The sequence below is a fragment of the Heterocephalus glaber genome, unplaced genomic scaffold (genome assembly GCF_053883595.1).
Source record: "Heterocephalus glaber isolate CG9 unplaced genomic scaffold, H.glaber_assembly_v1.0 deba00000594, whole genome shotgun sequence".
Lineage (NCBI taxonomy): Eukaryota > Metazoa > Chordata > Mammalia > Rodentia > Bathyergidae > Heterocephalus > Heterocephalus glaber.
Window position 1 is genome coordinate 17,227,979 of NW_028258151.1, and position 139,251 is coordinate 17,367,229.

General features: G+C 47.6%; 4 protein-coding genes and 1 pseudogene across 16 annotated transcripts; 4 read left to right on the forward strand and 1 right to left on the reverse strand.

Annotated features, from left to right (window-relative positions):
• The first annotated feature begins 8,187 nt into the window (after positions 1-8,187).
• On the forward strand, positions 8,188-9,110 carry LOC101712274 (butyrophilin subfamily 1 member A1 pseudogene; annotated as a pseudogene).
• A 3,034-nt stretch (positions 9,111-12,144) lies between these two features.
• On the forward strand, positions 12,145-28,571 carry Aldh3b1 (aldehyde dehydrogenase 3 family member B1). 6 transcript variants are annotated; one of them, XM_087205397.1, is made up of 11 exons: positions 13,195-13,270; positions 15,092-16,789; positions 17,147-17,309; positions 19,730-19,840; positions 19,945-20,065; positions 20,324-20,409; positions 20,755-20,836; positions 22,972-23,358; positions 23,733-23,899; positions 26,356-26,455; positions 27,928-28,571. In XM_087205397.1, exons 3-11 carry the CDS (start codon positions 17,148-17,150, stop codon positions 28,116-28,118), a joined length of 1,407 nt encoding a protein of 468 aa, XP_087061523.1. In that variant the 5' UTR covers positions 13,195-13,270; positions 15,092-16,789; position 17,147; the 3' UTR covers positions 28,119-28,571. The 6 variants fall into 6 exon arrangements, with proteins under 6 accessions (XP_004852264.2, XP_087061524.1, XP_021120151.2 ...); XM_004852206.3 differs by having other exon boundaries at positions 13,209-13,270; positions 16,676-16,789; XM_004852207.3 differs by lacking the exons at positions 13,195-13,270; positions 15,092-16,789 and adding an exon at positions 12,145-12,280.
• A 1,032-nt stretch (positions 28,572-29,603) lies between these two features.
• Positions 29,604-33,731, forward strand: Ndufs8 (NADH:ubiquinone oxidoreductase core subunit S8). 2 transcript variants are annotated; one of them, XM_004852204.4, is made up of 7 exons: positions 29,604-29,783; positions 30,800-30,857; positions 30,948-31,001; positions 31,488-31,577; positions 31,675-31,847; positions 33,328-33,456; positions 33,539-33,731. In XM_004852204.4, the coding sequence occupies exons 2-7, from the start codon at positions 30,800-30,802 to the stop codon at positions 33,668-33,670; spliced, it is 636 nt and encodes a 211-aa protein (XP_004852261.2). In that variant the 5' UTR covers positions 29,604-29,783; the 3' UTR covers positions 33,671-33,731. The 2 variants fall into 2 exon arrangements, with proteins under 2 accessions (XP_004852261.2, XP_087061525.1); XM_087205399.1 differs by having other exon boundaries at positions 29,781-29,986.
• A 2,402-nt stretch (positions 33,732-36,133) lies between these two features.
• Tcirg1 (T cell immune regulator 1, ATPase H+ transporting V0 subunit a3) lies at positions 36,134-46,868 on the forward strand. 5 transcript variants are annotated; one of them, XM_004852199.4, is made up of 21 exons: positions 36,177-36,222; positions 37,670-37,807; positions 38,142-38,262; positions 38,587-38,665; positions 39,402-39,622; positions 39,705-39,793; positions 40,046-40,172; positions 40,259-40,341; positions 40,502-40,595; positions 40,670-40,882; positions 41,466-41,610; positions 43,915-44,054; positions 44,130-44,287; positions 44,364-44,454; positions 44,964-45,082; positions 45,160-45,373; positions 45,633-45,761; positions 45,924-46,028; positions 46,119-46,236; positions 46,475-46,652; positions 46,727-46,868. In XM_004852199.4, exons 3-21 carry the CDS (start codon positions 38,146-38,148, stop codon positions 46,803-46,805), a joined length of 2,499 nt encoding a protein of 832 aa, XP_004852256.1. In that variant the 5' UTR covers positions 36,177-36,222; positions 37,670-37,807; positions 38,142-38,145; the 3' UTR covers positions 46,806-46,868. The 5 variants fall into 5 exon arrangements, with proteins under 5 accessions (XP_021120146.1, XP_087061517.1, XP_087061518.1 ...); XM_021264487.1 differs by lacking the exon at positions 37,670-37,807 and having other exon boundaries at positions 36,134-36,222; XM_087205391.1 differs by lacking the exon at positions 37,670-37,807 and having other exon boundaries at positions 36,134-36,222; positions 39,708-39,793.
• Positions 46,869-49,141: 2,273 nt separating this feature from the next.
• On the reverse strand, positions 49,142-111,391 carry Chka (choline kinase alpha). Of its 3 annotated transcripts, none has more exons than XM_087205395.1 (13): positions 110,759-111,378; positions 82,907-83,018; positions 71,076-71,129; positions 64,590-64,703; positions 61,931-62,064; positions 61,499-61,603; positions 60,520-60,578; positions 57,890-57,977; positions 57,135-57,243; positions 55,564-55,670; positions 54,805-54,875; positions 54,581-54,662; positions 49,142-50,353 (listed from the first exon to the last, which is right to left on the reverse strand). In XM_087205395.1, exons 1-13 carry the CDS (start codon positions 111,082-111,084, stop codon positions 50,290-50,292), a joined length of 1,425 nt encoding a protein of 474 aa, XP_087061521.1. In that variant the 5' UTR covers positions 111,085-111,378; the 3' UTR covers positions 49,142-50,289. The 3 variants fall into 3 exon arrangements, with proteins under 3 accessions (XP_087061521.1, XP_087061522.1, XP_004852253.1); XM_087205396.1 differs by lacking the exon at positions 54,805-54,875 and adding an exon at positions 72,137-72,165 and having other exon boundaries at positions 82,903-83,018; positions 110,759-111,375; XM_004852196.3 differs by lacking the exon at positions 54,805-54,875 and having other exon boundaries at positions 110,759-111,391.
• Between the last annotated feature and the right edge of the window lie 27,860 nt (positions 111,392-139,251).

Genomic DNA, 139,251 nt, shown 5'->3' on the forward strand with positions numbered 1-139,251 from the left:
TAGGCAACCTCTTTACCAACCTGCACCAGCAGTGCCCCTAGGCCTAGGAGATAAAGACAAGCCCACCCCATACTACATCCAGGTCTGTCTACCATAAGACTCAGGGAACTCAACATCTAAGAGTGCCACCATACTACCCCATGAAGAAGTGGCAGGTGCAGAGGGTACCATCCAAGTTCAAGTCCCTTTTTCAGTCATAGACATCCAGTGATTCAGAGAGTAAATTCTCTGAGGACACTGAAAAGTTTGCTAACAAATCCATACCCTGACAATGGCTTTTGATCTGACCTGGTAAAATGTCCAGTTCATCTTGGTTTCTTGTTGCACAGCAATGAAAAGAGAAAGAGAATCATAATAGTAGTAAGACAGGCCAATGATGAGGTCATTGAAGCCTCACCCAGTGACAGTCAACTGATACATTATTTGGGCCCCAAGAAGGGCTTGGGTAGGATTATAACACTGAGAGCAGAAAAACCAAACAGAGATCAAACCTCCAGGCCATCTTAGCGGGTACCCACAAGGGCATGCCCAAGCCTTTAAATTATAAGTTCAAAACTATCAGTCAGGGCTGTCATGAAAATCCAGCAGCTTTCCAATACTGGCTTGAAGAGGTACTCTGTAAATATACTAATTTAAACCTGGAGTCTAGAGAGGGCCAAATTATCTTGGGCCACTATTTTATTAGCCAGTTGGGTCCAGACATTAGGAGGAAGCTCCAAAAACTCCAACAGAGCCCACAAGCTGGGATAAGTCAGTTGGTTGATGTGGCTTGCATGGTCTTTAACAACTGTGGTGTAGGAGAAAAGGCAGACTAAAGCCATGCTGGCTTTTATGGATAAGGCTCCTGATAGAGCCTTTGGCAACAAGGGGAGCCCAGATAACTCAAAGGGTGATGGAGGCAAATCTGGGTGATTCAAGTGCAAACAACTGAGGCATTGGCAAAGGTGTGCCCTCAAAAGCCACTGAGTCCTTGCCAAGCCTGTCAGAATACAGATGAGGACCCTTGGTGCTGAAGGAGAAAGTGCCCTAATTCCCAGAAGTGGATGAGGCCATCTATCACCGTGGTGGCTAGAGAAAAATGCCCAGACAGTGACTGAGAGTGCCTGAGGTGGCCTGTGTCCTTGTCCCCCTGCACAAGGACATTCCCATCACTTTGCAGGAGCCTCAGGTAACTCTGGATATAATGAGTAAACAAATTACATTCCAGATACTGTGTTGTATCACTCAATTCTCATCTCTTATTGGGGCAAATTGTCTTCCTGTTCCTCAGTTCTTGTTGGCCTGAAGGGGTTAGTCAGTTTTCTTTACCCCTACTCTGAATTGCTGATTGTGAGATTTCCTTTTCCAAGTGACCTTTGAGGTAATACTAAAGTGCCCCACACCATTAATTGGAATAGATATACTCTTCCTGCTCAGGGACACTCTGTCACTCAAACCTCTGGCAACCTGTATGCTAGTTGCCTGTATGCTAGTTGACCTGGCCAACCTGGCCCCATTAGGCCCAATTCCCTTGCTAGGAGTTGATCCTCAAGCATGGTACAATGACACCTTGGGGCAGGCTGTCAAGGCCACCTCAGTAATCTATACCCTCACAAAAGGCCAACATCCCCTCAAAAGAGAGGTCAGGGTGGGACTAAAGCCCATTATTGATAAATTTTTGGCTATGGGGTTACTGGTGCCATGCCAGTCCCCATGCAACACACCAATTTTACCAATAATCAAGCCATTAGGAGACTATCTTCTAGTACAGGATCTCAGAAACATCACTGAGGCAGTGGTGTCTACTCATCCCCTAGTGGCAGACCCATACACCCTCACTGCACAGATCCCAGGAGGTGCTAATTGGTTCTCTGTCCTTGATCTCAAGGACACCTTCTTTTCTATTCCTATGGACCTTAGTTCCCAATACATTTTTGCCTTTGAATTGGAAAATCCCCAAATTAGGCTCCACCAATGGTATACATAAACTGTCTTGCCTCAGGAGTTTATAGATAGCACCTACCTATTTGCATAAGCCTTGGCCCAAGACCTTAGGGACCTAAAACTTAAAAAGGGAGGCCTATTACAGTATGTAGGTGACCTCTTCATTTGCAGCCCTATCAAGGAGTTATCTGATCAAAACACCATTACAGCTTTTAATCTTTTTTTGTTTTGTTTTGTTTTGTTTTGTTTTGTTTTGTTGAGGCAGGATCTCCCTTTGTAGTTCAGACTGGCCCTGAACTCACTATGTAGCCCAGGCTGCCCTCAAACTTGAGGTGATCCTCCTGCCTCAGCCTCCCAAGTACTGGGATTACAGGCATGCACCACCACACCCAGCTCTATAACTTTCAATCTTTTAGTGAAGAGGGATTACAAGGTGTCCCAACATAAGGCCCAGGTTTCTCAACAAAAAGTGACCTACCTGGGATGTGGGGACAGAGACAAATGTTTTAACATGGGGACAGAGACAAATGTCCTCAAGGAAAACAGACGGTTTGCCAACTGAGTCCTCTGGAGTTTAAACAACAACTGAGGGCTTTCTTGGGAATGGCTGGCACATATAGAATTCCCCATTTAGGAGTAATAGTCAAACCTTTATATAAGGCAACTAGGGGACCAAAAAAAAGCCCTTGGAATGAAACCCAGTCACTCAGAGATACTTCCAGGCTCTAAAACAGGCCCTGATACAAGTCCCAGCATTAGGAACCTCAGACCTAATGAAACCCCTTTTTTTAAATTCATAGCTGAGAAGCAGGAAGTAGCCACTGGGATATTATCGCCATGTCTGTGTCCAGAAACTCAGCTGGTGGCCTACTTTCCCAAATGACTAGCTGTGGTGTTATAAGTTGGGCCAGCTGCCTATAAGCAATAGCTGCTACAGCATTCTTAGTCCAGGGAGCCTCTAAGATAATATTGGGACAAAAGCTCTCAGTTCTAAACCCACGCTGAATTAAGGCCCTGTTAGAGCTCAAAGGTCATTTATGGATGATTGGAAAAAGGCTCACTGTTGGGAGCAATTCTACATAATTTGGGGAAAACTCATTTCATAATTAAATTATGATTAGGCCTAGCTTTCCTGCCTAGAGGCCAGCTATGGCATCTTAAAACATAACTCCATTTTTGCCTCCAGTCACAGCTAAAACCTCAATGTTGTTGTGATGCTGTGATGCTCCAGGGCAGGATTGCACCAGCTGAAAACATCCTGGGGAGGAACAAAATCTTCATCTACATAAATTCCTCACTATTCTAGGATTATGGCCCTTACAGCCCTCTGAGTCATTTGTTGCATTTGTTACTCCAGGTGTACCAAATAAAGGTGTGGCAAGCTCTAGGTCTTTCATCTTTGCTGCCCAGAGCAGCATTGATCAGACCCAAAGCTCAGCTTCATCTCTAAGTCTCATTTCTGTCTATATTAATTAATTCTCCTTATGCTGTCATGGCTCAGAGGAGACTAGGAGTAGAGGTTTAGTAATGTCCACTTTCCCTGTTCCCTATAGCTCATTAAATACCAAGCCACCTTATCAAAAACCTAGACATCACTCCTCAGTCTTGCACAGTTCTAAACCTGGCTACCCTCCTCCCAACTAACCAACAAGTAAAACATGAGTGTGAACAAACCATCACCCAGAATTATGTCAGCTGCCTCAATCTGAGGGACCAGCCATTGATAGGGACAGCAAGCATATGGTTCATTGATGGTAACAGTTTTGCCAAGGATGGTATTAGAAGGGCAAGGTAAGCCACTGTCAGCATAACTCAGGTCATTGAAGCAAGAGGACTCTCTTCTGGGGCCTCCATCCAAAAGGTAAAATGATTGCCCTCACTTGAGCTCTTTCTTCAACTTGCCCAGGGCGAGAGGGTCAAAATATATATATAAATGAAGATAGATAGATAGAGAGACAGACAGATACAGACTCCAAGTATGCCTTTCTGATCTTACATGCACATGCTTCCATCTGGAAAAAAAGGGGATTTTACTAATCACCAGTCACCCATAAAAGATGGATGAAAGAGCCTCAACTTCTTTGAGGCAGTAAATCTTCCAAGCAAAGTAGCAGTTGTCCGTTTCCAGGGACATCAAGCCTCCTTAGACCCTGTCTCCTGGAATAATTCAAAGGTAGATTTGGCTGCCAAACAAGTTGCCCACCAAAATAACCCCAGGCCATCAATAACTCTCCGTGGTCCCATTTCAAGATCTTGATTTGGAGCCAGGCTACTTTTTTGGGGGAGATACTGGAGATCAAACTCGGGTCCTTGAGCTTGCCCAGCAGGCTGCGAAACCACTGAGCTAAATTCCCAGCCCTGGAGCCAGGCTACTTTAACAGAAGATCCTCAAATGATTCATAATAAAGGAAGAGTCCAAAAGGGCCAAACATGTATCATGTACAGTACAAATTCCATATGATGAAAATGATCATTATGTATATTTAAAGTTATACCAATAAACTTAATTAATTTTTTTAATAAGGGTCAATGGTGGTATGTGGGACTCTGACTGTTCTTGACACAATAATCACAGTAAAAAGTCATTAAATCCTAGCCAGGTGTGGTGGCACATGCTTGTAATCTTGTCAGCCTGAGGCAAAAGAATTGCCATGAGTTTGAGGCCAGCCTAGGCTAAACAGTGTACACAGCTTGAACTACATAGTAAGACTCTGTCTTTTAAAAAAGTCATTAAAAGGGCCAGAGATTTAGCTCAGTGATTCCGCCACCTGCTTTGCAAGTGCAGTGACCCAAGTTCTATCCCCAGTAACCCCCCCCCCCAAAAAAAATCACTAATGCCTTCCACCTACTGCCCCTATAGCACATAGGCTCTTTATAGGGCCTGAAGTCCATAACATTGTAACTCAGATCTGTAAAGCATGTTCTGTCTATGCCCTTCATAATCCACAAATCCACCCATCCCTACTGTCTAATGCAACAGTGAAGGACCTCCATTGGGGAGATTGGAAGTAGATTTCACCTACATCCCTCCATGTAAGAGTACTTTTACTGGCTGAATAGAGGCTTTCGTTACCAGGTCAGATGAGCCTTGGAGGTGGTAAAAGTCCTTCTTAAGGAAGTGATCCTTAGGTTTGGACTGCCTGGGTCCACCCAGAGTGATAGTGGGCCCTTCTTCACATCCCAAATTACACAGGGAGTTGCCAAGGCCCTGAGAATTAAGTACCATCTCCCGCTGTGTGAGACCCCTGTCCTCTGAAAAGGTTAAATGAGCCAACCAAACCCTCAAGCAGACCTTAGCCAAGCTGTGTCCAAAAACCCACCATAGGTGGCTAGATCTCCTCCCAACTGCCTTAATGAGGCTTTGAGCTGCCCCCACATCCAAACTTAATCTCTGCCCATCTGAGATACTTTTTGGGAGACCCTTCTTGACATCTGACCTGCTCAGTGACACCAAGACTTCCCAGCTCCTCCAACTTGTCACCCACTTGGGAATCTTACAACAGGGCCTTCAGTAATATGAAAGCAAGATTCCCTGGGCTGAGGATTTAGCTCAGTGGTTCCAGCAACTGTCTCACAAGCACAAGGTCCCAAGTTCAATCCCTGGTCCAAAAAAAAAAAAAGATTCCTTCACTCCCAGGATATAACAATTGTCAACTCAAGGTCTACCCTGGTAACCAGGTTCTAATCATGACCTGGAAAGAGTGTGGGCCCCAGGACCAACTCACCCCCAAACGGAAAGGCCTTTATACAACCCTCTTAACCACATCCTCTACCATCAAGGTACAGGGAGTAGATGGGTGGAGTTGGACATCTCTCCAGGGTAAAACCCAGAAAAGCACTAGAAAATGAAGAAGAGAGATCACAAACCTCATACATCTGCAAAGTAGTGGCCTCAATTTCCTTTAAAAAAAATTCCACTAACCTTCTAAGTCAGATAAGTTTACTCCTTTTAAAAAGGCCTATCCAGGGCTTCTCTGTGCATAACTAGTTTTTTGAAGCCTGTTTTCTCTTTCTTGCTATGACTTACCCTTGAGATACTCAGGCCAAATTATAAATTACCTCTCTTGGTTTGTTCTTGTTCTTCTTTGGCCTCAGATCCTCTTTGGTGGCTCAAGGATTGCCTCTGGGGGAGAAGATGAGCAGTGATTACCTACACAAAACCTTGAATCTGACCCATCTTTCTCTCTCTCTTTTTTTTTTTTTTTTTGATACGGGGAATCAAACTTGGAACCTTGCACTTGCGAGATAGGTGGTGGCACTACTGAGCTAGGTCCCCGACCACTGACCCATCTCTTATTGAATTCTAGTAACCTCAACTTGGCCAAGGACTACTGGCTGTGTCTTTCCCCATCTTCCAGCCAATATACTGCTGTGCCCATCCCAGCTCAACTCTGGGCTACTGGAAAGATGATCTACCACCCCAAATATCTCTTTCAGTGAATGTCCTTAGACAGCCTATATGATTTTCAAGTTAATGAAATCACCAAGGTAACCTCAATGGAGAGGACTGCTACTCTCCTCAGATCCTCTCAAAGTAATTTTATTCAAGTTTCTTCCACAAAACTACCCATTGGGGGCCCAATATCCATTCATATGTTGCTTAAGTTCCAGGTGCCCCCACATATAAAAAGGACTCAAGGGATTTAGCTCAGTGGTCCTTCCTCCTGCTTTGCAAGCACAAGAACCTGAGTTCAATCCCCAGTACCAAAAAAAGGACTCAAGACCAAGGCCAGAGTCAAGATTTGAGCACATTAAAAGACTTTCTTTGCAAACAAATCCTAAAGATAAAGTCTTCACTAGACCATGCTGGTATCCAGGCAAATCAACCCACATCCTTTAAAAACCTGGTGTACTTCTCATAAAAGCCATCTCCAGACATATCAGGATTGAAAAATAGGGTGTCAGGATATTGCCAAGGAAGATCCTCTAACTGTGTTTCTATATTCTCATGGGAAGACTGCTCTCAGCCCACAGCAAGTGACTGTCTGTGGGTGCATGATTATAAAAACTTGACCAAATGAGTGTTTGTAAATATCAAAAAAATTTTATACACTGGGAAAGTAAAACTAGTGGAGCTACTACAGACATTTCTCATGGGCCCTTTCAGCTCATATGCCCAGAGCTACATTGTCAGGGACTTTATCTGTCTGGGAAAATAAAAACAATCCACTCACCCATACGTTTATCATTAAAAATAATTTCTGTCTTAAGACTCAGTGACTTTCCTTCCTCTGTGGCAGTACCTCTTATTTCAGTCTTCCATCAAACTGGACAGGAACATGCACCTGCATTTATCTGGCCCCAAAGCACCTAGTAGCCATCTCTTCCAGTTCCTTTAGTTATCAAGACAAAAACCAAGTGAGCCAAGAACTCATTCCTCTCCTAGAGGGTCTGGGTACAACTTGAATGGGCACTGGAGTAGGAGGACATCTCTCTCCTTACCAAAAATTATCTAAGGACCTGACACACAGCCTAGTCCAAATCTTCCAGAGCATTGTCATCCCCCAAATCCAATAGATTCACTGGCAGCATTGGCTCTACAAAACCATGGGGGACTAGACCACCTGACTACTGAGAAAGGAAGATTATGTCTGTTTCTAGAAAAAAAATGTTGTTTCTTTGTCAATCCGTCTAAAATAGTGAAAGACACAGCATGAAAGCTAGCTGACTGTGTTGTTAAGATCCACCAGGAACTAACTAGCTGAGTCATGGGGATGCTGGTCAAAATCTGGAATTGGGCACCTCGCTTATTTCCCTTGATGGGGCCTTTGTTAATGCTTCTCACAGTCTTACTATTTGGACCATCCATACTTAATCTCTTAATTGAACTTGTTTCTTCTTATTAAACACCTGATGATGATTTGAGCCAAGGACCAAAAACCCACCTTCATATAGAGCTCAACAACAAATCCGTGGAAGAAGAATATGGTTTCCTTAGCTTCCTAGATCAGTTATGGTGAGAATTCTGGGATCTCTCATAGGTAGGGTCAATTTCCCTACTCAGGACAAAGTAGCTGTAAGAGATAGACATTCCAATTACTTGTGGGTTGCTGGATTTCTGCTTCTACCTGGATGGCGGGCTGCCTGGGTCCCAGTGCTGCTTTGCTTAATTAAGCTGCTAAATTTAACTTATTAACATACTTTTATGATGGAGAGCTGTCACTTGCCTCAGTTCTGTGGGCCATGACTTTCAGATGGAGTCCCAAGGCACTGAAGTTCCACGTAGACTTATGTCAGTATCCTCCTGCACCAGAAAGGACATGGATGGCCATTTTCCCAAACTTCCTCCCTGGGTGTCTGCTCACCCTTAGGCTCCTGCAGCTGCCTACACTGGATGCAGCTCCCTTTGAAGTCCTTGGACCTCTGGAGTCCATCCTGGTCTTAGTGGGTGAAGACTCTGATCTGCCCTGTTATCTTTCACCAAATGTGAGTGCTGAGCACATGGAACTTTGGTGACTCTGGAACACATTCTTGCTGACTGTGTTGGTGCACCAGGATGGGCAAGAACAAGAGGGAGAGCAGATGCCTGAGTACCAGGGGAGGGTGACACTGGTCACAGACAACATCACTCCGGGACGTGCAGTGCTGAGGATACATGGGCCTTTGATGAAGGGGTATATGGGTGCTCATTCAGAGACAACCAGGCCCATGGAGAAGCCTTTCTGCTGCTAAGAGTAGCAGTCCTGGGCTCTGACTCTCACATCAATATGGAAGTTCAGGAAAGTGGAGCTGTCCACTTGGAGTGCAACTCTGTCGAGTGGTAGGAGTGGTACCTAGAGCCATAGGTGCAGCGGAGAACTCCCACATGGAAGAAGTTTCTGTCCAGGACTGAGTCCAGGAATCCTGACCAAGAAGGCCTTTTCACCGTGGCAGCTTCAGTGATCATCAGAGACACCTCCCTGGAGAATGTGCCCTGCTGCATCTACAATCTGCTCCTTGGCCAGCAGAAGGAAGTAGGGATTTTCATATCGGCTCCCTCTTCCCCAATTTGGAGTTTCTCAAAGGTTGCAGTATTTATGGGAGTTATTGGGATATTTATCATTTGGCAACTATACAGAAAATGTGTAAAGAAAGAGAGAAAGGATGAAATTAGTCCCACAGAATGGAAACTGGCTCGATCATACGCAATTGATGTGACCCTGGATCCAGGCACGGCCTACCCCCACTTCTTCTGTCCAAGAATTTAAAATCTGTGCGACTAGAAGATTCTCATCATAATCTACCTTGAAAATCCAAAGAGATTTGACTCCTGGCCCTGTGTGTTAGACAAGAAGCCCTTCACCTCAGGAAGACACTACTGGGAGGTGGAGGTGGGAGACTGATGTGATGAAGTAATGTGATGTGATGATGTGATGTGATGATGTGATGTGCAGAAGTGATGAAGAAAGGGTTCATCCTCATGTCTCCCAAGAATGGCTTCTGGGTTGTGGAGTTGTCTGGAAAGGAGTACTGGGCCCCCACCCCACTCTGTGTCCTTTCATTGCCAGAAATCCCTCATCAGGTTGGGATTTTCCTGGACTGTGAATTAGGAACTGTCTCCTTCTACAACGTGAATGATAGGTCCCATATCTACTCATTCCTCAAGATGTTTTTCTCTGGCCTCCTTTATCTTATGTTCTGCTTGTGATCTTGTGATAAGAAGCCCCTGACCATCTGTGCGGTTGCAGCTGATGAGCCCGCAGAGGTCACAGTCATGGCTGATGCCCAGACCCATCAGAGACTGTTGCCCCCCATGGGAGAAGATTCTGCATCTGGAATCGCAGACAATTAGTAGCCTTTTTGAACAAGTGACAGTGTATTCCAGCCATAGGATCCTTTCACCTCCCTCCTCCAGTATCCTTTCCTCAGGCTGCAGCTGTCACTGTCACCCATAACCTCAGTTCCTTCTTTGGGCACAAAGTAGTCTTAAGAAAATGGTGACTGGATTGGCAGAGTATGGGAGCTTCTTAATGTACTTTAGATCAGGCAGGTTTCAGGAGCTTTAACATAAAATCTAAAGGCATACAAATGACTAATGAGTCAGGGAGAATGTGGCAGGAAATATCTTGGTGTACAGAATAGAGGTGATATGAAGCAGTATACTTTGCATAATGTATGTAAAGAAGAGTAAAGTGAAGGGGCTATAGCTTTCTGTGTGGCAGTGTTGGAGAGATTCTGGGTAGAGCTCCAGAGTAATGTGCCCAGTTTATATCCAGCCCCAATCCCTCCCTCCTCTTCCCACCCATCCCTCGCCAGGTCTTGATCAGGCCTCACTTCATTAGTTCAGAGAAGTCATCTTCTCTTCCTTTATGCATTTACTAACTCTCTGCTTGAGAGACATTTGCAGGACAGTGAATGTTTTCTCCATTTAGAGCCTTAGCTGCCTGCTCCCTAGACCCAAGTAGCCCTCACTTTCACCTGGTCTCCCAGCTCCGCCCTCACATGCCAGTCCCCCACCTTCAGACCTACAGCAGCCACCCTTTGCATAGACAAATCTGTGCTGTTCAGAGATGGTGGTTCTGTAATGTGAACTGGCTCTCAAGCTGTTTGTAAGTCCTGGAATTAGTGTCCCTTTTACTTAGTGTTTTCCATATCATATTTTATGCCATTGAGGAAGACAAGATTGAGTGCATACCGCACCAAGAGCTGAGCTCAGCCACCCACAGAGGAATACATTAGTGGACCTAATGCTTTCTCTCCTTCCTCTTCCTCTTGGCCAGCTAGGGACTTTGAAATAACCTCAAGAAAGCCTGGTGTGAGGGCCGGGGATTTAGCTCAGTGGTTTCGCTGCCTGCTGCGCAAGCGCAAGGACCCGAGTTCAAAAAAAAAAGATCAAAGAAAGCCTGGTGTGGTGGTGAACACCTGTAATCCCAGCACTTGGGAGCTGAGGCAGGAAGATCACTGAGAGTTCTAGGCCAAAGGCCAGGCTGAACTATATAGTGGGATCCTGTCTCAAAAAAAAAAGCTGGGTATGTTGGTGCATGCCTATAATACCACCACTCAGGAGGCTGAGGTAGAAGGATCACCATGAGTTTGAGGCCAGCCTGAACTACATAGAAAGACCTTGTGTCAAAGAAAAAGGAAAGAAAAGAAAAGAATTAAACTCAAGACTTCGAACCCAGGTGATACCTTTGTGTGTCACGTTCTGTACAGAGATTGCAATGTCTCCAGCTTTCTTTAGCTTCTTATACAATGTTATCATGGAGCCCCTATTCCTTCTGGCATGCTGGAGCCAGTTCATGCCAGCTTGGGATAACAGGCCAAATGATTTGGAGCAGAAGTTGCTAAGCAATATAGAACAAGTCCTTTTTGTCCTGTATATATAATTTATTAGTATGCTACTGCTTTCTTCCCATAATTCATCAAAATTCTGTTACATTTCTATCAAGCTATACTCACCAGCATGTTTTTGTTAGTGTTCTGGAAATAAATTTCCATGAGTCTTAAAAGAAAAAGATAGACATGCCTTCTTCAACATCCCTTACAAATTTTCGGGGACCAGGTCTCTCAGAGGGTAAATAATGTGGATAATACAACTGGAGCTACTGGGCTGCTCTCCTCTACTCCCTGCTGGACCACTCCCCTCTACGCACCTGAACCTGAGCAATGCCGCAGGCCAAACCCCTTACCCTTGTCCTAAGGGTTACTACATGGAGACAGAGATTTAAAAAAGTGAAAGGGGCCAGGGATTTAGCTCAGTGGTACCGCACATGCCTTGCCAGCACAAGGTTCTGAGTTTGATTCCTGGAACCAAAAAAAAAAGTGAAGGCCACTCAGGGTCCCATCCAGGGGTCCCCAGTTATCCTGGGCTCTCCTCCAAAGAGTAGTAACTATCCAGCCCCATGGAGTCTCTAGGAGCAAGGACAGAGGGGAGGCCCAGCCCCTGATGACCCTAGGTGTAGAGGCACCCCGCCCTGGAGGACAAGGTCCCTAGGTTTTAGGGGCCGCCTCCCATGCTGCTCCTGAACTGACAAGTTCAGCCCCTGCACGGAGATCCTCCAACTGCCCTCTGGCTAAAGAGAGGGTCCTCAGGATTCTGTGGCACCCCTCTTACCTTCCTGGACCTTCTCAGGTGGGCCTCGGTTGGCTGTGTGGCCTTAGACCAGTGGCTGCTCCTCTCTGGGATTCACTCCTGGCTGAGAGCTGCAGGCTCAGCCTCAGCCCAGCCCTGCCTGGCACCCGCTCTTCCTTAGCTTCTGCCTGGCTCAGCTCCAGAGAGCAGCAAAGCAGGGCTGTCACATGCTGAGCCACGTGACAGGTGGCGGCTGGGGGCTCCATTCCGCGCAGAGGACAGGGGCCTCTGCAGCCCCCTACCCTGCTAAAGCCTCCAGGGGTCCCAGAGTGTGTGGGGGCCAGAAGACCTCTCCTACCCTCCCAGGTAGGCCGGGGTGAGGGTGGGGTAGTGATGAGCATGAGCATCCCCAGGTGCAAGGTTGGCCCAGAGGCTCTAGGCCAGGAGCCTCCAGGCAGACCCAGGGCACAGTGGGGCGGGGGACTGCGGAGGTGTCAGTGGCACAAAGGATGTGCCTCCAACACCTGTAACCCAATCACCTGCCTGTCTGTCCCCAGCAGCTGCTCAGAATCATCCCCTTTGTGCTGGCTCCAACAGGTGTGCCCGGGGGGGGGGGGGCAAAGCAGGGGACAGGCCCTGGGCACAGCTCTGCACCTGACAAGCAACAGGAATTCGGGAGCCATCACAGTGACCTGTAGCATCATGACTGTTGTCCTAGAGGGTAGAGGGTGGCACTTGTCCCCAGAAGATGGAGGGGACATCTGTGGGGATGGATCTTGGTCTGGAGCAAGAAACCCTGCCACTCACACCCCATGTGGGCAAGCTCTGTCCCCTCCCTGGGCCCCTTTCCTCATTTGTAAAATGTGAGCTTTGGGGGGGGGCTCTGTGAATGGGGTGGTCTTCGGGGCCTGGAGTCACAGCAGGCAGCAGGCATGGTCCTGAGGTTGCGTTCCTGAACTCCAACCATCTCTGGCTCTGGTCATTTCATTTTGTGGAGGGGAAAACTAAGGCTCAGAATAGGCAATGCCTCAAAGAAAAGGTGGGGTAGCAGGCAGGGCTTTTCTTGGTATTCTGCCACTGCCCCAGGCTCAGAGCTCAGACCTGCTGTGTGGCCTGGCTGGCGCCAGACCTCTCTGGGCTCTGCCTCCTTCTCTGTAGGCCAGGCCCTGCCCTGTGGGCGGGGGGGGGGGGTGCCAGTGATCTCTCTGCCTGCAGCCTCAAGCTGGCCCTGAGCCAAGGTCAGGCACCAGGCCAGGGCAGCCCCGCCCCATGAGCTGGCTGGGTTAGACATTTTGTAACTTCAGGACCGCAGCAGAGCAGGGACAGCTGGAACACCAGCAGCTTGGCGGAGCTGAGGTACTATATCCTGGGGAGGATGGGGCTGCAGCCATCAGTAGGGCCCAGGACCCAGCTCAGCTGCTCAGGGTAGCTGGTGTCCAAGCAGGCTTAGCAACTCTTAGCGGCAGCTGCAACACACAGGCCCAGCTGTCCTGCTGAGTTCACCCGTCTTCCCCTTGCGGGGGATAAGGAACTGGAGGTGGAGGGCTAGGAGAGGGAGGGCTGAGGAAGGCACTGGCTGCCAGCAGGGAGGCACAGGGAGGCCTGAATAACCTCAAGAAAGACTCTTCTTGGCCATGAACTTTGCCAGAGCCCAGGGAGGGAGGGACTCCGGAACCGCCCTGCCCTGAAGAGGGACTCTGTTGAGGGACTCTGGGATCTGGGAGGGTGGGAAGCAGCCTCACCTCGGGAGTGCGGCAGGGTTGCTCAGTCTGTAGGCTAAAGGGTACCTTCATCTAGCTCCCCAAGGACCCCACAAGGGGAAGGAGGGCTGCTGTCCAGAGCCTGGGAGACCCTGTGAACTCCTGGTTCAGGCAAAATGGCAGGAGGTTAGAACTGGAGACCCTGGTATTGGGGCTTTTCAGGCTGACCCAATCCCTGCGCCGTCCAGTTTCCCTGATGGGGGTCCCTAGGCCCTTGGACAACATGTTCACGTACCTCTTTCACCACATCCCTGCCGCCACCCGGGTCTCAAATTGATGTCCCACTCTCCTGCCATCAAGGTCCCTTTGGGCCCCAACCCAGGATCTCCTCCTCCATCTCCCTCTGGGGCATCTGTCCCTCACCATCTGTCTGAGTCTCAACTCAGAGCCACAGTGACCAGGCTCTGCCCCAAGATAAGCTCTCTGAAGCTTGACTCACATTCCGCCTGCAGCGCTGTGGGTGGCTACAGGTATTGCTCCCATTTCACAGATAGGAAAATTGAGCCATAGAGAGGCCATAAGACCTGCCCAAGATACTGCAGCTAATAATCGTAGTTGCTGGGATTTGAACCCAGGTCACTGGGTTCCCAGACCATCCTACACTGGCTGGGGCACCCTTAGAAGGCAACAATGCAGATAAAGACTTGGAATTGGGAAGAATGAGTGGATGGGCTGCCTGCTCCTTCCCAGAGTCCAGCCCTCCTGATAGCTGGGTGGGTGAGGAACAGGCATCTGCCCATTGGTGGGAGTCGCAAGGAGCATAGAGCAGGGCCCTCGGCAGCAGTCATCCCCGTGAGTCATCATCGTCGTCCACAGACCTGGGTGCCCACTCCATTCCTCCCCCTCCTCTAGTCTGTGACCCAGTGCCAGTACCCATGCTGGCCCAGTGCCTGGCAGGGTCAAGGTGTGGTTATTATGATTTTGGAGGGAGTGTACCACTGAGCTACATCCCCAGCCCTTTTTATTTTTGAGACAGTCTCACTAAATTGCCCAGGCTGACCTCAAACTTTCCATCCTCCTGCCTCATCCCCCCCACCCACCCAAATTGGGGATTTTATAGGCAAATGCCACCATTCCCTGCTTCCCTGATTATTACTTTTAGGGGACTCCTCAAGCCCATGGTCCTGAGGGCCAATGGCTTGTCCTGACCTGGCTCTCAGGGGAAACAGGACCATCTTCTCACCATCAAAGGATGTGGCAAATCCTGCCCCACCCCACCCTCATGGAGACCCCTGGGCCCCACAGCCCCTGGACTTTAGGGGCTTGCAGAAGTCTTGGGCCTGTACCCCCACGACTGGCAGGAACAAGGCTGAGATGGGGCTGAGGGACCAGCAGTGCACCTTCTCACTCCTGCTGGCCCCCTCCTTGCCCTCAGAGACAGGCCCTGGGTCCCAGTCCACAAGTATCCCTTCCCCAGGGGACTGTGGCCAGACTGCAGGAACAGCCTCTGCTCCTCTGGATCCAGATTATCCACTCTGAAGAAGAAGCTGGGTGGCCTCAGGCAAGCTCCTTGCCCTCTCTGTCTTGGTCTCTACCTCCTTCAACTGGGTGAATAATGGTCCCTTGCTTAGCTGGCGTAGTGTTTAAGTACCAGATGTACCAAGGAACCAGGGCCGATGCCCATCCCTGTGCCTGAGCATCAGAAATCCCCTGTGCTTTGCATCCACAATGTCTGCTCAGCTCCTCTGTGAGATCAGAGCCCAGGGTCCCCTGATCCAGCCTTGGCTCCTCTACTTACCAGGGTCCTGCCTGTCCCCACAGCCTGATGGGCACTCCCTGGGACCTCAGCCAGGCCAGGTTTGTGGTCCCCTGCTGCCGGGAGCATTGTCCTCGCTGTTGCCAGGAGCAGGCGCTGGAATCTTCTGCCCCTGAAGAGTTCCCCTCCCCACGAGGCCATGGTCCTGCTTCTCATTTTACATTTTTGTGGACTCTGCAGAGCCCCTGATGAAAGGCAGGAGGGGCAGGCATGTCCGCCTTGGCCCTGGTCAGTGGCAGTTAGAGGTGAGAGCCAGAGAGAAAGGCCAGGAGAGTGGGCAGGGCAACAAATATTTATAGACTTCTTAGTAAAATACCTGTAGCCGACCTTGCCTGAGCTTTCTGTGAGCACAGTGCCAAGTGCTTTGTGCAGCATTACGCCATGGGATCCCCAGCAGAACTAGGGACCAGGAAACGGAGGCAGGGAGAGGCTTTGCCCAAGATCTCAGGAGAGCTGGAATCTCAGCCTGATGGGGCTCTGAGGCCTGCAGGCTGTGGCCACTTCTGCTCCTACCCACCTCTGGGGGCCAGGGCCTGGTCTGTGCTGAGCCAAATGCCCAGCCTTTCCAGGTCAGAACATGAGGTCTGTGGGGTCAGCTTGGGCCAAGCTTGGAGCTGGAGCAGCCTAGGGCTCCAAACCTGCTCTTGGACAATTCAGAACAGGCATCCCAAGAGTAAGGCTGAGTTTGCCCCTCAGGGCGTCCATCTGACAGCACCTGGCAGTCCTGGAGTGGAATAGAGGTAGACAGAGTAACTGGGGCTTTTACAAAATGACATGACCAGGTCAGTGGGAGCACAGCCAAATACCACTGTGAGGGTGATGAGAGAGCAGTCAGGGAGGGTTCCCTGGAAGAGGCATCAGCCCAGCTCAGACCTAAAGAGAAGAGAGGCAGAAAGTGAATGAGGATAGGGTCCCCACGGGTCCTTTACACCAGGTTGAGCACAGAACGTGTCACAGTGCTCCTCTGATGAGTCTCAAGTAAACAGGCAGGCCTCTATCCTGCTTGCCAGCCTTGACTAATGGCAGCATGGAGACATGACTGCCCCTCACCCCTTGCTTCTCTTCCGGTACTATCACTTCCTCCTGTAATCCGAATTCTAAACTGGCATGGGGGCAGGGCTTCCAGAGGCCAGGGTTGGTTCTTCTTCCCCTTGTGGGGGCAGTGCTGACGTGCAGGGAGAGGGACCACTGCCCAAGGTCACCCAGGCCCCTGAGCTGCCACTAGCCACCTGGTCCTCTGTGCAGTGCTGGGGAACACAGACGTGCGAGTCTGGCGTGGTCCAAATTGGTGGTTTCTTGGAAGCTGGTGGCGTGTCCCTTTGCTTACTGCACTCCCGTACACCCCACTTGGCCAGCTTGGTAAGACCAAGATGTGAGGGTGGGGGACAGGCTGGGTGGTGTCACAGCAGGAAGAAGTGCGGCCCTGGCCTGCCTGCCAGCAGCCAGGAGCGGCTGTCCCAAGCCCCCACCCAGCCCTGCAGCCCGGAGCTCCCTGGCAGATGGAATGGTCTGAGGGCTGTTGTGTGTCGCATGGGGCAGGGCTTGAGGGCAGCACCTGGCCTGGGGTTTCTGGGGGCCTCTGTGTGGGGGAAGGACTGTGAGCCACTGTGAGATTGGCAGGGGCAGGGCTGCTGCAGGCCCTGGGGTGGCTGCCTGGTGTTCCCAAAGGTGGGGACAGCCCCCGCGGCCACCCATCTCACTCCAGCCATCTGGCAGGATGGATGCCTTCGAGGACACAGTGCGGCGGCTGCGGGAGGCCTTCAGCTCGGGGCGGACTCAGCCGGCTGCATTCCGGGTGGCACAGCTGGAGGGCCTGGGCCGCTTCCTGCAGGAAAACAAGCAGCTGCTGCAGGATGCACTGGCCCAAGACCTGCATAAGGTGGCTGGGGCTGGGGATGCAGGGAGGGCAATTCGGGGGGGGGGGGGCGGTTGGAGGGATCTGGGACAAAGGGGACAGGGAGAGGCCTGTCCTCCAGGAAGGGGAACTAATTGCCCCTCAAGTCCCAGCTCCTTCCTTGGCCAGAACTCATCTGCTTTCCTCTGTTCAGCTGCATCAGACCGCCAGGTTCAGGCCTAGGCTCTGGGATACACAGAGAAGTAAGCAAAGTCCCCATTTACCTAGCTGAACTTGTAGGGGAGACATCCCAACAGTCAACACAGTTACAGAGTGTTGGGAGGTGACAATGCCACAAAGGTGCTCCCAGTGTGTATGGGGGCACTGGCTTATCTGTGGGGGAGGAAATTTCCCTGCGAAGGGGACACAGAGCAGATGTGGAGGGAAGGAGGGATGGGGAGGGCTCAATGCAGCTGTGCAAAAGCCCTGAGGCAGAGGGAACTTAGAGTATTTGTGCTTGAGCAGCTCCAGCAGGCCAGGGGTGCTGAAGGGAGTGGAGAGACAGGTGAAAGATGAGACCTGGAGGTGGGTCACACCTCGAAGGGCCCTGTCAGGTCTGAGGGATGAGCGCCTCACTGGGTACAGTGGGGCATCACAGCCTCTATCAGGATCCTGGATGCTGAGGGCTCAGCCCCTCCAGGTTCAGCAGCAGCCATGGTGGAGTCCCCAGAAACACCTTTCCCTGTAGCCAGTCCCCAAGCCCTCACCAGCAAGGCCACTACTTGACCACTACAGCCCAGGACAGCTGTCCAAGGGGCTGCCCTGGGGCTTTTCCTCTCTGGACAAAATGTCCCCTGCCATTGCCTCAAAGGCCTCAGCATGCAGAGCCTGTCCCAGCCTGGTGAACTCCCTGGGAACAGACCACCCTGCCACCATCCAGCCTCCACCAGCTTCTCACGGGCCAGCCCAGCTACCTCCTGTCCCTGACTGGGCTATCTGGTCCCTTTCCCCCTGCAGCTCAGATTTCCCTTCTGCTTTCTCACCCTGACTCCAGCAGCTCAGGCCTCACAAAGGAAGCAGCAGCCCAGAAAATTCAATGGCTCCCTCCCTCAGGCAGCCTCTGCCCATTACATTCTCAGTTCAGCCACACCAGCTCTTCTCGCTGTGTCAGAGGAGGCTCAGAGAGGACACATCCTTGCCTAAAGACACACAGCCAGGAAGAGTAGAGCCAGGCTTTGAACCTGGCTCAAAGTAGCTTACTGTCCCAGAGTCATGATGTTCAGATTGCTCCATAGTTCTGGGAAGCAGCTCACATCCTATTCAAGCCCAGGGGACTTATCAGACATGTGAGGCAGGCTGACAGGCTGGCAGGAAAGCAGCCGCTGTGAACACAGGTGTGGCTGAAGGCAGCTGGAGCCAGGATCAGCTACCAGGAAGGACTCCTCTCGAGTCCCAGCCCCTCCTGCTCGGCTCATCTCTGGCCCTGGGTCTTGCCGCTGATTTGCCGAGTGACCTTGCACAGGGCACCCCCTTCGCTGGCCTTTACCTGCCCACTGGACTATCCCAGCACCCCTCTGGCCCATCCTACTCTGCTGTCATAGAGGACAGCTACACTGTAACAGCTGCAACTCAGGCAGGGACAGCACCTGGCTCTGGTGTCCTGGCCACAGCCTTCTGCTGCCTGCACCCTAAGGACCAGTGTCTCCTAGGGCTGGGAACAGGACACAATAGCTGCTGGAGACCAAGACAGCGCCCCTGTAGATTTCTGCCTCCTCACTCCTGCCTTGGAAAGCTGACAGTCGCCCCTGGTCCCTGGGCTGTGGGAGCTGACATGTACTCAGGGATGGCTGTATGCCATGTCCCCTGCAGGTGGATCAACACATGCAGACATTAGCAGCCACACAGTCAGTCCTGTTAAAGCTTAGACCCTGCCTCTGCTCTGTGTGGCATGACTCTGCCCCATCACCTCACCCACTGCACTCCTTACTGAGCAGGAACAGAGCTGGCCCTCACCAGCCTCAGGGCCTTTTGTGCCTGCTGGGATCTCTGCCCAGCGTAGTGCACCTCCAGCTATCCAAGGCTCCCTCTCTGCCTTTCTCTAAGCACTGGCTACCTTGTATAAAATGAAGCAAGTGCACACGTACACACACACTCAACTTGTGCACACCCACACCCCCTGCACACACTCACACTCCAGCAGTCTACCCCTTTGGCCTGCTCCGCTGTTCCCATAGCACTTGTCACAACACAGCTGTCGACATTCTCAGACTTGGCGACTGTCCCCTGTGTGACAGTTTCAGCCCCAGAGGGCAAGTTCCTCCATCTGTTTTGGTCACCATTGCATTCCTGGTAAAGGAACAGCACCTACTTTGAAGCTGTCACTGAGCCAGGGTGGGTCCTGCTGGGGAGAGGCTGTGCCCACCACGTGCTGGCCACTTGCTGACCTGGGTTCTCCCCACCCACAGTCTGCCTTCGAGTCAGAAGTGTCCGAGATTGCCATTAGCCAGGGCGAGGTGGACTTGGCCCTCAGGAACCTTCGGGCCTGGATGAAGGACCAGAAGGTGCCCAAGAACCTGGTGAGTGGTTCGGGGACAGGGCTGGTAGGTGGCTTCGGGGACTGTTTGCTCCCTTGGGATGGCCTCTGGATGCCTCTCATTGTTCACCCTGGCTCCTGGCCCAGGTCACCCAACTAGACTCGGCCTTCATCCGGAAGGAGCCCTTCGGCCTGGTGCTCATCATCGCCCCCTGGAACTACCCTCTGAACCTGATCCTGGTGCCCCTGGTGGGGGCCATTGCGGCAGGTGAGAGGGGAGCCTCCACCTTCCCTGTCCCCTGACCTGAGGCCGCAGGGCCACTCCCAGAGCCAAGGAGGACACTGGAGAGCCGGCTGCAGGAGTCCCTGAATGGCCCACCGCCCAGGGCTGTGCTGTCTCAGGCCCCAGCTCACCTCCAGGCTGAATTCGTTATTTGAAAGTGGGTGAGATCACAGCCTCTCTGGCAGGGTAAGGAGATGGGGCAAGCAGCTTTGCCCAGTGTCTCTCTCACTGTGCTGCCCGCAGGCAACTGTGTGGTTCTGAAGCCATCAGAGATCAGCAAGAGCATCGAGAAGATCCTGGCTGAGGTACTGCCCCGCTACCTGGACCAGGTGAGCAGGGCTGTGGGGCAGACAGAGCAGGGACTGGTAGGGCCCGATGTGGGAGGGCCGCAGGCTTAGCCCAGTGCCGCCTCTTCTGAGGTGCATGGTGTGGCCAAATCACCCTCGCTCCTCTGAGGGCTGGCCAGGGCAGCTTGTCCCTTGGGGTCCTGTGACTGACTGGGGCTGGCCCCACTCTCCAGGCTCCACTCCCCATCTCACTTCACCCAGCGCCCTAGAGCCTGGACAACCCTAGTTGCACCAGCCAGGAGGGCAGCAGGGGCCAGGCAGGTTAGGCTGCCGTCTGGGCTCTAAAGCAGGGGTCCCAGAAGGAGCCCTCGCCTGTGTACCTTGCAGAGCTGCTTTGCCGTAGCATTGGGCGGCCCCGAGGAGACGGTGCGGCTGCTGGAGCACAGATTTGACTACATCTTCTTCACAGGTGAGGCCACTGGGGATCTTGTCCCTGCCCTTGGAAGGCAGGCAGGCAGCCAGGGAGGAGTCTGATTGGCGAATGCCCTGGCTGGGAATAGACCTGGATGCTCAGCAAGGGACAGAGTGCTGTGCTGGGGCCACAGCCCACCTCTGCTAACCATGATCTCAGGAATCAAACATCTGTCCTTCTGAGCTCCTGCTGATCCCAGGCTGTACTGGGGACCTTGCTTGTCCCTGCAGTCCCCTGCAGGCCAGTCACTGAGGGACTGGACCAGGGTGAGGAAGGGCCAAAGTGCTCCACTCAGGGTCACCTCGCTGGCCAGGTCACCTCTGTACCCAAGCCCAGGTGAGAATCGGCCCAGTGGTCACTTGCCATGGCCCTAGCTTGTGCATACCTGGCCCAGACACCACCTGGCTTAGGATCAGAAGGCAGTTTCTAGAGAGGAGGAGGCATGGCGCAGTGCTTCCAGGGTCTGCCCGACCCCACAGCTCGCCTCCAGCCCTGCATACTATGTCAGAGTGAGGAGGGTGCCGGCCTTGTCCTCCTCTCTAGAGCCTGCACCCAGCACAGGAAAAGCCCTGTTTGACAGGGAAGCCACTGTGGAGCAAAAGGGGCTGGCCCTCACTGTGGGGAAGCATATCTCCTGCAGTCCTGCCCTGCAGATGGGGGAACAAGGGGCTGGGGGCCCCCAGGGTACCTCCAACCACTCACCTCACAGGTATGGTGGGTGCTAGGCCAGGCCTCCAGCGCCAGGGTGCAGAGGCAAGGTGACTGCCACAGGCTGGCTTCCAGGCCAGATCCATGAATCCACCCCTTGATTTCTCCAGGCCCGTTTCCTTATCTGTAAAACCAGGGCAGTCCCAAAGTCACAGGTGTGCCCAAGGATGAATGAATCAAACTATGCATGAAGTCCTTGGGAAGCATCCATCCTTCCCTCTCCCAGCAAACGTTCGCTGAGTCAGTGATGTTTCCTGAGTGCACTGACCTTATGGGGTTCTGCAGGGGCTGGAAGGGCTAAACCTCTGGAGTGTTTATGGGCAGGCAGAGAGCTAGCAAGAACCGGGAGAGTTATGGAGCCGCCCTCAGGACAGCAGTGTGGAGCCTTGGACCAAACTGCCTTAGGAAGGAACTGCCTGGGAAGGAGCCACCTCCCTGGGGAGGGGCCCTCCAGACTTTGGAACTTGGGGAGGAGTGAGCAGGAGAGAGAGACCCAAACATCAGCCGAGCTACGAGGTGGACTCTGGTCTTGGATGATAAGGGGTCACTGGAGGTTCTAGGGGAAAATGGAGAGGTGGGAGGTGGGGGGAGCAAAGCTGCATTTTAGAAAGGGTTGTCTGCAAGGTTGGCCAGGGTCAGAAACAGAGAGACAGTGCTACATGGCCGGAATCCTAGCTACTCAGGAGGCTGAGGCAGGAGGTTCAGTTTGAATCCACCCTGGGCAAAATAGCAACTCAGCAAGACCCTGTCTTGCTGGATGTGGTGGCACACACCTGTAGTCCCAGCACCCGGGAAACTGAGGTAGGAGGATCGTTGTGAGTTTGAGGCCAGCCTGGGCTACATAGTAAGTTTAATGCCAGCCTGAACTTTATAGTGAGACCATTCCCAAAAAACACAAAAAAAGGCTGGGGATTTAGCTCAGTGGGGCCGCTGCCTGCCTCTCAAGTGCAAGGTCCGGAGTTCGATCCCTGGTACAAAAAAAAAAAAAAAAAAAAAAAAAAAACCACAAAATGACCCCCCCATTAAAAAAAAAAAGTAAAAAAACCAACAGGGTTGTGCATATAGGGCAGTGGTAGAGCACTCCTGGGTTCAATCCCCAGTACTGCCAAAAAAAAAAAAAGGAAAGAAAAAACTACAGCACAAGTAGGAGGCGAAGGGCTCCCCTGGGTGGGTGGGGCCTCACTAATGGGTGCCCAGAGCAAACCCTGTGTTGCGAGAGTCCCTGCATTTGGGGGGTATGTCAGGGCGGTGAGCTGAGCAGATTCTTTGCCTGCAAGGTGGCAGAATGGCAAGGACGCCTGGTGAGGCCTGATCCCGGCTGCCTCAACCACCTCTCCAGGGAGGAGCCAGGTCTCCAAGGCAAGGCCATCCTGCCTGCTCACAGTGACTGAAGGGGCCACTCTGGGTTCTTGCCATGTCCCCAGGGAACCCTCGTGTAGGCAAGATTGTCATGGCTGCCGCCGCCAAGCACCTGACGCCCGTCACCCTGGAGCTGGGGGGCAAGAACCCCTGCTATGTGGATGACAACTGTGACCCCCAGACTGTGGCCAACCGCCTGGCTTGGTTTCGCTACTTCAACACGGGCCAGACCTGTGTGGCTCCTGATTACGTCCTGTGCAGCTCAGACATGCAGGAGCGGCTGCTTCCCGCCTTGCAGAATGCCATCACCCGTTTCTATGGCGACGACCCCCAGAACTCCCCCAACCTGGGCCGCATCATCAACCAGAAACATTTCAAGCGGCTCCAGGAACTGCTGAGCTGTGGCCGCGTGGCCATCGGTGGTCAGAGTGATGAGAGCAATCTCTACATCGGTGAGCGTCCCTCTCCCTACCAGAGCTTACCTGCCTAAGAACCTTCCATGCTGCTAGAGTCTGGCCTAAGTCCATAGTCTCAGTCCCACAATTCCAGAGCACGAATGCTCCAGCTCACTGTGGTTCTGAGCCTGTGACTCCCTAATTTTAAAATCTGGTCCCAAAGCTCTGGATCTGTTGAGCTTAGACTTCAGTTCTGGGGGGCCAGAGTGTGAGTTAAAGGACTGTCATCTCATATGCTATCCCTCAAATGCAGAACTTGGACCCCAGATCCTCAGATCCTAGGAGGCTGGTGTCCTGGGAGGTCAGACCCTGGGCCTCCACCTAGGGGTGTCCAGGCTATGCACAAGGCTGAGTTGTCCCTGTATCCGCAGCACCCACAGTGCTGGTGGACGTGCAGGAGATGGATAAGGTGATGCAAGAGGAGGTCTTCGGGCCCATCCTGCCCCTGATGACTGTGAGGAGCCTGGATGAGGCCATTGACTTCATCAACCGTCGGGAGAAGCCACTGGCCCTGTACGCCTTCTCCAACAATAGCCAGGTGGGGCTCAGCTGGCTGGTCAGGGTGGGATCAAGTGCCAGTAGTGGGCCATAGGAGTGGTGGCAGCAGAGGGGATGCGGCCCCTCTGGGCCAGTCGTAGGACTTCAGGGATGGTGGCTTCTTGGCTCTGGCCCTGGCCTCCCACAGGAACAGCTGAGATTCCCACACACCCTATCTGCACCACACTGTGCTGAACCTTCAGTGGGTAGCTCCCCAAGATCTCCAGGGCCGTGTCCCTTACCTGTGTACTCTCCTATATATCTCAGCCTAGTGGCCACAATGTTGGCCCTCAGTGCCTGGCTCTGGAGGAGCTGGGGAGCAAAGGGTGCAGGAGTGACTAGAACATGCAAGGCCCAGATTGAGCCTTGGTCCTCCATCCCTGGGAGCCCCAATGGCAGGGGGGAGTTCCCAGCCTAGGACACACCAAGAAGCACCAACACTCCCTCTCACCTATCCCTCATGAGAGTCTCTCCCTGTCCAAACAATGGTTTGAAATACTTTTACATTTTTATTTTTATTAGTACATGTTTGCAGTAATGATTACATTTGTCATGGGGAGGTGGTACATGTACATAACACATCTTAGTTTTTTAAATCAAACAGTGGCTTTACATATACTTTTTTTTGGTACCGGGGATCGAACTTGGGATCTTGGGCTTGTGAGGCAGGCGGCGGAACCACTGAGCTAAATCCCTGGCCCTAAATATACTTTTTATTCTGGGGACTAACTTTAGATTTACAGGTTTAGAAAAGCTGCAAAGACTGCAGAGTCCTCATGTATCTCACATCCCATTCCCCACAGAAGGTGCTGATTGGGTACAGCACCAATAACTACTATTAACTTTCTTGGGATCCTGCCAGTTTCTCTCTCTGCTCCAAGATCTGATGTTGTGCTAAGCTCAGCCTGGAGTGCTGGCCAGGCCTCTGTAATGTCCCTAATCTCAGGTTGTCTGGTTTTTCTAACGATTTAATAATAGGTAAGGGTTTTTAAGAATACCTCAGAAGGGCTGGGGTTTTAGCTTAGTGGTTCCGCCACCTGCCTCACAAGCGCAAGGTCCTGAGTTCGATCCCCGGTACCAAAATAATAAAATAATAATAATAATGCCTCAGAAGCTAGAGCCGACTCTGGAGCACCTGAGAGCCACACATGGCTGTCAAGTGTAACCATCATCAGCTGGGCAAGGCTGGGGTGTCCACTATGAGGAGCCATGGCACTTACACATACTGTTTTTAAACTAAGGATTGAACCTAGGGTCTTCACACAGAGCTACATTCCTAGCCCTTTTTATTTTTTTGAGACAAAGATCTCATTAACTTGCCCAGGCTGGGCTCCAACTTGCCATCCTCCGGCCTCAGCCTGACAGAGTGCTGGGGTTACAGGTGTGTGCCACCACACCCTGCTCCATTACACCCCTTCTTGTCTTTGGGGCAAGCCTCCCAATCCAGCCCGCCCTCACCGCAGGGGGCCTAGTTAGGCCCTATCTGAGGAAGGGGGAATATCTGCTACATTATATCGTCTACATATATTATCTGGAATGCTAGAAGAGAGATACGTCACTTGAATCATTTACATTTAGGTCATAATGGACTCATACATTTATGTGATTCAGGGGCCCATGGGACATGCTCTGACCCAGGCTTGGGCAGAGGGAGTGCCTGTGTCCTCATGACATGCCCAGCCTTTAGTCTGTGACTTCTTCTCTCGCTCTACAAGAAGTCTCAGGCTTCTTCTACTTTGGGTCACCTGGTCCTCACACTGTCCTAGCCACCCAGCACTGGTCTCAGGACACAGAAGGTACCTGCCCTCACTGTTCAGAAGTACATAGTGCTTTGTGCTTGTCCTCTGGCCTTGCTATGGCCATTGATGCTGGTCTCAAGGGAGAGACATCTGAGCCTACTGGTGGAGGGCTCCATTCTACCGCACATCAGACAAGCTCTGACACAGCTGTCATCTGAAGGTCACACTGATTGGAACTAAATAGAATGAAGCTGCTGTGTGGTGTGGCCAGTGTCTCTCAATCTTTTTTCCTGTTCATTCTTCAAATAAACCCACGGACTGAAGAGGAAGGTCCTTCATTAAGTCAAGCAGGGGCCAAGTTCAAGTGTCTAAGTAGAAATCTGACCACGTCATCATGTCTTAAGTGTCCCCCTGCTCATCCTACAGCCCCTCTGTCTCCCAGGTTGCCCTTCTCCTGATGTTCCCAGGCACACCATGTCCCTCCCCCGGGATGCCTCCCTGACTACAGGCACCTCACCACTGCCACTGCACTCTTCAGGTCCCCAGGCAATGCTGGGCATCTTGCCTCTCCTAAAGGCCACACACTCCTTGTTCCAGGTTAGGGGTTCCACATGGGGCCACTCCACACCTGCCCTGAGCTGACGCAGTGGCCCCAGGTCCTTGCTGAAACAAGATAGTGGAAGTGGGTTCAGCCTTCACACGGCCTGCTCTGTTCTAGGTGGTCAAACAGGTGCTGGCCCGGACCAGCAGTGGGGGATTCTGTGGGAATGACGGCTTCATGCACATGACCCTGGCCAGCCTGCCCTTCGGAGGAGTCGGTAGGTGCTGCAGTGGCCTCCTCTCCTGGGCCCTTCTGTGATGCACCAAGTGTTCCCTGACTACATTCCTGTAGTGGGGCCAGCAAGAAGGCTCCTTTCCAATGACTGTGTCCCATTCCCAGCCCCCCAGCCTGTACCCCCCCGACACACACATCTGGCATGGAAAACTCCAAACCTGTCTGCACTTATCCATGAAGGTGGACTGCAGACAATTTTGGTAGTTTTCTTTGCTACCCTGTCTATTCTGCTGCTGTTCACTTTCTCCCAACAGCATACCTTGGTGTCTGTCCATCTGTCCACACACACAGCTGCTGGGTGCTTTTCTCTCCACGCTGCTCCCTCACCCACTACATCAGTCCAGCCCTGGGCACAGGGAGCTCAGGAATGTGGAGATGGCCCACTCCTGACACAGCTGCAAAGCCCTAACCTGAGTCAGAAACTCCACAGCTGGTCCCAGAAAGCCCCTGACAGGCTGTGACCTGGGACAGTCACTTCCTTTCCCTGAGCACACTTCCTCAGTGCAGAGTTAGAACTGGAACAGGTAACTCAAGGTCTCCCTCCCTATCCATGCACAGCTCCAGTGACAGCAGAGCCTGGCAAGCCTGGTGGGACCTAGATGCTCCCTGGAGGGTAGCCTGTGCCACAGCTGTCCACACTGGGCTGAGAGCTAACACTGTGGCAGCTCAGGCCTGGAAGAGATGGGCACATTGCATCCCTGGCTCTGGACCTCCTTTCAGCCTCCAAGCCTCAGCTCTCCCCCCAGGTCCCTGCTAGACCCTGCCTACCTGCCTACATCCAGTCCTAACCCCTCATCCCACCTCCTCTGCCCCAAGGAGTGGGGGTCTGTCTGCAGGCAAATCTGGAAGGCCTCCGTGATTGTCCCCAACACCACCCAGGCTGTGTTCTCTGGACGACCTCGGCCTGCGTCCTCATCTGCTTCCTTTCCTTGACACTGAGAACTCATAACAACACAGTACTCAGTGTCCATGGTCAGAACACTTAGTTGTTGTCTCAACTGTGGGAGGTGGGTGCTACTGTCACACAAGAGGAGACCAAGGCAGTTGCTTGCTCAAAAGCTATTCATGGGGCCGGGGATTTAGCTCAGTGGTTCCGGCGCCTACCTCGAAAGCGCAAGGTCCTGAGTTCGATCCCTGGTACCAAAAAAAAAAAAAAAGCTATTCATGGCAGAGCCCTCATCCAACCCTGGCCAGTCTGGCTCCAGAAAACACACCACTAACCAACACCTGCCTATCTTGCCCTGACACCTGGTATCCCCAGAGCTTACTGAGCTGGTGCTAAAGCCTGCCCTGGGGCCTGGCCCTTTATACACAATGCTTCATAATTAGGTCACTATACAGATGAGGAAACTGAGGCTCACAGGGGTGACACAGCCCTCCTGTCAGAGCCAGGTCTGCTTGACATCCCCTTTGCTGGCCACTGAGGGCCTGACGTGTGTGCTCTGCTACATACAGGTGCCAGTGGAATGGGCAGTTACCATGGCAAGTTCTCCTTTGACACCTTCTCCCACCACCGAGCCTGCCTGCTGCGCAGCCCAGGGATGGAGAAGATCAACGACCTCCGTTACCCCCCCTACTCATCGAGAAACCTGAGGGTGCTGCTGATGGCCATGGAGGAACGCAGCTGCAGCTGCACACTGCTTTGAGCCTGTGGCCACCAGGTGCCCAACCCCACTCCCCGCCAGCTGCTGCAGATGTGGCCTAGGATCCAAAGCACAAGGACACTTGATAGGCTACAGAGCATCTCCTCAGAACAGAGCAATGCCGCCTTCTTCCCTCTGGAGATTCCCTTTTTGGGCCTTCAGCTGCCCTCCCCCCCACTAGGATAAGCTGAGTGGGAACATGAGACAGGTGTGCAGTGACAGTGACCTGTTCCCTTCCTCCTGCACCAGCCACCCAGGTCCTAGGAGAAGAGGTGCAGCAGAGGAGCCCTGGCATCTGTCACACCTTGGAACCTGTGTGACTGTGCCATCCCTGTCTTCTATAAGCCTGTTTCCTCAGGTGTACACTAGAACCTGAGGTGATGAACAACTGATGCCTTCTGAGATTGTATGAGGATTAAATTAGGGAGGTGCAGACACCAAGCTCCGGATGCCCCATCTCTTCTCCCAGGAGTGTGCCTCCTTCTTCTCTCCCGCCAGGTGGGCCCCTCCACACACCTCACCATCAGGAGGTCCCAGGAGGGACTACTCCTCTGCCCCATTCCGCCTATCCTCGGGGCTCTCACTGTCTCAGCCACCAAAGCCAAAATCCTCGGCCCCCTGCTTGACACCCAAGTTCCATCTCTGGGCAAATCCTGCTGATTCTGTTATGCCCAGAAATGCTCCAATTCATACTTGAATCACGATGCCCGGCCAGGCCTGGTGCAGGCCACCACCCATTACCTCCCTTCTCCCCTATGCCCGGACCCTCTCCCCAGTGCACACTGATCTTCCCAAAGCAAGCTGAACCATCCCACTCCTCTGCCCGAGACCCCTCCCTTGACCCACAGGTCCCGAAGCCACACGTCCTTGGGAGGCTCTGTCCATCTCTCTAAGGACAAGCATCACGCCCCACTCAGTCTGTTCTTGTCCAGAGAATCTCTACACATCTGCACATGACCTTTTCATCCTTCCTGACCTGCTCAAATCCTACTCACCGTCACCCAAGTCAGCGCCTCCTCCAGGAAACCTTTCCTGATCACCACCCCCCAACAACACACGCAGACTAACTCAGGGGTGTCTCAGAGCCCGCAGCCCCCGTGGGTTCCTCTACCACAAACACAGGAGGGAATAGGCGGGTGGAGTAAAGGGGCTCCCGAGCCATTCGGATCCAGGGCCAGACCAGTGGGTCGCACCGCGCGACTGGCCGGCTATGACTCTCCCACATGGGGCTACTGTGAGGACTAGATGAAGTCAGTAGGGCCGACTTTGCGCGGACACCCGCTAGCTACATCCTTATTCTCTTCGCGGTCCTGATACTGATCTCACAGAGCCAATCGGGTCCTCTGCACTCCGGAACCACTGCCAAAGACATCCCCCGGAAGTCCCGCCTCCAGCGGCTCAGAGGTCCTCCCGGATTGGCCTCTGTGAACCAATATGGCGGCGCCCTCCAAAGCTTGAGGCTCTTACTCTCTCTCAGCCAATCAGAGAAAATATTTATATCTGAATTCCGCCTTCTTCAGGTGGGCCCACCGGCCAATCAGGCCGCAGCATGAAGGATCGCCACGGAAAAGGCGAAGCCAGCCAACCCAATAGTAGTGTCACAGATTTAGGCTCCTCCTCTCGGCTGTCCAGCCCTCTCGGCTAGGGAAGGGGCGGCAGCTCCTCAAGGTGGGTGTTCAGGGCTCGGTCCTGAAGGTCATGCCTGGGCAGCACGGCGTTGAGGGCAAGTGTGGTGCCCTTGTTAGTCCCGCAAGCTCTGCTCAGGCTCTTTATCGGCCGTTTTAAGACTCACGGCCTCCGTCCTTCAGCGTGTAGCGGGCTCCCCCTCTTGGCGCAAGCGCAGCCGACGGCGGGACTCTTGCGTCTGTGGGGTCAGAGGTCATGGGGAATGTCGGAGAAGGTGGTGGCAGTGGTTGGTTTGGGTGCTGGGCCCTCGTCAGTGTTCAAGAGTAGGGTCCACCAGAGGTCACAGGAGGGGCCTTTTCGGGCTCTGGCGAGGTGCCAGGTCCTGGGCTAGCCTCTTGCCCTTGGAGTGTACGACCCCCCAAGTCTCATGACACACACCCCCGTCTTGCAAATGTGAAGCCTGAGGCCAGGCGACCTCACCGGCTGAAGGTCACTCAGCAGGCTGGGGACAGTTCTAGGAGAGCCTTGCGGTGGGGAAAGGAATTGGACGCTGAAGAATTATTTAAATCTTTAATGGTTCCACCAGGGCTGGAATGGGTTCCAGTTCTGGGCCCAATCCTATTGTGTGACTTTGGCCAGTCTCTTAACCAGACAAGATAACAGTGCATGTGGTCCACCCTCACACAGAGCCTGCCATTAATGAGCTCTCGGTAGACACCAGTGGTAGTGGTTTGTTGTGTTTTTAAGGTGAGAATATGGTGGGCAGGGGAGAGATGAGAGACGGGAGCTCTGGGGAGAAGCAGTGGGCTTAACAGGCTTTTTAGGAAGTGAGAGAGAAGGAAATTGGGGTCCACGGGAACTCCTGGAATCTTATGCCTGCTGAGCTGGGATGGTTTGGAGGGCTGGGAGGTTCTATGCCTGGGAATGGAAGGCCCAGGAACAGGGTATGAGTCGTGCTAGAGATGACACAGAGGCCCCAGGTGAAGCTCAGGGCACCCACAGTACCAGAATTCCTGGGGTAGGCAGTCCTTGACCCCTCTTTCTTCCTTATGCCCCAGATGCAATGCCAGAGCATGCCCACACTGCTGCGGGCCCTGACCCAGGCTGTGCGCACAGGTAGGACCAAGGGGGCCTATCCTGGGATGGGGGAGCCCAGTCTCCTAGTGTGAGATCCCACCTACAGAAGCATCATGTCTCTCCTTGCAGGTCATGCTGCTAGTGGCCGGAGCCTCCATAGTAGTGCCGTGGTAGCGACCTACAGTGAGTATCTAGGTGGTCTCCAGTATGGGCTTTCCTGAGCATGGTCTTACTGGAGCTCAGGGAGGAGACTTGGGTCTCAGTTCTGACTTTGCCAGGGGCTCCTCTCTGAGCCTGTTTCTACTCTGAAAATGAGGACGATGGAGATTGAATGTGATTCTTGGGGCAGACCTCTCCCTTGAGGAAGTGGGTCTCAGCATGCCTCTGAGTATGATGGAGAGGGAGCCTGTGCCATTTCACCAGAACCCTTGGTGAAGGGAAAGGACAAGCCCCTTATCCTTTGACTCAACCCTTGTTTGAGGGTCTCAGCTCAGAAAGCTGCCTGGGACCAGAGAGAAGCAAGCAGGGCCTCCTGCTTAGGTCTAGAGGCCACCTCCCAGGGCTCTGGCTGGTGCTAGGGGAATGAACCCAGTGGTTGCACCTAGATGTGAGGGCCAGGCCTCATCTCCTGAGCTGGATTCCTTAACTTCCTCCATGGTCTCCCTGCAGAGTACGTGAATAAGCGGGAACCCACAATGGACGTGAAGTCAGTGACTGACCGGGCAGCTCAGACCCTGTTGTGGACTGAGCTCATCCGAGGTGGGTCTTGGTGGAGGTGGGCAGGTTTGGAGCAGGGGTCAGGTACGGATGTGCTGGGGAGGAGAGTGGCCCACTCACCATGACTTGCTGCCTACAGGCCTGGGCATGACCCTGAGCTACCTGTTCCGGGAGCCAGCCACCATCAACTACCCGTTTGAGAAGGGCCCACTAAGCCCACGCTTCCGTGGGGAGCACGCACTGCGCCGTTACCCATCTGGGGAGGAGCGCTGCATCGCCTGCAAGCTTTGTGAGGCTGTGTGCCCTGCCCAGGTGAGCCCTGGACCCTGTGGCTATCACATTGCCCCGCCCCTGGGCAAGGGAGCCCATGAAGTGCTAGGCCACAACCTGACCCCTCTGTTTAAAGTATTTCCCCAGAAAATTCCCTTTTCTGCTTTGAGCCCCCTCCCTTCACCCCATGAGTGGAACCAGTGAGATCTTTTTGCCCAAGTATTGTGAGTCAGCAAGTCAGCATAGGCCAGCATCTGCCTGAACAGGCCAGGTGGCACATGTGGGGCCTGCCCTGGGAATTGGCTGAGGGTAGGAAACTTGGGTCCAGGAGTCATGGGATGGCACCCAAGGTGTCCTCTTCCCTGAATGTGGCTGTAGTTTCAGGAGCCCATCCTTAGACTGGCCCTGAGGACTCACAGCCGAAGCCCTCCAGCCCCTGCCCCCTCTCCCACCCCATCTTTGGTAGCTGGTCATCGGAACCCTGCCGGGACATAGCTGGTAGTGTGGCTGTGATTGGTTGTGTCGGTGGATCTTGCACAGACTACCTGGAGTCAGGGCCTCTGATGCAGGAACAGATGCAGCTGAGGCCCTTGTCCACAACTGGCATGCATGCCAGGAGCCCTAGCAGGCATGGTCTGCACAGCAACCCCTTTCTGTTTCCATGGTTCAGGGCAGCTCCTAGACCTCTCCCAGGTCCTCCAGGCCACAGGCTGTGGCCTTGACATTTGTCCTCCAGCCAGTGTTTGGGAGCACCTAGGAGACCCCTTGACGGCAGCAGTGGTGAAAATCATGGTTTCCAGGTGGTGAAGGTCAGGCCAGGCCCTGTGCCAAGCTCATTTATTATCACATTTAATCTTTATAACAACGCCAGCAGGTAGAGATCATGTCTCCATTTCTATAGGCACAAAAAGATGAGGCTGCCAGGCAAAGGTCCCACAGTGCTCAGTGAGTATGACACACCTAAGTGGGGTGAGAGTTAAGTGTACTTGAAGGTCCTCCAAGCTGTGGGAGGCACCAGGCCACCTCTTCTTTCCCTAGCAGCCACAAGGCTGATCCTGGAACGTTAAGGCTCTTTTCAAGTGTGGGCTCCATGCCTCATTGTCTGTGTGGCTTCAAGAAGCCCTTCAGCCTCTGAGCCTCAGTTTTCTCATCCATCAGATGAGTTTAACTAGACCTGAATTAGAGTCTTGTTGGCCCTAGACAATCACTGGGCACTTACTACAGATGAGATGGCCCCTCCCCATGGCTGTGGCTATCCAGTGAACAAAGCGGGTATCAGCCTTCCCCTTGTGGGAGTAGTGTTCTAGGGCAAGAGATTGGACAGTTAACATGGGAGCAAGAAGAGTGTCAGCTGGGACAAGTGTCAGTGTGAGAAGGCAGATGTGAGGGTGGTCCCCAGACAGTCTTGATGATGATGGAGTGTCCATGCAGATACCAGGGGTAGGGATGAACTGAGGGGTTGATCCAGGGCCAGGACATGGCTGGCAGTGTGCCAGTGACTGGTGGCCACTCCCTCACACAGGCCATCACCATTGAGGCTGAGCCCAGGGCCGATGGCAGCCGCCGGACCACCCGTTACGACATTGACATGACCAAGTGCATCTACTGTGGGTTCTGCCAGGAGGCCTGCCCTGTGGATGCCATTGTTGAGGTGAGTGGGCCTGGTGGAGCAGTTAGGGCAGGGGGCTTCTGGGAGGAATCTGACCAGGCTGCACCTATGCCCCAAACTGCAGGGCCCCAACTTTGAGTTCTCCACCGAGACACACGAGGAGCTGCTGTACAATAAGGAGAAGCTGCTGAACAATGGGGACAAGTGGGAGGCTGAGATTGCTGCCAACATCCAGGCCGACTACCTCTACCGGTGATGTGCCCACTCACTGCTTGGTGCCCGCAGCCCCTGCTGCCCAATAAAAGCTCTGACCCTCACTGTCGTGTCCTGTCTTGCATCCAGGGACCTAGGGTGGACATCCCTAGCCTCCCAGGGGCCTGTGGATTCTTCCAGCAGGACCAGAGCCTGGTCCATCGGGCCTGTTCTCTTGGTGGGTTCCAGCTGCCCAGGGATCCTCTGCTGGTCCAGCCCTCCTGTGTGACTCTATGCGCCCATCAGGCCCTGCTCATTGTTGCCCATAGCCCATAGCAACCTTGACACCCACACATCTTCCTGGGTATCATCCTTTAGGTTCATTGATGCTGGAGGCCGCCTGAGGCCTGCTGCTCCCACAGTCTCCAGTGCCTAAGGGGAGGGGCCTGGGCCTGCTTCTCCTCAGACCAAAGGCCTAAGACCAGTAGGAGTTGGAGCCTCCCAAGGCCCCAGGCTGAAGTGTATCAGGAAACTCAGAAAGGCCAAGGCATCCTTTGCCTGAGGAGGAAGGCTCCTTGGGTGACAGTCACGAGGGAATGACACAAAGCCTCCTGCCCCTGAGCTGGCCTTGCCTCTAGCCACATCTTCCTCCCAAATTCCCCACATCAGGCTATGGCCCTGTGTTGGGACTTCCCAATTTGCAGTTCCAGCAGAGTGCTGTGGTTCCCTCTAGCAGTACACACTGATGTAATCGCCACAAACACCCCTTGAGCCTAGTGACAGGCACTAGGGGAGGCTTTCCTATCATTCTCAGCATGAGAAAACAGCCTTAAGAGTGGCAAAGTGACATCCTCTCGTCGTATCACACATAATGCCCAGTTCAGGTCTAGGATATTTCAGGTCCCCTCCCCTTTCCAAAAATGCTATTTACAAAACTCCAAGATACATCTGGGAAAGAAGCGGGAGGGTGTTTGGCAGATCAGTAAGTGGGAAATGCCCCAAGTGCCGTCTCCACTCAGGCAGGACTGTAGATTAGACATTCAAGGTGTGCAAAGGCCTGTAGCAAAGAAACCCAGCCTGTCCCCAGGGCCCTCGAAGGCTGAGGAACTGTGCACAAGGGTGAGATGTAACAGGAGCAGCTGAAGGGAAGAACAGAGCCCACCAGTGTCTGTGTGTCCCGCCCACTGCTAGTCTTAGTGGCTGCTGCAGACAGGAATTCTTTTCAAGGAGGCAGACTTAAAAATCCTAAACATCACTACCTTTTCCCAGACATAACTGTTAGATCCCTGGCATAGTGCCTTACTGTACCCAGATAGATGGGATGCTTGCCCTAAACATGGGCAGACTACCCGGCTAGTAACTTGGTTCTTGCTGATATACCCAAGGCATTTCTGCATCACAACTGTAGCTGTGACACCAGTGTGGGGTTTTGGGGGTGGTTTTGGTCTTTTTGAAACAAGAGTTTCACTGTGTAGTCCAGGCTGGCCTTGAACTCACTATGTGCCCCTAGCTAGCCTCAAACTGGTGGAGATCCTCCTGCCTCAAGCTCGAGAGAGCTGAGTTTATAGGCCTACACTACCACCTATGACCTCCTTTAGTGACCATGGCAGGGCTCCAGTTTCTCTTGCACTCTGAAGAATTGTCCTGGGGCCCCTCCTACCTCTGGTCAGAACAGACCGATGGGCTCTGAACACAAGCCCCTCAGTTTTGTGAGGATGTTGGCCTTGGCTGTGACTGAGTTTCTGGGCTTCAATCTGGAGCTCCATTTGTCTCCCCCACTCCCACCCTCTCAGAGTCCCCAGCTCAAGGATCCCCAGAGCTGAGGGGCCCTACATCTTTCTGGTCCCCAGTGGGTACAGTCCAGCCTATCCAAAGTGTGGGCAGGGAGACAGTCATGAAGTCATGAGTCTGAGTTTCTAGGCACTGATACCCGATGAACCTTGTGAAGCTGATTAGGGGCAAGGTCACCAGGACACCCCTAGTGCAGGTGGCTGGAGAGTTAACCCACTTTGCTCCAGGGAGAATTTCCCAGCGCCTGCTGGATTCATAGGACTGAGCAGAAAACAGCATGGCCTGGCCCTCAGTGTCCTGCTGCCTGAAGAAATAGGCCCAGAGAGAAGCACCCCCGCACAAGGACACAGAGCACTGGGCCTGAATCTCAGGCCCTGTCCTAGGTGATCAGAGCAGGAAGGTGTGAGCCCCGAGGTGAAGTGGGAGGGAGTCCCAGGGGCCAGGGGCGGAGGACCGTGTCGGAGACCCCAGGGCCAGCAGCCCAAATGTGTTGGGGTCCCCAGCCACAGGGCAAGCGAGCCCTCCAGGCAGGAGAAGGGGTCCTATTCCTTAGGCTGCAGCCAGGCAGCGATGGGCGCCTTCCCTGTCTCCTGTCTCCTGACCCCGTCGCCGATTTCCTATTCGAAGTTAAGCAAACCCGGCCTGGGGAACAAGCGACCGACAAGGTAGGCCCAGCTCTCAAAGGCTCCCAGGATTCTGGGCGGGGCTTGGGCGGGGGCGTTTCCGGCGCTGGCCCCACCCACCCCACTGGGAGTGAGCGGCTCGGCCCGAGGCTAGAGTGTAGTGTCTGATCCCGCTGAGAGCGGAGCGGAGTGGCCCACAGAAGTGAGTGTTCCAGCGCGGTCCGCGAAGTCCCATTCTCTGCCTGCCCACCCACTTCCCCTGCTCCGGGAAGGGAATCCTGGCGCTTCACCCAGCTGGGACAGTGGAAGCAGCTCAGGCGGTCACCGCACCGGTGTTCGCCGTACTAGGGTGGCAGAGGAGACCAGGAAGGAGGGGAGGGTGGGGTCTTAACTCACCACAACATCTGAGTCCAGCTCTTCCAGGCCTGCGTTCACAGCTTGCCCTGCTGCATCTTGCTTGTAGGGAGGGGCCCATTCTACAGATAAGGAAATTGAGGCCCAAATAGGAAGTAGCAGGGCTAGGAAGGAGGTGGGTGGCTCCAGAGCCCACCAGTGTGGAGCAGAGGAGAGGCCCGGTGGGTGTGGAGGAAGGGGCGCAGGGTGAGGGAGGAGTGCTGGAGTCCGAACTCTGAAGCTGTGGGCTGAATGGTGGAGGCACCTCCATGTGGTCCGTAGCCTGGCTGGGGACCAGTGGTTGGGCAGAGACCAGGGGGAGCAGGGTTGGACTGGCTGCCAGAGGCAAGGCCACAGGGCACCCTTCCGTGCTGGGACTGTCCCGCTTGCAGCCCTGCACCTGGCTCTTACTTGTCTTGTGCCTTGCTTAGCCCCCTGCTGGGCCCCCTGCTGGCCAGGCCACCTTAAACTGACCCTCTCCCAGCCTCAGTTGGCCCACGTATAGGACCGGTTCCTGCATCGCTTCCGGAGGCCAGTGTGAGGTATTTTGACTGAGCGGATTACTGGGGATTCACTCAAAGAGGAAGTGGCGGCTCAGTAAGGGCAAGGGACTTGTGTCATGTCACACAGCCAGTGCCAACCTCGGCAGGTCCCTGAGCCCTGATACCTGGCCCTCTGCCTAGTGGCTAGAGCCTTGGGCTATGGAAACCAATTCCTTTTTACCTCCTGATTCCCTGTGCAGGGCCTCTATTTTTTTGTTGCAGTCTTGGGCTGCCCTGAATTCTCTCCTTTCCCAAGCTGGGGATGAGGCTGTGGTTTCCTATTCAGAGTTAAGTAAACCGGGCCCAGGGGAGGAAGTGACTAGCAGGGCTGGCCCAGACAGCAGACCAGCTCACTGCGGGTGAGGCTCCCTGCTCTGTCCCCTCTGCCTTGATTTGGGAGTTCAGAAAACTGAGTCTCATGAGGGGTCCTGGGACTCAAGAGCAGTGACCACTGAGCAGGCAAGGGGACCCGAAGGGCATCCTGGCTTCTAAGCGGGGGCACCGGGTGGAGGCCACCCTGGCCCTCCCCCTGCCTGCATTTGAGCAAGTCTCTTCCCGCCTGATTCACAGTTTCACTTTCATTGGTTTCAACACCTGGGAAGTTGTCCCGGCCCCCGCTGCAATGGGCACCAGGGTCACAAGCAGCAGCTTGCAGCCCAGTGGCCCACGGGGGCCTAGAGCAGCTGCCCCCCCACCCCATTCTCTTTCTCACAGGGAGGTAGGAGGCTCTAGGTGCTGGGAGGGCAAGCCCCAGCCTAGCCAGGTGTCAGTTTTCACTGCCTGCTGGCTCCTGCAGAAGAGGCAAGACTGGAGATGGCAAGATTGGAGGCAGCCCTTTGCCTGAGGTCTAGGGTGAGGCCAGAACAGAGGAGGGACAGCAGCAGTAGAGATGTGAGCACAGCCAGCATCTCTGGAGACAGGGGTCAGGGTGGGGGAGTAGCTGAGAGAGGTACCTTGAGGCTGGGTTGCAGGTCCATGCTAGGCCAGCTCCACGCCCAGTCACACTGCTTACTTCCCATGGCTCTCAGCATCCCATCACCCCCATCCTGGACCTCAGTTTCCCCATCTGTCTAGTAGGGTTGGTAGCAGCACCTTTTGGGACTGTGCGAGCAGAGGTATGGGTTTTATCTGTTGGCTTGGGACCTGTCTGTGGCTTGCCCCTGACACCCCCAACTCGGCCCCACAGGACGATGGGCTCCATGTTCCGTGGTGAGGAGGTGGCCCTGGTGCAGCTCTTCCTGCCTACAGCAGCCGCCTATACCTGTGTGAGCCAGCTGGGTGAGCTGGGCCTCGTGGAGTTCAGAGATGTGAGTCAGGTTGGGACAACTGGGAGGGCTTTGTCTTTGGCATCGATGCTGAGGGGTGACAATAATCCAGGCCTTGGTGGGGACCCACCTCCCCCATGATAGCCGCTGACTTCACATGTGTCCTGGCAGCCTTGTAGGAAGTGATCTGTTCTTAGGAGGCCTTCTCAGCTTCTGTTCTTACTCTCTCCGGGTATATGGCAATGGAGGCCCACAGAGTACTGAGCACCTTTTTGGAGGAGGCAGCTAAAGCCCAAGGAGACCCAGCCCTGGGCCGCAGGGTAGGAACCTCCTTGGGATGCTAACTCCTCCATGTGGCAACCACAGCTCAATGCATCTGTGAGCGCCTTCCAGAGACGCTTTGTGGTGGATGTCCGGCGCTGTGAGGAGCTGGAGAAGACCTTCAGTGAGTTGACCCCAGACCCACATCCCTGGCAGGCTTCGAGAAGAGGCATCATCCAAGCTGGCTCTGACAGGCAAAGCCCGTGTGACCCAGGTGGAAGGCAGAGAAGGAAGGTGCAGGCAGGGCCGAGAACTTCATCCTGTGGACACTGGGAGCCATAAGGGCTTCTAAGCAGAACAGAGGCAGGGACAGCTTTCTGCTCTGTGACAGACTGGGGTGGGTAGAGGCCATGGTCTAGAGTTGTGTCCCCTAAGAAGCAGCTCCTTCTTGGGTCCAGGCAGGAAGGACCCAGCCCTGGCCACCTCTCCTAGGAGGAAGGAGCCTGCAGCTCCCAGACAGCTAGGCTAGGAAGACAGGGCAGGATTTGCTCTGTGGCTTGTGAGTCTTGTGAGACTTATAGCACTAACTGGCCAGGCAGTTCAGCCCTCACCCCAGGCTTGGGGATGCCAGGACTGGCCTGCTGGGAGACCTCAGAGGGGCTCAGGGCCTGGCCTGGCAGTGGCTGAGGGATGGGGATCAGAGTAGCCTGGACTTGAGCCTAAAGGAAGGGGACTTCTGGGATAGAGATTTAGCCTGGGATTTTCCCGGGGCTCTCTGGCTCCATGAGTTTACTAGCAGGTGGGGTGATGGAGTTTGGGGCAGCATTTGGGATCCTCCAGATGTGAGCCAGCCCTTGGCTAACAGTGGACATTAGCTGGAGTGGCCCTCACAGCTCTCTGACCCCACTCTGTGCACCCAGCCTTCCTGCAGGAGGAAGTGAGGCGAGCTGGCCTGGTGCTGCCTCAGCCCGAGGGAAGGCTGCCTGCGCCCCCACCTCGTGACCTGCTGCACATCCAGGAGGAGACAGATCGCTTGGCAAAGGAGCTGCGCGATGTTCGGGGCAATCAGCAGGAGCTGCGGGCCCAGCTACATCAGCTACAGCTCCATGAGGCTGTGCTGGGCCAGAGCCACGGCCCCCCGGTATGGGTGCACCTGAGGGGAGGGTATGCCAGCCCCCGCCACTCCCGAGTGGCCCTCATGGTGTCTGTCTTTCGGCTCCTAGCAGGCAGCTGCCCACATTGATGGCCCCTCCTCGGAGAGAAGCCCCCTGCTGCTGTCCCCTGCGGGGCCACACCAGGACCTGAGGGTCAAGTGAGTGAGGACCTCTTGCTCTTGCGCCCCAGCCCCCGCCCCACCCAGTGGATGGGGCTGCTCCTTCCCCCCGAGTTATTCCCTCACCCCCAGCTCACCTTCTGTCTGCTTCCTGAGGCCCAGAACTTCCCTGAGCCCTTGCCCCTAGGGGTTGTCCTTCTCTGGGCCTGTCCCTGATGGGGGTGACCCAGTTGAGTGGCTGAGTGAGGCATGCAGTGAGGGTCTGAGTTCCCCTCCAGCCCTGGTCTGCAGCTTTGTGGCAGGTGCCGTGGAGCCCCACAAGGCCGCTGCCCTGGAGCGCCTTCTCTGGAGGGCCTGTCGCGGCTTCCTCATTGCCAGCTTCCAGGAGATGGAACAGCAGCTGGAGGACCCCATGACTGTGAGTCAGTGGGGGCCAGGCTGAGTGGGGGCGTCCTGGGCAGAGCCAGGGCCCCAGGGTAAACTGAGCCTGGCTCTCTCTGGCAGGGTGAGCCTACGAGGTGGATGACCTTCCTCATCTCCTACTGGGGTGAGCAGATTGGACAGAAGATCCACAAGATCACAGCATGGTGAGTCACCACTCAGGACAGCAGGCCTGCCTGGCTCAGGGCACTTGTTGGCCCCATGTGCCCCAGGCCCCTGCATGTCACTGGTGCCAAGCCTGTCCTGTCCAGCTCCTCCTGGGGAGCCCCTCAGACTGACCCTCACATGCACCCTCGTCCCTGCCAGCTTCCATTGCCACGTCTTCCCATACCTGGAGCAGGAGGAGGCCCGGCGGGGGGTCCTGCAGCAGCTTCAGCAGCAGAGCCAGGAGCTGCAGGAGGTGGGCACCCACCCACCCACCACCCCCGTCCCCTGCCTGCCTGGGCCTTCCTGACTACTTGTACTGGCCTGCAGGTCCTGGGGGAGACTGAACGGTTCCTGAGCCAGGTACTGGGCCGGGTGCAGCAGCTGTTGCCAGCAGGACAGGTGCAGATCCGCAAGATGAAGGCTGTGTATCTGGCCCTCAACCAGTGCAGCGTGAGCTCCACACACAAGTGCCTCATCGCCGAGGCCTGGTGTGCTGCACTCGACCTGCCCACTGTGCAGCAGGTGCTGCGGGACAGCTCGGTGAGCATGCTCAGGCCTTGCCCCCTCTCACCCTCCCTCCTATCAGGTGCCTTCTTCTGGCTGCATCACACCTCATGTCCCCAGCATCTTGCCTTTGCCCTGGTTGGGGCAGGTGCTCCCTTCCTCCCAGCTGCCTCCTCCAGGGAGTCTGCCCAGGTGGCCCTGGCCCTTCAGTCCACCCTCCTCTGCCTTCCCAAAGCCCCTGCAATTATAGTCAGGAACCTCCTTCACCTCTAGACTCTGAGTGTGGTACAGAGACCCTGCCCTAGGGGTGCTGTAGTGCATACTGCTGGGTGCAGGCCTCAGGTACAGCTCGAGCCACCTGATGAGTACAACCTTCTGTTTCTCAAGGAGTTTCTAGTCTAGGTGATGCCTTTGGCCTCCTTGAGTCCCCTGACCTGGGGAGGGTGGGGCTGTTTACCCTGTTTCTCAGGGAGCAAGGGGCTGCCCGACTTCCTCCTATTCCTACCCGGTGGTCACAGAGTGAGTCTTGCATTGTTCTGTATCTCACCTGGGCTTGGCTGGGTCCCAGGGCTCCCGAAGGCCCTCAGCCTCCATCTCTGTCTCTCTGCCCGGCCCTCAGAGCGAGGCAGGAGTGAGTGCCGTGGCTCACCGCATCCCATGCCAGGACATGCCCCCGACTCTCATCCGTACCAACCGCTTCACTGTCAGCTTCCAGGGGATTGTGGATGCCTATGGTGTGGGCCGCTACCAGGAGGTCAACCCTGGTGAGAGATTCATCCTCGCCCCTGTGCCCACCCTGGGAACCTCAGCCTGGGATGGAGTGGAGTGGTCTCCACTCTGGGCCAACCCATGCCTTTGAGAAACACACTCCCCTCACCATTTCTCACGGGCTTTGTGTTTGTCCTCAGCAAATGTCCCTTGCTAGAGTCACAGGGGAACCAGCTGGGGCTTGTGCCGTGTGCGGGGCTTGGCCAGTGAGAATGGCTCAGATCTGAGTCCAGCTCACTTCCTTTGATGAGTTTCTTAGTTGCTCTGAGCCTCAGTTTCCTCACCTGTCAGACCCAAAGACATGTTGGGAAGGTTGGGGTCATGAAAGACACCATGTTTAAGTTTGAGCTCATTCTATTTTAGGTTCTCTCTAACATGGATGTTCTGGTGAGCGGTCTGTTAAGGGAGGTGCCCTCAGGAGAAACCAGTCAGGGAGGGGCTGAGGGGAGAACCATGCAGGGTGAGGAGAAGCTGAGTGTGGGTGCCCCTCGCCCAGTGCCGTGGCAACGTACCTATAATCCCAGCCACTTGGGAGGCTGAGGCAAGAGGATCGAGAGTTCAAAGTCAGCCTGAGTGTGATTGCCTTTCCCTCTGGCCACTCCTCTCCTACAGCAGCTGTCTGCAGTGTGGCTGATGCCACTAGATGAATGGAGAGACCCAAGGGTTCCGCTGTGTGCATGGGGGACCTGGCTTATAGCATAGCCTTGGCTATAGAGGGCCTCTCTGGAAAGGGGCCTTGATCCCACTCAGTGGGCAAGTCAGGGTGCCCAGGTTCCCGAGGTAGTGGGTAGGATATGAGGACTGAGTCTGATGGGGCCCCCTAGTTTCATACGTCCAAAGTTCTTCCTCATTGACAGACGCCAGTCTAGTCAGGGCAGTGTCACTGCCCAGATCCCCACAGTGGACAGTCTGTTGCAGGCTCTCAGAGCTGTAGCCTGGAGCACCACAGCTGGTGGCTGATCCTAGATACAGCCTGGCGGTTCTGGAGGCCAGAAATCCAAGGTTACGTTGTTGGCTGGGGCTGTTCCTGCTGAGGGCTGTCAGAGAGACTTGGTCTTGGCCTTTCTCCTGGGCTTGTAGGTGGCCGTATTCTCCCTTCATATGTCTGTGACTATGTCCAAACTTCCCCTCGTCTGTAGGGACACCAGATGTATTGAGGTAGAGCCCATCCTAATGGCCTCTTCTTAACCCACCACCGCTATGAGGATACTATCTCAAAGTAAGGTCGAATTCTGAGGGACTGGGAGTCAGGATGCAAATCTATCTTTTGAGGGGCACAAGTCAGCCTATGTAGGGCATGTGTATTGGAATCCTGCTAACCCCCAAGAGGAATTGTTCCATTTTACTTCTGGGAAACAGACCTCAGAGATTAAGTGACCAGCTCGGCCTTCCGGAATTGGCTGTTACCCACCAAGAACACCTCAGAGCTTTGTCTTTTCTGTGGTTCTGCTTCATGCTTTTCAAAATTAATGTTGGTGGCCAGACATGGTACTCATCTATAGTCCCAGCTACTCAAGAGGCTGAGGCTGGAGGATAGCTTGCAGGAGTTTGAGACCAACCTGGGCAAACAGCAAGACCCCATTTCAAAGATAAACAAGCTGGGTGTGGTGGCACATGCCTGTAAGCCCAGCAGTCTTTTTTTTTTTTTGGTACCAGGGATTGAACTCAGGACCTTGTGCTTGCAAGGCAGGCCTGGTACCACTGAGCTAAATCCCCATCCCCTAAGCCCAGCACTCTTGAGAGGCTGAGGCAGGAGGAGTTTGAGCCCAGCCTGGGCAATTTAGTGACTTAGCAAGACCCTGTTTCAAAGATTAAAAAAATAAATTTAAAAAAAGGGCTGGGAGCTGGAGACTTAGCTCCAGTGGTGCCCCGCCTGCCTGGCAAGCGCAAGGTCCTGAATTCAATCCCTGGTATCAAAAAAAAAGGGCTGGGAATGTAGCTCAGTGTGAAGGCCCTAGGTTCAATTCTGAGTACAAAAACAAAGTTTCAACTGCTAACTTTACATGGAGAGCCACTGGTCTGCCAGGTCCTGCCCATGGACACTCAGTTATAATAACCCTGTGAAGCAGCATTGTTGTTGACTGTATTTTCAGATGGGAAAACAGGCTCAGAGAGGTTGAGTAGCAAACCCAAGGCTGCAGAGCTCTGGAATGCCAGCTAGTGGTGCCTCCCAAATGCCCTCTTGGTGGTTCCTGGGGTCCAGAAGCTTGGGTTGGGGTCCTTGGTGGCACCTTGGACAAGAAAGCAGATACTGGTTCCCCTGTGGGGCTCTGGCTGACCACGTACCCCTCTGCCCACAGCACCCTACACCATCATCACCTTCCCCTTCCTCTTCGCGGTAATGTTTGGCGACGTGGGCCACGGGCTGCTTATGTTCCTCTTCGCCCTGGCCATGGTGCTTGCAGAGAACCAACCGGCCATGAAGGCTGCACAGAATGAGGTGCGGGCTGCCAGGGGTGCCTGGCAGGGATGGGGTGGCAGGGCTAGGCAGCCCCTCACCATGCTGCCCCTCCAGATCTGGCAGACCTTCTTTGGGGGCCGCTATCTGCTCCTGCTCATGGGCCTGTTCTCTGTGTACACCGGCTTCATCTACAACGAGTGCTTCAGCCGAGCCACTACCATCTTCCCCTCGGGGTGGAGCGTGGCCACCATGGCCAACCAGTCTGGCTGGAGGTGAGGCCCATGGCCCCCGGCCCACCCTGTGACCCCGGGTCCTGTGCTTCCTGACCACCACCCACTGTTGTCACAGTGATGCGTACCTGGCCCAGCACCCACTGCTCACCTTGGACCCTAATATCTCTGGCGTCTTCCTGGGACCCTACCCCTTTGGCATCGACCCGGTGAGTGCTGCCACTCCAGTGCTCACAGGGTGTAGGCAGGTGGGAGGGCCAAGGTGGGGACTCCTGCACCCCATCTGTTCATGCCTCCTTCAGCAGCTGTCCCCAGCACCCACTCTATGTCGGGCTCTGCATTATACACAGGACACAGCCCATCCTGCTGTGCCTGTCCCTGTCACCTGAGAGGACAGAAAGGCCTGCACTGGTAGCAGCTCAGCCTCTGCTGAGCCTTCTGTGGAGTGATTTTATATTTGGTCCACGTAACGACCTCATGAGTGCCCATCATCTGATTGTCCAGGTGGGGAAACTGAGGCCCAAGCCACATGGCAAGGTCACCTAGCTGGGGAGAACTGGGGCTTGAGCCCAGGCTGCCTGACTGCTCTGAACTCTCAGCCATCACTCCCTTGGTTGCCCCTCAGCGGAGGTGGCAGAGGGTGCTGGGGGTGATGAGGGACTTGGGCTGCAGGACTCCCCCTACCCCCTGAGCATGGCACCCTCTCCTGTCACCCCAGATCTGGAGCCTGGCCACCAACCACCTGAGCTTCCTCAATTCCTTCAAGATGAAGATGTCTGTCATCCTGGGTGTCACCCACATGGCCTTCGGGGTGGTCCTGGGAATCTTCAACCACGTGTGAGGACAGAGCTGCCCGTGGGAGTGTGAGGCCAGGCAGGGCCTGGGTAGCCCTGTGACCCACTTGCTCCCCCTAGGCACTTTGGCCAGGGCCACCGGCTGCTGCTGGAGACGTTGCCCGAGCTCATCTTCCTGCTGGGCCTCTTCGGCTACCTCGTCTTCCTGGTCGTCTACAAGTGGCTGTGCATCTCGGCTGGTGGCTCTGCCTTGGCCCCCAGTATCCTCATCCACTTCATCAACATGTTCCTCTTCTCCCGTAGCCCCACCAACCGGCTGCTCTACCATGGGCAGGTGGGCTGGCCCGGTGGTGGTGTGTACCGCCTAATGGGGACCCCGTGTCACTGGGCCACCCAGAGGTGCAGGATCCTCATCTAGGAAATGGGACCATGGGGCTGAGGCCCTGTAGACAGGGTGATGCAGTAGTTCCTGGTGGCCTGAGGCAGCTCAGGAGTCCTTGTGGAATGACAGGCATCTGGGGGAAGGGCCTACAGCTCTCTGGCCCAAGTGCCTGCTGTGTGCACTGTGGCCTGATGTGCCCTCTCACCCACAGGAAGTGGTACAGTATGCACTGGTGGTCCTGGCCTTGGCCGCGGTGCCTGTCTTGCTGCTGGGCACACCTTTGTACCTGCTGCGCCAGCAGCGCAGCCACCGTCTGCAGAGAAGGCCTGCAGGTGGACAGGTAAAGGCAAGAGGGCTATGTGGGAGGCAGGCTGCCATCCGTATATCCCTGACCCTCACTTCCGTCAGGCTCGAGCAGCTGTGAGCCGGCTGCTGGGTGGGCAGCGTGACCCCTCCTGGGGCTGGGGATTACTCACACTGTCCATCCCACCCTCGGCCCCAGGACAAGGACAAGGCCAAACTTATAGACATTACTGATGCCTCTGAGAGTGGCTGGGGTCCTGACGAGGAGAAGGCAGGGTGCTCTGGGGACAAAAAGGAAGCTGAGGTGGGTGTGACACCTTCTTGAGGGTTGTGGTGGCCACTAGCCCAGCTGGCTCCTCTGTTCCTCACTGCCACCTGCCTGCCCACCTGGCAGCTTGTCCCCTCTGAGGTCTTCATGCACCAGGCCATCCACACCATCGAATTCTGCCTTGGCTGCATCTCCAACACGGCCTCCTACCTGCGCCTCTGGGCCCTGAGCCTGGCCCATGCCCGTGAGTGACCAGCAGATTGATATGGCCAGTGGGGTGGCCTGGGTTCTGGCTCCAGCTCATTTACACAGTGGCTGGCTGGGGGGCCTGGTGTCTCTCTAGGCCTCAGTGTCTGCTCTGTGAAATCAGGTCATCTGAGAAGGTGCCTTGCTGGCCCCACAATCAGGGAGGGTATCAGCCCTGGGGTCAGGGGGCTGGCAGGCACCTCCTTACCCATGACTCATTGGCCCTCTTACCGCAGAGCTGTCAGAGGTCCTGTGGGCCATGGTGATGCGCATGGGCCTGAGTGCAGGCCTAAAACTGGGCGTGCAGGCTGTCATGATGGTCCCTGTCTTTGCTGCATTTGCCGTGTTGACTGTTGCCATCCTGCTGGTGATGGAAGGGCTCTCAGCCTTCCTCCATGCACTGCGGCTGCACTGGTGAGCATCCCCCACTGGCCTGGGAGGAAGGGCTGGGTGGGCGCCCCTCACCAGCCTCCCCTTCTTGCCCCCAGGGTGGAGTTCCAGAACAAGTTCTACTCGGGCACTGGCTACAAGCTGAGCCCCTTCACCTTCGCTGCCGAGGATGAATAGCAGCCCCAACGTGTCCTTACCTCCCTAAGACAGGAAAAGAATAAAGAGCAGGCAGACTTGTAATGGCATTCTGGTCCTTTCTAGGACACCAAGGGCTGGGCTGAAGTCAGAAGGGCAGGGCCCTGGGTTCTGGGCTCCCTTAGGTACTACTTTGACCCCTTTCCGGCTAAAGTGGGAAGGGGATGGGGAGCCCTAGTCTAGGATCTGGGCCTCAAGTCAGGGTGAGGACCCAGAAGCACCTCCACAATGCCCCAGGCTCTTGGGGTGAAAAGGGCACACAACATGAGGGCTGTTTCCAGCATATTCTAGCTTCATGTGAGCTACAGCCCTCCAGCCTGTCAGGGGAGTGAGCTTTCCACCCTTGGAGGTATGCAAACTGGCTAGAAGGACATCTAGCCTACTGTGGGGGAGGGTGGTGATTGTCATGTACCCAGCATCAAAGAGGAGCAGCCTGGAATACCCAGCCTGACCTGGTGGTGTATGTGGGAACAAGGAGTCACCCACCTGCAGCCAGATCTCCAGGGAATGGCAGGAACTGTCCAGAGCAGCCAAGGACTTGCCCAGGGCCCTGGAGGTCAGAGCAGGGGCTGAAGTGACTCCAGGCTCTGCCTTCCCATACTGAGGCCATGGCCTCTCACCTGGGGTGGTGGCTGGCCTGGAAGCTATCCTCTTCCCTCTGGCCTGAGTGCCACCATGGACTGGGAAGAAGAGCCAATGCTTCTCGGTGGCCTTGACTTTTCCAGCCAACAATCTGCAAAATGGTTCTTCCAGCCAGAGGCCCCAGGAACAAAGGCTACTCTGAGGCCAGAGCTGCCCTGAGCACAGCAAGTCAAGGTGGCCTGGCCTCTGGTGGTGGCTCTGGCCAGCTGTTGGGAGGGGGTTGTCCCTTGGGTCCTGGACTGCCTTGCTGAGGACCCCTGGAAGCCAGGTGGGACTATTCAGGGCTCTGAACAGTTTCTGTGCCTGGTAGACTCAGGTCAGAGACATGAGTAACATTGCCTGGCTAGGAACAAGGAAGCTAAGCACAAGCCTCAGGAGGCTGTGGATGGACCTAGACTGACCTTGGGGAGACAGATGCTCAGAGCTGCGTGGGAGATCCCAGAAGATGTCAGTTGAGTCCAGTTGCCATGGAAATGGCACACAACCAGCCACTGGGGCCAGTGCCTTTGAGGGATCATCTGCAGTTTGGACTGTGGTGGCTGGTGACAGACCAGGCTAGATGCAATCTCTGCTTATCCACGGGACAACTTAGCAAGCCAATCAGAACTTCAGGAAAAGCTAAGCCGCCTGAAGAACATGAGTGATGGGCCAGGGTGGGTGGGGGTCAACAGGGAGAGCAAAGGAATGGCACCAACTTAATTGGAAGGGCTCAGAAATGTGTGGAACAATTTTTTTTGGTATTGGGGATCGAACTCAAACTTTATACTTGCAAGGCAGGCAGCAGAACCACTGAGCTAAATCCCCAGCCCTGGAACAACTTTTTCCCATGCTTTTCTTTTCCTTGCTATATAAGGACTGAACCTAAGGCCTTCACACTGAGCTATATCCCCAGCCCTTTTTGAGACAGGGTCTGGCTTCATCGCTAAATTCTCCTAAACTTGTGATCCTCCTGCCTCAGCCTCTCAGGGTGCTGGAATTACAGGTTTCTACCACCATGCCCCAGTATGGGGAAACTTTTGAGTTGACAAGGACAACTGAAATACCCTGTCATTTGGGGATCTGGCCCAAACGCATCTCAGCCAAGAAATGGTGTGTGAGCCAGCAAGGTGTCAGGAGTGGCTGAAGCAGAGTTAGCAGGCAAAGGATGGGTGGGGCTGCCAAGGTCAGTGACTGCAGGGGTCTTCATTCTACTGGATGTGAAGCTGCAGAGACTGCACAAAGGGCAGTGGCATCAGTTACTGTGCTGTGTCAGAACTTAAGTGTCACCTGTGTAAAAACAGGTGAATACCAAAGTCTCCCTCCTGCCCCTGCTCACCATTCAGTTTCCCCTCGGGACAGCCAGTCATGGTTTCCAATTTCCTCCACATCCCTCCGGGGTGCTTTGGTCTGAGGAAACAGCGCCATAGTCAGGTTAAGTCTGGAGGGTGGCAGAGTATCCCGACGAGTGTGCTCGGCAAGATCTCCTCAAGACTCAGAGAAGGAGCCCAATGCAGACCCTGAGGACAGAGGGAAACCAGTGTGGTGGCCCGGAGACTAAAGTGTCACAAGGAGGAAGACGATGAGATCCAGATGCTGAGCAGCCCACATGCACCTGGGCAGAGGCCTCCCATGGGCACAGGAGGTAATGGGAGCCCCCCCTGAAGGGTTAGGACACCTTAAAGAATGACAGCTTGAGGTTGAGGCTTAATTTTTTTATTTGTATAGTACAATCTCTGTAGTAGTAGCAGAAATATATGCAAAAAACCAAAAAAATTCAAAGGCTTCAGAGTAAAAAAAAAAAAGCTAAGAACTTATCCCATTGAACATTTAATATATATAGATTTCACAGCTATAGTCTGTTGGGGCCCCAAACCCCACATAAGGGCTGCCGACTCCCACAGATGGACATCAGGGACATTGGGAAGGGAGTGAGGCTGAGGCTGGGAATGCTGGCCACTAGCAAAGCCAAGGCCAAGGGCAGGAGGAGGCATCTGAGGGCTCCTGGGGAAGCCACGCCTGGCCCAGGATCCCAAACTCCAGGCCAGATAAAGGGAAGTGAGAAAGGGTGAAGGAGCTGCCCTACGGCCTGCTCCACCCTGGGAACATGGAGGGAAGGAAGCCAGTGAGGCCCCCACTGCCCAAAGCTCGAGTGATGAAGCACACACTGAGTCAGGTATATCCAGTTACGGTGAAGGTCATCTATGTACCAAATGTGTATGACAGGTACAGGGCACGTCTGTCCATCCATCCATCCATCCATGGACAGTGCTCCTGACAGCACATGGGCAACCTGCTTCTCCAACAGCCATTCAGCCTGGAGGCTCCTGGAGACATGGGCTGGGTGCCGCTGCAGACGCCATAGCTGGAGCTCAGCCCACAGAGCCACTTCACAGTATGTCTTGTGTCACTTGGGAGTAAGCAGTGTCTACAACACATAGCCCACAAAGAACCTGGTCACAATGTCCACTGGCATGTTAATGAAAGAATTTTTTAAAAACCAACATTAACCAAAGTATCCGCAGTAACACTGGTCACTCCTGCTGCTGGCCATGTCTGACTGAATGTCTTAGGCTCCAGAGAGAAACCACCTCCTCTAGATTAAAAAGGTTCTGATATTGCACTACTGTACTATATTTCTGCCTCCCAATCTCATTTCAGAGTCATAGTGAGATTGTAAACAAGATAGGAAATAAATGTTACTCCACTTTAATACAGTCCTCAATATCATACACATCTGTGTGCAGCGCGAGACACCAAGACCTCCCCACACAGGTGTAGTGGTTGCAGCAGAGGCCCCGCCTGGCTGCCTCCAGGGAGTCCAGTGGTGGAGAGGGTGGAGTCCTCCTCAGTCACACCCCCAGCTTCCTCTTCTGCTCGAAATAGGCATCAAACCTGGCTTGGGCGTATTCCTGGGAGACAGCAAAGAGAAGGGCTTACCAAGGGTTCTTGCGGCCTGGGCCCTGCCCACACACCCAGCCCAGCACTGCGTGTACAAGGACTCCCTGAGCACAGGGTAGACTACTATAGGGCTGTTCTCAAGACATGGTTTATCCAAGCTCCTGGCAATGTCCCTCGCAGCTTTATTTTAAAGTTACCGGCCAAGCAGCCAACTCAGGAAGGACTCCTGTCTCTGTATCTGGCACCTGGACTGTTACTGGGCTTGCTCACCCAAAATCCCACAGCACTGATGCCCACTTGTCAATGGTTCCTCTTTTAAAGCAAAAGGTCCATGGCCAGAGCAAATACAGAGCAAAAGGTGAGCCACAGAGTGCCTCCAGATCACTGGCAGCCCCACCATGGCACAGGGCACAGGCTATTGTGCATTCCGCGTAACAGTCGGTAAGAACTTGCCCCAAATAGTCATTAGGAATCTGACTAAATTACACTATCATTTTTTGAGAAATTAACTTGGAGGCATAGTTTCTGTCCCACAAACACAACCCATTTTAAAGGTACACTGTGAGGTTTCCACAGGTGCACTTGCCATGACAAGGAAAGTCCCTAGCATCCCCTAGACGCCCTCCACCCCTACGCCTATCGCAGGCAGCTGCCAACCTGTCTGTCGCTAGACGGACTTCTCTAGACTACCACACGTGCACACAGCGTGCACCTCTGTACTCAGGCTCCTTCCGTGCAGCAGGTTTAAGAGTCATCCATGCTGCATGTGCATTGTTGGGCGACTTCCTTTCCACTGCTCAGCAGTTTCCCAGGATATGGATCCAACACCCTATTTATGTAAGAGTACACCCACTGACTGGCATTTAGGCTGGATCCAGCTTGGGACTATTAAAAATAATGCTACTATAAACATTTGAGGACGAGCCTTGGTGTGGAAATGCATGTTCAGCTCCATGGGATCCTGACCCAGGAGAGGGACAGTGGGGACTGCGGTTCTGCAGGTTCTGTACCCATGGATTGAAAATATTTAGGAAAAAAAGTTATCTCTATACAGACATGTAGGCTGTTTTCTTTGTCACCTTCTAGAGTATAACAACTATTTGCATTGTGTTACAATTGTAATGACAAAGTATTATAAGCACTCTACAGATGACGGAAGATGTAGGATTGTTTTAATTTGCATTTCTTTAATGGCAAGAGATACTGACCATTTTTTCACACATTGTTGGCATAACTGATTTTGTATATAGGCCTTATGTCCTGTGACCTTGGTAAACAAATTCATTAAATATCTAGTTCTGTTGGACTCAATATTTCTAAATGTACACGATTATGTCATCCATAGAATAAAGTCATTTCCCCTCTGCCTCAGCATGTCTGCCTCTACTTCTGCGTGTGCCCCATGTGCTGGCTGGGAGCTTCAGCACAGCACAGAGGAGAAGGGAGACAGCAAGTGTCAGGGCCTGCTGGTGTGGGGTTAGGGAGGAGTGTGCAGCCCTTCACCAACAATTCTGATGTTACTGGAGAGTTCCTTATCTATACCCTCTATCTGGTTAAGTTCCCCTCCTTTCCTAGTTTTGCAGAGATGCTTTATCATGATTAGGTGTTGAATTCTGTCACATGCTTATTCCTGAATTCAATGAGATGATCATGTAATTCTTCATCTTCACTCTGTTAATAATAATAATCAGATTTTTCAACTAACCATGCCTTCCAGGGATAAATGCCACTTATCATGATGCATTATCCTTTTGTATAATATATTTTATTTATATTTATATATTTTATATTTATAATATAATTTGTATATATATTTATATGTAATATTCATCAAGCACACTGGTGTGAAATTTTCTTGAAATGTCCTTGTCTACACTTGGTATCAATACTGGCCTCATCAAATGAGGGGAAATGTTCCATCCTCCTTTACTCTCTTAAAGTTTGTGCATGACTAGTATTTCTTCTTAAATGTTTTAATGATAGTCACCAAAGAAACCATCGAACCTGAGTCTATTCTATAGGAAGGATTTTTTATTATGAATTCAGTTTACTTAACTAATATATGCTATTTCTATGTCAGTTTTGGTCATCTCCATCTTTCCAAGAAATGTGCACTTTGTGTGCTGCCAAATGTATTAAGTTGTTCCTAATGCTCTATCCTCCATAGGGCCTACAGTGAGGTCTTCTCTTTGACATTCAATATTGCTAAAGTGTGTCTTCTCTTTTTGTTTGTTCAGTACAGCTTGAAATTTATAAATTTTACTGCTATTTTCAAAGGACCAACTTTTAGTTTCATCAATTTTCTCTAGATTTTGTTCCATTTTCTATTGCAATTTCTGCTCTTACCCTTTTTGTTTTGATCATTCTATTTATTTAGGGCTTAGCTTAATTTGTTTTTACTAGATCCTTAGGACAGAAACTTAGTCATGTGAGAAAGTCTGAGAACTTTACTCTTTTTTTGGTGGTACTGGGAGTGAATCTAATATAAACATCCACTTTATGAAGCTGTTTCTTTTTTTTTTTTTTTGGTACCGGGGATCGAACTCAGGTCCTTGCACTTGCGCAGCAGGCGGCGAAACCACTGAGCTAAATCCCCAGCCCATGAAGCTGTAAATTTCTAAACACTGTTTTAGCCAAACCTCCACCAATTCTGCTATACTTTATTTGCAGTTGTTGGGAATTTGATAAATGTTCAAGTCCAGCTGACCGAGTGTTGTTCCAGTTGTCTGTCACTGTCACTGGGTGGCGTTTCTTTGCTCTGTTCATTAGAGGAGTGGTGAGATCCCCTATTTTAATTGTGCATTTGCCCATCTCTTCTTTCAGTATCACTGGATTTTGTTCCATGCCCTTTGCAGCGAGATAGTTACATACACACTTAGGCTTTTATGTCCTTGATGAATCAATGCCTTATTATAAAATATACTTATCTCTGATAATATCCCTTATTCTGAAGTCTGCTTTGTCTTACAGTATTATTTGACTATGACTTCAAATCTGCTTTAAAAATCTAAATTTCCAGGCTGGGCATGGTGGCACATGCCTGTGTCCCAGCACTCTAGGAAGCAAAGGCTGGAAAATCTCAGGTTCAAGCACAGTCTGGGCAACTTTGTGACTCAGCAGGACTCTTACTCAAAATATAAATAGACAGACAGACAGAGAGACAGACAGGGCGAGGAATATACTGGTCCAATCCCCAGTACCACGCAAATTTCCTCTTCTTTGCCTAATGTGTCTTTGCATTAACAAACCTGCCTAGAACTAAAATCATCTTAGTACAGGACTGAGATGGATAAAATGAACTAGTAATTTCTCACTATGTCTTAAAGAAAAGGAACTCACTAGACGACAGAACTTTGACCTGTTCCATTTCCAGCCTGGACCAGTTCATGCCTCCTTAGGCAAGCTGGTTGGTCCCCTGCTCCTGGGAGGTCACCATATTGATGCCAAACTTAGTATGGACATCCGATTGGCATAGCACACTGCAGCCCAGAACTCCTGGACTCAAGTGATCCTCCCACCTCAGCCTCCTGAGTACCTGGGACAAGAAGCACATGCCACCACAGGCATGTGTCACCACACGCGGCTGGATGATAGACCTTTGTGTTATGCCCCTATCCTTACCTGGGTCCCCATTTCCCCCAACATGAGTTTATTTAAGGTTAAAAATGGTGTTTATGGGGCCAGGGATTCAGCTCAGTGGCACTGCGCCTGCCTTGCAACTGGAAGGCCCTGAGTTCGATCCCCCGTACCAAAAAAAAAAAAATCATGTTTATGTCAAGGACAGGTTTTAACACAGGGATAAAACGACAGCCTAGTTTGGTTACAAATGTGCTTGTAAAACACAGAAGTCAATAAATACTAGCCCCCAACTCCAAACTGGGTACTACAGGCTGGGGTAGAGGGTGTCAACAGTGGTAAAGTACCCTGTGTACCATTGGGAGGCACCACCTTACATCAGAAAGGGCTAAGCTCAGAGACTGGACCTTCTGGATCCGTATCTCTCCATGCCTCACCCAGACTGCAGACCTACCTAGCATTTCTCTGAGGGGCCTGAAAATGAGGGGACTTCCACAAGCAACCACAGGATCAGTGAGAGCTGTCCTGGTGCAACCAGATTACCACTCATTGACCTTGGTGAACTGGTAACCCTCTATAAAGAATGGTCAGTTGCTGCTAAGCATTGACATATATCATAGTACTCTTTTCTTGAAAGTAGAAGAGAACTGTCACCAACATACCATGTACCCAAATTCAATGGATGAAATCTTGGCCTGTACAATGGACCAAAGTCCCCAGAAGAAATGAGAAGCAAGGGCAAACCTGTAATTACAAAATGAGAAACACATGTGAGCTGTACAGTGTCAGCCACAGACATTCAGTGACTTCAGGCAGGCCACTGTAATTCCAAAGTCTCCTCTGGAGCAACCTCTTCCCACCTCTGGCCAGGGGCAAGTAGACTTACAGGTGTGAGCACAATGGCAAGCCACACACAATGACATTCTCAGGACACGGGTGGAGTCCACGGTAGCCATGCTGGGAGAGAAAGAATCAATCTTTCTTGCAAGTGTGAATGCACACCCTCAGCAACCAAGTCGCAGCTCCTGAAAACCCACTCCCTTTTGGAGGAGTTTGGAGGGAGGCCATTCCCTGAGTGGCAGGCTTTTCAAATCCCATCCTCGCTTCACCCAAAAAGGAGCACGTGCACCACTATCTCCAGCTCCTGTCACCAGGAGTCCGAGTTCCTCTTCAAACAGTGTCCTGGGATAAAGTTCTGCTTTTAGCAGCCTTGCCAGCCCTCCTCCAGGTCCTCGTGGTCCCTTGTGGTCCACCTAGTCCCTTAGCGTTGTTCTTTCTGTGGGTTTTCTTCCACTATGTTTTTCTATTTCCACCCATTCAAGAAAGAAGAGGGGGGGACTCTGTGCCACTAAAGCTTAAGGGCAGGCTGGGGGCAGCCAGCTCAGCGAGATGAGTAAACACTCTAAGGACCTTGAAGAGAAGACGTGATGGGGGAGCAGAAAAGGCAGCTCAAAGGTACCCAAACTGTGTCACAAACGACCCCAACAATAGAACAACCCACTAAAGAGAAGCACGAATAAACTGTGACCTAGAACGTGGCAGAATCTGATGTTTTAGGGTTGTTTTGAGAGCTGTTGAGGAAAAAGTCAAAATAGTTCATAAAGCAGTATGTTACCTTTGTAAACTGAAAAAGGAAAAAAGTTACCTATTGACTTCAAGCAACATTTCTTCTTCTATAGTGGATTTTTCTTCACTACTGAGGTTTCCAAAGTCATTTTGGAATGTTGCCAAGTAACTGGAAATGAAGTGGAGCTTAAAAAAGAAGTAACTGTGTTAGGATCAATGATGGTTTAAAGCGCACACTATCAATAGGTGCCACAAAAAACACACCTCTGTGAGACTAGACTACTCTTCAGTCTCAGAGAAAACCTGTGACACATCCTGGCTGTTATATGCAAGAGCCGAGGCCCGGCTGCTCCCCATAGTGATAATCACTGTGTCCTGCTAGCTTGGTTCACACAGTAGAAGTCATACTGGTCTGGGTGTGGCATGCTTGCTATTACCAGTACTTCTGGAGAATGTGACTTGGGTAGGATCATTTTTTCCTAATCAAATCTACACATGTTTTTCACTGTCTGATCTCAAAGCAGGGCTGGTTGACATCAAACTTTTTGCCACACTGGCCACCATTCCACACAGGGCTGCCACAAACATGCAGTTGCAGCTCTGGGGAGGCCTGGTGTTCACTGCAGGCATTTTCTTAGTGGATGCTGGACTACACAAGGCAAAGTGCCTTCCCACCCTGAGATTTTCTAACTGTTTACACATTTATGCTGGCAAACTGGGAAAGTTACACTTTAATTTGGAGGGAAAACAGTAGCCTACACAGCATTACAAAATAACACAATCCATTCAAACACAGCTTATCTCAGAACTCCAGAATGGTTAAACATTTAAAAATATTTCATAAGAGACCAAAGAAAAACATGAGATTACTTCAACAGATGCAGTAAGGTTATGTGATAAAGCCCCACACTCATCTTTAGAACTTTTCAGAAACTATAACGAGAAAGGAAGTTCCAAAAATTTACATGTTGCTGTGCAGGAGGTTATAAAGCTCTAGCTTTCACTGAAATGCAATGTGCTCAGACCAACAGTCTCCCCTTCCAAGTCTGACAGTTCTGACCTCTGTTTTGGCATTCCTGCTTTGCAAGTCTAATTTCTCTCCCACATGCAACAAACTAAACACCCAAAGACTGAGACCATGCTCCTTTCCCCAGGCTGAGCAGTCCCACCTTTTCTCACCCTACCATCTCCTGGAATCCTGGCTGCCTTGTTTTCAACATGTTCAAGTTCATCTCAATCAGCTTTAAAATGTGGCCAGAAGAGAGGAGGTACAAATTCTAGCCCTCAGCAAGGCCACATGCAAAGAGCTGAGGGCATAGCTCAGAGGTAAAGTGGTTGGCTAGCATGCACAAAGCCCTAGGTTCAATCCCCAGTACTGCAAAAACAAAGAACCCCCATGTAATTCTGTCTGGCTAAAATTGATCTGTGTATAGAACTAACTTGTCAAGTCTATTAAAAACTAATCTGGGGGCCAGGGATTTAGCTCAGTGGTTTCACCACCTGCTGCACAAGCACAAGGACCCAAGCTCAATCCCCAGTACCCACAAAAAAACCTAATCTGGGCCTGGAATTTAGCTCACCACACCTGCCTCACAAGCACAAGGACCTGAGTTCAATCCCCAGTATTAAAAAAACAAACTGATCTCCTACCTGCTGTTTCCTGGTGGGATACTTCTGACTATTTGCTCTGAAGAAAGGGTACTTTTCATAGGTATAATCATACATCCATTCACAGAAGTGATTCCCAATGTCAAATCCTCTGAAAGAGAAAAGACAGTACAAAGCATGAAGAACACTGTGGGGGCTGCTAGCACACAGGGCCTGCTAGCTCCCTGACCAGGAAGAAAAGTCAGGCCAGAACCATTGGGCTTCCTGAGTGCACAGGGGTGTGGCAGCTTTGGTGACAGGGAGACACAATTAGGAGATTATCAGAATCACAGCTGACTGAAGCTATAAAGAGGCCACCTAAACTGCTTCTCAAGCGCAATGTATCTCACGTAATCGGTACTTATGGAAAGAAAAGGACTCTGGGGCCTGGGAATTTAGCTCAGTGGTTCCACCGCCTGCCTCACAAGCGCAAGGTCCCGAGTTCGATCCCCAGTACAGAAAGAAAGAAAGAAAGAAAGAAAGAAAGAAAGAAAGAAAGAAAGAAAGAAAGAGATTCTGACAGCTCAAATAAAGTGCCAATATTGGATGTGAATGACACTGCGGCTCCTGACTACACAGCCAGCTAGGAATAAAGGAGGCCTGTGCTGTGGCTTCCCTGGACAGATGCCTTCTCTTCCAGGGGAGGATGCTTTCAACACAGCATACTGTTTTCACTATTTTTTTCTCCTGTAATTGTTTCATAAATATATCGGAATAAAATAGTACTGAAAGGTAAGTCTTTGACTATAACATATTACCTGTAATTATAACTGCTGTACTCAAAGTCAATTAGCATCAGTTTCTGTTTTTCAGAATTCTCTTGGCCTTCCAGCAATAAGACATTACCTGAAAGAAAGTTTGGGTGACAAGACTATGTTTTACAACAGAAGGCTCAAGTCCTCAGAGGGTAAAGCCAGAGTGGCTCTGGCTCTGCTGGGGCCCTTGTCTGACTTTGGCATTCAGTCCCACAGATACCAGGGGCCCAGAACAGGGATGTGGTACACAGGGGTTGGCCTCTGGCAGGGAGATTCCCAACCCATCTGCCCATGGCCCTGGTCCTCTTGGGAGCCCCAATTCACTGTGGAACAATGCCTGACCTCTCATTCACTGTATGAAGAGTGCTTCCCAAATGTTTCCCACAGGGCACAAGGGCACAGTGGAGCTTCCTTGGCTCTCAAACCCCTCCTTACTGGCCCCTTCCCTTCAGCAGCCTTGGGGTTCAGCTGGTAGCAGGGATAGCTGGGTATACCAGCAGGAAAGCTGTCATGATGTCCTCCCTGGTGGGGATGCCAGGGCCAAGCTCAGCTGTAACAGTGCCCCACTGCTCTGCTTGGTCTGGTGTTCCCTCCCAAGGAGGCCACAGCACCATCACTATGATGATGTTTCATCATACTGCTGAATTCTGGGCATGTGATGGATTGGTCAGCAGCCTGGCACTTCAGGCCCATGTTCCTAAGATCCCCACATACTATGATGCATCTTGGCACCATAGGGTGGGCAGGTGGGCACCAGGGAGGGAGCCTGTTTGGCTCTATCCTTCCCAGAGTTTCTGATGGAAGGTTAAGTTTCTAGGCTTTGCAGCATATTTTTCCTGTTTCCAACAGCAATGAAAAAACTAGAGACAGATACTCAAAAGCAGCAGAACAAAATGAATGGACAACTCCCATCTCTGTCCCTTCCACATTTTGCCACCACTAAGGCACCTGACCTCTTTCTCATCTGTCTCTGGTGATGTCTATGCTATTTATCATCCCATCACTACCGTAAGGGTATGGCTAACACCCAAAGCAATTTTTGCAAGAGTCAGCTAATTTGTGTAAGGCAGTTGGGCTTAAACTAAGGGCTTATCGATGACAAGTCTTCATGAGGGACTATTCTGGAACTAAAAGCAAATTGGTCAGATAGGAAGATCACTTGGGCTCATGGGTTTGGGAGCCAGCCAGGGCAATACACCTCAACAAAAAATATAACAGAAATAGAGAGCTAGTACAGTGGTACATGTCTGTAATATCAGGTACTTGGAAGGCTGAGGCAGGAGGAACACTTTGGCTCAAGAGCAGTCTGAGCAACACAGTGAAACACTATCTCAAAAACCAAACAAGGAGGATAGATATTGGGAAGCAGGAAGAACACGTTCAAATGGGAAGGGGAACAGGGGAGGCAGGAGGGGGAGACAAGAAAGGGAAAAGGTATTAAGACAAATGAATGGAAACAAAGCTTTTGTAAATGGGGAGAGGATGAACGGTTGAAGGGAGGCAAGGGGAATGGGGAAAAAAGAATTGAGATATATTGTAAATTCCCAGGGCCTGGGATTTAGCTCAGTGGTTCCGGCGTCTGCCTCACAAGCGCAAGGTCCCGAGTTCGATCCCTGGTACCAATCAATCAATCAATAAAAATAAAAATAATAAATTCCCTATGATGAATATGATCATAAGATATGGCAAACATGTACTAATAAAAAAATTTTAATGGAATACATAAACACATAAACACACACACACGCTGAGCCCAGCCAAGAAGAGCCTGAGGTGGGACCACAGCTATCATAGCTGTCATGACTAGCCAATGTTGGTGGCCTCAGTAGGAGGTGCACAATTAGGGAGGACTCTGATGAAACTGTCAAGTTGGAAACCATACTGGGTAACATTTTGTGTCAGTAAGGAACATACGGCATAATTTTCTAAAGCAGAGCAACCCCGAATCATTAACAGCATACACACTGGTGTTAACAGAGGAAGTGGGTTAAGCTCCCTTGTGCTGCTCAGTGTAGAAGGGAAGGGCCCTTGTGACAAAGGGAGCTGATCTTGGTCTTTTATTGCTTCTGCTTAAGGAAGGGAGCTAAACACAATTAGTAACATATGACTTAGAAAGTTTAAGTCCTTTGTCCCAACTCCCTGGTTTAGTGAACATTATCTCAGATTTTCCACATGTAAATTATTTTATTTTAGTAGAAACAGAATAATACTCTATGTGTTTTTCTAAAACTTCCTTTTTTCTGTTAACATATCCTGGAGATTTTTCTATCGATATATGTAGAAGTGTCATTTTTAAAAAATTTGTGATACTAGATTGAATGTAGGGCCCTGTGTAGCTGTAAGGCAAGTATTCTACCACTGAAGTACACCACCAGCCCTTATTTTTTTTGAGATGGCATCTCACAAAACTGACCAGGGAGGGCTTGAATTTGTGACCCTCCTGCATCACCACCCAAGCAGCTAGGATTAAGCATGCCTCAAGGCACCCAGTTTATCTCACTCTTTTCAAAAATTACACAATAGCTGACTGGGTGCATCATAATCCAATGTATCTAACACTCTTGAGTCTGGCATTTATCACCCATACTTGGAAATACACTTGAATCCCATCTTTAGCATGTGGCAATTCTTACCTTCTTGACAGTCATTATGACAAAATACAACTGGAGACAGAGTAGATTCAAGCAATAATCTGAAAAAGGAAGAAAGGTTTTACTTGTAGCTATCACACTTTAAAGTCAGATGCAACTGTCCCACTGTCAGCATGACCAGCACTGTATTAGTGCTTCAATGCAACACAGAGCCTTGTGTAGTTTTCATGTGATTTCTGAAAACCATGTCATTATGTGGTAATAGCTCTGCTGCAGTGCAAAGCAGAAACCCACACAAGCCTCTCCGTACTTGAAGTTCTTTCCTGCAGCAGGATCTTTGTACACACTGTTCTTCTCTGGAGCACCCATCCTGGCCCTTACTTTCCTGACCTTGCATGCTCCCTCATCAGAGAGCCCTTCTCTGTCCACAGATCTAAAGCAGATCTGTCTTTGTGGGTCTGCTTTCATCTATGTTCCCTTCACAGCATGTATCACAATCTGATATCAGTTTTCTGTCCTAATAAAATGTCTTGCTCACATCAACACATTGTCCAGCACAGCAGACACTGAAATACCCGAGTAACTGAAGGTGTAAGTGCTGGTCAATACGTATGCAAGTAGCCTGTCCTCAGCCACACCCTGAGGACACCACAGTGGCCTCCATTCAGAGATCAGTCACAAAATGCTGCTACCCGAAGGTTAGGATTCACCACATCTCATCCATTTTCAGTCCCCAGCTTGTGCTAATGCACCATAAACTGTCTTGCCCTACACACCAGACAACCCCTCTAAGAGCCTGCCTCCTCTGTGCAATGTTCCTAAACCAAGAGGTGAAGTGACAACATACATGGAACATACAAGATGACAAAGCTCACCTCTTTAACCATCCCACAAAACCAGCGTGAGGTCCCAGGCTTTGGGTAAGCTCACTCAGTGTTTACAGATGATTTTAGTGACTAAGGATATTTACATCTCTGGAGAGATGTGCCCACTCAGTCAAGAAACAGAAGCAAACACTCACCTCAGCTTCTCTAGTTCAGAAGGCAGGTTGTAACTGAGGAACTTCTGGAGCCGTTTAACTCTGGATTCTTCATTAAACTTAATTTTCAGCACTTGATTTAGGTATCTATTTAAACAAGGGAGGGCAAAGGACCACTGCTCAGTTCACCAAGGTGCATTCTGAGGCCTCAGTTACACACCTGACACCTACCTGCACAGTCACAGGACAAGGATGCTCCTCTCTCCAGGAGGGAAGGGAAGCAGCTGGGAACCACAGCACTCTAAGAGGGCCCCCACCCCCATTTCTGCATACAAGGCTTTCTTCTTGGTCCAAAATCTGATTGTTTCATGCATTTACACAAGAAAGACTTATTCAGGAGGTAAACACCAGAACCACCAGCGAACCAGGGGAGGGCCTCCCCCGCCCTGCAGGCATCTCACACTGACCACTTACTTTTCCATTGTTCCAAAAAGCCATTTGGGTTCCTTATTGAACGGCATTTTCATACCATGAAATGTGGCCATTTTCTCAGCTATTTCTGCAGAAATGTCTGGCAAACTTAATTCTTCAGTGTCTAATCGTCTGCTCTGAAATTTAAAAAAATTTAAAATGGACATTTAACCAGGTAACCTAGCAAGTGTGAGATCACACCATCCTAAGAAGCCAGTTTCTGTAGGGCACGTCAATCTTAGCAATGCACAAAGTTCCCCTAAAAATTGACAGTGTTGGGCCGCAGATGTAGCTCAGCGGTGCTGCTGCCTGCCTCGCAAGCACATGGTCCTGAGTTCAATCCCCAGTACCAAAAAAAAAAAAAAAAATTGACAGTGTTTCCACAAACAGTGACTCAGCAACTGCCTGGCAAAAAGCAGGCCTCCTCCCAGGGTCGGCTGCATTTGAAATCCTTCTCAATCGTGAGAAAGTTGTCTTTAAATTTTAATGAACTAAAAAGTCCTCTCCTATGAGCTATGATTCCACCCTCTATAAAGTTACAGTCTGTCCACTGGACCCAAGCTAGCAGCCCTGTCTGCACCACAGCTCAATCCCTAGCGCCTCCCTCAGCTAGAGGCCCTGCTCTGCCACTCAGCAGGGAAGGTATGATGTTCAATAGTCCTCAGTGTTCCCAGCACCTAGCCTGGCACAGGGCCACACTGGACAAGGAGACAACCACAGCCCCAATGCAGCCCCAGGCAAAACTTGTTCTGACTCTTTCACAGTGCATTCTCAGAAGCCTGTGGTCAATGAGGCCCTTCCAGCTCCCATATGTGCTGCTTCTCTCAGCAGACATTATCAAGTATTATGTATTATACACAGCTGTATGTGCCATACTTCTACAACTGGCGGCATAGTAGATTTATGTCAGCACCACTACAAATGGGTGAGTACAGCCCAGTACTGATGTTACAATGGCTATGATGCCGCTGGACAGCAGCTCCATCATGACTTTACAGGATCACTGTCATACATGCAGTTCCCAATGTTCACAAAAATATTATGCAGCACATGACTTATTTGTTTCACAATGTGAAACATTTAAGCTAACATGAAAAATGAACAAATCTCAGGATGCCAAGCTCCTTTGCCAGCACAGAGAAAGGGAAATGGAGACTATTTACCATTCTTTTTTGTTTTATTTTATTTTTTTGGTGCCAGGGATCGAACTTGGGACCTTGCACTTGCAAGGCAGGCACTGGAACCACTGAGCTAAATCCCCAGCCCCCTATTTACCATTCTTAAAGGTCACTTGTTCTCCCACGCCCTTGGAAAGACAGCAACTGGTCAAGAGGAAACTCAGAAATATGGTATCGTATTAGGCGGAATCAAGTGAAATTGTCTGTTTTGAGTCAAAATAGTTAAATGTTGGTTCAACTCAGTATTTTAATGGAATTTAAAAATTCTTCACTGTGCAGTAAGCAATCTATCAAAAGGGCACAGAACTTAAGAACTAGAACAGAATTGATTACACAGAACTTTCAGCACACATGCATGATTTTTCTCTTCTTTTTGAGACAGGATCCTGCTTGCTCTGTAGCCTAAACTGGCCTCAAACTCACAATCTTCCTGTTTCAGCCTCCTTAGTGCTGGGAGTGTCAACACACCCAACTACGTGTATGTGTTTTAAGATAATTTTTAAACGTGCTTTTAGGGGTTGCTCAGTGGTAGAATATTTGCCTGGCATGTGAGAGGCCCTGGGTTCATCCCCAGCACTACAAAAACCAAAATCTTTATTTTTATTAGGCTTCATAAAAATGGCATGATACTTTCTATAGTATTTTGCCTATTGACAACTGAGACAAGGGCTGTTTCGGATTTCCTCATATACCTGAAGACAAAGCACCATGGCAAGGATTACTGCAATATTTTAAAAAATGCCTCAGGCCAACAAGGAAAGAGGAAAAAAAAATCCTTATTGTCTGGAAACAGGATTTGAACGAGATCTCAGGGGGACAGGAGCAGGAGAGACCCTAAAAATGTAGGAAAGCAGAAACAAAGGGAGGATGACAGATCCAGAAGATGGATCTCTGCAGCCAGAGATGTGGCTAGTGTGGCTGGAGCTCAGATGCTACAGCAATGATGTTTACTTGGGTTTGGTTTTCTTTGGCAGTGTTGGGAACTAAACCCAGGGCTTTATGTGTACCAAGCAAGGGTTCTACCACTGGGTTATACTCCCTGCCCATTTTATGATTTTAATTTGTGGCATTATTTTTGTTTGTAAAGGGGGTTGTTTTTGTGCTATGTAGGTGCTGGGGACCAAACCTACAGCCTTATGCATGCCAGGCAAGTGCTCTATTGCTGAGTCAGGACCCTGTCAGCCCTCCAGCATCAGGTTCTATAAAGAAAACCCCGGAGGTGGACAATAAAGTGAAAAGGGGAAGGTTTAGGGGACAATGTAATAGTAAATCTCACATATACTTTTAATATGGATGACTGTATCTTTACAGGAAAGAGGTTCTGGTATGTAGTCAAAAAACTTTTTATTTCTGATCCAGTTTAATAACACAGGTCACATTTATTATTTCATACCACAGCATTTCAGGTTTTTGTCAAAATGAGACAAGGAACCCACCTTCTATCTGTGGCTCATGTCAACTGACAGTTCACACACACATCTTACCGGGATGAACTGCTCCAGTCGGCCTTGAGGAAAGATGCCATAGAGTTTTGGCCCAAGTGACCTTTCTGCAAGAATGGCAAACATAACACTTTCCAGAACCATGGCCTCAGCTCCCTAAAAAAGAAGGCAACAAACAAGGTGTTTACTGAAGCATCAGAAGCACTTTCCCACAAGCAGTTTCTTCCAGTCCTCACTGATACTCTGATGTGGGTATTACCATCACCCCACTGTAAAAATGAAATAAGAGGCTCAAAAATTACACATCTTATAATCTGCAGGATCCATGCTTGCAAGCATTACATTACATGGATGAGATTTAAAATTTAAGTTTATTTTAGGTCAACTGGTTCCAAAAATAGAACAACTATCTATTGGTGCTTGCACTGCTTCTTTTACAATCGATGTGAGTTTCACCTTTGGTCACTTACCAAAGACCACAATCCCAGCCATTCTGGTGTGGCTGATCTACATTTTGATTGAGAGTAATTGGTGAAAGTGAATGATCCAAAGACCTGTCTATTAAATTGGTTTGTGGGTCCAGTATGTTTGACGACTACTGATTTAGGTCTGGAGCCTACAGCTTTTTGGTCCAAAGTACCCTGGCATGAACATTCCAGGTTTCTAATTTCAGCTTTTACTTCCAACCTTTCCCCCTCTAATGTTTGTATTCCTGCTAAAATCTCTAGGAAGCTCCTATGTTGTATGTTCAGTCCTAATAACTAATGTGAGATCTAAAATCATTTTGCCTTCAAAATTCATCCTTTTGCCTCAATTTAAAATCCTTTCTTAGTCTTTTGTCTTTAAACAGTAAACTATAGCTTATGAGTTTCCATGTGTTCAAGTGACGGAGTGGGGAAAAAAAAAAAAAAGAGTCATTCTCAACCAAGTACCCCGAATCTCTTGAGGACCTTTCACAAAAGACATTTCTGGGTCCTAACCCTGAGTTTCTAAGTTGATGGATTTAAGGAAAGGCACCTACAGGTGTGTTCTGAAACATATTCCAGATGACCCTAATGCACCTCTCGTTAAGAAATGTTCTGTAGGGGATATGATCCCAGAAAAACACTTTTTAAAACACTCACATTTATCAAAAAAAACTAAGAAACTATGAGGAGAACTCATCAGGCAATGACAGAATGCTAGATTTAGTAAGAACAGAAGTTACTTCCAAGGGATATCAGACATTAGACTAAAAAACAATTCAGTTACTTTTACATTTTTTAGGGGCAAGTGTATTTGTCAGTAATCCCCCCCAATTACAGTCTAATCATCATCTTGTATAATCCCCACAAGTATGGTGTAACCATTATTTTCCGAGGCTCAATCTTTATTTACTAATTTGTGTTATGTGCTTGGTTTTTTTTTGGTACCGGGGATCGAACTCTGGTCCTTGCGCTTGCGAGGCAGGCAGCAGAACCACTAAGCTAAATCCCCAGCCCTTATGTGTTTTTGATAGTATACATATAGCACTGATTTGATCGAGTTAATGAATTTTAGAGCAGTATTTGATCAGTTTTTATTCTTTTAAACACTTAAACAATGACAATACCTATTATCTCCATATAGTTGATGAAATGTTTCCCACCACTCACCTGAGCCTCAAGCACAGGTGCCCAGGCTGGCCCCAGCTCCCTTCAAGCCCAACATGGGAAATTGCAGGGAAGCTCACTAAGAGGGATTATGAGGTGTCCTCTGCTTCCACATACGTGCCCTGCTTTGGAGAGCAGCACACACTAGCACTCTGGAGACTACAGCTCCTCCTGAACCATACAGACTGCAAAAGAGTATGGCACTCTCAGCTCCTAGGCAATATGTTATTGTGTCTCTTCACAGCTCTTTGCCATGTGTAGAATCTCTCGTGAAACTGTAACTCACTCTCGCACAATTTCCAAAGGGTAGATTTAGCATTTACTTCATCTAGGTATCCTGAATTTTGTAAGAATTTAAGCAAATTTTCCAATTTTCTATATGACAGAATGACTAAAGATGAAGAGCATTAAGGAGGGCACTGTATATAACACCTACATATATCTAACCTAAAATATCCTTTAATGTTTGGTATTTCAAGTTTTATATACAGGGTTAAGCCCTGCTTTATTACTTTAGTAGTTCAGCATTTTGCATATCATGTCCACTCAGAAAGTTCCTGGAATTGACTTATTTACATGGGGCAGCACTGTCCCTTCGGGACTTGGATCAATAAATTGTCCAGACTCCTCTCCAAAGCAGTCAGTTCACACCTAGAAACAGTGCCAAGAAGGTACATGGAGACTTAACTTTTGATTCTCTTCTCACTGTGAACACTGAAAATAAAACTTTGTTCTTATGCAGCACTACAGCTCAGTATTTAGGAAGAAAAGGGGGTGCCGTGTAAAGGGTAGGATCTGGAGACCTAGAAAATGAATGAGAATATCAAAGGCACAAGTAAGACAGGCTGGGAAGGATGATCAACTCCTGATAGTTTCTTTGTGATCACAGAGTCTCCAAAGCTCCCCACTGAGAGCAGGTGAACAAGGCCGAGGGAGGGCTGGACAGATATGGCTTAGTCTACACCTTCACACCACGCCTGGGTCAGCCCAAGGCCGTGTAACTACAGCTGGTCCTAGTTCTTCAGAAGAGATAATGATTCACTTTGACTTCTAGTGTGTACCTAGCACTTTGCCAAGCATCAAGGAAACAAAACACAAGACTGCCTATCTTGGAGAAACAAGACAGTAAGTGAATGAATGCAACTACAGACAGTCCCTCACTGCCATGGGATGGGATGGCTATCACCTGAGACCCAAGGGTGAACAGGATCTGTGAGCAACCTGATGAGGAATAAGTTTGGTGCATTCAAGGTACAGGAAGGGGTAGTGCACCTGGAATAGGGGACAAAGGGAAAGGAGACAAAAGGAGCAGCCTGAAGTGCAAGCTGGAGTCTAAGGAAAGGTCTGGGTAAAGAAACGCCAAGGGTCTCAAAATGTTGAGTATGTTTAAAACCTTGCATGTGGCAAGCTCTCCCAATAACAGAAGACAGAACCAACACCAGACCTAAGAATCCCTAACACTCAGTGCAACAGCTTCAAACCAATCAGTTGTCATCATAAGAAAGGCATTTATACAGCAACCCATCCACACATACACCAGATGTTACAAAAAGTAATACTTATACTCATGACCAGGCAAGCTTCCTAATATTTGTTTCTTTGTAGTATAGGGGATTTAACCCAGGGCCTTCCCACTGAGCTACATCCCCAGTCCTTTTTTAATTTAATTTTTTATTTGAGACAGGGTCTTGCTAAGTCACCCGAGCTGGATTTGAACTTGCAATCCTCCTGCCTCAGATTCCAGAGTGCCAAGATCACAAGTGTGCGCTACCACACCTGGCTCATAGTATTATTCTATTGTATTTCATTAAGAATATTAACAAGTCAGGTGCAGTGGTGTGCACCTGTAGTCTCAGCTACTTAGGAGGCTGAGGCAAGAGGATACACAGTAAGATTCTATCTCAAAAAAAAAAAAAAAGGAGGGCCAGGGATTTAGCTTAGTGATTCTGCCACCTGCCTCACAAGCACAAGGACCCATCTCCAGTACCCCAAAAAAAGGAACAAAACTATCTTACTCCACTAGAGGTTTACAACCCACCAGATGAACCACTGGCTTTAATATGGGCAGTAGAAAGAGGACCCAGGGACACTGGGCTTGGTGGCACACACCTGTAATCCCAGCACTCTGGGAGCTTAAAGCAGGAGGATCATGGAGTTCAAGGCCACCCTGGGCTAATAGGGAGACCTTGTCTCAAAAAACTAAAAAAAAAAAAAAAAAAGAGAAAGAAGACCCCTTTTCCTCCCAGAGGCAAGAGAAGGTAAAACACCTGCCATCTTTTTTTTTTTTTTTTTTTTTTTTGGTACTGGGTATCAAACTCAGGTCCTTGAGCTTGCACAGCAGGCGGCGAAACCACTGAGCTAAATCCCCGGCAATACCTGCCATCTTAAGGCATTCTGTATCAGACACCGCCCAGAGTCCAACAGGAGGAAAAGAAAGAGGACACTGAATATGACAATATGGAAACTCTTGGTGACTAAACAAGAATAGTTTCAGAGAAGTGATGAGGACAGGTGTCAGATGGGAAGTGAAGGATAAACAAAAGAGGTAGAAGGAACTGAACAGGGGATAAAAGCAAAGGATTAAAATGACTTTTGGGGGGGTGGCAATACTGGAGATGGAATCTAAAGTCTTCACACTAAGCATCCCCAGGCCTTTAAAAATTTTTTTTAAATTTTGAGACAGTCATTAAGTTGCCCAGGCTGGGCTCAAACTTGCAATTCTCCTGCCTCAGGCTCCCACAGTGCTGGGATTATAGGTCTATGCCATCATGCCTATTTTAAATAGGGTTTTATCTATAAAGTGTCATTTATTCAAAAGAAATTAAGAATTCTGACAGTATAAGCCTCTAGAGAAAACATAGCAAGTCTGTAGTACTTTAGCCAAACATACAGCCTCATTCCAATCAGCGGGAAATAGCAGACAAAACTGGGGCCGCTCTCGACTGTAACTGACCAGCATGCTTCGTAAGTATCAAGAGAGGACACAACAAGACCCATTCTAGGCTGAAAAAGACTAAGGAGAAACTGCCAAATGCAAAGTTGGGATCCTGGCTAAAGCCAGGGAGAGAATAAAAGAAAACATCAGTGGAAAGAGTCCTTTGAAATTCTAATCAGGTCTGTGGTTTAGTTATTATTACTGTACCAGTGTCAATGTTCTAGTTCTGGTCACTGCACTGTGGTTATGGAAAATGAGAACATTAGGGAAGCTGGGTAAGGGGTGCATGGGAACTCTCTGTACTATTTTGCAATTTGTTCCATAAGTCTAAAATGTGTTTGAAATAAAGTTAAAAATAAATTCATATAAAAAGATTGAAGTCAAGCCATATGACAAAACTAAGTAAGCAATTCTGTATAGTAGAAATAAATGTGTTTGCTACATTTCCCTTTGTACTTTCCTGTGCTTTCAAAACTTTTTTCTGAAAAAGGAGACTGGGAAGAAAGCAGACACAGTTGATTCTGTCTCAGGAAATCTTACAGGGGGCTGGTGGCAGAACATTTGTTTAGTGTGCAGCAGGATCCCCAGCACCCACCTCCAAAGCCTGGCCAATAAAAATAAAAGATAAGAAAAGAATAAATGTTTAAAGAGAAAAAAAGAATGTGTCAGGAGTGGGAGCAGAGATGGTGTGGGAACAAAGAAGGCATAAACGCAGAGCATTTTGTCACCTAGAGAAGGAAGGGAGATGACAAGAAGTCAGACTCGAAGAAAGCAAAGCCAAGTGGGGCATACAAGGGAAGAATGTCCTTCAAGGGCCAGGGATTTAGCTCAGTGGTTTCACCACCTGCTGTGCAAGCCCAAGGACCCAAGTTCGATCCTGGTACCAAAAAAAAAGAATGTCCTTCAAAAGGGAAGGACCATGGAAAGGACAGTGCAGACAAAGAGGGCTTGCAGTGGAAAGCTGAGGGATGGAAGATAAGCAGCCATCAAAGAATGCGGTCCTGGGGCTGGGAATGTAGCATGGCAGTAGGTCTTTTGTCTAGCAGGTGTGCCTCCCTGGGTTCTATCCCCAGGATCACATTTTTAAAAAAAGAATGAAGCGGGCCAGGGATTTAGCTCAGTGGTTCCGCCACCTGCCTTGAAAGCGCAAGGTCCCAAGTTCAATCCCAGTACCAAAAAAAAGAATGAAGTTCTACTGCCCACTAAGAGTGGGGACAGGGAAGTCTGAAGAGTGAACAGAAGTCTGAAACAGACTTCTTCCATCAGGAAATGAACACGCTGGAGAATGCTCCCAGGAAGTGGATGGTGTCCACCAGAGGCTGCTCGCCCCAAAATGAAACTTGCCCTCCCAACTATGTAATTTTTTTCTAGTAATGTTTAGCTACAGATGCAGCCCAGAGGAAGCACAGAGGTGGCTGGGCTCAGCGGGTCAGGGGTTCATAAGGTGAGCACGACAGGAGGTGAGTGGAGAAACAAGCTGAGAACATGTGGAAGGAGAAAGGAAAGGCCTGTCCAGGATGGTAGATCTGAGTTCTCAGCTGAGCAGGACAGACAGCAAGTGGAGAGGGCAGATGGACAGTGAGAGGGTGGCAGTGCTTGGACAGCAGGTCTTCATGGCAGCCAGCGAGAAGCAGCTGCAGATGTGCCAAAGTGGGCTGAGAGGTCAGCAAGTGATAGATTCTTAAAGCTAGCATGGAAGAGGGGGCACAATTTCTGGGGATAAAGTCTACGGCACAGCCAGGGAAATGGACAACAGATGAGAACTAGAAAGAAGTGGTTGTCAAAGATGAGGCAGTGAGAATACAGAGAATCCTCACTGCCTGCCTATCTCAGTGAGGTAGTTCCCAATATACCAAAAACGCTTCTAAGAAAAACAAGAAGCACTGCCAAAATGCAGTGCAGTGAGGTCGGCTCACACCAGTTTACATCTCATGCAGGTGCAGAACGGGCTGAATTACTTACTTGAAATTCATTTTCTTTCTGAGCTTGTTCGGATCCCTCCTTATTACAGGACCTCTATGAATGAGAAAAAGCAAACACTTCTGGTGAGATGGAGAACAATGAGCAGACACTAACTTTGCAACCACCAGAACAGTCAGGGTTTACAGAACATCACAGATTCTTAACAAGGGCTTTTCAGCCCACCATGTGACCAGCACAGTCTAAAGGCACCAGCAGCCTCCAGCACTAGTACCAAGGCCTCAGAAAGTGCTTCATCTCTTTACAAGAAGAGGGATGCACTGTTGAGACCAAATAGCTGCATGTCTCACAGCTGTCCCCATGTAACTTTCACAATTTCACTGTTAGGAAAGTCACTAGAGTACAGGCCTCCAAATGGGCCTTCTAAAGACAAGCACAGGCTGAGGCTCTCGCCAATTTAGCTACACGGTTCTTTCAAGCCAACCTGCAAGGACAAGAGCAACAACACGCCTGTGGATGGCCATGGTTAGCACAGAACGTGGACAGAGGAGAAAGCAACGTGCAGGCAGGAAACCTGGCACAGCCTCTAGGCAACTGCCACTTCTCGGACTAACCCTTCTAGTTCAGTTGGACAGAGCCAAATCTGAATTGTTCCTCCAGCAAAAAGAGAATTGTGTGACTTTAATAAAGTCCCTAAAATTATCTTATATACTAATATATTAAGGGTTACTTTTATACCACTTTCCTCAATGAAATTGCAAATTAATGGTAACCAGAACTGTAGTAACAACATACTAGATTACCAAATACCACAAGTACCTCTTAGCCTACATCTTTCTTCATGGCACAGATCGTGTATTTCCAAAGCAACCCCCCTCCCCAAGTACTTAAAAACTCTCATACTATCTTTAATAAATGGGAAAAAGTTGTCAGAAACTTAAGGGTCATGTCAAAATTTTAAACTCAACTACTGTCTCTAAAAATGTTATTTGTTACAAGTAAACTAAGTCTGCTTAAACCAGACCCAAGAGGAATCCCATAAAGGAAACCTCTTTAAAAGAATTTAAGGTAAGAGACTCTTGAACATCCCATGAAAAACATACCTTTCCATTCCACAGCTTATCAAAAATACCTGTACCAAGGGTGGAAAGTGTGGACAGGGGAAAAAATGCCATGTTAAGCAACACCAGCTACTCTAGCAGCATTCAAAAAACCTCGTGATTTAAAGCAACCACTCTCATCCATCATACACCAAAATAACATTCCAGACATTTTAATACATGTTTTATATAAACAGTACATGATTGTCATACTCTATAAACAAATATCCATATTCATAAAGCTATCTGCAAAAGGCTTCTAATGTTTCCACGGACACATATTCAGTAATATCTGTAACATATAGTTAAGTACATTTGGTACAAAGTACAGAAAGTACAAATGGGGATACATGATACTTTCATCTGTGTAATCTGCATTTTTCTGATGAAAAGATGTTACAGGTTAAATCCCGTTACAATGAAAGTTATAAAAATCAAAATACTACAAAAATATGCTAGACACTTGCTGATATATGCTGTAATAAGCCCTAGGGAGAAGTGAGTCACTGTAATAAAGCTTTACCACTCCTTAACTCCAAAACTCTCATGAGTGAATGTACCTTAGACTTACGCCTCAATGGTCAATGAGCAGGAGGTCTCCTTCTGGTGATGTTAGTCTTCCCGCAGAGCCCCGAGCAAATCCTGATGCTTGCTTGGTAAACAAATGCTCCAGTACTGTGAAGCACAAAGCAAACAAGCCCAAGGAGCAACCTAGTACGGTGGGGGCCTGAGGCAAATTCACATCCTGTTTCCAGCAGTGAGAAAACTGGGTAAGGTGTTAATTAGGACACTGAATAGGGCTGAAATGTCCCTTAAAAGGTCCTTGTGCTTTTTCCCCCCAAGGAAAGTTAAGGGCAAAAATAGTTCTGTAATCTGATATATTACATATTAATATATTGTACCAAAAGCTTTAAGACAAATAAGGGATTTAGATATCCTACTGAAATGTGTAACGGGATTTGACCTGCACCAAATTCTAAATGACTATGGTTATTCCTATGCTGTTATTGCTCTAACTGTATCTTCTTAGGGAGATACAGTTAACGGGTTATTTAGCTAACAGAAGTCCCTTTCCTTGTCTAATGGTGCTCTCAAAAGCAAATCATTTTAACCCAAAATTACAAACTGTCTTATAGTTACAAGGCCACTCTCTAACACATTAGCACTAAAAGCAAACATAAATTCCATTATTTCCCCACTCCCGCCCGCCCCTTCACCCAAAATAAATGCGTAACTTACAGCGTAAGAGCACCATTGCAAAGGCAAGACGGACTTCTGCAATATGCAGCCCTGCGTTCTGTTTCCTCAGTACAGAATGCCCAGGCTCCCTAAGGCCTGCAAACAAGAGTACAACCAGGAAGCCTCAAGCCAGAAAGACTGTCGTGAGAAAGTAAGAAGAAGGTCGAGTAGAGGTCTATTCACTTTGCCAAAAGACAGGTCAGAGATATTTTCTGTCCAGGAAGATAGGAAATAAAGTATATTTTGTAGTCCCTGGGATTTTACTCAGGGATATAAATTTATTTGAGGCAGGAATTAAAATAGTGTGTACAGGCTGGGGATTTAGCTCAGTGGTTCCGCCGCCTGCCTCACAAGCACAAGGTCCCGAGTTCAATCCCCGGTACCAAAAAAAAAAAAAGTTGTACAAATTATTTAGCATAACTTCAAACTTTCCTCTAAGTTGCAAGTTAATAAAAGTTATTTTCTACAAGTATAAACCTATTAGAAATATGAGCACTAGTTATTTTAATATTAAGAGTATTATTTCATTTGTGGGGAGGTGCTGGGGACTAAACCCTGGGTCTCCTGGATGTAAGTTCATGTTCTACCCCTGAGCTACATGCCTACCCCTAATTATTTTGATGTGAACATTATTGTCATCATTTGTAAAAGATCATCTTATCTAGATACAGACTGAAATATTTATGTAAGAAATAATTTGATGTCTGGAATTTGCTTCAAAATAACTGAGGAAGGAGGTGAGGGAAAGACGAAAGAAGACTGGTCAGGTGAGGAAAACAAATATACTTGGGGTTCATCAGTCTTCTGTCTACTTCTGTATTTATCTGACATTCTCCATAATAAAAAGATTTTTTTTTACAAATAAACACTGAAATTTCAAAACTTCAGAAATCAGAATGTCTCAGACATGCATAAGACACCCAACTCTGCATATACTGAAAAATACTGAATTGTACAGTTTAAATGGGTGAATTCCATGTTATAATTTATCCCTCTTCATGGTAAAACTATCCTGCCATGGGCTTCCTCTCACTTAATTAACTTCCTATTTTGGATTTGGTTTTCCAGACAATCTGTTACAGTCATGTATTTATTAGCCTGTGATGTAGGAAATAAAACAGGCTAAAGTAGTAGCAATAATAAAAAAGGTATAATTAATATTTTGGATTTAAAGTTACCAAAGATTTTAAAAGCTAAAAGATTTTGATTGTCCAAGAACTTTTAAATTTAAAAATCTAAATTTCTAAAAGTCTAAATTCTGTCAGCTAGGAAGATGAGAGATAAAGGATTTTCATTTTTACTTTAAATGTGTCTAATTTAAAAATTGCTTAAAAGCATGTTACTTTTATAATACATATACTTGGTACAAGGCTTCAAATGTTACTTTTCTTATAAAATCATATTTTAAGGCTCTGTATTTCATTTTTGTATTTTCAATGAGACTATCAAAGTAGTAAATGTTCATGATACAGGGCACTGGTTTTCAAAATGTTCTATTTCAGGCCTAGAAAAGAAAAGGAAACTTAACAGGTAGTAAAACAACTTCAGGGCCTGAGATGAGAAGATGTTGCTGATTAAATTTGGTGTTATATAATTTTACCATTTAAAAACATTTAATCATCAAATTATCTTAATAAAAATTTTCATTTTGGCCAATTTTCTGTTTTTGTTTTGTAGTGCTAGGGGTCTGATTGGCCAGTACTCAATATTAAGATTCTTCTAAGAATGAGGGAAGTAGGTTTATGGCTCAACTACTTTAGTAAAGTCCCATTTGTGAGATGAAACAAACTAGCACATCAGTTTTCCCTAGTGTCTGTGTGAATATAAATAAATTACTAGAGATGGCCTACAGAAAGTGGCATGAAGTGGCAGGTAGTTATTTGAAACATTTAAAGTGTCTTTAAAGATCTACTACTGCATAAGCTGCTCTTGGGACAGGCTGGGAAAAGTTATTAACTCAGCCCCAAAGAATGAGATACCATCAAGAGCATAACAAACTGGGAATGTTATTAAAGAAATGAAATCAGGGCCAGGGATTTAGCTCAGTGGTTCCACCGCCTGCCTTGCAAGTGCAAGGACCTGAGTTCGATCACCGGTACCAAAAAAAAAAAAAGAAATGAAATCATTAGCAGTTCCAGACGATTCCATAATAAGAAAATACATATGTTACAAATAATGGTAATTGTGGAACTGAAGTAATACAAATAAGTATTTCATAGAACACTCTTCTACAATATTCTCTTCTTCCCACTACTCGTTCCCTTATCAAAAAAGAACTATACAGCTCATTCAGCTATGGTCTCTCTTTTAAAGACTCTATGAAATACAGAGCAAATTGGGGTATATGAGTAAGAAAGAGTAATTCCACTGTTGGCCAGACTCAATTTCCAGAGCTTCTAAAGTCAGGTTTGGAAAAAAGAACTCACCTCCCACTGACCTGAGATTGTCTTTGGAGCTGAGAGTAACAGGAGGAACTGTACTGTTCTGAACACCAGAGGTGTAATGCTTGTTTAGTCCTGAAGGGGCTTTGTTACTTACTGAAGTGGCAGTGGACCTAGTCTGTGGTTTTGAAGACTTCTAATATCTGTTATCTGACCACACAACTCTCTAGGAGAGAAGATTCTTAACAAAGGGGTGGCACCTGTCATAGTCCCTGGCCTAACCCTGCCAAGTCTCTACTGATGATGCAACTCTGTCCCATCTCAGGTGAAGTGGGGCAAAAAAGTGCAAGTCATGACTCCACAGGCTGTACAGCAGCCATGAGACTCTTCTTTGAAATGTTTTCTTCTTAGTGCTATCATGGTCCCTAAACTTCCTTCTCCCTGATTTCTATGAAAAAAAAGTTCTATACTTATTGCTTCTGTGGGGTTTTTTTACAGTATTCTATAAAAATATAAATGTGAGATCTCAATGCAATGATTTTATTTGCTTTGTTTGTTTGTTTTTTGTTTTTTTTGGTACTGGGGATCGAACTCAGGTCCTTGCACTTGCGAGGCAGGCGACAGAACCACTGAGCTAAATCCCCGGCCCTGCAATGATTTTAAAGAATAACTTATGTGATTAGTTTATGAGCACTTAAATCACAAGTGACTTCTAATATTTTATTGTAGTCTCTACAGAATCTTCCATCATCCCAAAGAGCATTCTACAACAACTTGATCTTTTTGAACATTAATAATTTCAAAACAGTATGATTCAAACATGGATGGAAGACTAGAACCTCTAAAAGGCTCTAGGTGACAAAAGCTGATAGCTGGTGAATGGAGACTCAGGTAAAGAAGGCTCATTTCAGTACCTTCTCAAAATTTATGTCTGATCCAGACAACTCCCTGACCCAAGACTTCTGGGACTTCCAAGGGTAAAATACATTCCACAGAAGCACTTGAGGGTTGTCCTGCTAGCAACATTTTTCCAGGCCTTATAGAGCAGCACTCCTGAGGACCGGGGCATCCTAAGAAATGCAAAAATGCACAAACTGGCAAGCACAAAACAAAAAGTTTATTGCTAACTCTGACTGAAAGAGTGATAGATACACATGGTGTTTCCTTAATGCTTAAGGCGGAATGAAGGAAGAACTTAAGTATTTCAATTAAATTCTCAAGTTGAGGCCCATAAATTTCTAAAATTACTAAATGTTTGTCATTTTCTACTGAGGAAACAGAAGAAAGGAATCTGATTTGCCTTGGACAAAAAGCCCAACCCCCCCCCCCCAAAAGTGATATATCTATATATAACATTCTAAAATCTTAATCACTGTACCTCTTTTTAAGCACAGCACAAACTGTAGCTGGTGCTACTTAACAAGCATTACAATTTTCTTTTTTAAAAGCATTTCTTGAATCCAAGAACTAAAAGAAAGAAATTAAAGCTGTAGAGAATGCTCCAACTTCAGAGGTCTCATACTATACCGTGAATCGTGTCTGTCACCTGGAAACCAGAGTGCTCCAGGCACGATCGCATGGACAAGCCTGCAGCAGAGAACACATGCACATACAGCTAAAGTGGTACATTACCCCCATCACCCTTCACTCCACCCAACACAAGACATTCCTTCCCAGATCGGGGTGGCTGCGGTCAAGCCATTGTTCCAGAGAGCAGAAATCTGCATTGGCTTCATGCTATAAATTCCAAACGTTTAAGACCAGCAAGACAAGGACAGTTTGAATATGTCAAAATTAGACATAGTAGTCTGTGGTTTATTTAGTTATCAAAAGAAGGCACCAAAGCAGGTATGGATGGACTGTGGGCAGTAATTTGGCAACAACAGTGTGTGTGGGTGGGAGGGATATTACCTAAGAAACACGAGGTTAGAACCAAAGGGGGACACACAATGAAGATAAAAAATTTTTACTTCTGAGAGGGAAGTTTTGAATATCTTAAGAGTAGATATAATTATGTGGTATTCAAAATACAGGGTCTTTTTGGGGGGTTTTTTTTTTTTTAGCAGTATTAGGATTGAACCCAGAGCCTTCACACTGAACTATATCCCCAATCCATTTTTATTCTGAGAGACTCACTAAATTGCCCTGGGTGGGCTTGAACTTGTGATTCTCCTACCTCAGTCTCCCAGAGAGCTGGGACTATAGCTGTGTACTACCACGCCCAGCTCAGGGCGATTTTTTAAAAGTAGAGCAAACAAAACAATGTAAACTCATAATGACTCTCAGAGCAATGAGGGAAAAAAGAGTTCATAGTATTCAGTTAGAGGGGCAGCTCTCTATCAAGAAGCCTCAACAATCCTCATTTTGCAGTGAGTGTGACCTTAGTTCACAAAATAAGCAAGTGATTTCTCAGTAAACAATATTTTAATATTAACTACCTTTGAACCATTCTATATTTTACTGTGGTTTAACTTTTAATTAAACTGGAGTTAAGAGAAAATAGGGAAGAGGATATTTTGTTTCCTGGATTCAATAAGGCCTGTGTCCCAAATTTCACTCATTTGAATTACAAATACATATCTGCGTTGTGCCTTGATGTCTTCAAGTATATTATGGTTAGTACTCAAACAAGCACTAATATTAGCCTTCTATTACTCAAAAAACAAACAAAAACATTTTTCCAGACAACACTCAAGAGAGATCTTTGATGTGTGTTATAAACATTCATGCCTGTGAGACCGTTGGTAACGGCGAGGCTAATCTCTCCATTCATGCACAGAAGGATCTGGCTTAACACAGAGTCACTGTTCTGACAGAGGAAGGGACAAAGCACTCCTCTGAGACTTCTGCCAACTGGCACAGATTACATTGAATGAAAAATACGTACTGACATTTGTGTCTTCCACAATTCATGATAAATAAGCAAACTGGTTATTTGTAATCAGCCAAACTTGCTTCTTTGAAAAGGCTGCTACTGGACGTTGCAGAGCTCATGTTCCTTCCCAGTATTAGAAAGGAAAAAAATCAAGTTACATTTATAGCTAGTTTTATAGTTTCAAGCTCTCTTATAGCAATTAATCTCTTTCTATAAAAGCAAAAGCTGAAATATTTTCAAAACTTCAAATAAACTATCCTACTTTAGTTCACAGTAATTTTATAGTTTAGTTTGGTTTTCATCATTCCTGCAACGAATGAAATAGCCTCCTCCCTATTAAATTTAAAGCTAGTTTATATAAAACAGATACTAAATTATATTAACAAGTATAAAGATCCAACCAACATTTTTATGTTTAATAATTTCCTACAGATTATATAGCTATGAGCTTTGTTCATATTTTCAAAAGGACTTGCTCCTGTCCTTGTTAAACACAGGACTTTTCCTAAGTGCCCTAGAACTAACACAACCCCTAAACAAAACTTCTGGGATACAGTTGGAGCGTTTGCTTATGTCTCATCTCACAAAATTAAGGGCTGGAAGAGACAGATTATTTGTGGGACACAAACTGTGAGTGTGAACCCAAGCAGAAGGTTTTACCTTGGCTTTCTGGTACTTAACCCTTAGAGAACTGCACCAAAGAGCAGTCATTTCACTTTCACTATGGAAATAAAGGAAATTAGACATCTCACAACACCAAAAGGAATAAATCATAAAATTGAGAAGATTTAAAACCAAGTCACTTGAAGTACTTCTACTTAATATTTGACTGTCAGAGGTTAAAAGTTCAAAGTTTAAAACGAGGAGGAAAGGAAAAGTAGGGATATACTAAACTGGTCTATCATATAATTAAGCAAAACAGCAAAATATTCTGAGAAAATACATAGGCCTATCATTATGTGCAATAGTCTTCAATTAACATTTTTCAAGGAAAGAGTGAATTGTGGCCCACCTTAGAGGCTACAATGGCATTTACATAGCTTGAGGGACACCAATTATTTCTGTATAAACAGATACATGTATAGAATGTATGTGCTTTCTCAGAAGGTACAGTGAAAATGAAAGGAAGCAAAAAAGTTGATTTATTTAATTATATTTAGCCCATATATTTATTGAAGTAGTGGGATTTATTATGGGTCTCCATATTAGTTCCACCACACTCTTACTGCAAATCCTAACAATTTACTATCAATTCTGGCATTTTAAGATACGAACAAAGGCCTCACTGTAGGCCATAAATATCTCCTTTCATGACAGGCCACATTCATTTGAAAAAGTTGATCATAAATCAGCAATTTGATTCTTCCCATGCCAAGAATAACTAACAAAAATTTGAAAACTGAGCTAAAAACCTTTGAAAATGAATTTGCTTCATACTAAAATCCATGGCACACTGTTGTAGAAGCTCAACTTTTATTTAACCTCGCTCACATCTTAGTCTACTTTCTTTCTCTCCTACCACACCATTTCAGAGTCTCTGAATTTGGCTCCTCATGTTGTCACAGTATTCCCAATGACCAAGCGTCTACAGCAGCCATTAATATTTGAAACTCTTAGGTAGCAACAAATGTCCTTGTAGACTTTGCAAAATTTGCGAATCAAAAATTTTTCAATTTGAAGTGGTAAGTTTCATGAATTTACTAAGTTTAAGCTTCAACCAAAAGAGCATGCTTGAACTAAACATTCAATTAGCTATTAATAATACAAAGGTTTAGCTTTTTTCCAACAAAAATGAGTTCATTTTTTAATAAGGTTTTCAGTTTAATAATCAATTGTGAGATTGCTAGACATATGCTTATCTCTTAGAAAAATCACTCATTGCCTGTTCTAACCAGATGCTTGCAAGCATAGTCTCCACTTTTCATTAGTAAATGTGGCTTCAGGAAGGGAAATGGAAACTAATTTAAACATTTACCTGATATAAGATAACCGAGTAGCTAAATGTAATTGCCCCCAAAGTTAGAATGGTTTATAAAACATACTTCATTCTATTAGTTTGGTAAGAGCTGACTCCATTTCCAGCAGCTTTGATTATTCTATTTATTTTCCTGATTTACCCAAGTCTTTTTCTTTCCCTTAAAAATAAGGACATAGAATTCTGTTTAAATAAATTTTATTTCCAGACATTTCTATTATACTACTATGAGACTCTACCTCCCACACTGGTAAAATTCCAAAAAGATGAAATACTAGCTGATAGTGAACTTTTTTTAGGGGAAATGCTAACTGTCATGTTACAGGCTGGGTTGCAACTGGTTTTTACAAAATTGCTCATATACTAAACCCAGCACATTTTAGAGCTGGGCTGTCCAATATGGTAATCACCAACTACACATGACTTTCTGTTTTAATTCACTAAAATTAAATTTCAAATTCAGTTCATCAGTCACACTTGCTATATTTCAAGTGTTCAATAATCACATGTGGCTGGTGACAATCACACTGGACACCACAGGCAGAGAACATTTCTTAACTTCATCATTGAAGCACTGCTCTACAGCACAGAATTGACTCCTGGTTCAGTCTACTAGAAGAGCATATTCTGAGCACTTAAAAGGCTCCTACTTAAATTAGAAATAGGAACCAAAGCTTCATGAGAATTAAACAACAGTCATATCGCAATTTCAGAATCTATTATTCAAGTATTTTAAAAGTACTGCTTAAATGCAAAATGCACAAAAGACCAGAATGAGACTTGCTGCAGAATGTAAGTAGTGCTAAAAATATAAAGTGCTAAAAAGACTGATTTCATTAAAGGTGCCAAAAGGACATCAATTAAAAATTATGCTCTGAAGCGGCAATTTGATTAAATAAAAGAAACCAAACTGCATGATAAACACAAGAATCTTTCTGCTTATGTTTTCAGTAGAAGCCCAGTGTTTTATGTAAACACCTGTAGCCCTAGCTGTGTACCAGCTGTATGTAGCTAATAAGTGACTTCAGATGTCCTCACCAACATGCACCTCCAAATATGCTAACTTGTTTCCTGCACTTTTAGATCTTAACCACTTTCATAGCTTAACAGTCAAGGAAAAATTATCTAATGAAAAGATTCATTCACATTATGACAATTTAACAAATTAACTTCTAGATTATAAATTTTTTTATACGTCTAAGCACAGAATCAATTATCACAGACATGGACATGACCTGCTTTTTATTTTTTAATTTTTTTTAATTTTTTTTTTTTTTTTTTTTGGTACCAGGAATCAAACTCGGGTCCTTGCGCTTGCGCAGCAGGCCGCGAAACCACTGAGCTAAATCCCCGGCCCTGCTTTTTATTTTTTATGTTTTTATTTTTGGGATTTTTTGGAGACAGGGTCTTCCTATGTAGTTCAGGATAGCCCTGAACTCACTATATTGCCCAGGCTGGCCTCAAATTCATGGCAATCCTCCTGTCTCAGCCTCAGCCTCTCAAGTGCTAGGTCTGTATGTATGCATCACCGTGTTTGGTATGATCTGCTTTTTAGATTGAGGTGAAATAGACTAGTCTTTTAAAAATTTTATCAGAAAACTCTTGTGCTCTATTTTATGAAGACACTATCCAAGTAAGAGCAAAATGGGTATCAACCTAACAGTGCTATAGGTTTGATCAGTGATGTGGAAAAAAAAAAGACATTTTGGATGCCCCATAAATGGATAAAACAATTTAACAAAAGAGGTATTTTAATTGAAAATTAAATTTGACTAAGTAATATAAAAACTTAGAAAGCTTACAAATCTAATAAATTCAAATAAAGGAATCTCAGAGTAGTTAATAAATTCAGCTTCATTGAGAGTATACTTTGTTAAGTGGGACTATTTGCTAAAATATTTTTGCGTTTTAACTGAGATGTAATTGTACATACTTGTGCTACAAAAACAATTCCTTCCCCACATTAGAATTTTATAATCTAAGTCTGAGCTGAAAATTTCACTACAGAAAGTCCAAGAATCATCAAGCACTACAAGACTTAACTGAAATTATATTTTCTCTAGATGTAAAATTGACAACACTTGTTTTACTAATATACTAAACACTAGTATTTACTAATATAAACATAAATTAATTTAGAATGTAAACAACAAACCAAGTTGTACAAACCAATTAAAATAAAGGCAATATATTTAAATATCTTTAGTATAACACTAAAGTATTTAGAATCTCTTTCCAGGTATCTTAGGAAAGAAAATCAGAAAGGTCAACAGCCCCCCTTCCCAAGGAGCCCCTGAACTCACCATCTGTAAGATGGCTCCATACAGCCGCAGGAGCACTTTCCTAGGTTCATCGCCCACAGAGGCCGTGGTGTCAGGTAGGGAGCACTGGAACAGCATGTTACTGAGGCCGCCCCTGTGGGAACCAGAAGACAGTGAGGACTTGTGCTACGAGGTCAAACATGTCTCTCCATGGGTAGATAATGTACACATGAGAAGTCAGGGTTATACAAGAACTGTTCTCATCTAAGCTCCCTGTATTCTCTCAGGATACGTGGAACATCAATGATGAGCTCCACTTTTCAATTAGTTCCATGAGTCACATTTAAAGAGAGATAAATTCCTAATCTGTTTCATTTTTTTAAAGTGTGGAGTTCGGGAGTATTTTGTTTTTGGTACTGGGGATAGAACTCCGGACCTTGTGCTTACAAGGCAGGTGCAGAGCCACTGAGCTAAATCCCCAGCCCCTTGTTTTTGTTTTTTAAATGAAATTGCCTGTATGTACCTAGAGAATGACAAGAACCGAAGAGGACCCTCCTCAGCCCTAGGAATGGGGACATCCCATATGCATGGATTCCCATATGCAGGCTCATACTCTTTTAGAATTCAAGATTTCCATTATACAATCTCATCTCCTGGGGTTTTCTGTTGTTTTGTTTTGTGGTGCTGGGATGGAACCCAGGACCTCATGCGCATGCTTAGCAAGGACTCTACCACTGAGCTACCCCTCAGCCCCACCACTGTATTTCATAATCACCCTATAAAATCTTGGGGCAAGCCAGGGTGCTACTGCACACCTGTAATCCCAGGCACTAAGAGGATGAGGCAGGAAGACTCCAAGTAAGACTATTACCAGGGGGAAGAAATTGGGGGCAATATTCAAACCTTCTTCTACAGGCTTCCCACTTAGTTTGTGGTTCCAAGACCTACCTTCTCTCGGCTAGTGTTAGTAAAAATTATTCAACTGATTTTGAATCTCTTTTGCAACATTAACTGGTTATTGGGATTCTCCATAAAGCCAAAAGAGACCTCAATATCCTACAGTCAGATTCAGCTGTCTACCAAGACCAAAAGCAAGTTACAGAGCCATTTACGCAGGAAAAGAACAGCCTTGGGACAAATTATCCGCCTGAGTTGAAAATGATCAAGTACAGAAGGTTAGTTATGCAATAAATGCAGAAAACAAAATTCTACACAATTAACAATTACAGATAAGATGTACTTCAGCTGTGACAGACTTCAGAGTTCCTAAATTCTATTCTTTTTTTCCCCCAGTACCGGGGAATAGAACTCAGGACTTTACGCTTGCGAGGCAGGCATGGCACCACTGAGCTACATCTCCGGCCCTCTAAATTCTATTTTTAACTAGTCAATAAATCTTAGGTACTATTTACATAAGCAAAGCACTACAGTAGAAAGCACAGGCAACACCAAAGTCAAAACATGAAGCCATATACCAGTAATCCCAGCACTCTGGAAGGCTGAAGCAGGAGCATCTCAAGTTCAAGCCCAGCCAGGGCAATTTAGTGACTAGTAAGACTGTCTCAAAACTTAAGAGCCAGACATGGTGGCACATGCTTATAATTCCAGCACTCAGGCGGCTGAGGCAGGAGGACTGCTTCAAGTTTGAGGCCAGACAGAGCTACACAGTGAGTTCAAGGACAGACAGAACCACATAGCAAGAACCAAAAATAAAGAAATAAAAAGGGCTAAGATGTAAAGCAGTGCCAAGGCCCTTAGGTTCACTCCCTAATACTGCAAAAGGAAAACCCAGCTGAAACATGCTCTGGTCCTTCCCTTCAAGAAATTTCTGCTTTGCCAGGTGCAGTGGTACACACCTGTAATCCTAGCAACTGGGGAGGCTGAGGCAGGAAGATTAAAGTTTGAGGGCAGGCCAGGCAACTTAGCAAGACCAGGTCTCAAAAAGGGCTAGCTAGAGATAGCTCAGTAGTAGAGTGCCCCTGGAATGGATCCCCAGTACTTTAAAAGAAAGAAAAGAGGAAAGAAGAAAAAGAAAAAAAAAACTTCTAATGGAGAGAAAAGACCCAAAACTTTAAGAAACAGCACAGATTTGTTATCTTATGGTTCTGGAGTTCAGAAGTCTGAAAATGGGTCTTACAATGGCTAGTATTAAGGTGATGGCAGGACTACAGATCAGCACACACAAGATACTGTAACTGGAAACAGATGCTGACTGGGCACTATTATAAGGGCTTTTAGAGGGGACAGAGGATCATTATTTAATGGGGATGGAATTTCAGTTTGAGAAGAAAAAGTTCATGGACATTACAACAACAACTACACAGTTAAGAACAGTTAAAATGGTAAACTTTGTGGAGTACGAAGTCACCCTGGGCCACCCAGCAAGACTTTCTCTTCTCTCCTGGTTCCCTCTTTTGTGTGTGTGTGTGTGTGTGTGTGTGTGTGTGTGTGTGTGTGTGTGTGTGTGTTACTAGGGATTGAACCCAGCCAGGGCCTTCAAATCGAGCTACATCCATAGTCCTTTTTTATTTTGAGACAGTCTTGCCAAGTCACTAAATTGCCCAGGCTGAACTTGAACTTGGGATCTGTTTGCCTCAGCCTCCCAGGATGCTGGGATTATAAGCATGTGCCACCATGCCTGGCTTCTTGTCTTTCGCTTTTTGTGGTATGAGGGATTAAATCTAGGAGTGCTGAGCTACATCCCCATCGCTCTCTTTTTTTTTTTTGGTACTGGGGATCAAACTCGGGACCTGGCGCTTGCGAGGCAGGTGGTGGAACCACTGAGCTAAATCCCTGGCCCCCCCATCTCTTTTAAATTTTGGTTTTGGTTGGGGTTTTTTTGTTGTTTTTTTTTGGTATTGGGGATCAAACTCAGGACCTTGCAAGTCAGGAGGGGTGCCACTGAGCTAAATCCCCAGCCCCCTTTTAAATTTTAAGTTAAGACAGATTCTCAGTGAACTGCCCCAGCTGGCCTCAAACTTGTTATCCTCATGCCTCAGGATTACAGATTTGTGCCGCTGCTCCTACAAGACCTTGCATATTAAAAAGAATAAAGTGGGTCCGGGATTTAGCTCAGTGGTTCCGTCGCTTGCCTTGCAGCAAGCACAAGGACCCGAGTTCAATCCCTGGCACCAATAAATAAATAAATAGAATAAAGTGCTGATACAAGCACTACATGCTACCTTATGGATGAACCTTAAAAGCATTACACTAACTGAAAAAAGCTATTCACAAAACTCCACATATTATGTCACTACATTCACATGAAATGTTCAGAACAGGGAATCTATAGCAAGTGAAAGTACATTAGTGGTTGCCAGGGACTGGGATGGGAGGGAGGAGGTAGGAGGTGGCAACAAAGGCGGCAAAAGGGACAGGATTTCCTTTTGAGATGATGAAAATGTTCTAAGATCAACTTTGGTGATGGCTGCTTGTATCTGCAAATATACTAAAAAGCACTTAATTGCATACTTTAAATGAGTGAATATCCCTGTGGAGCACAACACTAATTTTGTCTTAAAGGCATATAAATGTGGGTCTGTCAGACCCTCGTTTATTCTTTAGAATATTTCCATTGATGAATTATTAATTTTAATCTTATGAGTTATTATATTAAACTGAGTACTTAGCAGGAAAAAAAAATCACAAAAATAAAGTATTGAATTTTTATGACTTATTGAGTATTTATTTAAAAAGTATCAAAATTTTCAACATCAACTGTTTTTTGGTGTTCAAAGTCTAAAAGAGAACAACACAAATAAATTCTTATGTGAAAAACAATGAAAACACCAACAGCACTTTACAAAAAAAACCTTCAATTATGACAGCTAAGGCAGTCTGCACATATGACAACAACAGGTTCCATACACACGTATCGCCTACAGTGACAGCACATGTGTTTTGCTTTCCTGGCCTTTTTGTAGGACATAATTGACATCTCATTGGTCTTGCTGTTTTGTCAGGAGTTTCTTATATCATACAGTGTGTAGTTAATAGGAACATAAAATATCAATGAAATATTAAATTCTTAATATGTATTGTGTGCTTAGAATAGACATCAACATTTTCACATCAGCTGTGTACTTGCTTATAAAACCCTAAGCAATAACATCAGAAATAAATTCCTATATGAACTACAATGAAAATACCAATAGAGGGCCGGGGATTTAACTCAATGGTTCCGCTGCCTGCCTTGCAAGCACAAGGTCCCGAGTTTGATCCCCGGTACCAAAAAAAAATACCATAGAACTCTACAACAAAAATAAGCTTTGCTTGGGCTGGGAATTTAGCTCAGTGGTGCCGCTGCCTGCCTCACAAGCACGAGGTCCTGAGTTTGATCCCCAGTACCAAAAAAATCAAACAAAAAAACTAAGCTTTGCTTCAATTGTCACTCCCAAGGCAGTCTTCACACAGACAACTGCATGTTCCATGCACGTGTCTCGCTTACTCTGACAGCACATGTGCTCAGCTTTCCTTTCCTACATGGCAGGCCATTCTTTTTTTTTTGGCACCGAGGATCGAACTCAGGACCTTGCACTTGCGAGGCAGGCACTGGCGTCACTAAGCTAAATCCTCAGCCCTAGCAGGCCATTCTTGTCACCTCTCTTCCTGTTTTGTCAGGAGCTTCCTACTGTATTGTATAACATGCACTTAGCAGGGAAATAAGATAGTAGTAAAATAAAATATCAAATATGTAATGTGTGCTTAGAATAGACATCAACATTTTCACATCAGCTGTTTATGTGCTTACAAAACTTAAGAGAACATCAGAAATAAAAACCTATGTGAAGGGCCGGGGGTTTAGCTCAGTGGTACTACTGCCTGCTTTACAAGTGCAAAGTCCTGAATTCGATCCCCAGTACCAAAAAAACCCCAAAAAACCCTATGTGAACTACAATGTAAACACAAATAAAAGTCTACCACAGAAATAACCTTTGCTTTAACTGTCACACCCAAGGCAGTCTTCACACATGGCAACTGCATGTTCCAAATACAAGTATCACTTACACTGATAGCACGTATGGTTTGTTTTCCTGTCCTTTCTTATAGGGCACAATCGACAGGTTTTCCTGTTGTAATAGGTCTTTGTGAAACTGCACCTGTCTGTTCACCTATCAGCTCAGCAGTAAGCGCCACAATTTTTCTGTGTAGTTCCTTGGGCAGAAACATTTTGTTTTTCCTCTGCTATAAATGATCTCTTATGAGTTCTAGTCCCAATTCTCTAAGAAAATTTCTGTGATATTTTACACTTGTTATTTTCTTTGTAATCTATCAAACTATGCCACACATGTTTAGGATCAAGTAAAATACAATCATTGGCCAATGCTTTGTGTTTCAAGTGACATCATAGTTGCTGCATAACTCACCAACAACATCTACTCCATCTTTGGTTTTGTTGTATAGTTTCCATCTCAGGCTTCCGTTTTGTCAAGGTTTCCCTATCAATATTTCCATCATAGTGCAATGTTGACATCAGTGGTATCAGTTTGTTCTTCCTTTGCCATATACAAGGCAAATGTAAATCTTTCTGAACTCCAAAGATTGTACTATACAATTCTCTTTTGAAATTGCAACATTTCATTTGGAAGTTTTGCTTTGTTTCTGCGTACAGTTCCTGCGCTGGTCAACTTATGTTCTGTAGCAAATGTAACATCAATTGGAAATTAACTGTCAAATGCCACATTCCAATTAGTTTGAGAGATGGGAGCAACAAGTCTGTTCATAACATCATTTGGTTTAGTACTATATGAAATAAGGACCTGATAGCTGAATTCCAGGATAAATGTCTAAATTGAAACCATAAGTCTTCATATCTACAAAGGCATAAATTTTCATGTCATATTTTAACCCATTGCTTTTCCATAAGTCTTTTATATTCCTGCAATTACCATGAGAAATCTCTGCTAAATACAGCAGAACTATGAATGTTTTTAGTTCAGCTAGTGAGGTGTCATAAGTAGTACGTTTTTGAATATGGCTATTGTTGCACACCAAACGTCTTACTTGCATTTCAGCCTTTGTGTATTTCACAGCATCTTGTAGCATTTCATCTGTTAAAATTTCCAACATTGAATGGCAGTGCTGGCATTCCATCCAATACATTTCACCCCTGCCAAGACCCTCACTATATTTTCAGACCTAGGTCTAACATTGGATTGTTCCATTTGGTTGTGTGGCCATTTCGCAACATTTCTACTAGTCAAATATGTTTTCTTCGTCTTCTGAATCAAGGAGATATGCATTCCCTATGTCTGTATCAGTCAATTCTTGCTCCATTCTACTGTAAAAGGAACTTTGGCTCACACAGCCAGTGTCAAAGTAGTCGTTATCATCATCATCATCATCCATCCACACTACTCTTCTGTTATGAAAACATGTATTTTACCATAATGGATCGTCTTCATCATCCATGCATAAGTAATCTGACAATTCATTTTTGACATCCTCCAAAACTTGCAAATCTAGTTTTTCATGTGCCATTGTACTAAATTGGGCTAATTCTACCAGAAAAATCAAAAGAAAGCTTTTTTAAAATACAAGTCCTAGGGCCAAGGATTTAGCTCAGTGGTTCCAGCACCTGCCTCACAAGAGCAAGGTCCCAAGTTCGATTCCCAGTACCAAAAAAAAAAAAAAAAAAAGTCCTAGAGTCCTGTGAGTCTATTGGACCCTCTGTGATGCTTGAGTACACATACACAAAACCAGTTAGATGGAGCATAATGTGGGTAAAGATTTCACTTTGCCACTTTTGCACACATGCACATACTTTGCCATTCATCATACCAAGTGGGTAAACTCATAGATTGTTTCCTGTATCCCTCAGGGAAAGGTACTAAAACGCACAGGCAACTACTATTACGCTAGAGTACAAACATACAACAGAAAAGTAAGGGATGGGTCTGCAGGACCCAGTGTCATGCTTGGTGGGATACAAATGGTACGGCAGTGAACTATAGCATAATAAGCCTGTTTTTTTAAAAAAGAACAACCAATGTGATTTTTTTCTTAACAAGTTAAAAAAACTGTGTTTCTAGACAATATAACTATGTCATATTTAAGTTTTCTGCTGTCCCCAGGGCAACAATTACTCCAAGTACTTTATCAGAATCTCCTGCCACATCCAGTCACAACCAACATGGGCTTCTGGTTACCAAGCAACAGGACAGGGATTACATCAGGGTTAAAAGCCTTTGTTTTTCTTCTTGTCTCTTGAATGCTCAAATAAATGCCAGAGCAAACAGATGAGCTACTGTTCTAAACTGTGTGGCTTGATTCGAAGCTTGTCCCATACTCTCACAGAAGGAAGGCAGGCTAGTTTGGCCAAAACAAACTCAGAACCTGGAAATCTTCATCTATTGTGTTCTCTGCCATCTCTGTGGCTCATGTGCTTTAGTAAGTAAGCTGTCAATTACTGTTTAATGACAGCCAAAATCAAAGAGTCAAGGTCTTTGGCACCAATGCCCCAAACTGTTAGAACTACCAAAAACAACAACAACAACAAAAAACAAGTCAGTGATCAGTGAGTCAAATACTATGACTAGGAATAAGAAGATCTAGTACTAGGGAATGTTTGTAATTCTTATAATAATCTTGCTTTTTCTTATTTCACTTTTTTTTTTTGGTACCGGGTACCAAACTCAGGTCTTTGCGCTTGCACAGCAGGCGGCGAAACCACTGAGCTAAATCCCCGGCCCTTTCAGTTTTTTTTTTTTTTTGAGACAGGGTGTCACTATGTAGCCCAGGCTGGCCTCAAACTCACGGCAATCCTCCTGCCTCAGCCTCCTGAGTGCTGGGACTACAGGCGTGCACCACCAGGCCTGGCCTTATTTCACACTTTCTCTTAAAAGACTATAGAAAAATATCTGTGAATTGGGCTCTAGTTAATTGAACCTTTCCTGCAAACTTCCTTCCTCCAGTCAAGATAATATTCTGGGTACTTTCCAGGATTTTCATAACCTGGCCGCCCTTTTATTTCTGAAATGCCTGATTGAATCCTATAAAAAGTCAAAAAGTTATTCTTTCATAAAAATATTTAATAACAAGGACTAATTTGCTTTTTGGTGGCTTTTCCATCCTGGACCTGAGAGAAGGTTCTAGATCTAGCCAGCTTGTTTTTCTCTGCCCTATTTTTCTTTCTTTGCATTGGGTCCATTGTTCCACAGTCCACAGCACAATCCAACTATCATGTCAGGCAGCATCTAAGCAAAATGAGCTATGTTACCTATACCCTATGCTCAAGCAAATGATAAACCTGAGGAACATCTGTTCCAGAGAAACTCTTAACCCAAAGGGCTGGGGTTGGGGCTAGGGCTGGGGGATGTAGCCTAGTGACAGAGCGCTTCCTAGAATCCTCAAGACCCTCAGCTCAATTCTCTAGCACGTACTTTTTTTTTTAATTTCATCTGCTAACTCAAAATGGCAAGTTATCTGATCTACACCTAAGCATCTCTATTTTACTGAAAAGCAACAAAACAAAACAAAACAAAACAAAACCAAAACCCTCTGCAAACTTCCCACAAGACACATAGCATTCAGTGCCACGCACGGAGGACTATCCCCAAGGCTAGGGCCTGACTCAGGAGAAAACACAGTGAGCAGTTTAGGAAAGAGCATCCAAAAGTCAAATTGTAATGGACACTGAAAAATGGAAGCTTAATTCCTTTGTTTTGTTTTGTTTTGTTTTTTGGTACCGGGGATTGAACTCGGGTCCTTGCGCTTGCAAGGCAGGCGGCAGAATCAATGAGCTAAGCCCGCGGCCTGAAGCTTAATTCCTTTGAGTTAAGTGGCTTCCAGACTCCCTCAGGCCTAGGGTATAAACAGGTCACTCACCCTCTCCTCTCCTAGAGGAATGGACAGAATATACAGATCCTGGCACCAGGAGGTCAAGCCCAAATTCACTCTCTTAAGGCAACAGAGGTAGAAGTCTGGGTCCATAAAGGGATGAAATTGTTCCACTACATTCCTTTCCAAACTGTTTCGTGACAGGGCCGGGGATTTAGCTCAGTGGTTTCGTTGCCTGCTGCACAAGTGCAAGGACCCGAGTTCGATCCCTGGTACCAAAAAAAAAAACAAACACAAACTGTTTCGTGTTATAAAACACCCCAACACACCTGTACATGGTGAGATGGAGATCAGAGACAAATAAGGCCCTCCATCTCCTCGGATCTAGCTTTGAATAAATCCTTTTTTCTTTTTACCCAAATATATGGCAGAAAAATGAAGCTTGGCTATAGGACTGGCTACACGGCAAATAAAAATAGAACATAGTACATTAACAAAACAGTTACTGAATTTAAACACAATACTAAAAAAGTGGATTTTTGAAAAATGTCTTCTAACCATCTAAAACAATTTAAAACAACCTCAACTCAGGTGTGTGTTGGGGGGAAGTGCAGTAAAATGACAAGTATCTATAGGTAGCAATCAAGAGCGGGTATCTCAACCTGGAGCTCTCAACACAGAGCACAATTAAAACAAGTTTTGAGCCAGGTGTGGTAGTCTCAGCTCAATGGGAGGCTGAGGCAGAAGGATCACAAGTTCAAGCCCAGCCTAGCTAATTTAGCAATTTAGTGAGACTCTGTCTCAAAACAGAAAAACAATATAAAAAGGCTGGGGATATAACACAATGTGAAGCCCTGTGTTCAATGCCCAATATGACCCCCAGACACACAGAGAACAGGCTTAGAAGTCTAGTCCAGAGGGACTCCTGCCTCTGCACAGATGAGCTCTATGACCCTGGCCAAGTTACTCAATGCCTCCAAGCCTAAAGCAGCAGAATTTAATAGAGATGCTTATAAGGAGTCCATGAGATGTCAGCTGTTCATTATGAGGATCAACTGGGCTGGGGATTTAGCTCAGTGGTTCCAGCGCTGGCCTTGCAAGCGCAAGGTCCCGAGTTTGATGCCTGGAACAAAAAAAAAAAAAAAAAAAAAAAAAAAAGACATTATGAGGATCAACCGCAAAGCAAAGGTTAATCTTTGAGAAGTGATGGAAGGAAGAGAATAAAGCTCCATCTCAAGTCCTCCACTCCAGGGTGGCTCAACCTCAGCACTGCTAACATTTGGGACAGGATGATTCATTGCTGAGGGAAGGAGGTGGCTACTCTGTGCACTGCAGGAGTTCAGCAATATCCCTGCCCTTTACCCACTAAATGCCAGTTGTACCTCTACCACATCATGACAATCAAATTTGTGTCCAGTCATTATCAGATGTCAGAGGGAGGGGCAAAAATCACTCCCATTTGAAAACTATCCTTCTGATTTTTAATACTTTCCCTGCAACTTTTATCTATTTTCCCCTCCCCCAAATTGAAACACCAATCTATCTCTAGCTTGACTTCCAACTCAGTCTTTTCCTACCTCTATTCAAAATAATGTCTTCCTAGCCAGGCATGGTGGCGCACATTTGTAATCCCAGCACTTGGGAGGCTGAAGAAGAAGAATTACTGCCAGCCTGGGCAACATAGTGAGTTCAAAGCCAGCCTGAATTACATAGTGAGACCCTGTATCAAAAAACAAACAAAAAAACAAAATAGGGCCAGGGATTTAGCTTAGTGGTTCCGACACCTGCCTTGCAAGCAGAAGGTCCTGAGTTCGATCCCTCGTACAAAATAATAATAATAATAATAATAATAATAATAATAATAATAATGATGATGATGTCATCCTTCTGATTCACCTACAATAGTAGTACTCTTTTCCCATTCATCCAGGCTCAAAACTCTTCCTAATCTCCAAAGCCAGGTCCTCTCCTTATCTTCCAAATTCTTTCCTCCTTTAAGGTGTTCTCAAATCCAAGTCCTCCTTTGTGGCCTACACTAAAGCAGCTTTCTCTCCTAATTCCCAGCTTCTAGTCTCTCTCCCCTCTTAGCTTTCCTCCAGGCCATCCCAGAACCAGTTCCTAAAATACAAATTTCAAGCCTTTCTCCTTAGCATCCTTGTATCTTAGTAGTCTGCCTCTGTCTACTCTTCCCATTTGAAAGGTCCTTCTACCTTTCAGGGTTCACACTCCCACTTTCTCAAGAAGTGGTCCAGGCATTCCTCTTAGCCAACGATGATCTCTCAGACCTAACTTTTTGATTGATTTAGCATTAACCCCTGGGCTACTGCAATACTCAATAAAAGGAGTACTAAGTACATTGAGTGAGATGTGTAAATACATTGTGAAAGAGGTGGAGATTACAATCACAGTGTGGAAAGCTAAAGAGGCTGTCCCCAGGCAGATACAAAATTGTGTGAAAAATCAATTAGAGGGGAAAACCAGGAAGGAAAATAGTAATCAGCTTACAGGCAGAAGCACATACATAGCACAGAGTAGGTACTGAAATACCACTCAGGCTGAGAGTGCAGTTCTTCAGGGGGGCACATGCATGCTTAATATGAGGGAAGGCCTAAGTTCAATGCCCAGAACCAAAAATAAAGAAATAAAATAAAATAATACAAAAAAAGAAATAAAATAATGCACCAAACTTCTGGTTTTTAGTCTGGCACATAAGAGGCTTTAAAAGAATGGGCCGGGGATTTAGCTCAGTGGTTTTGTCGCCTGCTGCGCAAGCGCATGTACCCGAGTTTGATCCCCAGTACCAAAAAATTAAAATAAAAAAAATAAAAGAACCAAGCATGGTGGTGCACACATATAATCCCAGCACTGTGGAAGGTTGAGGCAGATCACAGGTTTGAGCCCAGCCAGGGCAACTTAGTGACTTATGAAGTTTTTGTCTAGAAATAAAAAATGAAAAGGACTGGGGATGCAGCTCAGTGCAAAGGCCCTGGGTTCAATCCCCAGTACTACCAAGAGAGAAAATAGCTTGGAAGAAGTCACATGATCCAAACAAGCAAAAAGCTGAACAAATTGGGGGGAAAAAAATCAATTCTCAGATCCATTAGTGAAATGAAGTCACAGGGCAGAATGCCCCTCTAAAACTGAACAGGCAGGCAGAGACCGAACAATACACTGTCAGAACAGAAACCTCCACGGGAACCAGTGCGAGGCAGAAAAATCTGCAAAACAACTAAAACATCGTTGGGTGCTCAGTGTGGACAACACATAGCCAAAAACTTCATCGGAGGCCAGGTGCAGTGGCACCTGTAATCTCAGACTCTGGAAGGCTAAGACAAAAGGTCTGTAAGCCAGAGCCCAACCTTAGTGACTGACTTACCAAGACTGTCTCAAAACATTTTGAGCCAGGTGTGGTGGCACACACTTGTAATCTCAGCACTGAAGTGGAAGCAAGAGGATCACCACGCTAGCCTGGGCTACACAGTGAATTCAAGGCCAGCCTAGAACACAGTGAGATGCTGTCTCAAAAAACCTCAAAAGATAAATAAATTTATTTTAAGAAGGGACTGGGATGTAGTTCACAGTAAAGGCCCAGGGTTCAGCTCCCAGTACCTCAAAAAAAAAACAAAGAAAGAACAACCTCAACAACAACAAAAAAAAACACTTCAGGGGGACCAATCATGGAGTCCCAAACATTTTTTTTAACCTCCTGAAACTCTACCAGATGTTCACAGTGACTACTGGAAGGGAAAAAAAATCTCATGCTCCCACCAGATGGAGAAGAAACGAAAGCATTTTCAAATACAGCCCAGCAGGGCTGGGGATTTAGCTCAGTGGTCCCGCCACCTGCCTCACAAGCACAAGTTTCTGAGTTTGATCCCCTCATTGTAGTGCATTCCTATAACCTCGGCACTTGGGAGGCTGAAGCAGGAGAATCAAAAGTTCAGGTATCACCTAAGCAACTAACTATAAGAAGGGTTCATTAAACAAACAAACAAAAAAAGGCCAGAGAATGTAGCTCACTACAAAGGCCCTGTCATCAATTCCAGTGCCAAAAAACAAAAACTAAACTAAACTAAAAAAGAAAAGCAGAGCACCACCCCTCAACCCCTCATAGTAGTCTGTCTTTTTTAATTGTCTGCCCTCAGGAGAAGCTATTTTGTCAGTGCCTAACCTACTGTGGTTTTCTCAAAGTCTAACCTGCCTGGGAGAGGGAAATATATTACTCCATACTGCCCCAGCTAAGGCAGGTAAAAACTAAAAAGCACTAGTGAAGTTCCTCGTCTGGGAGCCCCGGCTCATCAAGGACTGAGACCTAATCTTAGGATTATAAGGTCAACAATCAAAATTTAACTTATATAATCTAATGTCAACAAGGCGTTTTCATCACAATGAAAGAAACACTGAGAGAGCTTTTCAAAATGGAATCGGGGCCATTACAGTTGCAAACACATGCACAGGTTGAGCTGCTTGATTAGAACTGTGGTCACCTTTGCCCTTTGACCGAGGTCATAAGGAACAATCTAAACAACTGGACAACTCATATGGCACTCAGAGGCTCAAAATGCATCTCAAAAGGTTACTGATTCTTATTTTATGGAGATTTTTATTCTGCTTATACATTCTTGTATTCATCTTCTATCAGTCATGTAGCCCCCTTCTTTTGAGCATGTAAGCCCCACTTTTCCTGCCTTCCTCAGAACACTGATTCAGAGCTATCTGAACTCATGTCTCCAGAACTGCATTTCCTACCATCTCAAATGAAGTCCTTTTTCACTTCTGCAATTTCTCTCTTTGGAATAACCAGCAGTATATCAATAGATGCAGAAAAGGCATTTGACAAAATCTAACACCCATTCATGATAAAAAGTAAACTCTCAGAAAATAATGTAACTTCAGCTTAATAATGAAATCCAGCAAGGACCTGAGTTCGATCCCCGGTACCAAAAAAAAAAAAAAAAAAAAAAAATGAAAACCATAAAAGCTTTACAGCTAACAGCATACCTAATGGTGACAACTTCAAAAGTTTCCCACTAAAAACAGGAACAATCCCAGCAATCTGGAAGGCTGAAGTAGAAGGAAACAGGCCAAGGGCAAAGGGGACAACTTAGTGAGACCCTATCTCAAAATTAAAAAATAAAAAGGGTTAGAGATGTAACTCAGTGGTAACACACCTCTGGGTTCCATTCCCAGTATTGTACAAATTATATAAAAATAAATAATAAAAACAAGAACCAGGCAAAGTTATCTTCTCTAACCACTCTTTAAAAATCATATTAGGGGTCTGGGGATTTAGCTCAGTGGTTCTGGCGCCTGCCTCACAAGCCCAAGGTTCCGAGTTCGATCCCTGGTACCCAAAAAAGAAAAAAAAAATCATATTAGAAGGGTCAGGGATTTAGCTCAGTGGCACCACACTTGCCTCAAAAGTGCAAGGTCCTGGGTTCGATCCCAGGTACCAAAAAAAAATCATATTAGAAATCCGAACTAGTGCACAAAGTCAAGGAAAGGAAAGAAAGCACACAGATTAGGAAGGAAGCAATAAAACTGTCTTTGTTTGCAGGAGACATGACTGCCTATGTAGAAAACGAAAAGAATTGACAAAAAACGCTCTTGGAATAACATACTATAGCAAGATTGCAGGATACAGGGTTAATATATAAAGGTGAACTACTTTCCTATATACTAGCAACGGACAAGTGAAATTTGAAATTAAAAACACATTAACAAATCATGTGTGATAGTGTACCCCTGTGGTTCCAGCTACTAAAATGATGGAGGTAGTGAGATCAAAAATTCAAGGCCAGCCTGGACAACTTACTAAGACACTGTTTCAAAATAAAAAAGGGCTGGGGATACACAGCACAGTGACACAGGCTTGCCCAGCAGGAGGAGGCCCTGGGTATGATCCCTTGTTCCAAAACAAAAACAAAACCCATTATCATTTATAATGAAATATTTAGACATAAATCTAACAAAATATGTACAAGACCTACATGAGGAAAAACTACTAAATTCTGATGAAAGATATCAAAGAACTAAACACATGGAATAAACGTTCATAGAAAGACTCAGTATTTTTGTTTTTTTTCTTTTTGTTTTTTTTCTTTTTGTTTTTTTTGAGACAGGATCTCGCTGTGTAGTTTAGACTGGCTTTGAATTTACTATGTAGCCTAGAATAACCTTGAACTCCCAATGATCCTCCTGCCTCAGTTTCCTTAGTACTGGGATTGATTACAGACATGCACACCACACCTGGCCTCAATTTTTCAAGATGGCAATTCTTCCCAACTTCATCTGTAGATTCAATGCAATCCCGATCAAAATCCCAGCAAGTGGGAAACCATGAGAATCATGGAGAACATTTAATTGTTATGAGCCACTGACTTTTGAAAAATTCTAATCATCTTTGTCCTGGCCAGATCATGTCTGTAGGACTGGAGAAGGCTCTAGTAAAGAGGCATACTGTGATCATGTTCAACCAGTGGTACCTCTGCTCTATGTATTGATGACATGGAGTTGGGGGAGTCATATCATCACTAGGGGTCCATGTGTGAGGCAGTTTTGCTAAGCTGAGTCCAGACACTTGTGGGACCTGAGTTGTGTTAAGTATTCATTTAGAACAAAAGAACTGTGTCTTCTATTTGTACTTGAGCATTAGCTCCTCTTTTGCTCAACTGAGTATTTGCATTTACGTTCTGTGTTGAGCCTTCTACTACAAAACAGACAGGACACCCAGCAAGTTATTTGTGGGTAGCAACAAACAAATTCTAAAATTTATATAAAAAGATAAAAGACTAGACAGTACAATATTGAAAGGGTAGAACGCCAGAGGACTAATACTACCCAACTTCAATATTTAAGATAGCTATGGTAATCAAGATAGTGCAAACGAATGGACAAATAGATCAATGGGACACGGTTGAAGTCAGACTGAGAAACTCAATGATTTAGTAAACCTTGTCTCAAAATAAAAAACAAAACAGGGCTGTGGATGTATAGTTCGGTGCAAAGGCCCTAGGTTCAATCTCCAGTACTACTAAAAAAAAAAGAGGACATTTTCAAGAGAATAAAAAGAAAAGTCATTTAAAAAAACTCTTCCTGGGTATGGGTGCACAAACCTGTAATCCCAGCACTCAGGAGGCTAAGCAGAAAGATCTCCAAGTTTGAGGCCAGCCTAGGCTACATAATGAGCTCAAGGTCAGCCTAAACTGCACAGTGAAACCCTGTATCAAAAAATAAAATAAAATAAAAAAGAACTCTTAAAACTCAGCAATAAAATCCCACCCAATTTGGACCCACACTCCCATGAATTGCATGGGGGCCTCTGGGCCCCCATGGACCAGATGGACCTGAGCCATATAGTGGCCTCACAACTAACTCTGCACCTGTGGGTTTACTTATTTATTTATTTATTTTTGGAACCGGGGATTGAACTCAGGTCCTTTCCCTTGCAAGGCAGGCAGCAGAACCACTAAGCTAAATCCCCAGCCCTTGCACCTGTGGATTCATAACCTGGCCATGGTCACCTGCCAATTCCGGGCTGGCTCTGTGTTTTGTTTCTCCTCAGCACAGAGCAGCAGAGGCACTGACCAACCCACTGACCTGATTGTGGACAAGGCCAACACCCAGGCAGAGAAAGTAAGCTTGGAGAGTCGGCATACCAAGGGAGAAATTTCAGACCTGCTCAGCAATACTAGCCCCAAGAGAAGCTCGCAGCTACTGTAAACTACAAAAATAACATGGGGTTTACTTCAAAAGTGACTACTTCCCTGCAGGCTAGAGTTGAAGAAGAAACCCAGTGCATTGCCCTTTATATTGCCAGAGTGCTTAATTAGACACCATTTCGGGAAAAGGTTAATTATTTAAGAATGGGGCACAAAACAATTACAAAACAGCTCCACTTCAGGGTTTCCACTGTTACCCTGCCACAGTGATTGGGTGACCGATAACCATGGGAGATAATTGCTGAGAGGGCGCAGGCTAGACATAGACCCCCTGAGAAGTTTAAACACAGGTCAGAAAGACACAGGCCACACCCTCCATCATGAGAAATCAGGCCAGCCAGTGTGGCTTTCAGAGGAGGGCAGTATGAAAGTGCTGGCCTTAAGTCCAGCCTGCTTGAACCCCCAACCCACTCCCTAATTCCAGCAGAGACCAGTGGTCTGACTGTTCTCTCCTCCTACCAATGTGAGCAAGGACATGCCTCATCTTGCACAGATGCCACAGTCAGGGGTGTATACAGACAGAGGGGCCTCTGGAGCAGGGGGCACCTTACAAACCCACAGGCCATAAAGCTAGGCAGAGAAAATCATGACTTGCTGGATTCCAAGACTGTGAATGTTAGAAAGTGACCACTCACCCAAAAATACTGAGGATTTTTTGTTTTGTTTTGTTTTTTTGGTACCAGGGATCTGTGGATTTTTTTTTAGACAGTGTTTTTACCTTTATCTTCCCTTTCACTGTTTTGTTCATTCGTTTGTTGGGGGGGGGGGTCTCTCCTTTTTGCCCTCTCTCCTCCTTTTTAACTTTTTTCTCGTCTTTATTTGTACCCTTTTTATTAATTCTTATTTGTTCTTTTATTACTTTTTGTCTAACACTATTAATTTCATTTTACTGCTCAATAGGATCCTTTATCTCACTTTTATCTCTTCCTCATCATTTTTTTTTTTTTGGTACCGGAGATCAAACTCAGGACCTTGCACTTGCGAGGCAGGCGTTCATTAATTTTTAAATTTTACTTTTTTCATTTTCTGGTTTCCCATCCCCCTCTCATCTTTACTACCAGTAGTATAATCATTAAACACTCTGAATCTTTAGATAGTTAACTCTACACTATTACTGTTCAATATTGTTCTATTAGTGGAGGTATAGTTGTTGCATTTAGTAGCTATTCACTGTCAACATTTGGTTTGTCTTAGTGTTTATAATTACAGGTCTCTTTTCTATGGTTAAGGGTGGTACATTTTTGGTTCCTAGGGTATGTCAATATCCAGTTTGTCTTTGACACTACCGCCATTGATTTTACTGCTATAGTCAAGGTGGCATACTTGTTGCTATAAACTGATTTTTCTCTTTAGCCACTATCTGGATTGCCTTTGTTTCATTAACAATACTGTGGTTCATTACTGGAGAACTGGGTGCTAGGCCAAATACACAGCAGGCTCCACTCCCAAATAAAGAGAGGTGGTTGGATCTTTGGACAGGGGCAAAAGGCCTACAGTTAGCCATGCCCAGAGTGCATCACTGAAAAGCAGACACTAACTAAAGGGGTCTCCATATTAGCAACAAGTTTTCCACTACATACAACCAACTTGTAAACCTCAGTGCGCGCGTACACACACACACACACACACACACACACACACACACACACACACACACAAGGAATGGTGTCAAAAGCCTATAAATCAGGGCCAGGGATTTAGTGAAGTGGTACTGCGCCTGCCTCATAAGCACAAGGTCCTGAGTTCGATCCCCAGTATGGGGGTTGGGAGGAGCCTATAATCCCAGCACTCAGGAGGCTGAGGCAGGAGGACCACCACAAGTTTGAAACCAGCCTGGGCTACATAGTGAGTTCAAGGCCAACTTGGACTACATAGCAAAATACTGTTGAAAGAAAGAAAAGAAAGAAGGGCCGGGGATTTAGCTCAGTGGTTTTGCTGCCTGCTGCACAAGAGCAAGGACCTGAGTTTGATCCTCGGTACCAAAAAAAGAAAAGAAAGAAAGAAAGAAAGAGGGGGCCAGGGATTTAGCTCAGTGGTTTTGCCACCTGCTGCGCAAGCGCAAGGACCCAAGTTCAATCCCTGGTACCAAAAGAAAGAGAAAGAAAGAAAGATAGATAGACAGACAGATAAGAAGACAAGGCTGTAAAATGCCTCCCAAAACTTCCAACTCCTCAAAGCTGATCTATAGGGCATAGAGAGGGAAGGAATCAAAAGCCACACAGCTGAATTATAAAGAGAAGATTTAAAAAATGGATCAATATGTGCTCAGCAAGCTCAAAGAAAATATACCTAAACAAATGATGGCCCTAATAAACCAATCAGCAAGTCTACAGAAGACACTAATAAGAAACTAACTGATGGGCCAGGGATTTAGCTCAGCAGTACTGTACCTGCCTGGCAAGCCCAAGGTCCTGAGTTTGATTCCCAGTACCAAAAAAAAAAAAAAAAGCAGCAGCAGCTAGCTGAGCTAAACGACAACAAAAAATGAATGACCAATTTAGCAAAGAATTAGAGTCCATGAAAAAGTACCAAATAGAGGGCTGGGGATTTAGCTCAGTGGTTGTACTGCCTGCCTTGCAAGTGCAAGGACCCGAGTTCGATCCCTGGTACCAAAAAAAAAAAAAAAAAAAAAATGTACCAAACAGAAATTCAGATTAAAAATTCTATTCAGGGCCGGGGATTTAGCTCAGTGGTTTTGCTCCCTGCCTCGAAAGCACAAGGTCCTGAGTTTGATCCCCAGTACCAAAAAAAACCACACTATAGAAATAACAGCAGAAAACTTTCCAAATATGGGGAAAGAAATTTACAAATAAGTGAGGTATATAAAACCCAAAATAGCCGGGGATTTAGCTCAGTGGTTCCACCACCTGCCTCCCAAGTGCAAGGACCCAAGTTCAATCCCCAATACCAAAAAAAAACCCCCAAAATAGCCAATCAGACAAGAACATCTCCATCACAGTTAAAATCCCAGAAGTTCAACCCAAGAACAGAATTTTAAAAGCTGTTACATAAAAAGCAACAAAACATTTATAAAAGTAAACCCATTAGAATTACAGCAGGCTTCCCAACACAAACATTAAAGGCCAGAAGAGCTTGGAATGAAGTATTTCAAGTCCTAAAAGAAAACACCTTCCAACCCACACAGATAAATCCTGCAAAACTATCAAATTTGATGGAGAAATAAAATCTTTTCATGAGAAAGAGGACCTAAAACAATTCATGACCACCAAATCAACACTCCAAAATATTCTAAAGGATATTTGAGAAAGAGACAATGAAGCCAACAATGATAAAAGGTCTAATAAAATGAATACACCAGGCAGGGTGAGCAGTTAAACAGAACAGAAGGGAATCATAATAGGAAAGTAATGCAAGAAGAAGAATAACTCTGTACCTTTCAATAATAACTCAATGTGAATGGTCTCAATTTCCCAATCAAAAGACACAGACTGACAGAACAGATCAAGAAACAACATCTAATAATATGCTGTATACAACAAATACATTTATTCCAAAAAGAAATTCGTAAACTAAGCCAAGTATGGTGGTGCACACCTGTAATCCCAGCACTCGGGAGGCTGAGACAGAAGGATCGTCACAAGTTCAAGGCCAGTCTGGGCTACATAGTGAGTCAAGGCCATAGTGAACTGCATAGTGAGACCTTGTCTAAAAAAGAAAGAAAGAAAGAAATTCACGTACTAAAAATCAAAGGAAGGAAAACAATATTCCATGCCACAGGAACCCAAAAACAAGGAGTAGCTATGTTGTCAGATAAAGTGGACTTCAAGCCAAAACTGATCAGGAGAAGCTAAGAAGGTCACTATATATTGGTTAGAGGAACAATTCAACAGGAAGAGAGAACAACTGAGATAACAATTACAAACATATACACTGAACACTGGCCCACCCAATTTCATAAAACAAACACTACTAGCCGGGAATTTAGCTCAGTGGTTCCACCGCCACCTGCCTCACAAGCACAAGGTCCCAAGTTCGATCCCTGGTACCAAAACAAACAACAACAACAAAAAAACTAAACTAAACAAACACTATTGGACATGAAAAACCAGATAAACATTAACATAATTATAGTGGGTACCTCAATATTCCACTGTCACAAATAGATCAACTAGACAAAAAAAAAAAGCAACAAAGAAACAGAGTTGAGCCAAACCTTCAAAGAAATGGACTCAATAAATATCTATGGCCAGGTGTGGTGGTGCACTCCTGTAATCCTAGCACTCAGGAGGCTGCAGCAAGAGGATCACCACAAGTTCAAGGCCAGCCTGGGCTACATCGTGAGTTCAAGGTCAGCCTGCACTACAAAGTGAGACCCTCTCTCAAAAAAGCCAACCCCCCCCAAAAAGATACCTACAGTGTTCCACCCAACAACAATAGAATACATATTCTTCTCAGCAGCTTAGGAAACTTTCTCCAAAATAGACCATATGCTAGTCAATAAAGCATGCTTAAATACAAAAGAATCGAAATTATTTCCTATAATCAGATCATAGCACAATGAAACTAGATATCAATGGCCAAAAAACCCACAGAAATTATGCAAATGCATAGAAATTAAACAATATACTCTAGAATAATCAATATGTCATAGAAGAAATCAAGGAAGAAATAAGTTCCTAGATCAAACAATAATGCCAGGACAATATAACAGAACCAATGGGACACAATGACAGCAGTCCTAAGAGGAAAGTTTATAGCTGCGAATGCCCACATTAGAAAAGTGGAGTAAGTCCAAATAAATAACCTAATAAATGCACCTCAAAGTCCTAGAAAGGCAAGATCAATCCAAATCCAATGGTAGTACAAGGGGCTGGGGATGTAGCTTAGTGGCACTGACCCTGTCTGACAAGTGCAAAGGTCCTGAGTTCAATTCCTGGTACCGGAAAAAATAAAAAAAAAATTTTTAAAGTAAAAATCAAAGGTAATACAAGGTAGGAAATTATAAAGATCTGAGAAGAAATTAACAAAATTGAGACTAAAAACACAATACAAGGGCAGGGCATGGTGGCACATGTCTGTAATCCTACCATTTGGGAGGAGCCAGGAAGACTGCCACAAGTTCAAGGCCAGCTTGGGCTACATAGTGAGTTTAAGGCCATCCTAAACTCTACAGAGGGAGACCTTATCCCAAAAAAACCAAAAGAGAGGGGATTTAGCTCAGTGGTGCCACCGCCTGCCTGGCAAGCGCAAGGCCCTGAGTTCAATTGCCAGTACCAAAAAAAATAAAATAAAATTACTCAACAGGTAACAAAACTGAAGCAATAATAACCTACCAACTAAGAAAAGCCGATGCAGATGGACTCACTGCTGAATTCTACAAGAATTTCAGGGAAGATCTAACTGGCGTTATTCCTCAAACTAATGAAATCCAAAGGGAAGGAGTACTCCCAAAGTCCTTCCCGGAAGCTAGCATTACCCTGATTCCAAAACCAGATAAGGGTCCAACTAAAACAGAGAAGTGCAGGCTAATCTTTTTAATAAATATAGATGCAGGGGCCGGGGATTTAGCTCAGTGGTTTCACTGCCTGCTGCGCAAGCACAAGGACCTGAGTTCGATCCCTGTTACCAAAACAAATTAAAAATAAAAATAAATAAATATAGATGCAAAAACACCTCAAGATACAGATACAACATACTGCACTGGCAAACAGAATGCAGCAAATCATCAAAAAAGATTATAACACTTCATGACTAAGCAGGCTTCATTCCAGGGTCCCAAGGATGGTTAAACATATGCAAATCAATAAATGTAATACATCACATAAACAGAAGCAAAGACAAAAATCACATGATCACCACAATAGATGCAGAAAAAGCCTTTGATAAAATCTAACATCCATCATGACAAAAATCCTTAAGAAAAGAGGTATAGAAGGCCCCTATCTCAATCTGATAAAAGTTATTTACAACAAACCAATGGTCAACATCATATAAATGAGAAGCTGAAAGCCTTCCTTCTAATTTCAGATACAGGACAAGGATGTCTACCATCACCACGACTTTTCAATATAGTGCTTGAAACATTAGCCAGACCAATCAGGCAAGAAATAAAAAGGGATATGTACAGGAAAGGAAGAGTTGAAATATCATTATTTGCAGATAATATAATTCTCTATGTAAAAGACCCAAGAAATTCCATCAAAAGACTCCTAGAATTATTAACCAAATTTAGCAATGCAGCAGGATACAAAAATCAACACACAAAAAAATCAGTGTATTTGTGTACACCAATAATGAACTGAGGAAAAATTAGGAAAATAATGTTCACAATAGCATCAAGAAAAACTAATGGGGCCAGGGATTTAGCTCAGTGGTTCCAGCGCCTACTTTGCAAGCGCAAGGTCCCGAGTTCAATCCCTGGTACCAAAAAAAAAAAAAAAAGAAAAACTAATGACATGGCACAGAACAGAGGATAGAGAAACAATCCCAGGCACATCCAGCTATCTGATCTTTGACAAAAAGGCCAAAAACATACACACCAGTGAAAAGATAGCCTCTGTAATAAATGGTGCAAGAAAAACTGGCTATCCTCATGCAAAAGATTGAGTCTCAACATCACTAAACCACAGTCAAAATGGATCAAAGATCTAAATGTTAAAACAGAAACAATCTGCTGGAAGATAAAATAGATAAAACATATGACCAGCAATCACATTCCTTGGTATACATCCAAATTAACTGAAACACAAAAATCCACAGAATCCATATAAAATCCTACACACATATTTACAGCTGCTTAATTCATAAAAGCAAAAACTTCATATCAACCCAAACGTCCTTCGGCAGGTGAATGGATAAACAAACTGGTACATCCATACTGTGGGTATTATTCAGCAGGAGGATTACGATGTCAAACCCAGCCTGGACAATTTACCAACTTGGTGAGACCCTGTCTCAAAAAATTAAAAAGGGGCTGAGGATGGAGTTCATTCAGTGTAAAGACCTGGCCTCAATCTCTAGTTCGGCAGGGGAAAAAAAAAATAATAGGGCCGGGGATTTAGCTCAGTGGTTTCGCCCCCTGCTGCGCAAGAGCAAGGACCCGAGTTCGATCCCCAGTACCAAAAAAAACCCCAAAAAAACCCTAATATAAACTAAGGATTCTGAGTGCTGATGATGCATCATAGGCCTCACTCTGCTGGGAGATGGGGGAGGTTATACATGTTGGGGAAAAGCAGGGGATGTACAGGAACTCTGTACTTCTGCTCAGTTTTGCTATGAACCTAAAACTGCTCTAAAAAATACCTGAAATGAATTAGGCATGATAGCGTCTGCCTGTAATTCCAGCACTCAGGTACAGTGAGGCAGGAGGATACCAAGTTCAAGGTTGACCTGGACTACATGGTGAGAGCCTGTCTCCAAAAAAAAAAAAAAGAGCCAACAACAAAAAGAACCAATACACACACAAAAAGAAAACCACTACAAAAATAAAATATATTAATTTTTCTTAAAAAGTAGAGGGTATGCTTAGCTGTGTAAGGCCCTGAGTGCAATCCCCAGTACCAAAAAAGAAAGAAAATTAAGGAAGTCAGTCATCCAAGTAACTAAATTTTTCACAGTAAATAAAACAGTGCTGAACTTTTATCTCGAAAAATAAAACTAAAAATTACTTCTGTTCATTTATGCGACAAAATGTAGGGTATAGATTCAACTATGTACTTAAAATGAAAAGTAAATTGAGTAGGGAATTTTGGCATAATTTTCCCCAAAATTTTATGATGGCATCATAAGACACAATTCACTTCCTGTTTGTGATTTACTGTTTCATTTTGGAAAAATATCTGAGGACTTCATAAGACTCCGCAAGGTGCTATCTTTTGATATGTAGAAATGATTTTATTTCACAGAGCCCATGGTACCACCCTATTCACGGTTTGTCCGTGAGATACAATGCAGCAACAGATGTGTGAAACTTTTTAAAGTCTTTTTATTAAACTTTATGAAATATTGCATCAACTTCATTTCACTTCCCGACTGATTGGGGGGGTTGTTTTTGTTTTGTTTTTTGTGGTTCTACGGAGTGAACTCAGGGCCTTCACATTGAACTACATATCCAGCACTTTTTTTAATGTAATATTTTACAACTCAGTCTTGCTAATAATTAATAAGCTCCCCAGGCTGTACTCAAACTTTCAGTCCTCCTGCCTCAACCGCCCAGAGTCCTGGGATTACAGGTATACCTCACCAACGCCAGGCTCTATGACTTTTATCAATCAGCAATGAGAATGATAACAAACTTTTGATGTGACAGACAAGGAGAGGGGTCAGCGGTATAGCTCAGTAGCAGCACCCTTGCCTAGAAGGCATGAGGTACCGAGTTCAATCCCCAGCACCACAAATAAGAAAACAAACCCACCCCCCAAAAAAGAAGCCCAAATATATAGGGAGAGAAATTAGTATTGTGATGTCTGGGCATGGACAACCCTTTAGTCCCAAATGGGACTAAAGATGATCATTTGTACAAACAGAGTAACAGGGTGGGCCAGAAGAGTCTTCTAGTGCTGGAGATAAAAAGATGAACATGAAATAACCTCTAGGAATTCAACCCATATGAAAGGGCTGGGGATTTAGCTCAGTGGTTCCACCGCCCACCTTGCAAGCACAAGGTCCCAAGTTCAATCCCCAGTACCAAAAAAACAAAAACAAACACCTAACATGAGAGTGGAATGAATAAGCACACACACAAACACATTAAGTGCTGTGATGTCAAGGCTCGGATGTAGGAAGTGGTAGGGAGAAAATACAGATGGGAAAAAATTTCATTCTATCTCAGCCAGGTATAGTGGCACATGCCTATAATCCCAGCACCCTGGGAAGCTGAGACAGGAAGACAGCAAGTGTGAACTCAAACCAGAAAACTTAGGTGAGACCCTCTCTCAAAAGTAAAGAACAAACAAAAGAACTGCGGATCCAGTTTTGTGGGAAAGTCCTGGGTCCAATCCACACATACAAAAAAATTCTGGTTCTGAGTTAGGGCTTGAAGAATTCTGAAAGCAGACACCAGGGGAAAGGCTGCCAAGCAGAGGGTAGGCACAAGGAAAGGCCTGGGAACTGAAAACACAGGGCTCATTCATGAAACTCGAGGTCCAGAGGAACTAGCTCCACATTAAGTCCCTGAGGTTTAGGGGAAGGGGTTATTTTAAGCAGTAACAACAACAAAGAACCCCTCAAAAGGCAGGCACAGGCCCAAGTTTAGACCCTGCAAACAAGTTTGAATTTTCTTCCCTAGAGAAAGCTGCAGACACAATGAATGATATTTGAGAAATACCTGGCAATAGGATACAGAATGAACTAGAGGAGAAACACATGAAACTCAAAGGCCCATAGGGCACCTGCTGTGACAGTGTCTGAGCAAGAACCACAGGCAGTTGACACCTTCATCAGGCCTCAGTTACCACCTGAGGGTGCAGGAGGGGTACCTGAGGGAATGTAGTGTCAGAAATGGTCCTGCAGTGTGGGCCAAGCTGCAGCTGATAATGCAGAGAGAAAAGGCAGGAGCAGCACCTTGTTGGCCGGGTGGAGCAGGTTTAAATTTGAGAAAAGTTGAATGGGCTGAGTCAAGGTGGTCTATGAAGAGCTGCAGCTGAAAACCTGAAGCTCAAGAAACACAGGGGGAAGTGTCAGTAAATACAGGTGACAGCTGGAGCCACAGTGCTTGCAACTGCCCACTGAGTGCCCCTGAATTTCAACCAGGTGCGTTTCCTCCCATCCTCAACTGTCTTAATTTTTTTTTTTTTTTAATGCTGAGAATTGGACCCTCGACATGCTAAGGATGTGTTCTACCATGAAGCAATACCCTAGCCCTTAACTGTTTTTAAGCTATGCACCACTTATATTCCCACATCCTAAATCATCTTTTCTCCCTATTCAACTTAGTTTTTAAAAATTTTCTGATCCAAAAGGAAAACTCTGTCTTCCAGGATTACTAACTCCAGGGGAGGAAAAAATCCTCAACGCTGTTTTAGTGGTCAGCTGAGCAAAACAGAAAGGCTTAACTGATGAGGGTCACTCCCTGGAAAGAACCAGGTCTTAAGGGGGGGTATCCTGGCGTGCCCCAATGTTTTCACAGGGGAGTGTGTTGGTGCAGGAGGGGAACACCTGAGACCTTGCAGTTCAAGCTCTGCCCACAAACATCAGGTGACCACAGCCAAGTCACTTCTCTAGGTTTCCTATTTTACAGACTGACGTGTACATGGCCTACAAAGGTGTCTACCACTGGTCTTGCTGAGAATTGTCGGCTCTAGCTGGATTTAAGTTAGAGCAAGTTTTAATCGTTTTAAGTGCCATTAGGAAATTCAAGAATGATCTAAACACCTTTGTTCTTTTCTCTGCTTACTCCCAACTGCCTTTTAACTTTGCTCGTAAATATATCAGAGGGCCCTGGTAAAGACTGTGGGCACAGAGGAAAGAGAGAAAGAAAAGGAAGAAGGAAGGAGGGAGGAAAGGAGGAGAGAGAAAATCAAATGACTAAAATGGGATTTGGAGATTGGTGGTAACCTGCCAGTTCGCACACAACCTGGTCAACCAATCAAAAGACAACTAGAACAAAAAGAACACATAGGTTAGCCAGGTGTGGTGGCCCACGTCTGTAATCCCAGCACTAGGGAGGCTGAGGCAGGAGGACTATCGAGAGTTCAAGGCCAGCCCTGGCTACATAGTGAGTTCACGGCCAGTCTGAACTACACTTGGCCAGACTCTGTCTCAAAAAAAAAAAAAAAAAAAAAAACCCCACATAGGTTTTTTTAAGGTGCAAAGAGGACTCACACTAAAAGCTAAATGCTTATCCCCTGGGAGCAGAGTGACTACAGATGTCAAGGGGACATTCTGTTGCCTGAATTTGCAGACACATATTCTTGTGATTTAAATTTAAAATGAAATACTTTTAACCTTAAAAATCGGGCTATCTTTCTACCTCACTCTTTTTGGAGCCATGCCTCCCAACTTTGGCTAGGAACACAGCTACCTGACGTCTCAACAGCCGGGCAGCAAGAGCGAGTATTACCAATTACTACCAAATAACTCAGAATTGGGGGGAAGGGGGCGGGTCAAATCTTGAATTAGAGGAATTACAAACTATCAAGTGACTTTTAAAAAAATCTAGCCATAACTTCTCTTCCTCATTTGAAAAGGGACTTTCTAGACACATCCTGAGCTTCGGTTCAAAATGTACTTTGTGAACGAAGGGTATTGTTCTCCTAGAAGGGACCCATTTTCTCGTGAAAGCGACTTGTTTCCAAGAGCCTGTCTCTGGGCGGCCGCGGAGCGCATTCGCGGGGTTCGGCCTGGATACCTCCGAAGCTGGAGGAGCACGGCTTTGGCGGGCCCTGGTCCCCCACCGGGCCCGACCCGCCGCCCGTCGCGCGGCTTGGCCACTGACCTGATGACACTAATGTGGAACTGGTCCTCGGGAAGGCCCCTCCAGGCGCCAGGCAGGAACTCCTTGCACCACAGATAGGCCTTGCGCCGCGTCCGGGGCTCGGGCTGCTCATCCGCCCCCGGCGAGGGTAGGGGCAGTGGCAAAGGCGGCGGGGGCAGAGCGAGCGGCGGCTGCCTGCCTCCCAGCTGCTTTGGGTCCAGTTCGCTGGCGGCGTCGCGCTGCTGTCCCACGCCGGGCGCCGGGGCCGCGCTCCCGCCGCTACAGCTCAGCAGCAGCCCGAGCGGCGAGGGCTCCGCCTCACCCCCGGTACAGAACTTGGTCTTCATGCCCGACAGGCAGCCGAAGAGGCGCGGGCGGCCGCAGCGCGAGAGAGTCAGGCTCAGGGTCCGGCCGGGAGCCCGCCTCAGAAGGCCGGGCGGGGGTCGCTGGCACGCTCGCTGACCGACCGGCCGGCCGGCTGGGGGCTGCGCGCGGCGGGCGGCGGTTGGCACGGGGCGCACAGGAGGGGGTACGGGCAACGGCGGGGAGCGGATAGCGGTTAGCGGCTAAGGCTGCCGGCCCAGAGCGCCCGCTCTATAATACAGCGCCGCACGAGGAGCGCGGCGCGTCACAGCCCACCCCCGCGCCCGCCGCTGATTGGCCACGCCCAGCTACCCTGCGCCACACAACCACCGCCCTCCCCACGCCGCCTTCCCATTGGCTGCGGTCCTCCTCCTTGCCCCGGGCGCTGAGGCCGCCGGGGGCGGGGGCGCGGAGGGGGCGGGGCGCCGAGGTCGGCGTCCCAAATCGTGGGGGATGCAGTAAAGGAGAGAGGAGTGGGGGCGCTTGAAGCGCTGCGTCGCACGACTCCGGGCTGGGCCGCGCCTGATGAGCGAGGGGCTGCAGCGCTTCAGAGGCCCCCGGGGTGGGTGGGCTTTGGGGGAGAAACTTTCCTCGGACTCATCGGAAAGCCCAGGACTTGAGAAGCCAGGGAAAGGGCAGGCAGGAAATTGGTGTCTGGAAGCTGCTTTTTCCGCGTGACCTTGGGGCAAGGCACTTCGGTGTGGGTCTCCCCGGTTGTGATTTTATGACCTTTCACAGCACCGGCTCCACGTACACACCCAGTCCACCTCAGGGCCAGAAGCATTACTATTCCAGGTTCAGAAGCCAAGGCCTGAAAAGGAAAGAAGTGACTAGTTCAAGGCCTCACAGCCGGCCTGCACACTTGCTGCACTGTCGGCTGCCAGCCATGCCCTCTGCACGGCGACCGCCTCAGTTTCCCTGTCCGTGGTCCTGAGGATTCCGGGGCCCAAAGGTACAGGCAGGAGACACGGATGCGTCTGCAGCAAGGCCACCGCAGCCACCAGGGACGCTGGCCAAAGGTGCCTGCCGTGGGGCTGCTGGCTTTGTGGACGCTGTCACCTGCCCCTCTGCGGGAGACATCGCGTGACCATGACTAATGCACCTTTGCCCCGGGTGTGAAGAAGTGGACCACGGGTCCCTGATCCCATCTACCTACACACTGCCCCCTGTCCCTCTCTCTGGCCCCACAGCCTCAATCCTTTCTAGAAGTAAGTAGTTTACAGATAATATAAACGCTACAGATCCAAGGTTATGGGACGAGCTGGAACAAGAGGTCTGCGTGGCTGCCAAGGATTGAGGAAATCCAGCAATCAGCTCACAGGAAATGGCTTCTTTGCTGGGATTTCAGTGTGCCTGAAACAAAAATCTTTTCCGAAACAGCGTGTACTCCTCTGAACCTGCTTCAAGATAAATGACCGTACTAACCAAAAGGACACAAAGAGGACTTTCAACAAAGCTGCTGGGGAAATAGACCTATGTTGTTTGAAAGGAGGCAGAGAGGAGAGGCCCAGGCCTCAACAGAGGTGGGAGTCCACTGGATGTTTGAAAGGCTGAGAAATCCAGGTTTCCAGTTAGGATGGCATTTACATAAAGGGATCAACGACTTTGTCTAAAAATACCAGCTCATTCTGTGGGGGAAGGGGAGCTGTATGCATGGCCTGCTCAGGTGCCATAGCCCTTTGTCCCCCACCAGTGTGATAATCACAGAAGAATGTTGGAAAAAGCCAAAGGAAGAAGCATTAAAAGAGGTGACCTCTATAATTTGAAGCAACTCTTTCTGGCATGTGCGGTTTGGCTGTGAAAACCCAGGGCGTCTCTGGGATTGCAGCTCCCTGTGGGGAGTAAGATGCTGCCTCGGTTAAGGGTTGAAAAAGCTCCTGAGGCCCAGGAGGTTGAAAGAAAAGTGGATGTGGGGGTATGAGGTTGGAGTGGGTGGAGACAGGACACTGTACACAATGTGATGTGCTCCAGCTTTGATTTCCTTTCTCAGGAACTTGAGTTCTGCATGCCAATTTAAGGGAATTCAATGTCCACTCGTCTGTCAGTATCTGAGCTATAAAATAGCATGGTATTGGCATAGAACCTACCACATGTTCCCATAGACGTTAAAGCATCTCTGGATGCCTTGTCATACCTAATACAATGTAAATGCTATGTCGACAGTTGTTATACTGTATTGTTCAGGGAATAATGACAAGGGGGAATATCTACATCTTCAGACAGGTGCAAAGGTTTTGAACCAGGGCCTTCAAACTGAGCTATATCCCTAGTCCTTTTTTATTTTTTATTTTGAGACAGGGTCCTGCTAAGTCACTAAGCTATCCAGGCTGGATTCAAATTCGAGATCTTCCTGCCTCAGCCTCTCAGAGTGTTGGAATTACAGGCGTGTGCCACCATGTCAAGCCCTGGAATATTTTTGACCCCAAGTTGGTTGAATCCACAGATGTGGAACCCGTGGACACAGAGAGTTGACTTTAATTTGTTTTAGAGCATGACCATTGCTCTGGCCTTCAAAGAGCTAAAACTGGGGGGGCGGGGGTCCCACCTCTGCTTCACCTTTTCCTTCCACTATCACCGCTCTCCTCCCCACTTTTCAGACAAGGGCTGTGGGGCATTTGAAGGAACACCAGGTTGCCTGGAAGGAAGTGATTTGTTTCATTCCAATGGTATGAGTCCTCAGAGAAGGCTGAGACCTCACAAGAAGCAGACTGAATGTTAAGGATGTTGTTCATGTCGCATGTCATGTGTCTGGGAAAAGCTTGCCTTAATTCACCAAACCATTCTCTCCCAAAAGGCTTCTCCTGGCCCTGGGCCCACCGTGGAGCCTCCATGAAGGAAGATTCTGCTCAGAGGATATTGTCCAAAGTTCCTTCCCTTATCAGTAATGTCACAAACCTCAGCAGAAACCCCACAATACCTCTGGAGCTCAGCTCTCTTATCTCCATTTAACACATCAGGAAACTGAGGCTCTGTGCAGTTAATAATTTACCCCAGACCATACACTAATAAATGACAGAGCCTGGGGCTGGACCAAGACAACTTGGCTGCGGGGTTTGCTTCTGTACCACCTCAAGTAGCTTCTATCATGTGACTCAGGCACTCAGGGTTTCCCAATTCACTCTCCTTAGAGGATATGACAGGGCCAGCTCCACTTTGAATGCCCTGTCTTGGGGTCTCCCCAGCCCAGGAATTGGTGTCCCTGAGTCAGGTGCCCAGGCCTGGATCAACCAGTTATAACTACATAGCTGGTGCCAGACATGAGTATCTGAACACAAGGAGCTGGAGACAAGGAATACCTTCCAGAGGGTAGTTACGGTGGGTGTTCTGAAGTTAGGGGCAGCTCCTGTTAAGTGTCACACAAAAGTCCTTGGTTTGAAGAAGGCCCCGTGTGATTCAAGTCCTTTATTCATTTCACAAACATACCTGAGTCACAGGTCCTTACCTCCAAAACTCACATTCCTCAGTGGGGGAGAGAAGGGCTCTAGAGTGTGGCAGCCTCTACCTGCCTCTACCACTTCCTGGTGTCTGCTTTCAGGCAGGCCTCTTACCACCCCAACCACCCCAGTTTGGTGATGGGGATGGAACTCAGGGCCTCCTATACACTTGACAAGTACTCCACCACATAGCTACATCCCCAGCTCTCCACTTACCTTCCCTGAGCTTTGGTTTCCTTATCTGTTAAATGACTATAATAGACCACCCTCTTGGTAAGGTTGAGGGGATATGAGAATTAATGAGATAAAACATAATAAATATACATGCTGCACTCAATGGCAATCCCAGGACTCTAGGAGGCTGGATAGGAGGATCACAAGCTCATTCAACCCCTCCTTGGGCAACTTAACAAGACCCTGTGTCAAAATAAAAGATTAAAAAAAAGAAATAGGGATATATCTCAGTGCAAAGGCCCTGAGTTTGATTCCCAGTCTCACACATACACACACACACACACACACACACACATACACACACACGTGCATACACCCCTATCCCAATGGAGAAACCCACAGCTATAAATATGCTCAAAATCTTTGAGCGTGGGCCAGGGGATTTAGCTCAGTGGTGTCACCACCTCCCTCGAAAGTGCAAGGTCCTAAGTTCAATCCCTAGCACCAAAAAAAAAATAAATAAATTCAAAAACCTTGAGCTAGCAACCTCCTTCCCAACATTCTTCTAACAAGTTAGTCAAGCAAAGAGCTCTATGCATAAAATTGCCCTCTGTCACATTATCTCTAATTGGAGAAAACTGGAAATAACCTAAATGTCCAGCACCTGAGAGGCCTGGATCAATAAAGGACTCTGACTCTACATGTTGCTATAGCAGAGAGAAGTTAAACTTGACCAGGTTGAGGTTGGTTGGCAGGAACAAGAACAGCATTCATTTCCCACACATTTCTGAAAGGTCTTCCATGGACCTGCTGTAGGGCTTGGCAGCACAGATGTGGGGGGGAGTGGATCGGCCTGTGTCCAACTCTATCTAGGCTGGCAAACTGCCCACTGCCATCCTTTCCCTCGCTCCTCATCCATTTGTTTGTCTGTCTCCCTACCAGACTGGTGTCTCCACAAGAGTAGGGACCATGCCTATCTTCTTCTCTACCATGGTGCCCAGCACAGGCCCAGATGTTTGTAGACATTCAAAAATATTTTGGAATGAATGAATTAGTGAAGTCCTGGCTTGACATTTACTAACATATGACTTCAGCCTGAGCCTCGCTTTCCTCAGCTGTGAAATGGAGAAGACTGTAATACCCAGTGCATAGAGTAGTCATGAGGATTGAATGAAGGATGTATGCCAAGCATGTCTGCAGGAGGCAGGAAGCACTTGTATCGTCAAATGAGTTGTGTTGCATGGCATAGCCACTCCCTGTGGCTAGTGTTCACACATGCATAATGCACACTTGTAGAAATAGCTTGGGAAGAGAAGGTCGTGTAAGAAAAGAAGTCAACCTGCAGTGTGCACTGTGACCACCAGACCATCAATATCTGTGCACCAGAGAGCTTGGAGAGAAGCTTGCTGCAGCAGGCACTGGTCCTGGGGAGGGACAAAAGACAAATATTTCAAAAACTCTGTAAATGACATTGAATTCTGACAGTAGACTGAGAGTAGGTGGAGGACCTCAGGCGAGGTGGAGAGAAGATAGAGAATCACTGGCCAACCTCTCACATTCTGGCTGACTGAGCAGCCAGACAGGAGAGTTCCAGGGCAACTGGGAAGACTAAAGACCTGCAAAACACAAAAGCAGCCGGTCCTGCCACCATGGCCCAGCCCTGCCACCACCTCCAGGTGCAAGGTCTGTTCTTAGAAAGGGCTTTGTGACCTGCCCTAAATGGCAAATTGCAAACACCTGACAGGAGCCGGCTTCAGGCCTTCTACTTGTATCTAACATCTCTGAAGTTTCCCAATCAGTGGCAAGGTGAGTCATTAGCACCTCATCTCCTGAGGCAGAAGGGAACTTCTCAAGAGGGTGAAACCATTTCTCCAGGGCCAGTAGATCCCGGGAACCCCACCCAAGACTCCACACAGGGAGTCCTGTCTTCTGTTCTTCTGTGCACCTTTGACCCAGGAAGCATTAGGCACTTGGTATAGAGGGGTTCCCTAAAGGGCTACAGAGGCAGAACCTGCACTGGATTGAGCTTCCCACCCCTGCCTAGGCTCACCGAGGACCAGGCCCCCACTCTAGTTCTAGGCCTTCAAATATTGATTAGAGTACAGAGGGCAACAGGCTACAATTCTATGTGCTCAGGATTGGGTTACAGCCCTAGCTAGCACAGTGAGATGGCCCTTCACCGAGTGTCCAGGTTGGGCCCCAGTAGCTTATCGGGCATCCTCCTATCATACACACTGCCTCAGCACCCATAGCCAACACCTAGGCCCAGAGGGTTCCAGGAATACAGGTGACTCACAGTGGGTAGAGCAGCTATTCCTCTCCTCCATTTGCAGGGATCTTGAGTGTAGCATATGGATACAAATCTGTCTTTGGAGATCATGCTCCACCAGCAGGGTGACCTTGAAAAAGCTGTCTACCTCTAAGCCAAATTTTCCTTCTTACTAGATGGGGATAATTGTTCCTACCCAACAGGGGATGGGGGAAAATTCTCTGAAATAAGCAGAGGAGGGTGAAGCAGAACCAGGGGTCTACAAAGGGTAGCTGTGCCCCAATGCTTATTGTTAGCTAGATTCCTAGAGGCTGACAGACAGCAGCTGTTACCAATTTATAAGGGTGGCTCTGTGACAGTTCATCCCAGTGTGAGAGGGAAAACAAAGCCTTTAGGAGTCCTGGCAATGGGCCTCCCGGACATCTAGCAGGGCCTGGAGCCTTTTTCACTCTGTCTCTGTCTCTATGTCTCTCTCTACTTCTCTCTCTCTATCTCTGTCTCTCTCTCCTCTCTCTTGGTACTGGGGGGAATTGAATTCAGGGCCTCCATAATGCCCACCAAGCTATATCCCCAGCCCTTTAAAATTTTTATTTAATTTATTTTTTGAGACAGGGTCTCATTAAGTTGCTAACTTGCCCAAGCTAGGCTTGAATTTGGCAATCCTCCTGGCTCATCCTTCAGAATGGTTGGATTACAGGTATGTGCCACCATGCCCTGCTTCTTGGTACTTTCAAAAGTAAAGAAATGTTTTGACAGGTTACCAAAACTGGGCCATATTTGAAATACTTAAATTGTACAAATCAATGCTTTCAATACATATGCAAAGTCCTATATAAGATAATTTTGCTATTCTCAGACAGGGATTAATTTAAGATAATAATAGCTTATAAAACATAACCTTCAAGGGCCGGGGATTTAGCTCAGTGGTTTCAGCGCCTGCCTTGCAAGCGCAAGGTCCTGAGTTCGATCCCAGGTACCAAAAAAATACATAACCTTCAGTGTTATGGCATAAAGACCATCTTTCAAACTCAACATTGCATTTCTGGGACAATCTGATGACCCTTATTTAGAGATAAGACCAACAACCTAAATCTGATGCCCTCCTGGCCCCTATGGGAGACTTGCGCAATGACAACAGCCCCTGTACTGGAGGTGATGCCTTGGGTCCCTCAAGTGTACTTCCTGTGTCCCCAAAGCCTGTTCTGAACCAGACCATCCAAACTCACTTTCCAAATTGGGTGAAAAATCTGTCTCGTGGTTTTGTGGCCTAAACTTGCATTACTTTTGTAACATAAGAAGTGCAATTTTTTTTTTTTGGTACCGGGGATGGAACTCGGGTCCTTGTGCTTGCGCAGCAGGCGGCGAAACCACTGAGCTAAATCCCCGGCCCAGAAGTGCAATTTTTAAGAAGATCATTATAACTGGGCATGGTGGCTGACACCTGTAATTCCAGTACTCTGGCAGGCTGAGGCAAGAGGCTCCCAAGTGGATAACTTAGGCGACTTAGTGAGATCCTGTCGAAAGAAAGAAAGAAGAGAAGGAGAAAAAAAGAAAGAAAAAAAGGGGCTGAGGATGTAGCTCAGAGGCAAAGTGCCCCTGAGTTTAATCCCCAAATCCCCAGTACCACAGAAGGGGGAGGGGCAGTTATGAGAAAAGTCACACTGGGGCTGGGGATTTAGCTCAGTGGTTCTGCTGCCTGCCTCGAAAGTGGAAAGTCCGGAGAGCTTGATCCCCAGTACCAAAAAAAAGTCACAGTATTGGGATGAGATTTTGGGCTTGGGAGTTGAGAAAGCTCGGTTCAGGCACTGCACCCTACTGGGCCCCTGTCTGTCAGCCCTGGGACCTGTAGGCTGGACCCTTGCCTGGTCTTGGGATGGCCTCCCTTCTGCAAAGGACCTCCCTATATGGATGGGTAAGCCAACCCCGGAGGATGCCTACAGGACTCAGTGCACTTACCCAGGACACTATGGCCCACCGTAGGCCTATTCTGTTTCCTATTCTCCCAGCCCGGATCTGGCTGGTGACATCTGTGACCTGGATGTCAAGAGACCCATAAGCGACCTGTCCTCAACCCCTCTTAGTGGCAGACATGGAAACCAGGGAGCTGGCAGCCCCGCCCCACCCCACCATGAAGAACCCACTCGAGGTGGGTAGGGCCCCACTGGCGATCCTTCTGTGACCTTAACTGGTCCCCAAGCATTTTACTTCGCCGCTTTCTAAGGGGGTAGCAGGGGAAGAGGGACTGGCTGGAGGAGCGGGGTGGGGCGGTGAGGCGACCTTGGAAGATCCGCTGGGTCCTGGGAGGCTACGTCAGACCCTCCTCCCCCAGCTCTGCTGCCTGGGCTGAATTCCAAGGCCAGAGGCTGCCAGGAGAAAGAATCCGGTCCGACAGGATTCCGGCCACTCTCCGGCCCGCTGAGTGGTGGGAGGACAACGGAGCGGGGGGAAGGGAGCTCGCTCAGGGGCGGGGCTGAGTGTGGGCGGGGCCGGGAGAGGACCGGGTTGGCGGGGGATCCCACTGCTAAGATTCCTGCGCAGACTTGAAGTTTGGAAAGCGCTTGTGTCCCCCTTCTCCACCCCCGGCGCAGGGACTAATCGGTTGTAACCTAGGAGCAGATCACCCCATCATCAAGGCCTTCAGGGGGACCCGTGGACTCAGCCCCGAGACCCCATCTTTTGCTGTCCTCGTGGCCTGGTCTATTGACCCCTCAGTCCCTTCTCCATCGGTGCCTGCGCATTTAACTACTCAAAGAATTGCAATGTTAACATTAAGTGAAATAAATCAGACACACAAGTTTAAATATCGCATGGTTTCTCTTATGTGAGAAACCCAAATTATAAATAAAGAGCAATGTGGAAGATAATAGGAAGTAGGGAGATAGATCTTTCTCAAATGGGAGGGGATCGAGATGGAGGCAGGTGGGGGAGAGGAGAGAAAGGAGGGTGAGGAGGGAAGGAGAATGACAAAAGGAATTAAGCTGTGTTATCTACATGTACCAACACACAAAGAAGGTAAACATGTACTGCAAACATGTTCTATTAAAAATAAAGGGCCAGGCCGGGGATTTAACTCAGTGGTTTCGCCGCCTGCCTTGCAGGCGCAAGGACCCGAGTTCGATCCCCGGTACCAAAATAAATAAATAAATAATAAAAACATAAAAAATAAAAAGAACTGGGCCGGGGATTTAGCGCAGTAGCCCTGCACCTACTTCACAAGCGAAAGGTCCGGAGTTTGATCCCTGGCACCAGGAAAAAAAATAAAACAAAATAAAATAAAAAGAACTGTTTAATGAATATGTGCATTGTGAACAGTCTGAATGTTCCGGAGGTTACCTGGAGGCCCGGATGCCTGTGTTCCAACCCTTTCCTGTCCCACTGTTATTTGCTATTTGACTCTGAGCAGGTGATGGCTCTCTGTGCCTCTACTCCTTGCCTGCAAAGTGGGGACAATATTAGTACTTCCTTGCATGTGGCTGTTAGAGTGATACAAGAGAAATAAAACTCCCAACCCACCAGCTGTCAGATGTGCCGAGTTCGTGTCCCCCAAATATCAAAGAATGAATTCCAAGGGACAAGTTTATGAGTATGAAACGAGACAGGAGGGATCCTGAAAATGGGTTGCCTCTGGGGCCACTTTTCCAAGAATGTTTTATAGAGCAAAATCATGAGGTGGGTACAATGTGGGTCAAACTATAATTAGCCAATAAAATTACAAGGATACCCGCTTAGCTAATATTGACCCAATAGGGAAGCAAGGCACTTAGCCAGGGTATATGGCTAGCATCATTAACCTTGGCCTATCTATGACTTCTAACACAGAAAGAACAGAAATATTTGGAGAAGGGATGTGTCCAGATGCTCTGCTCACCTGCCTGGATGTCCAATGCCTATCTGGACTTCCTGGATGAAGTGATATTAATTACAGTATAATCGCAAGTTACTGTTTATCACTTAGGGAGGCATGCAAGCCTGGCCATTGTGACTTCATCTTGAGGTCTTGCCTTCTTCAGATGCACCCCCAGCCACAGTTTCCATATATTCTCATCTTCTGCACTGATTCCCTCGAGGGCCTGTCCCTGTCGGACTGCCTATTGATCTCTATCTAACTTAGCTGCCTATAATAATAGGATTAAATGAGTGAACAGGGCTGGGGATGTAGCTCAGTGGAAGCATTTGCCTACCGTGTGAGAGGCCCTGGGTTTAATCTCTAGTGCCACGCCAAGCTTCTGGCACCAGTCCCCGTGACCTTAACATCTATTTACCTGCATGTCCCTCCCAGAACCTGGTCTATGTTACTTTTTTACTCTCACCTATATCCTCTTCAGCTGAGCCCTATCAATGTGTCACAAATAGCACTCACCCTGCCCTACATTTCAAGCTTCCCACTTAAAGTCCACCAGCTTTGAGCTTAGGCCCCTTCTGCAGGAGCCTCCCTGTCTACAATTTCCCTACCCTCTTTGACCTTCCCTTCACTGACCTCAGCACTGTCTCCCCACCAGCCTTTACTTTCCCCACCCCTAGTGTAGATTCCACCTCTCCTGAGTTCTGTGGCCCCTCTTGGCAGAGGCTGCTTGAATGCTTATGCTGCCTGGGTGTCTTTCTCCCTCCTAGCCTCCCTGAGGTTCACATTGCTCCCAACCCCGCTTCCTCATTTGGGTCATGTATCCCTCCTGGGAAGCTCTCTCTGCCCTCTCTTCCCTTTTATCTATCTAGTAGTACAGGATCCGCCTGGGCAGAGTTGCCCATCCCAAGAAGCCTGGGCACCTAAAATGCTGATGCATCTTTCCCACTCTTCCTTTCCACAGTGAGCTAAGATACCTCAACACAACGACAACAGCGCAAGAGGGACGCAGCCTGGTTCCTGGTGTTATCACCTGGAGGAGATGCTGGCCCAGGAACATCTTTGTTTTTGTTTTTGCTTTTGAGACAGGGTCTCTCTGTGGAGTTCAGGCTGGTTTTGAACTCACTAGTAGCCCAGACTGGACTCGAACTTTTGGATATCCTCCTGCTTCAGCCTCCTGAGTGCTAGGATAATGGCCATGTGCCACCACACTTGACTCAGACGAGGAACATCTGAGAGGAGTCCTTGTGATCCAGAGGCAGAGCTCTGTGGGCTCAGACTTGGGGCTGCTTGTTACTGCAGTTGGCCTTTTCTCTCTAACATGGTGCCCCTGTTCTGCTGGATTCCTGGCAAAACCCCAGTCCTGGATGAAACACTGGCTCCTTTTCCCTACTCTTCTCAATTGCCCTTGAAAAGCTAAATGTTCCTAAGAATGTTCTATAACTAGTTCGACTAGTTTTACTTTCGATTCCTGACCAGAAGCCAGGCAGAGTCCTCATACTGCCATACCTTCCACAAACACAATGTTAGTCACAAAATACCTGAGATAATCAATTTATTAGGAAGGAGATTTATTTTGACTCACAGTTACACTGTCGCTTTGGGCCTGTGCTGGCCCAGTACTTCCTGAGGGGAGTGTGTGGTACAGGGAGCCTGTTTATTTTCTGCCAGGAAGCAGAAGAAAGGAAGCGGCCAGGGTCCTATATCCTCTTCGAGGGTGTGTCCCAGTGATGTAACTTTCTTCCACTAGTCCTCAACTCCTAAAGGCTCCATATCTCCCAATTGTGCCACAGGCTGGGGGCCAAACCTTTAACTAACACACAGGCCTTTAGGGTCATTCAAGGTGCAAACCACAGTGCACCCTCTCCTTGTCCCAGCCCCTGCCTGAGACTGATGAAGAAACACAGCAGGAGGGAAGGGCCTCCTGGGCTCCTTACCAGGTCCACAGAGCCACTTATATCTGCTCCCACCTTTCCTTGTTCCAAGGAAGGGACCTTCATCATACAAAAGGCTTATTTATGAACTTGCTGGTTTTCCTTGCTGGCTTCTTCCTCATGACAGCTCAGTGTCCCTCCTCCAAGTGGTCTCCCTGAATGACTGACCAGGAGGAGACTTTCTTCATAAGCTGTGACACTAGAGTCATTTGTGTGGATATGTAAGGAGCCTGGGCACCTCCCACACATACACCATGCACCATGCAGCACCTGCTACCTCAGGTTGGGGAGACCTCACAGCCATCACAAGCCAAGCACCTGAGGGGCCAGGACCTGCAGAACATGTGATGTTCAGAGCTAAATTTCTGGACCTCCCAGACAAGATGAATTTCCACAGAGTAGGAGGGAGGGAGGAGGCCCAGGGGAATCCTGTGAAGGAGAAGTTGCAGGCTCCCAAGAAACAGAGGCTGTGTAGCCTGCCATCCTCAGGCTGAGCACCAAGGACAGAGGAAGGACTGCAGATGTGATTGTAGAATTTGTGAGCATCTTCTGGGCCTGAGTGATTGGTAGGGGCTCCTCCCAAGTAGGATGAGGCTCTAAGCTCAGAGAAGGAAAGTATGGTGATTGATTAGCAATGCCTGCAGCAGAGCAGGAAGAGCAGATGGGGGTAAGGGCACCACAGGTTTCCACCTTGTATGGAGATCCTCACAGTACCCACTGCAGCACACAAGGTAGGTATGAAAAATCAGGGATTTCAAATAGGTCTACTAGGCTCTAAAGTCTTTATTCTTTCAACTCTCTTGCTGCTTCCCAGATATCCTTTGTGGATCCTTCCTTTTGTCTTGCATAGTTCAAGTCTCTCACTTTTTTTTTTTATGGTGGTAGGGGTTGAACCCATGGCTTTGAACATGCTAAACACATGTTCTACCACTGAGCTACACCTCCAACACCTTTAAACTGTCAAAGTTGTGGTAATATACACATAACATAAAATTTACCATTTTCACCATTTTTATGTGTACAGATCTGTGACATTGAACACAATCACACCACTACCTGTCTCGATGACTTTTTTCCTTTCCAAACTAGAACACTACATATCAAGCAAGAGCTGCTTACCCCCCACCCCAGTTTCCCTATTGGTAGCCAACATTCTCTTTCCCAGCTCTATGAATTTGATGACTCTAGGAACCTGGTGTAAGTGGAGCCATATGGCATCTGTCCTTCTGGTGTCTGGGATATTTCACTTAGCATAATGTCCTAAAATTCATCCACGTTGCAGTGTGTCAGAATTCCCTCATCCCTTAAGCCTGAATGACATTCCATTTCATTTTCCTTTCACCTGTCAATGGACCCTGGGTGGGTTTCACATTTGGACTTCGATGATGTGTGACATTGCTATGAAGTCAGGTGGACATACAATTTGTGTGAGTCCTTGGTTTGCTTCTTTGGGAGCTATAGCCAAAAGTTGAATTCCTAGATCATATGGTAATTCTGTGTTTCTTTTTTTGTTTTGTTTTGTTTTGTATTTGGTGGGTTTTTTTGTTTTTTTTTTTGGTACTGGGGATCGAACTTAGGACTTGCAATTGCAAGGCAGGTGCCAGAAACACTGAGCTAAATTCCCAGCCCGTTGTATTTGTTTTTTGATACAGAGTCTCACTCTGTAATTCAGGCTGGCCTTGAACTCACTATGTAGCCCAGGCTGGCCTCAAATGTACAGCAATCCTCCTGCCTCAGCCTCCTGAGTGCTAAGATTATGGGTATCCACCACCATGCCCAGCTGTGTTTCTTTTCTTTTCTTTATTTTGAGGAAAAGAAATACTGTTTTCCACAGCAGCGGCATCATTTTACATTCCTGCCAGCAATGAGTTCAATATATTCCCACCACAAGAGTTTCAGTTTTTCCACATTCTAACAACACTTCTGTTTGTTTAAATAAGAACTGTTTTTGTTTGTTTAAATAATAGCCATCTGCTATGGTTGGAATATGATTTGTGCTCCCCACTCAGGCAGGAATTTAGGCCCCAAGATCATGTGGCTTTTTTTTGGTTTTTATTTTGTTGTATTGTGTTGTAGTATTGGGGATTAAACCTAGGGATTTTTCATTTTGAGACAGTCTTGATAAGTCACTAAAGTTACCCAGGCTGAGCTTAAACTTTCAGTCCTCCTGCCTCAGCCTCCCAGAGTGCTTGAATTATAGCCATGAGTTACTCACTTCAACATCTTATCTTTAATGAACCAGGCGCCTCAGGTATAAGAGGGATAAATAGACTAATATAGCATCCTAATCGTACACTTGTAGGAATAAATGCATAGGGATATTGTAGTGCCTTTTTCTCTTACCTTTGATTCTTCCTCTCTTCCTTCCTTTCTTCCTTCCTTCCTTCCTTCCTTCCTTCCTTTCTTTCTTTCTTTCTTTCATTTGGTTTTTGTTCCCTATGTAATTCAGGCTGTCCTTGAACTCACTTGCACCCACTATGTAACTCAGGCTGGCCTCCTCATGGCAATCCTCCTTCCTCAGCCTCCCAAGTGCTGGGATTACACATGTGTGCCAACGTGCCTGGCTGCCAAATTTCATTTTATTTTATTTTATTTTATCTTGAAACTTTTTTTTTTTTTTTGGTACCGGGAATTGAACTTGGGAACTCGCGCTTGTGAGGCGCAAATTTCATTTTAGATACCACATGGGATGAAATTTCTCTCTTTGGACCATCTTATTCCATCTTGGAGTGGAATCCTCAAGCTGTTGCTCACTCATGTCTCAGTGAGGGACTCCAGGGTAGTTGCCTGGCTCTTTCCACCATTACTCTGCCTTTTTCTTTCTCCAGCTAGTGGGAACCCCATTTCCAGCACTGAGCACTGTCCGCCCCATTCTGAGAGCCCCAGTCAGACTTTAAAGCTGCCAGCTGACTGGATCTCTCCAGGGCTGCTGCATCTGCCTGGGCACGATGGCCCCAGTTGTTGCTAGGCCCTGAGAGCCCAATGCTGTCTTCCAGAAGGGAGGCTGGGCCTCGTCCAGAATAAGTCTCCCCCATCTGCTTTCTCCAACCTGAGCCCAGTTCTCCCCATCCTCCTCCTCCAAAGGGGATACAGCTTTCCTCTCCCACTCCTGCTCTCATCTCTCTCCTTACCATTACATCTCTTCCTTCAAAGAAATTCTGCATGTGCATGTATTGAAGTATCATACCAAGCCACATAAATAAGTACCAGTATCACATGTTAATAAAAACTAAATCAGCCTGCCATGGTGGTGCACACCTGTAATCCCAGCACTTGGGAGGCTGAGGCAGGAGGATTGACTTGATTTTGAGGCCAGCCTCAAACTACATAGTGAGACCCTGTCTCAAAATACAAACAAAAAAATCCCAGCATTCTACCCTAACTTCCTTTTTTGTTTTCATCCATCTATCATCCCTGAATCTATTCACCTACCTTTTTTTTGATGCAACAATATAATTTTAAGAAGACAGAATAAAAAATTAAGGGAAAGCCATAGGCTCAGAGGTACTGAAAGAAAGTGAAGCAAACTCTAAGTGGTCACATTGGCCTCTGACTGGCAAAAAAAAATTTTTTTTAGCCTGAGTCTCACTATATAGTTCAGGCTGGCCTTGAAGTCACTATGTAGCTCAGGCTGGCCTTGAACTCATACCATTCCTCCTGCCTCAGCCTCCAGGGTGCTGGGATTACAGGCATGCACCACCATGCCTGGCCGACTGGCAGAAATTTTTATTCCTCCTGAGTACTGGGAATACAGGCTTGGGCCACCATGTCCGTCATAGAATGCTGGGATTTTTGGTTGTTGCTTTTGGTTTTTGCAGTACTAGGCTGGAACACAGGCTTCACATGCAATAAGCAAGTGGCCTGCAGCTCAGCCCCATGGGGCAGATGTTAATGGCAGCATCCAAGTAGAGACACGCAGTTCGCTGTTCAAGTCTTCCAAGTTCTCTGTAGGTGTGAAAATTTTTTATTTCATTTTTCAGATTTTATTTTATTTTTATTTCTTTTTTTTTTTTTAGGTACCAGGGATCAAACTCAGGACCTTGCACTTGCCAGGCAGGCACAGCACCACTGAGCCACACCCCTGGCCCATTATTTATGTTTTATTAAAGTATGATTTTTTTCCAAATCAAAGCATTGAGAAACAATTGGATTTTAAGTACACACGTGCCCGCAGTTATTCTCCTCCTGGACACCTTCTCCATGGACACGGGCACATCCGTCCACCAAAAGTCACAGGCAAATAATGCACACAGCACCACAGAGTTTTCCAGATCCACACTATGGGAAGAAGCAGGCACAAGAGTGTGCCTTTTTCAACCCTGTTTACGTGAGGTTCTAGAGAGGCAAAAACATCTCTGTGAGGTTGGAATTCAAGCACTGGTTTCCTTCTGGGGAGGATTGTGTGGGAGGAGGCACTTCAGAGACTTCAGGGCCTGAAAGTGTTCTGTATCTTACATGAAGTGGTAGGTGCTTACATAGGGATATCGCTTATCAAAAATAATTGTTGTATTATGAATATATTTAATGCTACAGAACTTGCACTTTAAAATGGCTAAGATGAGACATATTATTTGTAATCTCAGGACTCTAGGATGCTGAGGCTGGAGGATCCCAAGTTCAAGCCCAGCCTGGGTAACTTAGCAAGACCCTGTCTCAAAATAAAAAATAAAAAAGGGTAGGATCTACGTGTGGTGGCACAAGCCTATAATCCCAGCACTCAGGAGGCTGAGGCAGGATTGATGTGAGTTCAAGGCCACCCTGGACTACACAGCAAGACCCTGTCTCAAAAGGCCAAAAAAAAAGAAGCAGGGGAGGTGGAGGGCTGGGGAAGTAGTTCAGTGTAAAGGCCCTGGATTCAATCTTCAGTACTAAAAAAAAAAAAAAGCTAAGGTAGTAAATTTTATATTATATAGATTTTTACCACAATACAAAAAACTTGAGTTGTTATATATTAGCAAAACAAAGAGCTTATTTTTCCCCTGCTCTCACACCACAACAATCAACGCAGAAGACATCTATGACCACTGTGAAAGGCTCCCACCAGCAAGCCAGCCAGCATTTATTCTGACACCATCTATCCCAAAAGTGGTGGCATCATCCCCAAGATTCCCCTCCCACCTTAGATGCTGTTCCCAGGCTCCAGGCTGTGACCTGTGCTTCTGACCGCAGCTACAAATCAGGATTCCCACAACCCTGGCTTCAGGTTCCACTAATTTGCTCAAGTGGCCCAGAACTCAGGGAAGCCAGGTGTGGTGATACATACCTGCTATCCCAGCACACTTGGAGGCTGAAGCAGGAGAATCCTGTGCAACTTAGCGATTGAGTGAGACCCTGTCTCAAAATAAAAAAGTTTAAAAAGGGCTAGAATAGGCCCAGGGATTTAGCTCAGTGGTTCTGGCACTTGCCTCACAAGTCCCGAGTTTGATCCCTGGTACCAAAAATAAAGGGCTGGGATATAACTCAGTGCAAAAGTCCAGATTCAATCCCCAATACAAAATAAAATACAATAGGGCCGGGGATTTAGCTCAGGTGGCGCCATGCCTGCCTGGCAAATGCAAGGTCCTGAGCTCAATTCCCAGCAACCACCCCTCCAAATAAATAAATAAAATAAAGAATTCAGGGAAACACACTTACTGGCTTAGTATGAAGAACAACACAAAAGGTACAGACGAGGAGATGCAGAGGGTGAGGCATGGGAAAGAGGCACAGAGCTTCTGAGCCCTCCAGGAGCCCCCATATATTCTGCTCAGCAGGAGTCTCGCCCCACCCCTTTGGGTTTATGGGGGGCCTCACTGCACAGTTGCATTGCTGTAGTCAGGTTGGGGAGCCCAGTGAGGCCTGCCTTGATTCTGCTTGACCTTTCTGTGTTGCATTGTTCCTCAGGGGCAAGGACAGGACCCCCTCAGGAAAGAGGAGGGTGTTCTAACTACTGTCAGACAAATAGGTCAGAGAATTCCTTTATGGCCCGCTAAAGAAAGGGGACATCAGAGTTTCTATGACTCATCTCAGGGATGGAGTTATAAGCCAGGAACTGTGGTCAAAATACAGGCTAAGAAAAAATGGTGTGTGTTTAACTTTTTAAAATGTATAACAGTAAAAAATACATTGCTACTTTCTGAAGCAGTTTGGTGTTTTGAGACAGGGTCTTGCTTTGTAGCTCAGGCTGGACTTGTATGCATTAGGTAGTCCTGGCTCATCTCAAATTCCCTGGGATCCTCCTGCCTCAGCTCTTGCGCCACCACATCCAGCTTAATGTAGTTTTGAATGTTTTCTTTCATGAAGGCCTTTACAAAGTATGATTAAAAATATTGTGAATGCCTCTGTTGAGTACTATCCAATAGAAAGACAGGCTTGCAAAAACATTATGGTGTGTCCTCAGCCACCTTATTCACTGATCTGCTTAGTCTGACTTTTGGCTCTACCCCAAAGTCAAAATGACCATGAAAGGTAAATGTTTTAAATCAGTTCAGGACATCAAGGCAGCTATAACAGCATAACTAAAGACACTCACGAAAGAGGACTTCCAGAACTGCTTCAGAAAGTGGCAAGAATAATGGGATAAATGTGTTCTAAACCCAAGAGGAGTGTTTTGCGGGGGGGGATAATGGCAATTTGCCTTTTGCTGTTATAAATTTTTAAAATTTGAACATTCACTGTCTTTTTTTTTTGGTACTGGGGATCAAACTCGGGATCTTGTGCTTTCGTCTTTTTTGATCACATCTCATGCATGTGCATGCTTGTGTGTGTATGTGTGTGTGTGATAATCATTATATCATAGTTGTCTATGAAGATTTGTGGACTTTATGTAAATTATAAGCATTTTCCATGAATATCTCCATTCTCATCTTGCCCTGCACTGAGAGGGTAACCCTGGGGCTGCAGTCAGTACACCAATTCAAGAAGCAGAATGTTTAGGAAGGTGCTCAGAGGCTCTTTGCAGACCCCTGACAAGGCGGGAGAATCTGGTTTGGAAAGGAGCAGCTAGAAAAGATGGGAAGCTGCCCCATAGTAGGCTGACTGCATGGATGTGACCACCAGGGACATTGCCACTGCAGGATGCCACAGCCACTGCCACCAGGAAGAGCTCCCAGGGAGGCCTGATTGTGAAGGAATACATAGGCCTGAGCTGAGAGGTTGGGGATTGGAGAAGCAGTGGGCATCTGGGTCTCCCCAAACCCCCATAGTCAGATATCCCAGGCAGCAGAAAGGGGACTGATATGGGGCAGCTAAACAAAGCAGTTGGTGCTCCTACCCAAAGAAATGCCTTCACCCACATCGGAGCAGCTCGCAAGTGCTGAGGCTCACTGGGTACCAGGCTTTCTACATGGATCACTGTGCAGAATCTTCACCTTCATCCTGTGGAGTGGGCATTATTATCCCTGTTTGGCAGACAAGGAAGCAGGGACAGAGGAATTAGGTCATCTGCCTGGGACCACCAGGGTGTGGTGGGGAGCAACTTGCTATGCTTCATGAGAGGACACTGATGGGTCAGGTATGTGCAGGACAGTTTGCAGACCTTGTAGGGATAAGGGGCCTCCTGCCAAGGCCAGCATGGCTGTCTGGTGTTGCAAGGGCTAGAAGCCTGAGAATCATGTTTCCCAGCATCCCCTGTAGTGGGATCTGGGTCAAGCCTGTCAATCACTTGCCAAAGTTTAGAAAGCTGCAGGGCGGTGGTAACAGGCAGACCTAGGCTTTGCTAGACATGGCACCTTGCCAGGGTCCTGCAATTGCTCAGTTGTGATTTGGGGAGGCCAGGCATGGCTGCCTTGACCTTGCTTCCTATTTCATAAGTCTTAAATTCCTGGTATCCAATCCCCTTCTGTTTAGTATCTGGTTTTCCCAGCTGAACCTTGATGAAACAGAACCTGGGAGGTATTAAATGACAGCTGACAGTTACTGTCATCCTTGTTTAGCAGAAGAGGAAAGTGAGGCCCACAGAGGTGATGTCATTTATCCCAAATCACACAGTCAGGAGGTGGCAGGGGATGAATTGCAACCTAGGGAACATGAGGCTTCCAGTTGCCCTGTTTCTCCACTGGGCTTCAGTGCTTACAACACGCAGGGAGTCGGGCTATGGGTCAGTGTTCTGCAGAGCCTGGGATGTCAGTCAGGGGCCGCTGTATAGGCTAAGGGGGAGCCAGCTGCCCAGTGGAGTTGTGGGCTGGGGTGGCCTTAGCCGTTCACTTTGACAACTCACTGGGTCTTGCCAGCCCCGTGCACTCCACAGGGGAAGGGTCACAGTCTGCTGCTGACAGAAACTCAGAGCAGAGCAATGCCTGGGTCTCACTCACACAGCAAGTCAATGACCTGTCTGGCCTTGGTCAGAGCTCAGGCCTCCCAATCTCATTATCCAGGTCTGGCTCACCCTGTGCAATGGTGCTGTAAATACTGGTCTAGTCAAACTATGTTTCTTGGCAGCCTCTCCCCTGTGGTGGTAATGTAGCAGCCAGCAGCTCCGGGCCCACATCCTACTGATAAGGCCACCTCAGTGGGGAGAGAGTATCCTGCCTCAGGGCCCCAGCTAAAATCTCAAGGTTGCATCTGATTGGTCCATCTTGGTCATGAGTTCATCCCTGGACCAATCACAGTATGGGGATGAACCCTCCGATAGGCCAGCCCTAGGGTGGGGCTGGGGTGAGTGAAGTGGCCATCCTGTTCTCTGTATCACCTTGGCAGTAGGGCTGGATGGACCCTGGGGGAGATGGTATGGACATGCTGGAACTCAGAGGCCAGGAAGCAGTGGAGAAAGGAATATTCCTTTGGGGAATAGTCTCTCCTCCCTCGTGTGAGCAGTAAGTTCCTTTGCTGCCCCTGTCTCTCCAACCTCTACCAGCAGACCAGGTGCCAGTCCCTGCTCTTAACACATTAAAGGTGTCATCTCATTTAATCATCACCCAATACCACAAGCACCTGTTCCACAGATGAAGACACAGAGGCTCAGGAAGGCAAAAGTTGCAGTGGGGGTTGGGGGTGCAGCTCAGTGGTGGATTATGTGCTTAGCATGTGTGAGGCCCTTAGTTCAACTGCCAGCACCAAAAAAATAAAGTTGCACTGCATCTAGGAGCAAACCTGGGTGTGTCTGATGTCAGCCTGAGTTCTACAAGACCACTAAGCAACCCTCTTCATTTTCTTCTAAAAATATCATAATAGATTGTTAAGACATTGCTGTTTCAGTTGTAAAACAAAGTATTGTGAGCTATGCTTGGTGATACATGCCTTTAACCCCAGATTCTCAGGAGGCTGAGGCAGGAGGATCGTAAGTAACCTGGGCAATTTAGCAAGGCCCAGTATTAAAATAAAAAATAAAATAAGCTGATTATGTAGCTCAGTGGTACAGTGTTTGCCTAGCATGTGTGAGGCTCTGGGTTCAATTCCTATTACCAAAAAAAGAGGGAGGGCTGTGTTGTGAGTAGAGGGGAGGTCAGCAGGGCCTTTCCTCACCTGCACAGTGCAGCTCTTTTTTCCTAAAAACTCAGCTCAGCCAGATGTGTGGTGCACATCTGTAATCTCAGCACTCTGGGAGGCTGAGGCAGGAAAAGAAATAGGGCTGGGGATGAAGTTCAGTGCAAAGGTCCTGGACTCAATCTCCTGTACTGTAAACAAAACTCTCAGCTCAGAGGTCCCTTCCTCTGAGAAGCCTTCTCTTTTGTGCTTAGCACCTTTCCCTGGGATGCTTTCTCTGTTCCTCATTCCTTTCACTGCCCTGTCAGAGCCTCTGTGGAAGTGCGTGTGTGTGCGTGTGTGTGTGTGTGTGTGTGTGTACCTGTCTCCCCTGCCAGACTGTGGACAATGTGAGAACAGGGAGAAAGGATTCACCAGTGTCCACATATCTCCTCTGTAGATCATGGCATAGAGTGGGTGCTTCCAAATGAATGAATGTACAAATGAATAAATGAATGATGCCTCAAATCCAGGAGGGGTCCCCATGGCTGTACAAGAAGAAGCTGGGGGAGGGAAAGAGCCCAAGCCTCTGTAGCTCCTGAGGACAAGCCCAAGGTCAGCCTGGCTTAGCAGCTGATGTGGAAGTCTTTGTGAGCTTTGTGGCCAGCAGCACACTGCCACCTTGCTGCAGTCTGTGTATCTGACAAAGAGGCTGGGACCCTCAGGGATGGGACCCCACACCTGCAAAACTGCCTGGTATGTGGTATCAGTGCACCTGTGCTCTGCCCATGGACAGAGCATGCTCTCCCTCTGCCTGCAGGAAAGGGAGTCAGCCTATCACAGAGAACCTTGGTTCTCTGCCAGCGCATCCCTGCCTGGCACACACCCTTACTAGGCCTCTGTTTGCCTCCCTGTATTTCTCAGCCATATAGAGGCTGGTCCAGAAGGTTCTTTGAGGCTGGCTTTCCTAGCTCAGTGTTCTTGAAGCACAGCCTTTGGAGCTGTGGGAACCCCCAGGTAGGGTGCAGCTTTGTGCCAGGAGGTAACTAGAGGGTCAGCCACAGGACAGGGCATCTGATGCTCATCCACCCTGCTCTCTTGGCACAAGGATGAGGCTATTGGCTTTCCCACCATAGACTTTGGGCCACATCCAGCACCCAATCCAGGGAAACTCTGCTCACCACTACTAGCTCCTTCACTGATGGGATTCACTTGGGCAGGAAGGGGTCCTGGGCACAAGTGTGGGCATAGGCTCTTGGCTGGCTTGGGGCTCCCATGCCTGGTATCCCTGAGGCTTTGACCCTCAGGGAAGCCTAAGCCTGCCAGGTTATGGGTTTGAGAGGCTGGAATGGCTGGGGTGTCCTTTTCCAGTGAGGATGCCCTTTCCCTTCCAGCCTGCCATGGCCTCAGCTTCCCTAGGCCCAACCACTTTCTAGCCCAAAGGACCCCATGTGGCTTGGGGGGATCTTGGTTGAATGGAAAGAAGCCTGGATGCAAGTAGGGTATTAGAGGAAATGTGGGAGGTGACATGTCACTCCCCCAGAGACATGAGGAGTGAGAGTGAGCGAGGCCAGGAGGGTCCCAGGTGGAGGAAGAAGTGGGTACAAGGATCTTCATGACCTGGGAGGGCCTAGGACCCATTCCACCATTCACCATACTGAGCCATAACCCACCAGGGCCTCTCAGAGGTCCTCAGGCCCCAGCCCACAGCAGCCTTATGTGTGGGGCCTGTATCCTGGGCAATATGGGGTGACATCTCACTTTGGAGCTTGGAATCCTCCTCCTAGGAACAATGATGAGGAGCCCAGCCTATTGGCACTGGTGTCCCCACAGCGCCGAGAGAGACTTGTGTGAGCTTCAAGATGGGCGCTCTGGAAGGTAAGGGATGACTCCTATGGCTGTCGGGGAGGAAGGTTCCACTACCAGGTCCCTGTGGCAGCTCCAAGGGCCAGTGAGGGTTGAACATTAACCCTTTTTGTGAGTGGCTACAGCTGAATACACACCATTATCACATGTCAACAGCAGCTGCCTCTGCTGACTGGGCTCCCACTGGGTGCCAGGCAGCATGAGGTGGGGAGCTCCAGGCACCAGCACGGCAGGGCAGGGCAGGTACACCTGGGCCCAAGCCCTGTCCACCTCTGCCTTCCATTTGCTGAGTGCCCTCCCTGCCAGCCCTGCACACTGCTGTCCATGCCTCTCTGTACAACAAGAACCTGACCCTGTCTGCTCTGGTCTCCTGGGAACAGCTGGGCTGAAGTTGGGGCTGGGGGGTGGGAAAGGAGAGCGGACTAGGTGAAGCCAGAGAAAAAGCACAGGCTTTGGCATTTCATGCCCGGAAGCAACAAAAGCAGCCACACACTCTGTGTGGCAGGTGTGGCACTGTACACCTTTCTGCTGTTTTGCTTTGTCCCTAGGAGGTAGACATTGCTGTCACCTCACTTTTACAGACTGGAAACTAAGGCTAGATCGGCAAAGCTGCAGTGTTAAGAGCTGATGGAGGCAGAATTTGCCCAGAGGGCCTCCCCAGGGCCCTTACAGAAGGCCAAAGGCCAGTCCCCCTCCCACACCCACCGTCTTCTGAGGACCACTGGCTGCTCCTGCTCTACCATCCCTTTAAGCCTCTGGACTGGCCACACTGGCCATCTTGGAAGCCACCCTCTCCTTCCTTGTCTTCGAGACTTTGAACACATTCATTGCTTCTCTGTTCCTAGGGTTTCTGAGTTCCTATTCATCCTACCCTTCTTAATCTGTCCTCCTCCATGAAGACTGCTTTGCTTCCTCAGAAGAAAGAGGGGCACCTTCCTCATCCTCCTATTTTTTGTTTGTCTTCTTGAGACAGGGTTTTGCTGTGTAGTTCAGGCTGGCCTTGAACTTACTATGTAGCCTTGGATTTGCAGCAATCCTCCTGCCTCAGCCTCCTGAGTGCCGGGATTACAGGCATTTGCCACCATGCCCTGCTCTTCCTTGTACTTCTATGACATTTCTCACATTCATGTAGCCAAACATTCATCATTCTTGGCTGTTTGTGTACCTGCCTCCCTCCAAGGGCCCAGCTGAGGCTCTTGAAAAAAGGGCTAGGTTTAAGTCATCCCTATAGTGTGCCCAGCACCTAGTTGGCACTCAAACAAGGAAGGCTGTCAAGGAAGCAGATGAATCCAGAGAGGCACATGGAAGCAGGAGAGGAGCAGAGGTGGCACTGTGTCTTCAGGTACTGGGCTGACAGAAGCCTGGCCAGAGGAAGAAAGAACTGAAATGGTTTTGTGCCCAGGGAACAGGGGACAGGATCCCCACCAGGGGGCGTGTGGAAGCTGGCGTGAACCAATGTCAGCTGCACAGGCAGAGGTTGGAGGCAGAAAGGAGAGCCCTGCCCAAGAGGTGCCTGAGGTGCCCGGTGCAGATCGTCAAGGTGGACACACTGCTGGCCAAGGCATCAGGCCCAGGCAAGGGGCTTCTCGGCACGCTCTCACTTGGTCTTCAGCAGTCAGACCCAGTGAGATGCCAGCAGTGACCCAGGCTCAGCCCCTCTGTTGCACCTGGAGGTCGGTGAGGCCTTGTGCTATTCACCCTCCAGCCCCTGAAGGAAAATGTGGTGTGACTGGGAAGGGGAGGCCACAGGAAGAGCTACTCAGTTTATGGGAAGAGTTTGCCCTGGGGAGAGGCTTCCCTCCAGCTCCCTACAGCTGGAAGAAAACTAGTCCAAGATTTTCCCTGCCTGTTGTTTCTACTCACTTCCAGTCAGTGTCTGGCTCCTGGTCCAACGAGGCAGCTGTGACACAGCCAAGATTCTCAGGGGAGCAGACACATCAGCAGCGGTGAAAGTGACCGGCTCAGCAGATGGGCCCCTAGGAGTTACATCCATGTTTGGAGAGCTCTGCTTCCCATTCATGTAATTATAGGGTCCAAAGTGTCCTGTGAGAGAAAAGTTGATCCCAGGGGTGACAATTACCTTTCAGAGGCTCACCCAGACATCCTCTCTGATCAAACACCTATTCCTTTGCCCTAAGGAGCACATCTGTGTCAGGTCACCTTTGAAATCATGAGTCCAGGAGCTGGGCAGCTAGAAGAAACCTTGGATTTGTCTTTGTCCCTGCTGCTGGTGTTCCACTCACTTTCAGATAAAGGGGCGTCCACATTCTTCCAGGGTGGCCCGGGCCTGCAGCTCTCATGAGATGGGCTGAGCTCTGCCAGTGGCACCACTACCACTTTTCAGGTGCTGTAAGGATGTCTGGCCAATGACCATGGCCCCCCTGGCTCATTTATGCCATAACCTTGGTACAGATTCCCCTGGCCATTCCCAGCTGCATGGAAAGCAGGTAAACCATGTGCAGTTTGCTGGTGCATTTGGGAGCCTGAGGCAGGAGGACTATGAGTTCAAGGCCAGCCTGGCTACACAGCAATACCTTGTCTCAAAACAAAGAAAGTAGGACTGGGGATTTAGCTCAGTGGCACCGAGTCTTTCTCATAATTGCAAGGTCCTGAGTTCAATCCCCAGTACCGAGAAAAAAAAAAAAAAAACACAACAAAGTAAAACACAGTGGTTCCTAGTTGTTACCAAGGGAATTTTTAGAGGTGGGCTTCCAGAACTGCCCAGGGTAGCTCAGGCAGAGCCTGTGCCTACAGTGGCTCTGCCGCTGACTACTCACTGTGTGGCCTTGGGCAGGATGTCAAGTCCTTGTTCCTTATAAACACACCGACAAGCTGGGCACAGTGGTGCACTCCTGTAATCCCAGCACCCTGAAAGGCTGAGGTAGGAGGGTCCTTAGCAATTTATGAGACTGTCTCAAAGTAAAACATAAAAATAAGGGCCGGAGACATAGCTCAGCATAAAGGCCCTGGGTTCAATCCTCAGAACCATGAAAACAAAAATGAAACAAAATCCACCCCCCCACCCCCCCAAAATAACAGAGGTGGCCACCATCCTAGCAGGCCATCTCCTCTGCCTGTCACACACATACCCAGCTTGTCTGGCTGTGTCGGGGGCATGGTGCCAAATGCTCTGGAGGCCCTCTGTGAAGGATGGCTGTGTCACACCAGCATCCTGTTCTTCCAGAACCATGACCACTGCATTGCTAGGGGCATTGTCAGAAATGCAACCCTTCAGAGCTGCAGAACCTGCCTTCTGACCCTGTCTTCTCCATTTGCTCATTCCATGATTGCTTAGTGGTTCTCTGACCAACAGAGAAAGAGAGAGAGAGAGAGAGAGAGAGAGAGAGAGAGAGAGAGAGAGAGAGAGAGAGAGAGAGAGAGAGAGAGAGAGAGGTCCCTGCCTTGTGCCTCTGCCTTCAACCCACTGAGCTCACAAACTCATCTTCTGTTTCGTGATGTGTATGCATGCATAGGTCTCCATTCAACCCTTCTGCCAGCCTCAACTGTACTCCCTCCTGCTCCATCCCCCACCTCCTGTGGCCCCTTGTCTGGCCAGAGAGGCTCACGTCTGTGGGGAGAAGTGCTACCCCGAGCCTGAGCCCCCAGTCACCTAGGACACAGGTGCTGGAAGGTTATGGGTAAATATTTCCTTAATGAATTATACTGTTTCTAACGTCACCTTGCCTTCCCATTCTTGATTTCATATCTCCATCCTGTTCCCCAATCCTTGGGGCTCTCATCTGACTCTCCAATGACATCACCTCCTTTTTATGGATACAACTTCATGTGGACTGGCTCCTCCACCACACCCAGAAGGCTCTTTTCCTCCTGGAAGATGGATGGATACCCCTAAGACCCCTATGTGCCCCAACTCTGAATGACTCCTTCCCTCCCCTTTTGGGAATACGACACCCCATGGAAGCTTCCCATGTCCCAGGTTATACCACTTGTCCTTTTGATAAAGTTATCTACCTCTGCTCCCAGCTGCTAGCCGTTCTCTACTCTCTCAACTACTGGCTGTGCTCTCCAAAGTCACTAAGGACCGGTGGCCTTGTGCAGCCCACCCTCCTTTCCTGTCTGTGTGGGAGGCCCAGGCTGTCCTCAGCCCTCCCTCCCTAGGTCCTTCCCCTTCAGCTTTTCCCCCCTAGTATTGGGGATTGAACCTAGGCTCTTACACTGTACTATATCTTTACTCCTTAAAAAAATTTTTTTTTTGTACTGGGGACCAAACTCAGGACCTTGTGCTTGCGAGGCAGGCAGCAGTACCACTGAGCTAAATCCCCGGCCTCCTTTAAAAATTTTTTAAAGACGGGGTCTTGCTAAGTTACCCAGGCTGGACTTGAACTTGTGATTTTTTTCTGCCTTGGCCTTCTGAACCACCAGGCTTGGCTCTCCTCAGGTTTGATTCAAATTCTGCCTCCCCAACCCCAAATACCTAACATATATTCCACACCTATTTGAGAAATGTGACTTTACTCTTGCTACCTTAGACCTCCCTGCTCAGAGTCTCAAGACTGGGGCCAGCACCCTAGGTGTGAACAGATTACCAGAGTTCTGCTTTCCCTTAGACAGCAGACCTATGGGGGAGGCTGCCCCAGGGGATAAATGTTATTGTCTACATTAGCTTAGCAGAAAAGCTCAGATTTGATGTGGGCATAGGGTCTGATAATGGAGTGACTTTAGAATGTGACGAAAGCCATCTTTATGAGCCCACAGTCTGTCTTCTGTTTTTAGCATGGGAGCTTTACAGCGGTTCCTATGAATATATAGGTGCAAGAAGTGGGGAGGGGGCATCATTGGTAGCCAACCCCTTTCCCAATCCTGGATGTCACACACCTACCCCTTTTTACCAACCCTGCTGCTCTTTCTGAGGAATCCAAATTCACTCGGGCTCCATCACTAGCAAACACAAGCAATGCCCAGGTGCTCAGGACATCAAGAGAGGCAGTAGAAAGCTGGGAACCTTTTCTCCTTCCTGTGCATGCTACGGTCAAACTTACCTTCACCCTAGGGCTTCAAAAGTATCGGCGGGGGGGGGGGGGCGCAGAGATTTAGCTCAGTGGCACCACATGTGTCTTGCAAGCACAAGGTCCTGAGTTTGATCCCCAGTACTGAGGGGAAAGAAAAAGTGTCAGAGGTGGGCAGCTTATTGGTACCTTGCTCTGCTACTATTTTGCTGCAGGTACTTGACAGAGTACATGTTGGTAAAAGAAAGCTTGTATTTGAGAAACAAGTCACACAAGGGTTCTGAG

Excerpts from the sequence above, each read along its gene's own strand:
- Aldh3b1 (XM_004852207.3), top strand. The coding sequence starts at position 17,148 with ATGGATGCCTTCGAGGACACAGTGCGGCGGCTGCGGGAGGCCTTCAGC. Across the intron at positions 19,841-19,944 it reads AGAAGGTGCCCAAGAACCTG|GTCACCCAACTAGACTCGGC; the intron begins GTGAGTGGTTCG and ends CTCCTGGCCCAG. Across the intron at positions 23,359-23,732 it reads TGAGAGCAATCTCTACATCG|CACCCACAGTGCTGGTGGAC; the intron begins GTGAGCGTCCCT and ends CTGTATCCGCAG.
- Ndufs8 (XM_004852204.4), top strand. The coding sequence starts at position 30,800 with ATGCAATGCCAGAGCATGCCCACACTGCTGCGGGCCCTGACCCAGGCT. Across the intron at positions 30,858-30,947 it reads GACCCAGGCTGTGCGCACAG|GTCATGCTGCTAGTGGCCGG; the intron begins GTAGGACCAAGG and ends CTCTCCTTGCAG. Across the intron at positions 31,002-31,487 it reads TGCCGTGGTAGCGACCTACA|AGTACGTGAATAAGCGGGAA; the intron begins GTGAGTATCTAG and ends GTCTCCCTGCAG.
- Tcirg1 (XM_021264487.1), top strand. The coding sequence starts at position 38,146 with ATGGGCTCCATGTTCCGTGGTGAGGAGGTGGCCCTGGTGCAGCTCTTC. Across the intron at positions 46,237-46,474 it reads CCTGAGCCTGGCCCATGCCC|AGCTGTCAGAGGTCCTGTGG; the intron begins GTGAGTGACCAG and ends CTCTTACCGCAG. Across the intron at positions 46,653-46,726 it reads CATGCACTGCGGCTGCACTG|GGTGGAGTTCCAGAACAAGT; the intron begins GTGAGCATCCCC and ends TCTTGCCCCCAG.
- Chka (XM_087205395.1), bottom strand. The coding sequence starts at position 111,084 with ATGAAGACCAAGTTCTGTACCGGGGGTGAGGCGGAGCCCTCGCCGCTC. Across the intron at positions 60,579-61,498 it reads TCTGAACTAGAGAAGCTGAG|ATTATTGCTTGAATCTACTC; the intron begins GTGAGTGTTTGC and ends TTCCTTTTTCAG. Across the intron at positions 54,663-54,804 it reads TTGCCATTGTGCTCACACCT|GTTTGCCCTTGCTTCTCATT; the intron begins GTAAGTCTACTT and ends TTGTAATTACAG.